General features: G+C 38.7%; 5 protein-coding genes and 2 pseudogenes across 6 annotated transcripts in view; 6 read left to right on the forward strand and 1 right to left on the reverse strand.

Moving 5' to 3' along the window:
• LOC139980862 (pre-mRNA-processing factor 19-like) overlaps nt 1-6,664 on the forward strand; it is a 13,545-nt gene extending 6,881 nt beyond the window's left edge. The window contains exons 9-11 of the mRNA XM_071992850.1: nt 448-704; nt 1,560-1,665; nt 4,373-6,664. Coding sequence (XP_071848951.1) covers nt 448-704; nt 1,560-1,665; nt 4,373-4,470 — 461 coding nt within the window. The 3' untranslated portion in view covers nt 4,471-6,664. The remainder of the gene's footprint in view (nt 1-447; nt 705-1,559; nt 1,666-4,372) is intronic.
• Nucleotides 6,665-10,821: 4,157 nt separating this feature from the next.
• On the forward strand, nt 10,822-26,409 carry LOC139980829 (uncharacterized; annotated as a pseudogene).
• A 7,586-nt stretch (nt 26,410-33,995) lies between these two features.
• LOC139981041 (uncharacterized) lies at nt 33,996-48,379 on the forward strand. Its single transcript, XM_071993152.1, has 2 exons — nt 33,996-34,529; nt 40,675-48,379. Exons 1-2 carry the CDS (start codon nt 34,250-34,252, stop codon nt 42,345-42,347), a joined length of 1,953 nt encoding a protein of 650 aa, XP_071849253.1. The 5' UTR covers nt 33,996-34,249; the 3' UTR covers nt 42,348-48,379.
• Nucleotides 48,380-53,810: 5,431 nt separating this feature from the next.
• Nucleotides 53,811-54,025, forward strand: LOC139981728 (U2 spliceosomal RNA; annotated as a pseudogene).
• Nucleotides 54,026-55,032: 1,007 nt separating this feature from the next.
• Nucleotides 55,033-76,210, forward strand: LOC139981043 (uncharacterized). Its single transcript, XM_071993155.1, has 2 exons — nt 55,033-55,494; nt 74,356-76,210. The coding sequence occupies exons 1-2, from the start codon at nt 55,260-55,262 to the stop codon at nt 76,026-76,028; spliced, it is 1,908 nt and encodes a 635-aa protein (XP_071849256.1). The 5' UTR covers nt 55,033-55,259; the 3' UTR covers nt 76,029-76,210.
• Nucleotides 76,211-77,270: 1,060 nt separating this feature from the next.
• On the forward strand, nt 77,271-86,958 carry LOC139981042 (uncharacterized). 2 transcript variants are annotated; one of them, XM_071993153.1, is made up of 2 exons: nt 77,271-77,647; nt 84,750-86,958. In XM_071993153.1, the coding sequence occupies exons 1-2, from the start codon at nt 77,410-77,412 to the stop codon at nt 86,513-86,515; spliced, it is 2,004 nt and encodes a 667-aa protein (XP_071849254.1). In that variant the 5' UTR covers nt 77,271-77,409; the 3' UTR covers nt 86,516-86,958. The 2 variants fall into 2 exon arrangements, with proteins under 2 accessions (XP_071849254.1, XP_071849255.1); XM_071993154.1 differs by having other exon boundaries at nt 77,285-77,647; nt 84,754-86,958.
• Nucleotides 86,959-103,171: 16,213 nt separating this feature from the next.
• On the reverse strand, nt 103,172-121,397 carry LOC139981126 (uncharacterized). Its single transcript, XM_071993309.1, has 3 exons — nt 121,060-121,397; nt 106,617-106,996; nt 103,172-105,706 (listed from the first exon to the last, which is right to left on the reverse strand). Exons 2-3 carry the CDS (start codon nt 106,774-106,776, stop codon nt 103,938-103,940), a joined length of 1,929 nt encoding a protein of 642 aa, XP_071849410.1. The 5' UTR covers nt 106,777-106,996; nt 121,060-121,397; the 3' UTR covers nt 103,172-103,937.
• Nucleotides 121,398-121,896: the final 499 nt, after the last annotated feature.

Below are 121,896 nucleotides of genomic sequence, written 5' to 3' on the forward strand. Positions count from 1 at the left end.
TTGAAATGTCAAAGTATAGACAACTATTATGTATATGAATTGAACATTTGAAAATGCGTAGATAATAGACAAATACATCAATTGTTGTTCTCTGAAGTAAAAATGGACGGAAAATTCTTGAATCTTAATTTCCCAAGAGCTACCAGTGAAGGCCTTGCTGCCACATAACAATGTACTAGAGTGTACCTGTTTTGTAACAAATCCTACAAGTTCTTTGTCAATATTATACAATAGCTTATTTCCTCATCAATCAGTGAAAGCCACCCAAAAAGATGTTTATCACAGAATGAATGACCTTACTTTTTTACTAGGTGAAGAATCAGGCAGACATTAATACACTGCTCAACAAGCCCTACCAATGAGAGAAGAAGGTTGTTGTTTTATAAATATCAGTCATTGCCCAGGCTTTGGTTTTACTGTTACATCGTCTTTATATTCTTTCACCAGCGTTGACCTGTGCTCAGTTTCATCCAGACGGCCTCATCTTCGGAACAGGAACGGACGATAGCATCATCAAGATTTGGAATTTGAAAGAACGTACGAATGTCGCCAACTTCCCCGGTCACTCTGGACCAATCACAGCCCTTGCTTTCTCGGAGAACGGTTATTACTTGGCCACGGCAGCAGACGATGCAGTCATCAAGCTTTGGGATCTGAGAAAGTTGAAAAATTTTAAGAATATCTCTCTTGATGATCGATATGAGGTGAGACTGCACTATCTACGTAGTTAGTTTATAACTAAGTTCATCCCTGAGGTGAGACAGTGCACTATCTACATTGTTAGTTTATAACGAAGTTCATCCCTGAGGTGAGACAGTGCACTATCTACGTTGTTAGTTTATAACTAAGTTCATCCCTGAGGTGAGGCAGTGCACTATCTACATTGTTAGTTTATAACTTAGTTCATCCCTGAGGTGAGACAGTGCACTATCTACATTGTTAGTTTATAACTTAGTTCATCCCTGAGGTGAGACAGTGCACTATCTACATTGTTAGTTTATAACTTAGTTCATCCCTGAGGTGAGACAGTGCACTATTTACATTGTTAGTTAATAACTTAGTTCGATAGAGTGCACTATCTACGTTGTAAGTTTATATCTTAGTTCATCCCTGAGGTGAGCCAGTGCACTATCTACGTTGTTAGTTTATAACTTAGTTAATCCCTGAAGTGAGACAGTGCACTATCTACGTTGTTAGTGTATATCTTAGTTCATCCCTGAGGTGAGACAGTGCACTATCTACGTTGTTAGTTTATACCTTAGTTAATCCCTGAAGTGAGACAGTGCACTATCTACGTTGTTAGTTTATACCTTAGTTAATCCCTGAAGTGAGACAGTGCACTATCTACGTTGTTAGTTTATATCTTAGTTCATCCCTGAGGTGAGACAGTGCACTATCTACGTTGTTAGTTTATAACTAGGTTCATCCCTGATGTGAGACAGTGCACTTTCTACGTCGTTAGTCTAACAATCTCCAGCAATTACTTAAAGGTCAACATTCCTCAATGTATTATGATTTCCAGTTATAATGCCTCATCATGTCTTTTGTTTTATTTGTAGGTTAAGTCTCTGACCTTTGACCAGAGTGGCACCTACTTAGCTGTCGCTGGTTCTGATGTCCGTGTGTACCTGTGTAAACAGTGGCAGGATCTCTGTATTTTCAGTGGTAAGGGATTGTGTTGTCTCTGCTTCTTCTTGTTCTCTGAATGTGGTCGTTAACATGATCATAACTCTTGAGACGCTTTGCTGTGGTTTTACAAGTGAAAGGAGTATAAAATAGTGTTCAACCGATTAACCTAATCGGAATCGGAATCGGTACGAATATTGCATAATCGGAACATAATCGGAATCGGTAAAAATTACGTGGAATACCAGTTATGTCATACCGATTATTCAAAAACATATGGAAGGTGAAAATATCATTATTGAAAAACATGGAAGTTGAAAATATCAACTGATGTATTAGGTTTGTTCTTTTACTACGAAATATTAAAATAAGACACCCTCGATACGTCTTTCACAGTGTATACTTTCATCAATTTACGCTGCCAGGGTCGCCGATTTTGCTTCCCTCGTGGTTAGTGACTTCAAATTTCTTGGCACAGTAAGCATAGCAGCAATACCAATTTCGCGAATTAACGAATGTGCTTGACAGGGTCGGAAATAAGCGGGGGCTATGGGCGATTCGCCCTCGCAAGTGCTAAAAAGCCCTCCTAAAGCACAATTACGAGTGCGAAAAAAAATATAAGAAAATCGCCCTCGTTATATCAGGTGTCTGTGTAAAATGAATTGTGACATGCGTTTGCTTTAGCTAGGAATTGCAGTTGCAGCGCGAATCGAGCAAACAGTTTTCACATCTCGCATCAAATTTGAAGCAGTGCGAGAGGGTCGCGCACAATCACCGGGAAGTTCCCGTGGCAAATTACGGCCTGCACGAAACAATGTCAGTACCAGCGAAAATATCCTAAAATCCTCACAAATCTCCGACCACATGGTAGCCTTACTTCACACTAAGTCAACTGCATGGAAATCTAACATTGCCATCTGTTTATTCGCTCTAGTTGTGTCGCAAATAAAAAATAAAAATATCCACGGAAACTGCAATCTTCGACCACATGTTAGCCTAACAACCACACTAAGTCAATACGAAATGTAGCCTAACCATCGGTTTGCAAAAAAAAAAAAAAATGCGTAGCTTACTTTACAACTTTCAATTTGCTGGAAATCGGCATTTGTTTGGAAGGTACTGTAAGTGATATGTCTTATAGAGGGAATGTTATATTTTATATTGGAGTAGTTTCTAGTTATTATTTCTTTACATCAATCTGGTATTACATTTTAAAGTAATTCTAAACAAGTTACGATGGTACAATTTGCTTTTCAGTTTGATTGGCCTAAGCTTACATTTTCTAATTGAACCTGAATGGAGTTAAATAGGTAACGAATAGGTATGTTTAACTTCAAGTTCGTAACATTTCTATTTGTTCATAAACGGTATAATACTGAAAATAAGTACAAAATAATGTCGGAATGAAGGCAATATGTCATTAAAATTGACACTTTGGTAAAAATTGAAGATGGATGGTTTGTCTGAGATACTTTTTGAGATGGATATTTTGAGTAACTATTCTTAGCCCATTTCAAGCCATTAACAGGTGACATTCACGTCGAGGTGGTTAGGCCATTCGCTTAGCACAGTGCTGACTAGGTAGGATGTCATATTTCCGTATTTTGAAAATTTAAAAAAAAAAAAAAACTTTTTCTTTCTTTCCGAGAAACTACAGAGGTAATTTGGTACATATAAAATGATACCTTAGAGCCTTGTATAACAACGAAGCAAAAGGAAACAGGGGAAAATCACAACAATAATTGTTTTCTGTCAAACTTTATTGCCGATTTCGTATATACGAGATATTTTCTCATTTTCAAATAATCGGAATCGGAATCGGAATCGGTACGATTATGAAAAAAATAATCGGTAATCGGTATTTTCTGTTATGCATAATCGGTTGAACACTAGTATAAAAGCACAGATTCCTCATTCACCAAAAAATAATTCAAATAAAGTCCACGTTCAGTAACACTGAGGTCATGGTTGTTGACTCGATAGGAGAGATCTTTAATCAGTATCTTCATTTGATTTTGATGACCACAGTGTAGCATTAGCAAGAGATAGCACCTTGGAGGCTAACTTGACTATTTCTGTGAGATATGCCAGAAAGCCTCGGACCCGCCAACTGGTTTGATGAGTATAATGGAACATGGTTACGTCTTGTGGACGGGTAGTTTCTCTGGTGTTACTGAGTGAATGAGGAAACACAGAGACACAAGTCAAGTGTATATGATGAAGATTTCTTTAGTATTGGTGTTGTTGTTTTGTTAAATATTTCCTCTTCTGATTAACACCAAAACTCCTATTGTGGAAGAGAGCAAAGAAATTTATGGCTAGACCGTGATTCGAACCAGTCATCTCTGGGTTACAAGCCCAGCGCTCTACCAACTTAGCTATCCAGCCCTTAGCTAGTGACGATCCCTATATAGCCATTTCTTTGCTGGGGGCGCCAGTCAGAAGCCACAGTACCTTGCATACCGTGTTACCAGGGATCACGCCAAAGTTTCATTCATTACAACCCAGAAAGTGCCAAATATGGGATTTTACAGGAAAACAGGCATTCCTATATTCTAATATAAGTAACTGAATTATAAAAGTAAATGAACTATATGAGTGAATATGAATTGTTCATTTATTTATGCAGATATCCTATAGTTTGAGAGTATTGACTGTTGTGATACTTGCCAAAAATGTCCGCCATAAGTTGTGTTAACCCTACGTAAATGACATTCGATGTGTTGCTTCCTCTTCTGTTTTGCAGACCACACCGATATCGCTACTGGTGTTCGTTTCGGAAACCACGCCTCTTTCCTGGCCTCCACGGGAATGGATCGAAACTTGAAATTTTTCGGACTTTGAGAAAGCTTTGTCGTCTACGACGTTCATTTCCTGTTCAAGATGACTCACAAATTAAAATGATAGTCTTTTTTTGAGCCACCTACGATGTTTGAGCAAGGTTATCCCTGAGCGTGGATACATCGAAACGTCAGGGGTACCAAAGCTTATACATCAAGGCACTTTCAGTAGGTGCAGGAGAGTTTATTCTCAGTACCAATCGAAAGGTCAGAATATCAAAACTAATACAGCGAGGCAATTCAGATGACAGACGCCTTTGTTTCATTGGCAAGTCTTTTCGTTGACTCAAGAAAATGATTTGGTATGTGAGGGGTAGGTGGGGGGGTGGGGGATGGGGGAGGTGAGTGGGTTACAATGTGCCGTTGATGTTGTTGACAATCTTTAAGTCATGAAAACGCTCTTCTCTTTCAATTGGAATTAATTTTACTGTTGTTGTGATCAGAGTGCAAAGGTACTTTGTTTTATTTTTTCTTGAAGTAGTTAGACAAGATTAGTAAGAAATGTCACAGCAAAGATTAGACATGAATAGTGGCTGTTTTGTACAATGTACATGCTTCTTATGCTAGAAACTTTAAAACCAGCATTGACGATCATATTGATGCCCTAATGGACTTTGAACTGTACCAGCATTGAGAGTCTTTGCCTACCAGCTCTCCTGGTGCTCGTAAGTGGAGGAGCATCAGTTTGGTTGGCACCAATAAAAGCTCGACAATTTTTAGAGGATGTCACTTCCAAAATTCTGCATTCTGTGTCGAATTTTCCACATTCTTGTAGCACCTAACGAGACTTACGGGAATGTATGGACAAAAGTTTAAAAGTTACTTAAAAGTCCCCCAAAATTGCACCACGATTAATCAAATTAGGTAAGCGGTTTGCCAAATAAAATGATACCATTCTTTAAAATTTGTGGGCAAGCAAAAATTTGTCATGATTTGATTACATGGTGAATTAAGCAGGTACATTCCAATGATGTTAACTTCATTCGATCTCTTAATAAGATGGAAGGGTGTTCCAGGTAGTTTGGAATCAAACATTATTTTACCTGATAATTATAAAGAAACTACTGTATGTGTGGTTACATTGAAGAAACATAGATGTGTATGATGGGGTCATGGTTTCTGTTTATTGAGTTATGAGGCAAGGGACATATATCATAAATGAAACATCACATTCTCCTTACTTCAAAACCTTGTGACTGCATCAATTTTTTTTTCCTTAATTTTACTAATGCTAACTGTAAGAAAGAGAACATTGACACATTAATGTTTCAGCTTGGTTCAAACACCATTGATTGTGTTGAAGGTAATTGTAAGCAGCTCGTGTACAAAATAAAAGAAAGGTTCTTAAGAAACCTTGTGTACATTTGCTTACCTATTATTTTTTTTTTCTTCCCTGTGAATGTCATTATGGACACAGAACATTCTGTATTAACCATTATTACACTTTCCAGATTTCTTTTGTATTATTTTCATTTTTCATACTCGTTTCTTTTGTAAAAAAGTTATCGGTCCTGCCTTTTTCCGCTCCTAGCAGGATCTTTCATAGACGGACTGAAACAAAAAAAAACAGGGGACACTAGTTCAATAGGCATGTGGGGTACTTATTTTCTTTGTATGAGGGTGTAAATGTACACATTTACAAGGCTTATTAAAAAATGTGCTTTGAGCAAAACAGAAGTTAAAGGAATATATAAATATTTACACTTATTAGTTTGGGTAAAAAAAAAGTCCTTTTGAGACCAGCTAACATTTTTTGTAACCACAGAGCCGGATAGAAACTGAGTTGGAGCAAAGGTCCAGAGGGAAACCAAACTTTCACTATGCCCAACTTGAGCAATAGGTTTAGTGTAGGCTGGGGTAGATTTCCTAATCCTAAGCGCTTTTGGGACCTACATACTCAATCAGTGTAGAATTGTGGGCTGATTTGTTTATTGGCATGTCAGCCACAAGTAACTTCCCTTTGCCATTAGTTAGTTACAATATATTCTGGACACTGAGATCCTATGTTAGCTTTTGTTCTCTCCAAACCAGCTGTAATGTGAAAAGTAAGGCAGCTTTTGTCTATGTATATTGAGCAGTGACCAAGGATGGGTTTTATTACCCAGGTACTGTAAATAAAACAGGAAATACTTTCCTTGTGAGTCAGCTTCAAAAAAACCTTGTGTTTGTCAAATAAAATTTTGAAGGATACACCATCATTTCGACTGTACTTGTGTTATATTTTGGTTGATTTTGCTTTTTTTTAGCGATTGTTACTTTGTTTTTGTATCTGTAAAACTTGAACCAACAGTAAACAATTATGAGAACTAGCTGATAGTAACCTACTTCTTGAAAATAAAATGATTCAGCACACTGCTACCCATGATACAAATATATATTCATAAATAATTGAGCACGCAACTACCCATTGATACAAATATATATTCATAAATGATTCAGGACGCTACTACCCATTGATATAAATATATATTCATAAATAATTCAGCACGCTAGTACCCATTGATACAAATATATATTCATAAATGATTCAGCACACTGCTACCCATGATACAAATATATATTCATAAATGATTCAGCATGCAACTACCCATTGATATAAATATATATTCATAAATAATTCAGCACGCTAGTACCCATTGATACAAATATATATTCATAAATGATTCAGGACGCTACTACCCATTGATATAACTATATATTCATAAATAATTCAGCACGCTAGTACCCATTGATAAAAATGTATATTCATAAATGATTCAGGACGCTACTACCCATTGATACAAATACATATTCATAAATGATTCAGGACGCTACTACCCATTGATATAAATATATATTCATAAATAATTCAGCACGCTAGTACCCATTGATAAAAATATATATTCATAAATAATGAAGATGTTTGTACAAAGTTTCTGCGGGAAGAGTGGAATAGAAAATATCCTGTTTTTATTGTTTTGGTGATAAACATTTTGTCATTAAATTAATTCATTAATGTATTGATTGGATAAGGATGTTATGCCTCACTCTTTATTTCTCAAAGATTTTCATGTAGTGGGGTATGGGGAATTACTCTCACAAAATCATAAAACGCTAAGGGTATTAGTGTTACATAAAAAAAAAGTAATGATCGTTTTGTCCTTGTCAAGTTAGTTGAAGCAGCATTTTGCGTCCTTTTCTATGGTTTTTCTCAACCTCACTGATTCCACGATGCCATAACGACATACATAACTAGCTTATCTATTCAAATCTTACTTCAAATGGTGGCATAAAAGTCGAAAAATTTACAACTTTCAACTTTGTTTTTCTCGAAGATATTTTCCGTTGGGATCCAAATAAACCCCGTCCATAATATGAATATTTAAAAGTTACTAACTCGACGTTTTGAATCTGTTTTTAGCAACGGCTTATAACTAAACATGTATTATTCTACCTATATTAAATGTGTTTGTCTAACAGTCGCACACTACGATTTTAGTAATAGCAATCTTTCCGGGAAATGACGGTCTTGCTGTCGCTGCCCAACGAAGTCTGTGGCTTTGAATACAGAGTTTCTGTAGATTGATCATCCGCGGTATAGTCACCGCCGTTCCCCTCACAATTTGCCAGGTCGGTAAAAGTGACTCCTCCATAGCTTTCCCTTTCGGAAAACCAAAAAGGAACACAACAATAAGGAGGATATTTGATAACGATAGGATATTTGGTATGAAAAAAACAATAGCACAAAACATATGCCCTAACCCAGTGGTTCTCAAACTTATTTAGACGACCGCCACTTCAACCACATCGAAATGTCCCCAACCCCTCCCCTAGAACTACCGTTCATTGTCGGCCGCTCAAGCGAGCAATCAGATTGTCCGAAGATATGCATATAGGAATGAAAAAATAGCCTACTTTCCCAACAAGATGATGAATTTTGTCTCAAAAATATTATTTGTTCGGTAGACACCCAAATTACTACCAGCCCTGACGAGAGGGGCTCAGGAGAGGTGCGGACCTGGGTATCAATTGCTGCTGTCTCAGTTGTACAACCGGCGTCGCTGACGCCTTCAAACCAGTGGTGCATTTAGCACATCAGGCGAATCACTCCCTTTTCGCAACCAAGAGGAAACCTGTGTTTCGGTATTTCAACCTGGTGTCGCCTTCGGTGCCTATATTCTCTGACCTGGGATCAATAAGGAGGCCGGAAAAATATGAAGAAGCCGACTCGGGGGAAATATGAGACAATGGGCTTTTCATTTTCACTTTAAAATTAAAGAGTAAGAGCATGTAGCCCGGAAACATAATTGTCCCGGGCCTTACCTGGTTATCGTCGTCTCTGATTTCTGTCGAAAATGAAGGCGCAAAAGAAATCATCTATACTCGCACATGGTATCAGAATGGATCAATAGTGAAGGAATATTAGCATTACAAGTTGCAGAGGAGTAGGGTCATTCTAAGACATTTTTGGGACAAATTCATTACAAATTTTTGGTCTTGCATATAGTACCTACATTACTTTGAGTGTGAATGAAGACCCTGTATTTCCCATATATTGAGTAAAGTTCATAATCACCGTATATCATAGTTATGAAGGAATCACATAGTCTGATACTATCTTAGAAGAGTCATCCGTCCAAGATACCCCCTGTGGCGGGCGGGCCTGGGCACGAAGACAAAACAACAAACGAGCCCAGTCCCATTGCATCGAGACTGTGAGATCATCGTCAGGTGTGTACAGGGGCTCGGGGTCTTAAAACCGGCCCTGGCATTTTTCACCCAGCTATAGGCCGGCCCATTATTCATCGACATGTTACTTATAGTGATCGCCGCCCTGGGGAGGGGTATTAGTGGAGGGGGTGTCCCCCTCCCAAACTGAGATTTTTTTGAAGTTAAGGAATGCCTAGATGCAAAATGGTGCTATATATCTCAATTTTTTAGGTTACAATAATCCTCTAAAATAGACCCCAAAATAGTTTCCTGAAGCAACACTTGATTAAATTGAGGACAGTTGAAAACGTAAACAAAAATAGGCAATAATATATGTTTTAGATTGGATTTTTATTAGTTTTCAAGCATTTTGTGACAACATGCTTGAAAAAATTGAAAAAAAACCTAAATAAAATCCACTTAAACATATATGTTCAATAACATGAGCACATGTCATGTCTATACGAGAGTAGGAGCCTACGCAGTTCGCTGCTTCTGACAGCCACACAATCAATGATATTTTTAGTGTCAAGTTTGGCCAAGATCCTTTTTTCCACAGACATCAACATGAACGCCTCAAGATGTTACTGTGTTATTGTACTTCTTCAAACGGTTTTTCGAGTCTCTTCAAGGCAGAGAAAGAACGTTCACATGACACTTGTGACACAGGTAGCGTTGCCAGCAGCTTGTAAGCAAGCCCAATGCTCTTGTAAGCATCGGTGAAAAGGTTCAACCTGAGGAGCACTTTGTAGCAGCAGAGATCGAGGACAATCTTTGAATGACTGATTCCCACAGTTAAAATATATATTTCTACACAACCCGTCTGTATTCTACTAACTACTCTGAAAATGGGCTGTAAATTTTACCAGGCTCCCCAGCCCAACGGCCCATCGGGCCACCGGGCATTGCCCAAATGCCCGTGTGGCCAGTCCGCCACTGGGTGTGTATCACCATTCTCCTAGAAGGGGGAAATGATGAACAAATAATCTTATTTAGCCAAAAGCCGAGTGTTCTCCTATTTCAGGAAAAGTGCAAAAGATCAATCGAATGACATCTTTTTGATATGTTATCAATATAATATCTGTTCTTTTGTGGCTTGGATCTCAGAGTAAACAATTTGAAGATAATGTGGTGCACAAAAAGGGTCAATTGAGGCAATTTTAGACCACTTTAGCCCCCCCCCCCATCAGGGGCAGCGTACGAAAACAAGTTACTGCTAAGAAAAACCACATTTTTTGTTGTACTGCGGTTTGTTTTATACATAGTGTTAGTAATCGCCTAGATGTTGCAATATACCTCATATACTGGTGCCGTCACAGCTCCTTCCACTTCTACTCACCACATGGTCATCCATTTAACATAAACAATGCTCTGCTGTAAACCTTGTATTTTCTTTTGACCACACCTTAACTGGTTTAATCGATTCTCTTTCAGACTACACACATAGTTACGTAATCAGTTATGTGTACACTTACAAATTATGTACAGCCGGTTTCGGAGACGTTTCTCCTTAGTTACGTAATAAATTAACCTTGTTATTACCAAGACGAAAAGCGCGTCTGTTGACATAACTTATCTCCAATAAGATCCCGCTATTTATATCACATGCTTCCGAGGTCGCTCAGGTACTTTGTACAGCGTACTACTTGGTAGTGTATAATTATTACACGTGTAATGTGCATGTGAAACTGGCGTCCCTAGTACAATCATTGTTGTTGCGCGTCCCTAAACTAGCTGAACGCTGAAGCGATCATTTATCACTACAACACGTCAACTGCACAGCATATAAACATGGCCCCTACACTCAGATCTAAAGGAAAGGCGAAATCGGAAAATGTTGCTCCTGTTAAGGCGAAGAAGAGAAAGACTACAGCTAAAGCTAAGAAAGCAGATCCTCCTAAAGGAAAGACCCCAAAAGTAGAGGAAAAGAATGTAAAAGAAGATGAAACCGTCAACGAGACAGCAACTGATGGGAACACTTCAGAGAATGGACACGCGGACGACGAAAATGCTTCGAAGGACGAAGAAAAATCTGACGATACGGACGAAAATGAAAAGAATGGCGAGGCAGCAGAAGAAGAAACCAACACTGAAAATGATTCGGAAGCAGAAGAAGTATCAGAAAATGGAAAAATGTCTGTTGTCGTCGAACACTGGTAAGATTTATTTTCAATAATGGTCACTAAACAGTACATATATTCTCTTCTATGGTTGGTCTAATATCGTTGTCAAGAATGTGAATGCACGTATCTGTGTATGTATGTGGTGCATGTTCGTTCATCTACACTACATGAACTATGTAATGACTTCACGTGTGCTGTACAGTATGTACATGGGTTGTCTGCGCGTGTAAACGAATCGGCCATATACGTGAAAATCTCAACGCTGGCTGACTAGTTGTTTACAGTGAGTACCCACGCCGTGGTTCGAAGTATCCTGTTGATTAAATGCATGTAGTACCTCACGTGGTGTGGTAGGCAAACATAGGCCTTATCATTAAAAGGGATTTGTGGGTTCACAAACAGAAAGAACCATTTCAAATATATGTGAGTTAAACATAATTGATGTCACTGGGTAGGAGATTGTAACAGCAAACAATGTCTTAGGAATTGCACTTCTGATGGCAGCATATATGCCAAGTTATACGTACGCTTAACATCGTGTCATTCGTTTGTAGGCAAGAAAGGACATGGACATTGGCTTAATCACAAACATGACCAAAACAATACCAGGTACTACAGTCTACATGGACTTCAGTGATGTGTTGAAAACTAAGTAAACAATCACATATTTATCATGAAACAGTCCTTTTTGATGCCTTTACGAATATTTGGCCAATAGCAAAATGGGATTATCGAAACAAAAAGTGCTACAAAACAGTGTCGTGCTTCCGTTTACAAATATCCACTCAAAATATTGCAAGGTTGGCCCAAAAAATACCAACCATAAACAGTGATGTGAAGAAACTTGAGCTTCTCTTATATCTTGACATGGTTATTTTTGTACCACATTTCAAAGCCTTAACAATAATTGAGCAAATAGTTAAACTGGGGTGCAAACAAACTTGCATAACAGTATCCATTTACGGTGGATACAACAATTCATGTTTGTGAACCTGAGCAGATGCCTCGATCTCAGATCAGTAATCAGTATTCATGAAAACAGTGAATTCTTTTTGCTACACCCCTGTGTCAGCTGATAGTATGTGAGTTATTGTCAAAGGATGGTAAATGATTACAAATATCAGCATTTTACATACAATAACTACATAAAGCACGGTACACTCTTGTAGCAAAGTAATTGAGATAAGTCTTTGGGACTGTGCTCTTTCTTTGCCATGTTTTCCAACTGCATCTTGTATTAAAGGCATGGAAGACTCGCTCCAAACCATGTGCAGCCATCTGAAAAACTTTCTGTTTCTTGCAAGTGACGTTTTGTTTGTGTCTCTACAAAATGCAGACAGTAATGAAATGTGATACCTTGTTTTCTTTAGCTGAACCTGAGATGTCCATCGCTGTATCGTTTGTATAATGTGCTGTGGGTATTGACCGCAGCTGTATGTACTGACTGTACACAGAGTGTCTAATTACCGACGGTAGCAAGCTGTGTGTGTATTTTCTGGGATCGATGGTGGTGTCTAACACTTCTGGTACACCTCATTCGAAACTAGGTCAGATTACCAGCATTAGACATTTCTTTTATCGCAAGTCTTCACACCCTTTAAAGCTTGTGGTTTTCATACAGTGGACATACTGTACAGTTATTAATTGCAGCTTCCTGGCTAAGCATATCCTTGTGTGACTGCTTATATGCGTCGGTGTATTAGTTTGGAAAGTGCATACATAGTATTAATAAAAAGGTAATTAACTTAATAATTAAATGATGCTATAGAAAGTAAAAGTGAATTCTATTCATGATTCCTGTATGCTACCGGCATAGTCTATACTATTCATTGGTTAGTCATTAATATAAAGAAGGCCAACTTATATACAATTTTAAAGGCAATCCTTTAGACATGATAGATGCCTTCATTCGTGATGAATACATATGGCTGGGTAGCAATATATATACAGATTTGACTGTCTAAGGTGTCAATAACAATAATATTTTGAAAAAAAATCGTTGTTGCAGGCATTGGACAGCTGATGGAACTGCTACAGAAGCTCAAAGCTAATTTGCTCTCAGGTGCCACTGAAATAAAGATGGCTCTCAGGTGCCACTGTAATCAAAATGGCTCTCAGGTGCCACTGTAATCAAAATGGCTCTCAGGTGCCACTGTAATCAAAATGACTCTCAGGTTCTGCTGTAATCAAAATGGCTTTCAGACCTGTTCCACAATCAAAATGGCTCTCATTTGCCACAATCAAATGGCTCTTTGGTGCCACAATCAAACTGTGGCTGGTGCCAGAAATTTATACATACACCACAGGCCCTGGAATAAGCTTGGGGCATATCAACATGTAGTCAGTTGCACTTGCACCTAATGCACAATAGATTTGATTAGAACTGGTAACTGCATCCATCTTGAATATGGCACTCCCCACCTTCTGCATTGCAACTATGTATATTTCTAGGGAGGCTTTGCCCCTCCCAGAATAGATTTGTGATTGGGGAGGGGCCAAGGGGTGCTGAGGCTCCCCTTCCCACCCCCACTGGGATATAGAAAATCCTAGTATACAGTACATAAATATGTGGGTACAAAGTAATCATTCTTCAATATTGTTTCCAAAAGGTAGCACCATTTTGCACTAAGCACCCTCCATGTTACCAACATTTCAGAGTGGTCAGAGGTGATATGGTGGCCTGGGCAACATCAGATCTTAGCTTCCCAAAAAACCATTAGAGGGTCGCTAAAGGGTTCCGAAGGATTGCAGAAATTGTCCATCTATTTCTGAAACCAAAAATCTTGAACATAAATTACTTCATTTAAGTTATAAAAGACATGTAAACTCTGCTCCTCCCCCCCCCCGGGGCCATCTCCTCAGCCACTGGTGGAGGGTCACCACACGATGGGAGGTGGAAATTAGGGTCTTGGAAGATAAAAGCAGTGATGGTCCTTTCTTGATATTTCTTCTCAGCAAATCGTGACATGTGTACAAGCGCAATGCCAACCAGCTCCTGGAGGCAGTGCGCAAGGAGTTCCCGGATATTGATTCAGTTGTCAACTCCACAAAGCCAAGGTCCAAAAGCTTCGAATTCACACTCAAGAAAGCTGATGGATCAGGTATGTGTTAATACAGTACTTATTGAAGGCCTAAGTGAATTTTTTACGGTAAATAAATGTTTAAAAAAAAATTGGTCCTACAGTACTTAGTCAATGGAAGAGGTGAACAATTAAAGTTCTATGGAGACCTACCTGTAGTGACCTAGCCAATTTGCCCCATATTCAGTACATATTTGTTTTGTACCCGGCTCATTCAAAATACGTTGACAATTTTTCGAAAAACTCTACTCGTTTCCTCCATATACATATTTGCGGGTTTGATAAATCTGGGGAAACTTTTAAGTATGTGTAAGAGTTGCGGGATATGGGGTTCTTGTCAGCAGCTAGCTGTACAACAGGCTTATTGGGAATCCCCCTAGTGGTAGCGATGTGTGGAGACAACTGACCACTGTGTTACAAACACAATAGGCTAAAACAAGAATAAGACTGGCTGTTAGGTATAGTAAGTATATTTACTCACATATTTAACACACATGAAACTATGCAACATCAGGAATCTTGGCATAAGTACTCTTAACTGTTACTTCACTGTTAAATAATTACACTTAAAGTGGAAAGGGGCTCAAATTACACTTAATTGTGGGGTATCAACAATTAAAATTAGAGATGTTGCGATAAACAACTAGGGGTGTCAAGTGGCCACAAGACTAATACATGTGCACAAGAGATAAAGCTTATCTGGCGGGCGGGTCTGTATAGTCATGCAGCACTGTTCAGCAATGTTGTTGAATGACTGGTAGGTACGGTGATGAAAGGTTTAAAAGGATTGATGAATGTCCGATAGCAGGAAATTACGAAAGGGATGGTGAGTGGTGACAGTTCGATGAATAGTCCAATGAAAATATATATGTTCTAAGAAATGTTCTTCCCAAGGAGTGTAGGTAAAGTCCAGGTACAAGATAGGTAAAAGAGTAGGTGAAGTCCTGGTACAAGATAGGTAAATACAGCAACTAACAGAACACAGCTCTCAGTTCCATAGAATCCATTAAAACGATGTAATCACACAAATGTATATAGCAAATCAATTATACACAATTAATTCCTCCAGGAAAAGTTATATTTATGAAGATAAATTCGTATAGCACAAGATACTGTCGACAACTTATTAACTATTTATATACGTATACTGTAGTGTACAGACTACATTATGTCAAGAGTGACTAAAATACAAACATGCCCTGTTGACTGGCTGACAACCAAACTGCCACTCTCTCCTAAGACACCCTGGAGGAAGCACCTTAACCACAGGGTAACAACATGTGACCCTCTTAATCCCTCTCATTGGTCTAGATACACACCCTAGCTACCAAGAGTAACACTGAGAACCAATCAGGGCTAATTACACAAGACTAAATCTGCATACAAATGCTTACACTATAAATGAAACAACTAAGACAAAGCATCCCCTTTCCAAGATAAAGAAAGGAAGTAGGGAGGATGTTTACTGCAACCAGCAACTTTGGCAGAACAAAGAAAGAACTGTTGCTACTGTTTCACTACTAATTATAAAGGGGAATATGAGCACAGGATGTGGAAGAGAATAGGCATACCTATTACATAACCACTTGGATGGGGGAGAAGAAGAAACAGAAATAGAGCTATTTACATATATGTGCAAACTATGACGTAGGTTCTGATTTTAGCCCATAATAAGTTAACCCCAAATTATTTTCATTCGAATAATGTGATGTTCCTCTTTCCAAAGTAGACAACATATTTCAAGAAATCGCCTTTAAGGCCACAAACCTGTGTTCAGTGTCCTTGAAACTAAGGTTGTAAGAACAAATGACCAATAAATGACCAATAATCATATGACAACAGAACAGAAAGTTAGGCAGTCACCCCCTTTTCATCATCAATTTGCATGTAGCTAATGTTGATTCATAAATGAAATTAGAATTAAAAGAAGAAAAATGGTCAATCTTTGATGGATTTTGATGGGAGTTGCAGCTATTTTCATGATTTCTAATGCCTATAAGAGTGATCAGGACAATGTTGTTCCTAGGTCTCTCTTAGAAGGTACAGTACATGTGGTTCCAGTTTCACATTTTGGAGGAGTGTAAAATAAGGTAGGAGGGAAAGTGGTGGCAGTATACAGATGAAATATCAACAATTTTCAAACCACTTTCTGATATGATACTTAGTAGTTTATGTTTAACTTGCAGACCAATTTTAAGTGGTATGTGGCTTTCGAGGGCACAAGGTCTTTCGTGATGATATGTGAATATGATCTACAGGTACAGGGTGAATTCAGTGGATCAATGTGGAAGGAAAGAGCTTTCAAGGGTCAAAAGATATAATGATTGTTCTGTTCTGTTTTGAGCAAATCAATTAGCTAGCTATAGGAACATGGTGCATCTGTGAGACTGTTTATATTTTCATCTCCCCATGAAGGTTCAGGATCCCCCCTGAAAGGGAAATCACAGTTTCTTGGTCTTATCCTTAGAATGAGAGGAGGTTTCATACTGTACCTTGTTCCCCCTTGCGGTGTTCACCCTTGCATATCAGAACAAGGCTACTTTTTTCTGTTGTTTATATCTGAGAGAAATAATGGCCTTGAATTATTAAATTTTAAGCTTAAAGGTGTAAAAAGAAAGTCTGTTCCTGTTTCCATTCAGTGACCTTTGGCTTTGAGCAGCAAAGCTTGGTTCCAGGAACTACTCCTTAGTAGTTTAGCTACATATTCTGTTGTATTTACTTCGCTCCTCGCTTACCTGTCTCCTCACAACCTTAGCACCTTATTCTACCGTGCCTATAAAGTCCTGGTAAAATAATAACACTGTGCGCCCTCTATGACCGAACCCCCCCCCCTCGGTCACTCCTCACTACTCATTCTACCATTAAAAGTGTCTTCACGTGAATTTCTTGTGGATATATTTCCCTTGGATTTCGTCTTGGTTTTCTTTAGCGATCTTTGGAAGTTTCTTTCCTCGGATTCTTAGGAGTATTGCAGTCCTTTCCAGCCCGATAAGTATCCTTTTTTGTTGAAAGGGAGGGTTTTGGGGACTGTTTTTATTCCTAGTGCGTTTCCGCCCTTAGGTTTTTTGCGGGGGTAGCAGTTCCGCGAACTGCCTAGGTTTCCCGCCAATTTCCCTTCCCCACGCTATAGGCGTGTCATTGTATTTTCATGTTCATAGCATGTCTACATTGTATTTCTATTCACGATTTCTTCTTCTATATTTCGCTCTCTCATGTTCTTTTTCAGCTTGTGTTGATTTTGTTAGGCCACTTCGTAGCGTTTTTCGTATTTTGCCGTTGCTAGGTTACGCTACGTACCTCTACTCACCGTTATGTACCTCCCGTTCTCTCCCGTTCTCTTGTTAGTTTGCATATTTCCGTAAGCTTAAGAGTTAGTCTTTCCTTAATTCGAGCGTTTTAGTTTGTCTCGTAACCAGCTGAAGTTTTCTTTTTTTTTAACTTTCGATGTTTCGGCCAGGCAGAACCTGGGTCGAACACGATTTGTGTCCTAAGTGTAGAACCTACACCAGACGGGACCCATGCCTGGTCTGCATAAATTTTTCGCCAGCCCAGTGGCACTAGATAGACCAGTGGCTTACGAGTCTAAGAAGCAAGCTTTAGGGCAGGCTGGACTTGATTCCTTAGTTTCTTGATTCCTTGATTCCTTAGTAGTGAGGAGTGACCGAGGGGGGGGGTTCGGTCATAGAGGGCGCACAGTGTTATTATTTTACCAGGACTTTATAGGCACGGTAGAATGAGGTGCTAAGGTTGTGAGGAGACAGGTAAGCTCGTCACTCGTAAATATCCAAACCAGTAAGTTTTGGAATTTATATAGTCTGAGAGAAATACTGTAATGGCCCTGAATTTTTAAATTTTAAGCTTCTAGGTGTAAAAAGAAAGTCTGTTCCTGTTTCCATTCACTGACCTTTGGCTTTGAGCATCAAGGGTACATTAGCATCTGACCCGGCCTGGGATCGAACCCTGAACCCCCCCCCCCAATTGCTTAGCCTCATTGCTTCAATGCGAATGCCTTATCCACCCTGCCTTAGCATTGTGTTAGCTTATACTGTAGATTCAATGTGATTCCTTCATGTAGTTGACATACAGTATACATTGATCAGCTAACATATAAGATAATGTTGTTTGCAACATAGATATATATCTATGAACTATTTATTATGTTGGCCGTTTTTAAGCAAGTGTTTACCAATACAGTAAATCTGTTAATAATCAGTGCTGTTTAACGAGGTACTGTATTCACCTAATAAACTTATCAGCAGTTAACCAAGCAATTTATAAACTACTTATAGGCATTCCTTACACTAAAGTTACAGGTTTCTTATCTGGTAGAGGTCCTTTATCTATTGTGCATAGTCTACTCAATAGTAAATACTGTGACAGGGGAGGGCAGTGTTCTGTTTCAATTTGATGGATTTTTGACACTGACATTTTGTATGTTTGTTCAGGCAAGGTTTGTGTATTTTGTGACTCAAACAGTATAATACACAAGTTATCTGAACTGCAAACCTGCATAAATTTAGTGCACTGGTGGGGGGGGGGAGGGGTTAAAGGTAATCTGCAACTGGAGTCAGTTGATATCAAAAGAAAGTTGGCATGCTAATTGCTCCAATTAGAGTCTATTGGGGCTAAGTTGGATGTATGCTTGTTGCAGTACTGTCATTAGAGTCATTTATATAATACGTGCCAAATGCTTAGTCGTCTTAACAAGACATCTGCATTAAAATAATGATGAAGAAAACATATTCTTTAATACTCTGTTGATTCAAATGTCTATTTTACAGTTTATACCTTTAAGGTCTGTGGCCAATATAGAAAATAGCATAAAGTTAGGCACAGCTGGGGAATCAAAAGCATTCTTGACATTTCAATGACGGGGAAATTGCTGCTTGTGAATAATAGTGTGTATAACAATATATATAACATATATAACAATATATATAATATATATATATATATATATATATATATATATATATATATATATATATATCAAATACACCAGTTTTTAACTCTTAAAATTGTTATACACACTATTATTCACAAGCAGCAATTTCCCCGTCATTGAAATGTCAAGAATGCTTTTGATTCCCCAGCTGTGCCAAACTATATGCTATTTTCTATATTGGCCACAGACCTTAAAGGTATAAACTGTAAAATAGACATTTGAATCAACAGAGTATTAAAGAATATGTTTTCTTCATCATTATTTTAATGCAGATGCGCAACTCGATGACATGGTATCGGAAAGATTGTGAATAGCGCCATCTCTCCAATTTAGTAGTAGTACGTGACTTTTTAGATGTAGTACACTTCGAATTAGTAGTAGTACCGTACGCGACATTTTGGATGTAGTACACTTCAAATTAGTATTATTACACTTCGAATTAGTAGTAGTATGCGACATATTTACTTCGTTCCCCACTTACCTGTCTCCCCACAACCTATGCACCGCATTCTACCGTGTCTAGAATGCCCTGGTAATCTTTTAACACTGTACACCCTCATTGGCCCTAATGGCCTTCCTTCATTTTTCTACCCACAAAGTGTCTCAATGTGTTTTTCGGAGTTAGAAAAATTTTCGCGAAATTCGCCCGGATTACCTTGGATTTATACTCTAGAAGTTTCCTATCAGGACTTCTGCACTTCCAAGGATCTTTTCCAGCCTGATAAGTATCCTTTTCTTGTAGGGAAGGGTGTTTTTGGGGGCTGTTTTTAGTGTACACTCTCGCCCATGCGTTCGTTTTTTCTTACGTAACGTTTTTAGGGTAGCAGGTAGTAGCTCTGCGAGACTACTTCGTTCGTTGCCTATACCGCCTTGTTTACGCGGATAGGCATATATTTTCGTATGTACATGTTTCAGCTTTTCTTACTTTCAAAAAATAAGTTGTTTTGCTTGTTTCATGTTCCTTCGTTACTTCTTACGCTTTTGTGTGGGTTTTTCCCTTGTAGCGTAATTTGTAGCGTTGCCTATACCGCCCTGTTTACGCGGATAGGCATGTTTTTCCGTATGTACATGTGTTTCAGCCTTTCTTAAGGCATAAGATGTTTTGCTTTCATGTACTTCGTTAATTTTTACGCTTTCAGTGTGGGTTTTCACTTTTGTAGCGTAGTTGTAGCCACGTTCCGATATCTCCTAACTAGTCGAGATAGTCGGCTCGTTTCGTTGTTTTTCATGTTAAGACGGGAGTATCCTTGATTTCATATATTGTTGTATATTTTCATGTTTCCTCCAGTTGTTGCTACGTGCGCTCCCTGAGTCTCATGACTTGGGGTGTACCTCGTAGCCTTGTTCCCCCCTCCGCTGGTTCGCGGTTAGGGGGTTCTCTCCCTTATATACATGTTTCATCCGTTTTACAAGTTTTTCGATGCATATATGTTTAGTTACGTTGCTTCCATATGTCGGAAGTGTTTCTCCTTGTAACGTATCTTGTAAGCCGCGAACTCCTATCCAATACTAGGCGGTTAGGCGGTTCGATTACGTTGTTGTTGTTTCTTGTTTGAACCTTCATATATTTGTACATATTTTCATGTTTCTCCATGGGTTTCGCTACTCGTGCGCCTCCTAAGTGTCGGGAGTTTCACTTGGGGCGTATCTCGTAGCCTTGTTCCTCCCTTCCCGCTCTGTACGCGGATAGAGGGGTTCTCTCCCTTGTATACATGCTTCGTCCATTTCCTTCATGTATTCTAGTTACGTGTTCGCTTCTAAGTTTGGGAAGTTTTCACTATTGTAGCGTACCTTGTAAGCCGCGAGCCTCTAGCAGGGCGCGTTGTTTTTGTCACGTAACTTTACTCTCTGTTAGCATACTCCCACCCTACTTCCTCCTTATAGTCGTTCCGTTTGATACGTTAGACTATTCGCCGTTAGTCTCTCCTTAACGTGAGTTTCTCAGACATGTCTCGAAGCCACCTTAAATGTGTGAGCTGTTCCGAGACCTCTGTCTAGTCTGTTTTGTTTTCACACCAGACAGTGGCAGCACATCGACACCTGGCTAGCAGGCCGGGACAGTTTAGATCTATCACCGAACCCACAGTTCCCCTGGAGGGAATCGGAGGAGAGACAGGAGATGAAGAGGAAGTGAGAGAGTTGGTGGGAGTTGAGATGGAGAGAGGCCAGGAGAGGGCCGGAGAAGAGAGAGAGATGGGGATTTTGCCACCCAAGGTGCCGGCGTAGTCCGGATGTACCACCAAGGGCTAGGGCAAGGGCAAGGCTCAAGGCCAACCAAAAGCCCATGAGAGAGAGAGAGATGGATATTTTGCCACCCAAGGTGCCGGCGCTGTCCGGATGTACCACCAAGGGCTAGGGCAAGGGCAAGGCTCAAGGCCAACCAAAAGCCCATGACAAAGACGGCCAGAGCGGACAGTCCGTCCGGGTCGCAGAGAGCGGCACCCGTTGTGGTGCGCGCAAAGAGAGGGGCTCCGGAGAGCCAGGGTCCGGCGAGACCTCAGAAGGAGCCCGGAACAGACGTTCCCCTCCGACCCAAGGAAGGCTAGGCTCAAGGCCAATAAAAAGCCCATTAGAAGTTCCGACCGGAACGGACAGAATGTCCGGGTCGAGGAGAGTGGTACCCGGCGTGGTACGCACACAGAGATAGGCTCCGGGAGCCCGAGTCCGGCGAGAGAGGCCGGAGGAGAGAGAGAGAGAGAGAGAGGAGAAAGAGATATTGCCCCCCAAGGTCCCGGCACCGTCTGGATTCTATGACCAAGGGGGAAGGCAAGGGCAAGGCTCAAGGCCAATAAATAGCCCATTTGAAATTCCGACCGGAATGGACAGAATGTCCGGGTCGAGAGGAGTGGTACCCGGCTAGGTACGCACACAGAGATGGGCTCTGGGGGCCCGGGTCCGACGAGACCACGGGTCCAGCGAGACCTCACAGGGAGTGCGGAACCGAGGTTCCACTCCGGATCCCAGGAGTCGGTCCCGGAGCCGGGAACCGATGAGATCAACAACTGCTGGGCCCCCAGATCGGGGTAGTAAGGGCAAACGCCCAATCCGAAAGGAAAGCCGGCTGGAGCGAGGTTCCCACGGCAAACGGAGATATACTTATCCCCAGCCTCAAAGTTAATCCCGCCTCCAAGAGGGGGAAGAGTCTCTTTCATCAGGGGAGTGTTGCCCCACGGAACTAGCAGCTTGAGCTGCGACGACAGGTTCGAATCAATTGCGGAAAGACACTGCAATCGCTACACCATTTATCATTACACAGCTTGAATGTGTGTTTAATGAGTACCAGCAGAAACCAGGACATGACATAGATTTCCTGGGCATTCATGGGTCATATTCTCCTCGCTAATTATTTTTCTCTCTCGTTATAATTCCTCGCCATATGTCTAGGTTTGAAACCTTGCTTATGTTTTGTTGTTTAAAAAGCTTGTGGAACCCCCTCCAGAGCATGTTAAAAGGCGCAAACTGAAGCGATTCTGGTACAGTCTCGTTACTTAGTACCTTGGCAACCTGCCAAGAAGAGAACGTTCTCGAAGCTTGGCAAAGTGCCAGGAAAACAAGCCTTCTAAGAGTCTTGGCAAACTGCCAAGACAATATACCCGCTGTATATTTGTTATGAGAGGAGGGGGGCCAAGCAGTCACCTGGATTGACACGTGTAAGCTCAACGTTTGCTGCAACGAGCTGTCGACTACGTGAGCGATCCCATGGAATAAACCTCTCTCTCTATATTTTGGGTGAATTTCCAAGACAAACGAGTTAGTAAGTTGGAAAAGGGGTAGGATAAAACCCCAACAGAGGTACAAGCGCTAACGCGCTCCGAGCATACAGTATGCGCTTCGTGAATAATGTTCGATGTTCCGACATTTTAAGCACAGTTGCATTTCGTAGCACCTGATAGCCTAGCTATGCACTAGGTGGTTTCAATAGGAAATTTTTGATGTAGTACACTTCGAATTAGTAGTAGTACGCGACATTTTACATGTATTACACTTCAAATTAGTAGTAGTACACTTCGAATTAGTAGTAGTACATGTCAAATTAGTAGTGGTACATGTCACTGTGGTCCTTTTGGCGTTCCATACAGTAGTTGCTACACTGTGAGTTGAATCCACATCCTTCTCAGGTGAACATTGTTCACTTTGTAGGCTAAGATTGCTTGTTGCACACATCCTGTTAATGGTTCGGTTCCTTGTTTCAGTACTTGAGTTACTTTACTTAGGATTGGATTTCCAGTTTTGTTGGTGCCCTTCAATCAAGGCTTTATACTGTACTTGTGTAGCCATCAACTTTTCATTCTAAGGGGACCTATGTTTAGGTGGTAGAGTGCCTGTCTGTGGGTGACTGTGTGTGCATGTGATGCCTACATTGTAAATGTGAAAGCCCACAAGTTTACATGGATGGTTCATTCTTGTTATGTCAATCTATCATACAGTATAAGCAAACTCTTGTGGCAGTTAGACAGAGGTTGTTTGAGGTCAATTGAGTTAAAAAAAAAATTGAAATACAGTCACTCCGATAGCAGAGGTTGGATAGACTTCTTACTTTTTGTTCTGGACTTCTGGTTCATTAAAGCGACTTCAGGATACGGGAGAACCTTATCATTGTCTGTAGCTCGGGTCAAAGGTCATCTGAAGTCAACAGAAGTGAAAGTACTGTATGAAAACCTTATAAATATTAAAAACTCAGGTAGTGCTTGTTCATAATTTGATGCCAACAAATTTGATGTGTAGTGTTACATTTTAAATGTTTTCATATAAAATTAACAGGAACCACTCATAGAGGCTGTTGGCTTTCAAGTGTAAAGAGAAAAAATCCCCCCAAAATAATGCAGGCAAGTTTTCTTAAACATCCTGGGGTGGGAGAGGGGGGTTTGGGGTCTGGATGTGGATCCATGTGCATCAGATGTCAGTACAGTTTGTGGGATATTTGTTAAAACATTCATAATAAATAGACCCACTTTCTACAATGCACCTCAGCGACATACTGGAATTTCATCATGACTGAACTTGGCAATTCAAAATTCAGAATTTCTGCCATTTAAATTGGCTATTGTCATTTGTATTCATTGGTATTCAAAGCAGTTTTCAATTGAGTCCAACCAAACCCCCTTTGCTTCCTGGTTGGACTAATTTACCATAATTTACCATGTACTAGAATTTTGAATTTTTAAAGCCGCATGTATTCGACTGACGACAGTTTCACCATTTTGTTTTGAATTTTTTGTTTGTTACAGAGGTTGTCATCTGGTCAGGACTCTCCAAGGGACCTCCAAGACGACTCAAGTTCCCAGAGGCGGACATCCTAATTAGTGGCATCAAGGAAAACATGTAAATTTATAGACAATAGACTTCTGGTCAAAGTCAGCTGATGGTGTGTTTATGACCCTCTCTTCAAAACATGTTTTTTTTTAACTGGAGTACCAAAGCTCTTGATCAAGATTTTTAAGTGATGTGGATTGGATAATTTCATACCTGTTATGTTTTCCTACTACCACAAGGGAGGAAATATTAAGTGTAAAAATTTGAAACCATTTCTAGCTCTGTGACTAAAATTTGATATGTTGCACCCCCATTTATGAAGCTAACCAAATGATAACAGCCGTATTTTCAAGGGACGAAATAGCTGGGTTCGCATAGCAATTTGCTACCCAAGAATTGCCAGTTGCTAATCAATATTACTTTTGATTAGCAAAAGATGCAGTACCTGCTAATGCTAATTGCTATTTCCAAGAATTGTCGAGCAATTATTGCTAATCAATTCTCTAAAACTATTTCGTCCCTTGATTTTCTAGAACTTGGAGCTCAAAACTTACAAGTCTCTGAATCTGTATAGTGTGGCCAACTTTTTAACTTGTAAAGTCATGAAATTTGCCAAAAAAAAGAAAAACATCCGGTCATCCATTTCATCATACACGAATAAATCATGTGTAAATGTAGTAATTTTAAAAATAATTCCTTCAAATTTTTGACCTAATCACCTTGTTTTTGTTTTCAATATTGTTTTTTTTTTTTGGTACACATTTAACATATCAGTATGTGATTTGTATAGATATTTTACAGATAATTCTGGAAAAATTTGGTATGTTCATCTCCCGAAATCTACAAACAGAGATCAGATAACAACAATGACAGACAACCTCTCATCTTGCTCCCCACAAGGGTCGTTGTCTTGACAATAACATGTTAGAACCATCTCTGTGTGTAGACAACCTGGAAAGGAACACATATTTTGTTATATGTCACTTTTGCATTTTCTTTATACTTTGTATCTTTAGTTTTTTCTTTGCTACAGTAACTGAAAACTCCCCATTTCTTATATTATGCGTCATTTCAAGTTTCACATCGATAGTACAATGTCACATAGTTAGATATTTACATACCAGCATTGAGCAGTACACTGTACATACTGTATCATTGGTTTCGGTTAATCTTATTCCCACATCATGTTGTCTATACTGTATCTTTACACATTTTAATCATGGTCTTGGTGTGCATGTGGCTCAAAATTTGACAGTGCAACACATTTGTCACCTCTCCTAATTGCATTTACGTGGTTTTCAGCATAAGCTACCGTGCTCAGGTTGATCTGGGCGGGGAGGGGTGCTGGGAAGGGTGGGAAACTCTAAGCGTGCCCGACTAATCTGACATTGATGTTGTGGACTTTTGACACATTTTGCACTCCATGCTTACCTTATAACAAATTCAAATTTCAAATGTGAACGGGAACTCACCAGTATACCCTTCCATATTGGTTACAATTTTCGGGCCAATCCTTACAGCCTTCCACCCCCCCCCCCCCCCACTCCCATGAATCAAATTGGGCTCCTATGCCAATGTGTATTGTGAATATTTACATCTATACCCTCCTTGTATCCTCTACCAACACCAAAACAGATACAGTTGTGAATATACAGTTAGGTTGTGGCTTGTAGTTTTCAGGCACTTCAATTTATGTCAAATGCTGCTTGCAATCATAGTGCCAAATAGTTTTCTCAACACTAAATTTAATATATTTGTGTTGTTTTAGCAATCCTTGATTTGACATATAAGATACCATTTAACTGATATGACTATTTTTTTGAACTGGTATAATAAAGCGAGAATATCTCTAACTTGTTGTATTTGTCCTTGTTTGTTGAACACCATAATGCTTGTTTAAAATGGACTCTAGGTGGGATATCCATCATTTAGGATGGGGGGGGGGGGGGAGGGGCTATACCTTAACAGCATATTTCAGTGGCAGGACATGTATTAAAGAGTAAAGTATTCTTCATTGTTGTGTGATAACCTCGATCTTAGTATCTTGTCCCTAACTCTCTTGCAACTATAATTCTGCTGTTGCCATTTGCATTCATAAAATATTGCAAAATTAATATCCTTGTCATACAACATGCTCTGAGGATGTAATTTTGAGTTAGCGACGAAGCAAACTTTCGGCAATTGACTTCAGCAATTGGAATGTTCCTTTCAAGGAGCTAACACCGACCTGCCCTTGCAGGTAAGTTTATCGAATGCATCTTACACTGATGCTGTACGTACAGGGTCTTGCATGGACTTTGGAGCGCAGGTCCACGAAAACCGATTCGTTGTAGTACATCCTGTAGTACATCAAAAGTTTTTGGTTTTGATGATAATTGTAACCTTTGCATTCATGATGGCATATGTGTGATTGCGTTTGTGACGCCCAGTTGTAAACACGATATCACAAGGTGAGACCAATTTCATATTTGGTGTGTAGATGTACCACATTACGTACAAGAAGCCTATTGTTTTGGTGGAGGTCAAACGTCATTTGGGTTCACCAGGGGTCAAATTGTGAAAACCTTGTAAACATGATACCTCAAGAAGGAAAGGTCAGATCAATTTTATATTTGATGTGTAGAAGTACCACATTGAGTACAAGAAGCCTATTGTTTTTGGTGGAGGTCATTTGGGGTCACCCGGGATCAAATTGTGAAAACCTTGTAAACACGATATCTCAAGAACTGAAGGTCAGACCAATTTCAAATTTGATGTGTAGAAGTACCACATTGAGTACAAGAAGCCTGTTGTTTTTGGTGGAGGTCAACGGTCGTTTGGGGTCACCAGGGGTCAAATTTTGACAACCTTGTTAACATGATATCTCAATACTGGAAGCTTAGGCCGACCTCTTATTTAGTGTGAAGAAGTACCACATTGAGTTAAAAAAGCCTTTTGTTTGTGGTGGAGGTCAAAGGTCATTTGGGGTCATCAGAGTTCAAATCGTGAAACCCTTGTAAACATGTACACCCTCAATATACATTACGTCAGATTCATGAAGGAAACTGCTCATGCTACATCATCGAACCCACAATGCATTTTTTTTGCATTCTGGGTTCACAACGAAAGAATATTTCAATAGTAATATTACACTAAAATAGGTCAGATGAAGATAACGTTACAGTGAATATGAAAGATCAATTTATTTTTAAAATGAACTTGTTTTTGCCATGATGTGGACACCAAACGTTATAGCAAGGCTTGGATTGTCCCGTACAATAAATATTCTACGGAAGTGTAGAAGGGACATCATATTCATGATTTGCACACGTTTTTACGGTACATACCAGAAACCTGCACATTTTGCCTTATCTATTCAAATTTTGACGTTTGGACGTCCGCTCTATTGTAGCAGCTTATTTCATTACACCGCTACAGTCTCTATGCATTGTATGCTTTATCTACATATCTTGAGATTTTGTACTTTTTACGAGCCCCGCCCTGCGGAAATCTTAACGTCACGGCCAAACGACAATACCAAGCCAGCGCACTCTGACAAAGAAGCCGCACGTCCAGCGAGCGAAAAAAAAGGGTAAGTACGCCCTCCGACCAGCAGAGGCAAACCCCCACCCACCCACTGGAACATCAACAAACTACAAAAGGACGACCAGCACGCAGCGAAACAAAACACCCCTCTCCAGCACACCAGCGTCCAAAAAGGCAGCCCCATATAAACGGCGTAATTCGCATTCAACCTGAAGGCGAATGTCAGACTTCACCGCTTCCAGGACTGCCTGCCAACTGGCAAATTTTTCCCTCAAAACTATATTACATCTATTCCTCCAAATAAAAAAAGAAAGAAATATATCAAACACAAATAATACGGTGCAACACAGCTACAGAACAAACTGGAGGATCTACCCCATATAAAACAAAGCCCTGTCCTACCGACCATGAATGGTCTCCCGTTACACGGTCGGTCCAGGTCGGAAACCACTCCCACAAGCTATAAACAAAGGAACAATGCCCCAAAAAACATGGGCAGTACTCTCTAAACTGTCACAGCCGGTCCCTGGGCACAGTCCATCACCCAATCGCCAATGATACCTTTTCAGATTGGTCACCAAGGCACCGTGTGCATCTTGAGATTATGTATGTTAAGAGGGCGCTTGTCCACTGAATTTAACTTGCCCAAGGATCTGTCCGATACAAACCTAGTAACGAAAAGAAAACGAGAAAATTTGGGCGCACTATAAACATACACCACAGAGCTAATATAGAGGCGCTTTCGGCCGGTTTATACCGAATCAGTTGCTTATTAGTATAATAGGGTCTTAACAAGACTATAGGAAAGAAGCTACAGTGTTAAACAAAGCCCATATAAATTAAAGGTGGAAGTTTGACGTAATATTTCTGTGACATGTCGTTTTGTATAGTTCGTTGAGGCTACCATAGCAGGAAACGTTATTTAGCATGTGCATTCATCGTTAGTTACGTTCATTGCCCGTTCTGTAAAATAACAGAACGTTATGAACATATAGAAGAACCATAATATCGTAAATTTACATTTCTCTATTCGTTGAACGCACTTTTAATTGTATAGCGTTTATTAAGAATAAACTGTATTTAATGGTGGGTATATTGACTTAAAACCCATTATTTAATCTTTCTGTGAATGCACCATTACACTTTACAACCGTTTTATATCAGTTACCACACATCGGGACACTCTCAATATGCATATTCATTTAATGGTGGGTATAATGACTTAAAACCCATTATTTAATCTTTGTGTGAATGCACCATTACACTTTATAACCGTTTTGTATCAGTTACCACACATCGGGACATTCTCAATTTGCATATTCATTGAAAAGTTTGCCTAATATTTTGTGGGTTATATTTTTGTTAGCTGGTTAGGTGCCTACTTATGCACACGATGTGTGTAATTAACCATGTCAGTTGTTACAAATATTACATTTGATATGGATACATGTGGATATTTTCTGAAAACTGCTGCTGTTTGTGATAAACTTTAAGTGACAGTTTTCACAATTGTCGCAAATACACAAAGTTGGATATATATATATATATATCTATATATATATATATATATATATATACATATATACATGGTCAATTCCGTAGTGACTCGCGTGACATTTTTGCTAAAATTCCTCTCTATTTGATATCATTAAACAATAAAGAAATTACCTGGGAGAAAAGCATTCATGTAGTCAGTGAAGGTACGCCTTAATGCTTACAACAGTAGAGAAAAAATAATTATACCTCAAGTATTGGGGGTGAAATTGGCGAAAAACTAAACGTGACTCGCGTGACAGTTACTATTAGCAAAAATCAGAATGGCACACACAAATGTTCGATTTCTTATGTCTTATTGAAATGTTTCCAATAACTTTTTATAATCATACCGAAGTTGAAAAACACCTCTACTTCAATTGCTATGTAACTTTGAAAAAATGTTGTAACGCATGAAAATAACGATGAAGATGTACTGTGACTCGCGTGACAAGAAAACGTGACTCGCGTGACGAGTTCACTTTTCGGATAGTTCTAGACCAAATGCAGAAGTGAATCGAAGGTATAGATCTTGTCAGTGGCGTCACCAGACTTTTCAGTCTGGGGGGCACAGTGGGGCACCAGCATTTGATGGGGGGCACTTAGGTGAAAACGGATCGCCGTCCTGGGGGAGGGGTCTAAGGGGAGGGGGTGCTCCCTCCAGACGCGGCGGAACGGGAAAATTATTGGGGGGCTAATGTGTAGAGACTATCTAAGCGGAGCGCCACCATCGGTTGGCGCGGAGCGTACAAGAAAATTTTCGGTTTTTCAAACCCCCAGATGGCCGGAAACGGCACTTCCCGAGTGTTTTATGCTGCGAATACCTAGCCCTAAAATATGGGTCTCAAGCCTGCAATTTCTCAGATTGCACGTAAAAGTCTGTAAAAACATTGTAATTTGTATATTCGATGGTGTTTTAAGAGAGTAGCTATTACTCGTAGTGTACTCGCAAAGACGTTTTTGAGTGTAGTAAGGGGATGTTGGAGAACTGGCTGAAATGAAGCAAGTCATTGGCCTAAGACGAAGTTGTGTTGCGCTTACCGGTATTCACACTCACTGCTTCCACTTTTCACGGGGCGTGAAGACGCGGTTGGGGTGACAATGTGGTCTATAGCCAGGGGACGGGCCGAGGGTCCCCCAGCATTTATTAAAATTATTACACCTATATAGTATACGTGTGCATCGGACAGATCGACAAGTATGCATTGAAAAATGGGCAGATGCACGTTTCGGAGCCTTGGTAAATATTGGGGGGGGGGGCTTATCATGCATTTGCCCCCTCAACTTTTTCATTGGGGGTGAGCCCCCAAGCCCCCCGGTTCCGCCGCCACTGCCCCCCTCCCTTTTGGAAAATTTTCGCATACGGAGGATGGGCTAGATGCAAAATGCTGCCACATTTGATGCTAAATTCGATCTGAAGATATCTCCAGAAATTGCTATTTTTGAGGTAATGATTTTAAGAAGGCGCAGAATTTTGCAGAGGATATGAACCACATGCTGTCGATATTATGCCTAACCCTATACTGTATCAATAGAACCTACATTTGTTGAATTAATGTGTGCATGACCCCCGACTCCTTTCTTGTCCTTCTCATTTTCGCCCATTATCTATTAAGATGTAACAGGTTCCAGCATCGTTATTGGCTCCTATCAGGGATCTCACCATGCAATCCAAAGTTTGATCACACATCGAGTATGGCTCAGTATGCAGGTGTGAACATTCGCCATTTGTTCCTACTAGCATCTGACCTCAAATGACCTCTGGACCCCCTACACAACAGGGTTAATATATGGGTCCACAAATATAGGCAAGTATGGTGCCTGCGGACCCTCACATTCTCACATTTCGTCAGCTCCTAACCTGTCAACCTCAGACCAAGGCAACATATTGCAGTACCCTCCCTTCTCACAGTCATGTAGCTCGCGAAGCGGACGTGTATATCCGCTGGTATGGCGTGAGCACTGACACATTCAATGTAAATATCGACACCTGTTGTGATGGCGCGGGTTAGGACTTCGATACCCGACGTTCAAGGATAAACTTTTTCATTTTTTCGCAGCTCATTTGAAGAAAATACGAATTACTGTGCTTCTTTGTCCTTATGAAAAACCAACTCAGATGATGGGAGTTGAATATAACAAAATATATATATATTTTTTTACCAACCCAAATCTCAGATGGGGGGCACTCGGGGGGCACCAGGTTTTCCAGGGGGGGGGGGGGCACGTGCCCCCTGGCCCCCCTTGGCGACGCCACTGGATCTTGTATAGTGAAATATATAACATTCATTGCTCTAGAAAGTGTCCAAAAGGTTCTTCCCTTGGGAATGTCCAGATGATATTAATGTCCCCGGGTTACCCTCATGACTGCAGACAGTAGGTAGTATACTGTACGGGTAGTACAGTTGTTCAGGTAATATATCTTGTCAATTAATATTTATAACAATATTTTGTCTGTTGAAGTCACTCATTTGAAAGTTATAGAAGAAACATCTATCAAAATGTGATTCAAATTACCATTCTCATTTGTCATATTTGAATAAACCAAAAGTGTAATATTTGAGAAGATACATTCGCTCATAGGATTTTGCGAATGATTGAGCAGTTAACCTTAAGGTTATCAAGTCATAGCACATGTCATTGCCAGATACTTACTAATATAGATTACGTTTTTGTATATCACTAAAATATCAATGACACATCAATGCTAACTTTCCAAATGTGGTGATAAAAAAAGCATTATGTTGCGAATAAATATTCATGAATTTAAATTCTGATATTTCAAATGCAAATTATTATAATTAGTTTAATTATGTGTGCCCATATTATTCAAGTTGCCTAATTAAAGGGGAATGCATATATGATATCTTCAATCAGTGATTCATTCATCAAACTATAACATCCCAGTAATTTTCACACAGTAAATAGGTAGAAACACTATCTTGAATTGACGTGACTCACGTGACGTGACTCGCGTGACATTCGTAAAGGGTGATTTCCGCAAAATTTGAATATCTTCTGAAAAGGTAAATTCAGTAATCCTTTTGGTATCTATGTGAAGACTTGATATTCATTATTTGGAGTAAAACAATTGTGCAGGCAAGGAGAAAAAAAAAAACAGTCAATTTTGTGACTCGCGTGACAGTAAATCGAGGGTGTTTTCAATTCACAACTGTTGTCTAATGCCTTGATGTCAAAAAAAATTGAAGCTATTAAGTGAGCATATATGCTATAGCAAATATAACTAGTCCAAAAAACTGATGATATCTATGATTTCTATGGACAAATCTGCACAAAATGAAATTTCACTGTATTTTTCATAATTTAGTTACTACAGGAACCATTTGTTATTACCGACCCCATTATCAAACAAATGATTTTTCAGGGGTGAAAAAAATATTTTTAGTAACTACAAGTATTCTATTCATTGGAAACTTATACAATTGTAATGATTTTAATTTTTTTGGTATCATGTTGACCTTATCATGGAATTGACCATATATATATTACTTACTGCATAAATAATGATATCTTATAAAGCACACCCGACGATGTCGCTTCTCGGCCTTTTGGCTACGATCATGAATAGTATCTGTTCCCTTTCGAGGGGAATGGTGATGCACACCCGACAATGATCACACAGTCACAGTCCCGATGCAAGGGGACTGGGGTTGAGAGCGGATCAGTCGTTCGTTTGTTTGGTTTTTCGTGCCCAGGTTCTTTCCTGGGTGACTTTTCTTAAAAAGTACCACTTTAAGGATCCATTAGAATAAAGAAAAAAGTAGTATTACTGATTAATAAAAAAATAAGTACGTTATGAAAGTAGGAAATAAACTCATCACGATAAAAGATGAGAACCTTGCATTAGAGGAGTTGCTATGTTAACGAAAATAACGATGTGAACTCACGGCTTCAATGTCCCCGTTAAGAATTGTCGCACCGTTTATAACAAAACGCTGTTAAATAACTTCTCAGGGTAGGCGTCCCGGCTGCCGGTATTCTATTATAAAACTACAATATCTTTTTTTCTAACAGTGTAGACTAATGAGTGCGGGATATTAAGAAAAATGAACGTGTCGTAAAAATGGGAGGGGAGGGAAACTCAACCAGGTAAGTTAAATGAAATCGAGACCCTGATTGCTCAGTATATGTACAAGGAAGTGAAGGGTGGGGGGGGGGGGGGAGGAGAGAAAGTATTCTGTATGTTACCAAGTGTTATTAAGACGTATTTTTCTTCGGTGCTACTTCAACAGAGTTCAGGTAAAGCTCCTCTTCTGTAATCTTTTCCTACTCTTATCAGATCAAAATTGACTAAACACAATAGACGCTGGTTTACTACATAAATGGCGTGCCACAGTAACATTACGTCAACATTTAACCTTTCATCTATAGTCTTTTATCAGCGCATTTGCCAATCAAAATGAAAATAATTTTTATGTTAAAACAAGATTTTTTCTTGAGAATACGCCGCACGGGAAGACAAACACTATCTATAAAGATCCAATCGATTGCCAACATCTGTCGGATTGCCAATATCTAAGCGGTGTCTGGTAGCGTTGTGGTAAGCACATCATCAAACCAATATAGAAAAGTGTCATTTGGAAATACATACAGAAATACTGTAAAAGAAATTGAATGAGAACGTGGTTAGTGCAGAATTCCGATGACCTCGGAATTATAATGGCGTACATCACGAAATGGATTAAACATCAGGTTAAAAATCAACAATTTAAATATTTTCTCAGTTTTGCAGCGCTGTTTGGTTTCATTTGTTACATATCCTGGACGAATGCTGTAAAACGTCCATACGATTTTCTAGAAGCCGGTGATGGCTTTGGCAAATCAAACATCGGGAAACAACGTAATCTGGAAGAACTCGAAGAACAGATACTAGTTAATGGAAGATACAACAATGGTAAGTGCCTAAGTGGGTATACTTTCATCATTCGATACACAATACGGTGAAGAAGCCAGCAGTGCAGTATACAGGGCTACGTACGAAGTTTGCTTCAAAAACAAGAATAGGAATCACAAAGCCCGTCGAGTGTGTTCGGATTCATGAAAAGTGCATATGTGTGTGTGTTCATACATATGCATGTATATGGTACATTGGTAAAGCGCAGTGTTAACTTTTTTAGTTGAATGAATTCATCGTGTTTATACGTTATGTACTAAATATATGGAAGGGAAAGAAAGGTTATTGATTTGAATGCTTACGTCAGTCAGATATGTATATAGTGTTGTGGTCCGCAACAAGTAAAATGTACTTTGCAATGGTCAAAGCGCCCTTTAAGTTATCTCTCAAAATAGGTCATCAAACTTGCTGACAATTTGGAGGTTAAATCTGCCGATTCCAAACAACGGCGTATCTGTCGTGAGCTGCCCGTGAAGTGACAAATTCGGCAGAGTGTTAGTTTTGGCTAATTCTTTAACTATTCCCAACATCGGCCAAAATTGGCCAACTTTTTAACTGATTCCTATATCGGCCAACATTGGCCAATTGTTTATGTATTTCATTGTAGGACGGTAGTATCAAACATGTATAAAAGGGGGTGAAATTCTACTGGTAAGTTCACTTTTGGTTCGAGGTTCGGATTGACTCGATTAGCTCGAGTCAATCCGATGGGCAGTATTTGCTAGTTAGTAGTACACTGAAAGTCTCTAAAAGGTTACCGTAGTCTGATTAGGTATTTGTACTGGCACTGACCAGAAGTGTAGGAGGCATTGCTTTTGTATAGCCTAACCAATTTATTGAACATTATAGTCCTATCTTATCACGAATTATTTCTTTCAAATAAGATTCATTGATAATACATTAAGTAACACCGCTTGACATCTCTTCCGACATTTTCTTTGCCTATCGCCTTCTCCGCTACAAGAACGAACGTTATAGGTTTTAGTCTATGTTTATTGACTCAAAATCTGTAATGGTAATGGCTTTACTGCAATATATGCTCATAAGTGTTAGAACTACACACTACACAGATACTGCAACCTATACACCATTCTACGTACGAGCACATATGAGCACAGTCATATGATCCAAATCCGAGTCCCATGGACGATGAACTCGAAGAACTTATTCTGCAAAGTCATGTTTTTGCCTAAAGAGATGATTGGTTGAATGTCACACCTCTGAAGTATAACCAGAATGCAAAAATGCGTTGTGGTTTCGAGGATGTAATATGAGCATTCTCTTCATGAATCTGACGTAATGTATAGTGAGGCTGTACTTGTTTACAAGGGTTTCACAATTTGACCCCTGGTGACCCCAAATGACCTTTGACTTCCACCCAAAACCATAGGCTTCTTGTACTTAATGTGGTTCTTCTACACATCAAATATAAAATTGGTCTGACTTTCCCTTCTTGAGATATCGTGTTTACATATTTTTTCACAATTTGACCCCTGGTGAACCTAAATGACCTTTGACTTCCACCAAAAACAATAAGCTTATTGTACCTTATGTGGTACTTCTATACACTAAGTATGAGGTTGGTCTGACATTTCCCTCTTGATATATCGTGTTTTCAAGGTTTTCACATTTTGACCCCTGGTGACCCCAAATGAGATTTGACCTCCACCAAAACACTAAGCTTCCTGTACTTAATGTGGAACTTCTACACACTAAGTATGACATTGGTGCGACCTTCCCTTCTTGAGATATCGTGTTTACAAACTGGGCGTCACAAACGCACGTACATACATACACACATACATACAAGCATACATACACCATCATGATTGCATAGGTTACGATTATCATCGAAACCAAAAAATAGCACGTCGCTCCAAAGAGTCAATCACAACTGAATTTTGTTCGGAAGCACCATTTGAATGCGTGCAGTACACAGTGGCGGAGCTAGGGGTATTGGTCAGGAGGGGCGAGAATGGTCTGTAGGGGCGCTTTCTACATTTATCTAAGCGCAGCGCCACCACAGGTTGGCGCGTAGCGGACATATTTTTTTTTAGTACTCCCTAGATCGCCGGAAATGACCCTCTCCGGGCCTGGTTAATTTGCAGATAAACGAAGAATAAATAGGTGTCGTCGCCAAATTACACCAACAAAATGTGACAAATGTCAATATGTTGATGAGAGCGCAAGAAAAAAGTCAATAATCGCTTTTTAGATAATAACCAACTTTTTAGACACATGCCTACAGTTATTTATTTCATATCATATATCTGAGTAAGCTCAAAGGTATGCTCTGTATTCTCCCAAAGTTTGCCCGATTTTCCAATATAGTCACCCTTATATTAGCACTCTGTAAACTAATGCATGGTTTGTTGGAGGAGTATAATTCGATGCATGGAATCTTTCTTAACAGAGTTACTCAAGCTTCCTCTTTGTGAGATTCTTACTTTACATTTTACTCAACTATATACAACACATTCATCAGACTATACTAAAGCTGAATACTGCATAGTTTTGGAATTCTAAAATAGCAATATTTATTTTGGACGGGATTTATTTCCGGGTGTATTTTTTTTGTTAGGACGGAATGAGGGATGAGTTTATATCGGACGGGGTAGATTTAATACTTGCGGGGTAAACTGAGTTTCGACAGAGTAGGCCTAAATTTAGCTTTGAAGAAGAAAGTTTATTTTTGAAGAAGAAAATTTATTTTTGATGGAGTCAATTAATTTTTGATGTGATTTAGTGGAAACAAATGTAGAGTAATGGAGAAAATGTATTTTTGATAAAGTCTTTTTTTTATGAAGACATTTTTTTGTGATGGGGAAAATACATTTTTGATAAAGTAAATTGATGTTTGATGGAGAATATTTAGTTTTGGTCAAGGATTTTTATACTTTGTTTTTGCGGTAATGGCCGACCATGATCTCGCTGTTTGGCATACAAGTAAAGGATATCTCTATGCATCAGTGCGCTACAAAGATTCTCTGGCACACTAAGCACCTGTTGTAGAAAATGGAGAGTGAAATTTACCCGAATAAATCTAAGCTTGTAATCCCTTATTCTATTATTCTAATGACTCGGCCGAGGACTATAGCATTATTCTTTTCAAACCAACATCACCTCAGCAAAGAAGATATTTAAATATGAATCACCCTAGACAATAAGCTAAATTTTAAGAAGCATATTAACGTCACTACCGGTAAAGCATGGAGGATTTTAAACTCAATTAGAAGCCTTAGCAATCTAAATTGTCTACCCACACATATTTTATTACAAATACAACTAAAATATTGATACAATTATTACTTACAGCAGTCTCAAATTTCACAATTAAACATTATTAATGATAAAGCCCTCCGAATCTGCCTGAATATCCCCAGTTACATCGCTATCAGTAACCTCCCTTTGAAGCAGCAAACACAATACCACTTTCTGATCAACTAACTATTTCAAACAAAAATGTTTAACAAAACACTCTCCTCCTTGATCCCTAATCCAAGACCTTTTGCTTTAATACGTAATTCATAAAACCTACAACAAAAATCATTTAAAAAGTTCCCTAGATACATTAGATTTATTAAACTGGTAGGAGGCTTCAGCACTGGCAGAGGTAGGGGCCCCTTGTTTAGGTACCCGGTGGCTGGAGGGCTTGTGAGTCAAAACCTAGAAAAATAGTCCTCTTCTGGGACCAGCCCAGTCATGCTACCATTATACTGACACACTACATGCATCCTCGTATTTCTTTTAAACCTTCCCAATGTCTGACAATAACTTTACAGAGGTCGTGCCATGTATCTATATGTATATATACAGAGATAGTTAGTTATGTAGTTCGATATATGTATGTATGTATGTATTTTAGATCCTCCTGCAAGAGGAACTCGCGAAGAAGCCTCATTGGCTTATTAAAGCCGCAAGCTGACCGAAGTCAGGCTCTTGGATTCATAGTTTACGCCCATGATTATGAATTGTCAATTGTCAACAACTCTGTATAACAGAACTGGACGACATACTTTAATCTTGGAGTGACTCGAACTCGGGACCTTTTGATAGATAGATAGATATATAGATAGACGAACTCGGGACCTTAGATAGATAAATAGATAGATATAGTTAGATAGACACAGACTGTAATGCATAACACAGACTGTACTGGAATTTCAAAGTTCGTATATGCTGTTTTCTTATACCGCTACCTTTATAGAAACTGTACAAACTTACTACCCATGCCATTCCAGACACCTTGGATCTTGAATTTGTGCAACCATCTATGACATGACACACAATCCATTGTATTCGGCGTTAGGGTAAAGTGAAAACCTGTACACATCTAACATGACTGTGTAAATCAACCTTGATGTTGCTTTCAGCTAACTTCTTATATTAACGTATGAAAAGGTCACATATGCCTTATTATATTACTTACGGTAACGTGAATTATCGCAGCACTTTATAGAATTCAAATTGCACGCATTGTAGTAGGCTATATATGAATGAAAGAGCCTGATGTAGTCTTTGTAATCTGTAATCATGAGAATCTGTAAGTGTTAAGTAAAAAACCTAATGAGCCATAACAATACGTGTTATAAGCCTATCTTATCTTGATTTAAAAGCCTGGGAAAGTTTCATTGTATGCATGTGCTTACATTATTCTTTGCTGGCTAAGCTTATCAGGATTGGTGGTCAGTAGCTGGGCATGGGTTCTGTTTAGAAAGGGCTGAGTCAGTGGGAGGTAGCGAGATGCCAGTTGTCAGCTACCATTCAGTTTGCTACTCTAGCAGTTACTCTAGTTATCATATTTAGTCTGTGTCACTCGGTCAGTTGTTTAGTTGTTACTTGTCAGCTGTTAGTAATTATTCAGTCAGTTCTTGTTTTTATACCTTAGTCGAACTAAATTGGTATATAATATCGATTTAAAATGACATATATCGATTTAATTTGACATATCATCGATTTAAACTGGTATATGTCGATTTAAACTGGTATATGTCGATTTAAATTGACATTACCGATTTAAATTGACATATCATCGCTTTAAACTGGTATATGTCGATTTAAATTGGTATATGTCGATTTAAATCGATGATAGGCTATGTCTATTTAAATCGGTAGAAGTCATTTGAAGCTGCTTGAAACTGGTATAAATCGAAGGAAATTGGTATATGTCGATTTAAATCGGTATTAGTCGAATCCCCACTATTTGAGACTGATGGCCCGCCATATAGTCCATGACATGTAGAACCTTTGTAAAATGAATGATCATTGATGGATTTTGATGGGAGTTGCACTGTTTTCATGATTTCTAATGTCTATCAGAGTGTGAAAAAGTAAGTTGGCCTGACATTTCGATCCTAGCATGATCTTCTTCAGAGGCTTAATGACAAGTAACAGTAACAGAAGTGACAAAAACACGCACAGAATACAGACAGGTTAGTTAGCATGGTGAACACAAAGAGATAGAGGGATGGAGACAAGAATGAAAGAAACCAACAGGGGAAGAGGAGAGGTAGGAGATCAATCTATTAGATTGATTAGGACAACATTGTTTGTAGGTGACCGTTAATGTTAAGTATTACATATTGTAACATTGATAAACGAAAGAGGATCTTCTTAACGATATTCGTTTCTTCACACTGGTGTGAGTTGAGTACGAGTTAGGGAACCCACTGTCATGATTAGAATGCGTTACTGCTTGACTAAACGACTTGATTAATTATTGAATATGTTAATAATGTTCTTTTTATGGCATACTCAGTTTAAAGCAAGATAGATATAGATAAATCGCCAAAAATATCACAGCAGGTAAGGTGGCAACTATTTGAATTGATACCCAATTAAGTAATACAGGCCTTCCTTTGTGGCAAAGGACGTGTTAATGGCGTCATTTATTGTCCGAAAGTATACCGATAATGATTTAGTCAAAAGGTTTTATCTTTAACAACTGGCAAACGAGGATAGCAACACCAGGTTACACTTTATACGAGGATTCACCAGATGGGTGTGGTTACATATATTCGGATGATTGTTGGAAACTGTAATTACATCACGTAGGTAGATTAAATATAATGTTGTGTGCAGTTGTTTTATAGTCACAGGTTTGAATATTGTTGAACTGGAACAGTGTTTATTTCTTTTCTTACAGATAAGCATCCAAGCCAAGCCGTGTTGACCAAGGAGTTAAAAGTTCATATCGAAGATAGAAATCCCACACCTGTTACTTCCTTGAAAGCCGAAAAACTACAGCGTCTCTCATCCAAGTCAAACAGTACGACCTTTTCGCGGAACTACTCATTATGCTCCTCTGCTCCATATTATGGTCCAATACGTAGAATCCCTCACACAACTCCAGCGACTCTTAATTTAAGCATTTGCGAAGTATTTGGAAACGGGTTAAGACGGGCGACGGTTGGGAAATTTGCTAAGCTTACGATAAGGGTACCCCGCCCATTTAGGTCAAAATTACACAATGTAGTTTTCTTCAGTGTCTTAGCTGTTGGAGAGAGACATATCTTCCATGCGTCCCCTTCTCGTGTCATATCGGAAGCTCTGACATTAGACTTCACATACGTCCCGACGATTCCGGGAAATTACTCCTTGTTCGTTGAGGAAATATCAGAAGGATATCAAAAACAGCTCAACGGGAGCCCATTTCATCTTATAGTAGAAGGACCACCAATAAACCAAATGGAAAGGCAACAGAAAGCTGACCAGCTTCCATCATGTCAAACCCTCCCACAAACTGATCTCTCGTGGTTAGAAGGAGAATGGGTGACAAGGGACCTTGCGGGAGAGAATCGTGGAACTTTAAGGAGTGGTTGGGTTCTGCAACCTTATCGATGCAGTATCGATATATTTACCAAAGGCGACTTGGCACTGGCGGCAGCATCTCCTTCGTTAAAAACTATAGTTGTTCTTGGAAGATCTACCGAGCGAGGTGTATTTTTATCATTAGTTGATTCATTACTCAAAAGGGATGAGAAAGCTAATATTTTTACGTCTGTGTTGTGGAAATGTTGGGGAATCGTGGAGGTCAGATTAGGTAATTTAAGATTCATATATCAAGATTTCCGCATTGAATCCGTTCCCGCGAAAACAGTTACGGACAGGGAACGGGAACACATGAATGTTACCTGTCATAATAAACAGAAAGTTAGATCAAATGAATATTTCAGTGACACCATTACTTTTTTTCAGAAGACTTTATTCAACGATAAGATTAATCCAAATGTGGTACTTTTGATCATTAAAAACCCAAGACAACTCCAACTTTTGGCGAAAACCATTCCAACAGCTTGGGGAGGTAGCCTTTACGCCATGAACGGATTCAAGGTTCATGAAGGATCACTTTATACATTTACGGGAAGGCAGTCCGACCTAGAAATGGCCAAACAGTTTGTAACATACGATGATCACATAAGAGCTTTGGATGGATTTGCATTAGCCACACCATGGAGACACGCCACTGAGATCCCACCACTGGTTATGAAAAAACCACACTGGCATAGACCATGTGAAGAACAAGACGGAGAAATCAGAGTATGCGGGGATGCCACCGAAATGGTTGCCCAAATACTACTGGGCAGGGCACTAGCACCAAATGGAAAGGAAGCCTGGCTAGCTTCACTGGATAACTGCAAGCCTAATAACATTGAATTATCAAGGAATTTTACAGTATGCAATGATTGTCCTGATTACGTATTTCCATTACACTTCAACCCTGTCCCGCAGCTAAAATGTTATTCTTCGACAAGTTTAAAAACAAGGAACCTCACGGGAGTTCAAGCTAAAAAGTTGATTCGTTGCCCTAGTAAATGAATGCAGACTGCACCAGTTGGTCCTCAAAATACCCAATCGGGAAAAGTAATTGTAAGAAATTGTAACATATTGAGAACTGATTTGAAGTAGAGTAATGTGCAATGAACATGTTACACTTAACAAACATATCCATGAATTTGACAATAAATATTATTGCTTTCAAATATATATAAGGAAATTTCACACTTACGTCGGTGTGAATGAATGCAGAAAAAAAAACAGGTTTTCTCGTTTTTGCAAAGTTCTCCGTACTCACACTCGTTGAAAAGTACCCGGATTCTCAAGTACTCGTTCTCGTCATATAGTATCAGCCTCGGGTGGTAGGCCTTTACTCGCCCATGCATACGATTTAAAGTACTGTTCATATAAGTACTTTACGAAATACTTATATACATAAAATAAAATAGTTACGACGGGAAGCCACATATTGTTTTGTTCCTTTTGGCATTTGATCTAGTATTACTCTATTATAGTACCATATAGTCATACGTATATCTAATCCAGTAGTATCATATATGTATAGACTAGTGTATTACCACCAACTTATATATAGGAATGTACGAAGATTGAAGAATACATGGCGATGCCGCATGTCGTACTAATGTACGGAACGATTAGTAAGCATGGCTGCCGATTTACTAGTCTATATACGTCTACCACATCTGTGTATGCGCGTCGGGATGTTAATTGCTACAATATCACTTTATCATTCCAATTCTGATAATATTCAGACATTCCGGGATTTCCAAAACAATAACGAAATACCGAGCCGATAAAATCTCATTCAGTTACTCCGTGATCACCAGGGAGCAGTGATAAACATAAGTTTCTTCATTATATCAAAAGTGATAGAAAAATATTCGGATGAAAAAGTACTTGTACTCGGTACGCGGATCCTAGAAAGGCAGTACTCGAACACCGGGACCTCAAGTATTCATGTAGGAGAAATAGGTACTTGTATATAAATACTTCACAGCACAACACCTTCTGTCAGCCACCGTTAAAAACTTTTATAAAACAAGCTAAATAATCTTAATTGACTATATAGCTTCCAATTGACCCTTCTATTTGTGAGTAAATTAAGGCTCTCTCAGAACAGCCTCCAAAACTTACTGAACTCAGTTTGATTCACACCAGCATTCGGTGAAAATTCAAAATGGCGGTGTAGTAGAGTGCTCCACGTTATTTGGGCTCCGCGGAATTCATTCTTATTAACGACATCGGGACATCTACATACCACTTATATCTGGTGAGATAATCATAATCACTATTCTTAACTGTTTGTCACCATGAGTCCCTCCTCCCGTACTAGAAGAGCAACCAAAATGGCAAAAAACAAGAATCAGCAGACAACGCCTTCACAACGTACTTTAGATTTTGTTAGGCGAGATAGCCTATACAACTCCTCCGACGAGGACCATAACCAGGAGCAGGTAGACGACTTGGGCAAGTCTATTCAGGAATCCATGCATCGCATTAAGGATGACCTGAATCGTATCGATCGGGATTTCAATAGAGCTTTGGCTTTGATTGCCACCCGAGTTGAAGTGCTCGAAACAAAAGATGTAGAAACTCAACGACACATCTCTGCCTTGGAAACTAAAGTTTGCAATTTTGAGAAATCTAACGAAAATTTATTGGCAGCTGTGAATAAACAAGAGCGCTTTTCTCGAAAGTGTAACCTTCGCATAGATGGTTATCCACATTCTGAGGGTGAGGATTGTGCTGCTATTTCCAAGGGAGTGTTTTGTACAGTCGGCCTTCAAGATGCTGAAGTTCTTAGAGCTCATCGTGATGGTGCTTCCCGCCCTAACCAGCAACGACCTAGACACATTTTGGTGCGACTACATTCCAAGACAAACTTACTATTCTACGGAAGCAGCGAACCTCGCTCATCGATAAAGAATATTTTATCACAGACGATCTCACCCATGCTGATTTACTGGAGAAGCGGAAATGGAGTGATCGTGTTTCCAAATTATACTCGGAAGGCATTAAACTGCGTTTTTTTGTCAGGCCAATGGCGTGATCAAAATGGTAAACCATTTAACTTCTCCTAATTGCCAGGATGTAGTCGTCTAGTTTCTCCAGCGCTTTGGGCCCGATGTATCTTCCTGATAATCGTAGTACTCTGCTGTTTTTCGACGTTGACCCGCCCCTGCTCCAAGACTGCCTATCTCTCAAGGTCAGCCTTCTCTGATGGCTGTTTGGGGTTTAGAACTCTTCTTTCTCTTTCTTTTTCTGTTTGCTTTATACCACTGTATCTATCGTAACTTTATATTTATTTTTTGGCCAGCAAAGTACATAATGATTAAAGTAAAATTTGTTTCGTTTAATGCTCGTGGGTTACGTAACTATATGAATAGAAGAAAGTCATTTATTTGTTTATTTGCGTAATCGTCGTTTTGACGTTATTTTACTACAAGAGACTCACTCTGTTCCTTGTGATGTGAACTCTTGGTCAAAAGAATGGGGTGGTAATCTTTTTCTTTCCTATGGGGATAATAACAGTAGAGGTGTTGGTTTATTTTTCAACCCGAAACTCAATATCACTATCATACGATCTAGGGTCGATGAAAATGGAAGGTATATTATTATTGATTTAAATGTTTACGATCAGATTTATACTGTAATTAATGTTTATGGTCCAAACAAGGATGACCCATTTTTCTTTAGTAATATTGCACAACATTTGACAGCATTTGATTGTACATCGATTATTTGGGGTGGTGATTTTAATTTTGTAGGTAATTTAACTCATGATAAATTTGGAGGGTTGCAAAGAACTAATTTTAATGCCCGCCAAATTATGCTTCAGATAGCAGAAAATCTTGATCTCGTTGGTGTTTGGCGTGATCGCAATCCTAACGCCCGGCTTTTCAGCTGGCATTCTTCTGATAATTCTATTCACTGTCGACTTGATTTCTTTTGGTGTTTTAGACACATTGTTCAAACTGTGAGTGCAGCTGACATTGTTTCTATATTTAGGTCCGACCATTCTAGCGTTACTCTTACTATTAAATTGTAAGATTGAGCCAAGGGGCCGTGGCTACTGGAAGTTAAATGTTTCACTCTCAGAAGAATTGTGCTATTCTGATTCTATTATTGATATTATTAACAGAACTGCTTCGTGTGATTCCTATTTGAATGATTCCCTTCTCTGGGAAGCTGTTAAGGTAAACATCCGTTCTTTTAGTATGCGTTATTCTTCCATTCGTGCGAAAGAGCGTAACAGGTATGAATACTATCTAGTAAATGAGATTGCCAGGTTGGAAAGTTTAATCACTATCTGCCCATCTGAACGTTTAAATAGCACTTTAGCAGATCTGCGAAACCATTTAGATATGTTATATGATTATAAATTTCAGTGCATGGTTATTCGCTCTAGGGCTAGATGGTGTGAATATGGTGAGAAAAATTCACAGTATTTTCTTAATCTTGAACGTTACAACAAGGTAAATAATAACATATTACAGCTTCGCAATGAAGATGGTCATATTGTTTCAAATTGTCAGGATATTTTAAGTGAAGCTGTTAGTTTTTATCGTAACCATTATACTAAGTGTCCTAATATTTCTCCTGTCTCGTTTTTTGATGATTTTTGTACTAATCACAAGAGTCTTACCGATGATCAGAGTTATTTGTGCGAGGGTCTTTTTATTGGGTCCATGCAAAAGAATAAAAACCCCGGTTCTGATGGATTATCAGTTGAATTTTATGTACATTTTAGGTAACTTTGTAGTTAATTCTCTTAATTTTGCTTTCAGTTGTATACACTTAGCCGATGAACAGGGCAGGGCAATAATCTCCTTGATTCCAAAGCCTTCAAAAGATTTACAATATTTGAAAAATTGGAGGCCTATAGCAATTTTAAATACTGACTACAAGATTGGAGCCAAATGCTTTGCAACCCGTATTAAGCGTGTTTTAAATTACATTATTAGTGATGAGCAAACCGGATTCTTAAAAGGACGTTTCATCGGTGAGAACATTAGAGTAGTTTTAGACCTCATTGATCATTGTAATTCCAGCAATATTTCAGGTTCTCTTCTGTTTCTAGATTTTGAAAAGGCTTTTGATTGTTTGGACTGGGAGTTTCTTTATCAAAGTTTAAAATTCTTCAATTTTGGTCCAAATTTTATTAGGTGGGTTAGAACTTATTATGGGAACGTCACATCTTGTGTTATTAACAATGGTCATCTCTCTCAGTATTTTAGTATTTCTCGAGGTGTAAGACAGGGTTGTCCACTCAGTCCTTACCTCTTTATCTTATGTTCAGAATTTCTCACATTCATGGTTAAAACAAGCTGTCGTATCAAGGGTATATCTATTAATAACTCTGAAATTAGAATTTCACAATATGCCGATGATACTGTTTTATTTTTAGATGGTTCACGCGCTTCTCTTGTAGAGGTTGTAAACATTCTTAATAATTTCTCTGCCGCTTCGGGTTTAAAAGTTAATTTCAGCAAATCGCTCTTTCTTCCATTGGGTGCTATGGTTTCTAGGGTTCCCTGGTATTTTCATGAGTATGGTTTTACTGTTAATCTTGGTCCCGTGAAATATCTTGGTGTCACATTTACTACAAAGAATGAAGATTTCTCTTCGTTGAATTATCTTCCCAAATTATCCAGGCTCAAACAGTTACTTGGGATGTGGTTAAAACGTGACTTAACGCCAACTGGTAAAATAACTGTAATTAAGAGTTTGGCCATTTCGCAACTTGTTTTTCTTTTTAGTGTTCTACCAAATCCTCCTCTTAGTTTCATTAAAGAGGTTAATAAAATTTTGTATAATTTTATTTGGAACAATAAACCTTATAAGATTAAACGGAGCACCCTTATTAATAAGAAAGTTAATGGTGGCTTTGATATGACAGATATTGAATCTTTTATTGAAAGTCTAAACTGTAGCTGGGTAAAACGGTATTTAGCCCCTCAGAGAGGAAACTGGAAAATATTTTTTGATTTGTACCTAAAACAGTTCGGTGGTGCTATTCTTTTTAAATGTAATTTCAATTAGGAGGCAGTTTCTTGTATTTCTAATATTTTTTGCAGAGAAGTGTGTGAGGCTTGGGCTGAGTTTAATTTTTATCATCCAGACAGTAATTATGGTAATGAAATCATTTTAAACAACAGTCATATATTGGTTAACAATAAAGTAATTTTCCAGTATAATCTTTTAAATCACAGAACAATTCATGTGAAAGATTTCATTAAAAATGATGGCTCGGTAATTCCATATAACACGTTTCAAGCGAAAATATATATTAGAAATTTTCCTTTTACTTCGTACTTTGGGATTATTCACACCATTCCTAGTTATTGGAGGGGGTACAATGATTCTGTTTTGCTCCCAATGAGTGAAAATAACTTTAATATGTGCATGCGCACACATAAAATAACCAAAAATGTTTATAATAAGCTAATTACCAGTCTCTGCACGCCCCGGTCGTCTATTATGAAGTGGTAAGCTATGAATTTTCCAGTGAAAATAGTTTGGAATAAGATTTTTAGGCTGCCTTATACGGCTGTGAATGACCCCAACGTATCATATTTACAATTGCGTTTTCTACATCGTATTTTAGGCATAAATAGCTTGCTTTATAAAATGAAAATGGTTAATTCTCCACTTTGTTCATTTTGCAAGAATGCCGATGAAACGCTTATACATTTGTTTTATAATTGTAGTCACGTTGAGCGATTCTGGGAGGCAGTGAATTCAAATTGCATTAAAATTAATTATACTTTTAATTTGACCAACATTTGTCTTGGTGATTTTGGTGATATAGATAATCCTGTGAACTTTTTATTTTTGCATGCTAAAAAGTACATTTATACTTGTAGGTTGAATAACAAAATCCCATATGTGCACGAATTTTATTTTAAGTTTCGCTTTCAACTTGACCTGCACTATTTCATTTCTAAGCAAAACAACAATTTGTGTAACCTTAACGACTTCTATGATTTCTTTATGTAAGGTTCTTAATGCAAGTCTTTTTGCTGATTCTTTTGTATTATGCAGGGGCGTATCCGGGGGGGGGGGCGCAACAGGCGCGCGCCCCCCTATTGGCCGTCACCAAAAAAAAAAAAAAAAAAGATTAGCAAAAAAAAAAAAAAAAATTGATGACGACTTTTATGTGAGATGTCGGTGATCGCTCACCCCCCCCCCCTCCCGTATGCTTTATTTTTTGTTTGCCAAAAAAAGGTTCTGGCGAAGTTCGGCGGCATAATAGTTTTAGAAACATAGATGGTAATTGTGTTTGTATTATCACTATAAACACTAAGTGACATGCCAGCCATACTAAATTGTGCATTTTGTGTCCATATTTACTGGAAATATTGCTTATTATTAAGGTCGAAAAATGGATCACATATGGCCATGGGCGGCGATCCTGGGGGGAAGGGGGGATATATCCCCCCATGAAAATGGGTGGAGGGGATGTAATACACCATATCCCCCCACCAAATGCCAGGGATAAGAATATTTTCATGCCTACATTTATGCATCATCGTTAATGTACGGCTCTTTTTTAGCTTCATTTCTCGCCTACCATAAACGCAGTGCGATCTTTTCAAATAAAGCGTCTTTATGAAGCAAGAATAGTTGACTGTAGGCTTCATTGGCCCTATAACAACAAAATGTATTATTGCGCCCACGGTATTGATATAGTACATATATGCACCCTCATAGTATTCATATAGGCCCTATAGTAGGCCTACACACGTACATGTTCCCTCGAACAGCTGAGAATCTCATGTTACCAGGGTAATGCTTAATACACGTTTCACCTGGATGCCCTAGCAATCGGTACCTAGGAATGTAACTATGTGTAATTGTGTATTGCATGTGTATAGGCCTATAATAGCCTGCATGAGGCCATTTTCTTCATCGAATAATATAAAAGAGCTCTCGAACATTCTAACGTTGCGCCTGAAACAAGATTGACAGGGGCAATTTTCCCAAAATAACACCCGAAATTAAAAAAAGTGTATTTTGGATCCTGATTATGAGATATTTCGGACATGACATCCCTATTTTAAAGTTGGGTAAATGCCGCTTGGAAACCTCGGGAAGTGCCGTTTCCGGCCATCTAGAGGGTTTGTTAATCCCAAAATTTCCTTGTACGCTTCGCGCCAACCTATGGTGGCGCTACGCTTAGATAGTCAACAAGGTCATATCCCCCCCCCCCACTCGGAAGTACGGATCGCCGCCCATGCATATGGCACCATTTTGCATTTCAGCCCTTCTTCGAAAGCAAAAATTGTCCACCCCCTCCCCTTAGACCCATCCCCCAGGACGGCGATCATTCATGCCTGACGCCCCCCCCCCTATTGGAAAATCCTGGATACGCCCCTGTTATGTGTTTCGATATTGTAAATAAATACAGTGGAAAAAAAATCGGTGAAAGGTGTGATATTCATGGGCGGCGATCCTTGGGGGGGGGGGGGGAGGGGGGATATATCCCCCCATGAAAATGGGTGGAGGGGATGTAATACACCATATCCCCCACAAAATGCCAGGGATAAGAATATTTTCATGCCTACATTTATGCATCATCGTGAATGTACAGCTATTTTTTAGCTTCATTTCTCGCCTACCATAAACGCAGTGCGATCTTTTCAAATAAACCGTCTTTATAAAGCAAGAATAGTTGACTGTAGGCTTCATTGGCCCTATAACAACAAAATGTATTATTGCGCCCACGGTATTGATATAGTACATATATGCACCCTAATAGTATTCATATAGGCCCTATAGTAGGCCTACACACGTACATGTTCCCTCAAATAGCTGAGAATCTCATGTTACCAGGGTAATGCTTAATACACGTTTCACCTGGATGCCCTAGCAATCGGTACCTAGGAATGTAACTATGTGTAATTGTGTATTGCATTTGTATAGGCCTATAATAGCCTGAATGAGACCATTTTCTTCATCGAATAATATAAAAGAGCTCTCGAACATTCTAACTTAGCGCCTGAAACAAGATTGACAGGGGCAATTTTCCTAAAATTACGTTTGTGGTCGTAAAGTACTCTGCCCAAAATATGATCAAATATAGATAGATTTCGCTCGCTAAAATAAATCTTATAATCCATTTATACATGAATTATGCAAAAAGCATTCCTAAATGTTTAGTATCAAGCAGTGTCAAAACTTTTACTCGAGTCCACAGACTGGCTATTATCAAATTAGTTCTTCTGTACATTATTTTCACCTCAACCCATCATTTCCAAGCTTTTGATGAATGTGGAAAATTGAAAAAGAACAATTTCAGACTTATTTCCAAACGGCAGCCGCATTTAATAACACACGTTCACAACCAAAAGCTTATACTTCACAAGTGCAATCGATATTATAGCACCAGTTCGTACATATTCCACCTACCCATTACCCCCAAAAAACTTCTCAATGTTCTGTCTCAAATTTGCCTTAGGCCCTACCCCCCCCCCCACCTCCCCAATAGACATCATCAATGTCCACTTATTCCCCGCAAATTTAATTTTGCTCAACAATTAGGTACATATTAGAAAACAAACTTAGCACGTCACATGATTGGCCATTCCTCCGAAGTTTTCCTATACATGCACCGCTAGTTGGGAATATTTTTGGTATGTGTCAATACTCCCCCCCCCCCTCCCCACACGGACCCTTTCGAGAAATTCTAGGTCCGTTAAAGGCATTGAAGACTCTCCCCAAACCGCGTGCCGCGCTCTGAAAAAGTTTACTCTCCGTTGCTTGACGTTTCCTTCTTGTCGCTGCAAAATGTAGACAGTAATGAAACGTGATACCTTGTTATCTTTAGCTGGACCTGCGATGTCCATCGCTGTATCGTTTGGTCACTGTGCTGTGGTTATTGACCGCAGCTGTAAGTACTGACTGTACACTAGTGTCTAATTACCGACGGTAGCAAGCTGTGTGTGTATTTTCTGGGATCGATGGTGGTGTCTAACACTTCTGTTACACCTCATTCGAAAGTAGGTCAGATTACCGGCATTAGACTTTTCTTTTTGCGCGAGTCTTTATACCCTTTAAGAAGTATGACGTTTGATAACGTGGATTGTAGCTGATATCGTTGTTTAGATGAAACTCTGAAATAAAACTGTTTTGGTCGAATGTATAAACATGTTGGGAACAATCTAAACAGTTCCTCAACCTCGACCTTGTTTGAATCTTGTGGGTTAATACAGCTAAAAGTAAACAATTTAACCAAATTTGGCAAATAATATTAGCAATATTATGTTCAGTTTGACGCCTAGATTTCGTTACTTTGTCACAAGTTGATTGAATTTCGAAGAGTTGTACTTTTCACCGGCGAATTTCCAGCTGTTGTAGTTTCCAATCATGATTAAGGAGGGCAAGGTGGGGAGGGAGGGTGGGAGGGGGGGGGGGGGAGACCCTGTATATAGTGTACGTATTCCATTTAGATGTTGACGGTTCTCCTTAAGTGCAGTATGATATATTTACCCATTATAATATTTTATGGTTTTTCAATACCTGCAGGAAGTAGTTTCGACTAATATGTTGCAGTTGGCTCAAATGTTAGGAAGGAAGTAGTCTTGGTCAAGACGTTTGTAATGTTCGGTTCTCTTGGTACTTTTATCTCTCACGAAGCTTCCACGTTACCGGTTAGGCCTATATGTTTGCACAGATCGGGGGCGCTCGTCCGCTCTATTGTAGCAGCTTATTTCATTACACCGCTACAGTCTCTATGCATTGTATGCTTTATCTACATATCTTGAGATTATGTACTTTTTACGAGCCCCGCCCTGCGGAAATCTAAACGTCACGGCCAAACGACAATACCAAGCCAGCGCACTCTGACAAAGAAACCTCACGTCAAGCGAGCGAAAAAAGGGTAAGTACGCCCTCCGACCAGCAGAGGCAAACCCCCACCCACCCACCCACCCACCCACCCACCCACCCACCCACCCACCCACCCACTGGAACATCAACAAACTACAAAAGGACGACCAGCACCCAGCAAAACAAAACACCCCTCTCCAGCACACCAGCGTCCAAAAAGGCAGCCCCAGATAAACGGCGTAATTCGCATTCAACCTGAAGGCGAATGTCAGACTTCACCGCTTCCAGGACTGCCTGCCAACTGGCAAATTTTTCCCTCAAAACTATATTACATCTATTCCTCCAAATAATTTTTTTTCAAAATATATCAAACACAAATAATACGGTGCAACACAGCTACAGAACAAACTGGAGGATCTACCCCATATAAAACAAAGCCCTGTCCTACCGACCATGAACGGTCTCCCGTTAAACGGTCGGTCCAGGACTGAAACCACTCCCACAAGCTTAAAACAAAGGAACAATGCCAAAAAACATGGGTAGTACTCTCTAAACTGTCACATCCGGTCCCTGGGCACAGTCCATCACCCAATCGCCAATGATACCTTTTCAGATTGGTCACCAAGGCACCGTGTGCATCTTGAGATTATGTATGTTAAGAGGGCGCTTGTCCACTTGAATTTAACTTGCCCAAGGATCTGTCCGTTACAAACCTAGTAACGAAAAGAAAACGAGAAAATTGGGGGCGCACTATAAGCATACACCACAGAGCTAATATAGAGGCGCTTTCGGCCGGCATATACTGAAGCAGTTGTTGATTAGTATAATAGGGTCTTAACAAGACTATAGGAAAGAAGCTACAGTGTTAAACAAAACCCATATAAATTAAAGGTGGAAGTTTGACGTAATATTTCTGTGACATGTCGTTTGGTACAGTTTGTTGAGGCTACCATGGCAGGAAACGTTATTTAGCATATGCATTCATCGTTAGTTACGTTCATTGCCCGTTCTGTAAAATAACAGAACGTTATGAACATATAGAAGAACCATATAATATCGTAAATTTACATTTCTCTATTCGTTGAACGCAATTTCAATTGCATAGCGTTTATTAAGAATAAACTGTATGTAATGGTGGGTATATTGACTTAAAACCCATTATTTAATCTTTCTGTGAATGCACCATTAATGGCACTTTACAACCGTTTTATATCAGTTACCACACATCGGGACACTCTCAATATGCATATTCATTTAATGGTGGGTATAATGACTTGAAACCTATTATTTAATCTATGCGTGAATGCACCATCACTACACATTACAACCGTTTGTATCAGTTACCACACATCGGGACACTCTTAATTTGCATATTCATTGAATAGTTTGCCTAATTTTTGTGGGTTATATTTTTGTTAGCTGGTTAAGGTGCCTAATTATGCACGCGAAGTGTGTAATTAACCATGTCAGTTGTTACAAATATTACATTTGATATGGATACATGTGGACATTGCGTGAAAACTGCTGCTGTTTGTAATAAACTTTAAGGGACAGTTTTCACAATTGTCGCAAATGCACAAAGTTGGCATATATATATATATATATATATATATATATATATATATATATTACTTACTTACTGTATAAATAATGGTATCTTCTCGGCCTTTTGGCTAAGATCATGTGTAGTAACTGTTCCCTTTTGAGGGGAATGGTGATGCACACCCGACGATGATCACACAGTCACAGTCCCGATGCAAGGTGACTGGGGCTGAGAGCGGATCAGTCGTTTGGTAGTTTGGTTTTCGTGCCCAGGTTCTTTCCTGGGCGACTTTTTCTTAAAAAGTATCATATAAAGAACACCCGACGATGATCACGCAGTCACAGTCCCGATGCAAGGGGACTGGGGTTGAGAGCGGATCAGTCGTTCTGTATAGTTTGGTTTTCGTGTCAAGGTTCTTTCCTGGGCGACTTTTTCTTTAAAAGTTTATCTTTTAAAGCTAAAAATCACCCTCAGTTAAAATGTCAGAGATTGACCACTAACGATGTTCACACAGTCACAGTCTCAATGCAAGGGGACTATAGGGTTGAGAGCGGATCAGTCGTTCGTTTGTTTGGTTTTACGTGCCCAGGTTCATTCCTGGGTGACTTTTCTTAAAAAGTAACACTTTGGTGATCCATTAGAATATAAAGACAAATGTAGTATTACTGATTAATAAAAAAATAAGTACGTTATACAAATAGGAAATAAACTCATCACGATAAAAGATGAGAACCTTGCATTAGAGGAGTTGCTATTTTAACGAAAATAACGATGGAAATTCACGGCTTCAATGTCCCCGTTAAGAATTGTCGCACCGTTTTTTCACAAAACGCTGTTAAATAACTTCTCAGAGCAGGCGTTCCGGCTGCCGGTATTGTATCATAAAACTACAATATATAATTTTTTCTAACAGTGTCTAGACTAATGAGTGCGGGATATTAAAAAAATGCAGGTGTCGTTAAAATGGAAGGGGTGAGACACTCAACCAGGTAAGTTAAATGAAATCGAGACCCTGATTGCTCAGTATATGTACAAGGAAGTGAAGGGTGTGGGGGAGGGAGGGGAGAGAAAGTATTGCATATGTTACCAAGTGTTATTAAGACGTATTTTTCTTCGGTGCTACTTCAACAGAGTTCAGGTAAAGCTCCTCTTCTGTAATCTTTTCCTACTCTTATCAGATCAAAATTGACTAAACACAATAGACGCTGGTTTACTACACAAATGGCGTGCCACAGTAACATTACGTCAACATTTAACCTTTCATCTATAGTCTTTTATCAGCGCATTTGCCAATCAAAATGAGAATAATTTTTATGTTAAAACTAGATTCTTTCTTGAGAATACGCCGCACGGGAAGACAAACACTATCTATAGATCCAAATCGATTGCCAGTATCTGTCGATTGCCTGCAATATCTAAGCGGTGTCTGATAGCGTTGTGGTAAGCACATCATCAAACCAATATAGAAAAGTGTCATCTGGAGATGCATACAGAAATACTGTATAAGAAATTGACTGAGAACGTGGTTAGTGTAGAATTCTGATGACGTCGGAATTATAATGGCATACATCACGAAATGGATTAAACATCAGGTCAAAAATCAACAATTTAAATATTTTCTCAGTTTTGCAGCGCTGTTTGGTTTCATTTGTTACATATCCTGGACGAATGCTGTAAAACGTCCATACGATTTTCTAGAAGCCGGTGATGGCTTTGGCAAATCAAACATCGGGAAACAACGTAATCTGGAAGAACTCGAAGAACAGATACTAGTTAATGGAAGATACAACAATGGTAAGTTGGTATACTTTCATCATTCGATATAAAACACAATACGGTGAAGAAGTCTGCCTAAGCAGTTCAGTGTACAGGGCTACGTCCGAAGTTTTCTTATAAAACATGAATAGGAATCACAAAGCCCGAGTGTGTTCGGATTTATCAAAAGTGCTCTCTCTCCACCTCTCTCTCTTCACCTCTCTCCGCCTCTCTCCACCTCTCTCTCTCTCTCTCTCTCTCTCTCTATATATATATATATGTGTGTGTGTGTGTGTGTGGGTATATACATACATATGCAAGTGTATATGGTACATTGGTCAAGCGCAGTGTTGATTAACTTTTTTAGTTAAATGAATTCATCGTGTTTATACGTTAGGTACGTAAATAGATGGAAGGGAAAGAAAGGTTATTGATTTGAATGCTTACGTCAGTCAGATATGTATATAGTGTTGTGGTCCGCAACAAGTAAAGTGTACTTTGCAATGGTCAAAGCGCCCTCAAAATTATCTCTCAAAATAGGTCATCAAACTTGGCACTTGCTGACAATTTGGAGGTCAAATCTGCTGATTCCAAACAACGGCGTATCTGTCGTGAGCTGCCCTTGAAGTGACAAGGTCGGCAGAGTGTTAGTTTTGGCTAATTCTTTAACTATTCCCTACGTCGGCCAAAATTGGCCAATTGTTTAACTGATTCCTATATCGGCCAACATTGGCCAATAGTTTATGCATTTCATTGTACGACGGTAGTATCAAAGATGTATAAATGGGGGTGAAATTCTACTGGTGAGTTCACTTTTGGTTCGAGGTTCACAGACTCGAATAGCTCGAGTGAATCCGATAGGCAGTATTTGCTAGTTAGTAGTACCCTGAAGGTATCTTAAAGGTTACCGTAGTCTGATTAGGTATTTGTACTGGCACTGAACAGCAGTGTTGGAGGCATTGCACTTGGAGTAAACAATTTATTGAACATTATAGTCCTATCTTATCACGCATTTTTCATTTCAAATAAGATTCATTGAGAATACATTAAGTAACACCGCTTGACATCTCTTCCGACATTTTCTTTTCCTATCGCCTTCTCCGCGAACGCGACAATAGTTAGCTAGTGTGATGGAGGTCTTGTACCACAACCAATTTCCATGCAGTGCATCCCATTGTGTATTAGATACATCACATTTCATCTTCAATCAGTGGCGTCGCCAAGGGGGGGCCAGGGGGGCACGTGCCCCCCTGGAAAACCTAGTGCCCCCCCGAGTGCCCCCCCCATCTGAGATTTGGGTTGGTAAAAAAATATATATATATTTTGTTATATTCAACTCCCATTATCTGAGTTGGTTTTTCATAAGGACAAAGAAGCACAGTAATTCGTATTTTCTTCAAATGAGCTGCGAATAAATGAAAAAGTTTATCCTTGAACGTCGGGTATCGAAGTCGTAACCCGCGCCATCACAACAGGTGTCGATATTTACATTGAATGTGTCAGTGCTCACGCCATACCAGCGGATATACACGTCCGTATGGCAAGCCGTTTTACTTTTTATTCGATATTTGATGATATCATCAAATATTTGGTGATATCACCAATTCATTTGCTGATATCACCAATTCATTTGGTGATATCACGAAATAATTGCTGATATCAATAAATAATAGCTGATATCAACAAATATTTGCTGATATCAGCAAATGAATTGGTGATATCAGCAATTGAATTGATGATATCAGCAAATCATTTGCTGATATCAACAATTCCGACATATCACTAATTAATTAGTGATATGAGGAACGGAATTGCTGATATCATGAAATGATTTGGTGATATCACTAAAAGATTTGCTGATATCAGCAATTGAATTGGCGATATGTTGGAATTACTGATATCAACAATTCATTTGCTGATATCACAAATTCATTTGCTGATATCAGTAATTCAAGCGTATCGAACCAACGTCTACAAAAAGGAATTAGAAACGAGCGCCATCAACAGGCATTCTTTTTGGGTCTTAAGGGCGCTGTTTGACTGGTAGCGGGCACAGAAAGGCGCCTGGTGCGAGGTTAATTTCAGCCTTGGTTATAGAGATCAACGGGAGGGGAAAGTGGACTAAGTTACACAGTACCACTACTGCCCAGGCGCGGCGGAACGGAAAAATTATTGGGGGGGGGCTAATGTGTGGAGACTATCTAAGCGGAGCGCCACCATCGGTTGGCGCGGAGCGTACAAGAAAATTTTGGGTTTTTTCAAACCCCCAGATGGCCGGAAACGGCACTTCCCGAGTGTTTTATGCTGCGAATACCTACCCCTAGAATATGGGTCTCAAGCCTGCAATTTCTCAGATTGCACGAAAGTCTGTAAAAACATTGTAATTTGTATATTCGATGGTGTTTTAATAAGAGAGTAGCTATTACTCGAAGTGTACTCGCAAAGACGTTTTTGAGTGTAGTAAGGGCAGTGGCGGAGCTAGGGGTATTGGTCAGGGGGGGGGGGCAAGAATAGTCTGTAGGGGCGCTTTCGACACTATCTAAGCGGAGCGCCACCACAGGTTGGCGCGGAGCGGTCAGAAAATTTTTGAGTAAAGACACTCCCTAGATTGCAGGAAATGACCCTTTCGGGCCTTACTAATTTGCAGATAAACGGAGAATAAATAGGTGTCGTCGCCATTTTGTCGGAAAATTACACCAACAGAATATGACAAATGTCAATAGGTATATGAGAGCGCAATAAAATAGTCAATAATCGCGAATAAGAAAAAAGGAGTGAAAAGCTGAAAAGGGCGCCAGCAGTCCATTTGAGTCCGTCAGGGGGGGGGGGGCATCCACCCCTGACTGTATATATGGACGCTCCGCCACTAAGTAAGGGGATGTTGGAGAACTGGCTGAAATGAGGCAAGTCATTGGCCTAAGACGAAGTTGTGTTACGATTACCGGTACTCACACTAACTTCTTCCACTTTTCACGGGGAATGAAGACGCGGTTGGGGTGACAATGTGGTGTATAGCCAGGGGATTATTACACCTATATAGTATACGTGTGCATCGGACAGATCGACAAGTATGCATTGAAAAATGGGCAGATGCACGTTTCGGAACCTTGGTAAATATTGGGGGGGGGGGCTTATCATGCATTTGCCCCCTCAACTTTTTCATTGGGGGATGAGCCCCCCCAAGCCCCCCGGTTCCGCCGCCACTGGGGAGGGGGTGCCCCCTCCCCTTTTGAAAATTTTCTATTGCTGAATGCCCTCAGATGCAATTTGGTGCGACAAAAGTGTACAATGGTGATGTTAATTTACTTCTAAAAAAAAATGTTTCCCAGGTGTAATTTTCTAAAATATTTGTGAAACAAAGTTGGGATCATCTTTCTCAAGAAATTTTATTTCTCATAGGTTATAAATTTCTTACAACCAGCCTGTAACTGCAAAACGGTGTTAAACTGTAAATCCTCATGCTCATACATAGCTCCCAACTCTTGAGAAGGCAAATGCTGGTCCATGCCACGAATCGCTGTCCTGGGGGAGGGGTATAAGGGGAGGGGTGTCCCCCTCCCCTTTTGATTTTTTTTTGGAATCCTGGTGATGCCTACATGTAAAATGGTGGCACTTAGAAAGGCTTTTGTCACCCAAAATTTTCTGAGAAATATGCATTTTTTCTGTGTGTAACATCAATAAATTGAATAGTAGGTGATAATTCATTCTTTCCCGTGGCATGAAAATGTTCGCTGCTCGCCCCAATGAAAAGAAATATAGGCTAATTTGAGGTTCAAATGATGCTGTAAGGGAGGTTTTATACTCTATTATGCTAAATGCTAAAGAAATGATGGTTGCTAAGTCAAAATTTGATGCAAATTTTTTTATGTATACTTGACAATTACAATGCGGTTTTTTCGGACGCTTGTGCGGGTCAGCGGGTTTGGGTGTTAGAATGCGGGTCTAATTCCCGCGAATTGCGGGTCAGTTGGGAGCTCTGCATTTAATTTTAAACCAGAAAACGAAAAGGTTTAGACTAGTCTACCACTGCTATTCCTCTCGATTTTTTAATTTCCAATCATATGATTTAGCGGATGTTCGGAAACACTTTTTGGCTCACCTTTGGGGGGGGCCATGGCCCCCTTGGCCCCCCCTTGGATCCGCCAGTGAGTCATTTTATGATTCCGAGTAATGTTTTGGAAGCTGATATTTCATCGATTTGGTGAATTAGCTGATGTTAACAACCCTATTAGTGTAACTACACCCCACTCCCCCTCCCCTTCCCCACCTCAAATATTTGACTCTGCCAAACTTTCGATTGATCATTGCCTGGCAACATTGTAATAATAACTACAAGCCCAAGCACAAAGCAATATTTCCGGGTTTTAAGATAATTTATCAAGAAAGAGCAGGCGCGCAACCACCATCTTTGATAAGGAGATAGGAGAGGTCTGAAGAATGGAGATCTCCGCTTCCCGTTAAAAATAAATTAGGTAAAAATCGGGCTGTTTAGATGCAAAGTGTAGTTATAGTTGCAGCTTTTGAAACAAACAATATTGTATAACAATATTGTATAACAAACAAAGTTATGAATTTATGTGTACTGTACACCAGGATTTGTCTTGTTGTATACTATTCTGTGAGTCAGTCTGGCGGAGTGGGGTGGGGTAGGGGAGGGGAGGGGGGTATAAGTAGGAGAAAACCCCTCTAGACAAGATTTGTTAAGGAATTCTTAAGGAAGTGATAAGTGTGGTCATATGCAACAAGGAAAAAACAATCGAACTCCCTCAATAAAACCCTGAGTTAAATTAGAATCAAGTTACAATGATATTAATTTAACGTAGATGACCTTGGTAACATGCCCCGTGTGGTTCTGATCATATTGATATGTGGAAGCTTATACCAAGTTAGAGGTGACATGATATTTCTATATTTCTCACTGAGTGAGTCACCGCACTTTCGGTGGATCGTTTTCAGATTATCAGCGATTCTCTGATAACGATACATCTCTGCCATGATACAAGAAATTAATACTTTACCATGCAGGTAGAATCATATCAGGTTCATTCCATATCAAATCACCAATTTTGGAGTATCTTGTACTTCGACATTTTTCAAAGATCCCCAAATTTATTGTATGCTTGGAACACCATAAAATAAGCATATTCTGACAATTTCAGTTACATTGCTTCAAAATTGGCCGATTTATCTCACCTTGAAATTCCACAATTTGTCCCCACCGTGTCATTTTGGCATTTTCTTGATTTTTGAGGTCTCATTTCTCAGCAATTAAATATTCTTCTACCTTCCTATTACAGATGCCTATAGAGTCTATCCCAAAGAATATGAATTTAAAAAATAATCTATAAAAACATTGTCTTGTGGAGTTAGGTTAACTGTTTCAAAATATACGATTTTGGTATCTTTCACTACTGAAATATGTGATATTTTAAATTTTAAATTGTTCCTAAATCATTGCTTTAGGGTACTTGATTCTTTCAGAGGCTATTATGTCTAGTACAAACAATGCAAAATAATGATAAAAATGCTTTCCTATAATATATTTGCAAGTTGTGCAGCTCTAAAGTTGCTATTTCATGCTGCGATTCAGCATGAGGAAGGGGTTTTGATGCCAAAGTTATACCAACGTAACCATGTTAGAGCTGTGAGGGTCTTCTACTTTAATTATAAGTATAAATTTCTTACACCTTTACAAATTTCAGGGTTCTAGCATTTCTCAATATTAGTTTAGGAGGTAGTAAACTTGCTCTGATGTACAAAAGAGGTCGTATATGACAGCCGATAACTCAAAACGCGTCATTTTGAAAATATCTGGGTTCTCTTTCTAGAAGAGATATAGTACCACCCTAGCTGTTTGTACCAAAAATTTGAGGAGAGTAATTTGCCTTATTTTAAAATGAAAAATCCTCAAAGTTTGGGATGTTTACCAAAAAACGTTCTTGGTATCATTTTAACTTTTAAAACTTGGGTTTAATTGAAACCCTTTCTTTCGAGGGCAGCCAATCTTCGTCAACGCGTATATTCTACAACAGAAAACGAGGTAGGAAACAATTTTCTAAGTGGAAAGCAGCTTAAAAGGATTGTCTGGTAGCCCTGAAAATTAACCTAAAAAGATGATAATTAATTTTTCAAACATGTAGTCAAAGTATCAAAGTATGAGAACGCTAATGTTGCGTTTGACAGAGAAACGAGGTTTAATCGTTAATAATGGACATCTCAAATATGATTTGAACAGCCTCGAACGTGACGTCATTTTCGCAATTGCAGATTGCGATATAACCCACGCTCCGTACAGTACCGTACTACCTACAGTAATCACAACAAAAACCGCGTTTGTATACAGATTCATTTCTTCCTTAATTTTCGGTGAAATTTCTTATAAATTAGATATGTTTTTAAAAACTCCTTAAGCCGCCGTATATGTCATAAAAGCACAATCAGACTCAATAAAACCAGTTTTCCAGTGTCCGAACATTTTAATCTTCCACAACACAATATCGACTGTCTAAAGTTTGCCATAATCATGGGTAATTTGTCTGACCATAATAAAAGAAACTTGAAGGAAGTCGAATTGATCCTTAAAGTACGTTCACACTGTCATGGTCTCAATAGGGATAATGGCTCTTCTTTCCGGGTTCAAGCACTTTGAACAGTCTGGGGGTTAAGGCCGGTAGACTAACGTGATTGAAATCACTCTTTTTACACACTAAGGTGTCCGAATATTTGTGTAGCGTGTAGTTATATCTATTCTAAATATGTATTTGGAAAGGAATGAAGCCTATCGCTTGTAGCTTCGTAGTATCAGAAATGTCCTTACCGTATCAGAAATACACGTTATGTTTGAGAGTATCCATAAGACATGGGCCTTCCTTATGAATCTCAAATAAAGAACTTCAAGTAGATTCGTTTTCCACACTAAAACAAACTGTTACAAATGTAAACTTAAACTTAAACCAAACCAACACTAATAATAATTTATGCAAGCATGACTTAATCAAATAACCCAAACTACAATTCTGTGAATGTTAAAACGTCACAATTTACTTGAAAAGACGAAGTTCCTTTCTTGACCTTTTATCAGATATCAATAGAAAGTGTTTGAGATGTTTCTCATCTAGAAGCATCACTACATTTGACGCATATCCATCCATAAGTAAACATTTACGATGTCGACCCCACCCCCCCCCATACCCACCACTCTCCAGGCGCGGCGGAACGGACAAATTATTGGGGGGGCTAATGTGTGGAGACTATCTAAGCGGAGCGCCACCATCGGTTGGCGCGGAGCGTACAAGAAAATTTTGGGTTATTTCAAACCCCCAGATGGCCGGACACGGCACTTCCCGTGTGTTTTATGCTGCGAATACCTAGCCCTAGAATATGGGTCTCAAGTCTGCAATTTCTCAGATTGCACGTAAAAGTCTGTAAAAACATTGTAATTTGTATATTCGATGGTGTTTTAAGAGAGTAGCTATTATACTCGTAGTGTACTCGCAAAGACGTTTTTGAGTGTAGTAAGGACAGTGGCGGAGCTAGGGGTATTGGTCGGGGGGGGGGGCAAGAATGGTCTGTAGGGGCGCTCTCGACACTATCTAAGCGGAGCGCCACCACAGGTTGGCGCGGAGCGTACAGAAAAATTTTGAGTAAAGATACTCCCTAGATTGCAGGAAATGACCCTTTCCGGGCCTTGCTAATTTGCAGATAAACGGAGAATAAATAGGTGTCGTCGCCATTTTGTCGGAAAATTACACCAACAGAATATGACAAATGTCAATAGGTATATGAGAGCGCAATAAAATAGTCAATAATCGCGAATAAGTAAAAAGTATAGTGAAAAGCTGAAAAGGGCGCCAGCAGTCCATTTGAGTCTGTCAGGGGGGGGGGGCATCCGCCCCCTGACTGTATATATGGACGCTCCGGCACTAAGTAAGGGGATGTTGGAGAACTGGCTGAAATGAGGCAAGTCATTGGCCTAAGACGAAGTTGTGTTACGCTTACTGGTACTCACACTCACTGCTTCCACTTTTCACGGGGCGTGAAGACGCGGTTGGGGTGACAATGTGGTCTATAGCCAGGGGACGGGCCGAGGGTCCCCCAGCAATTACTAAAATTATTACACCTATATAGTGTGCATCGGACAGATCGACAAGTATGCATTGGAAAATGGGCAGATGCACGTTTCGGAGCCTTGGTAAATATTGGGGGGGCTTATCATGCATTTGCCCCCTCAACTTTTTTATTGGGGGGGGCTGAGCCCCCCCCCCCCAAGCCCCCCCGGTTCCGCCGCCACTGCTACTGCCACTGGGAGAGGTACCGTGGCTACTCATGCACTTGTGACAGGGAGGACAAACATTGGGCAAGCACCGAGTAGGCCAGGCCTATAAACCTATGAAAAATAATATCGGGGTGGTTAAGTAGCTCAATATGAAATACCAAAATGTAAAAAGTATACCCTGGTCGGCGGGCGACAGAAACAGGCTGGGAACTGTGTCCATTAGACTGGCTCCCCGATGGTGGCTGCAACCAGTGGCGGGAGATTTGTTTCAAATATTGGGGTGGGGGGACTTTAACTTGGGTGCAGACGCGTAACATTTCCCCCACCCCAAATTAAAATTTTAAATTTTAAATTAAAATATATATATATATATATATATATATATATATATATATATATATATATATATATATATATATATATATGTATGTATATATATATATATATATATATATATATATATATATATATATGTATATATAAATACAGGCGTGTATCCAGGATTTTCTAACCCGGGGGCGCGATCGAATTACTATCTAAGCGGAGCGCCACAGAAAATTTCTGGTTTTGATAGCCCCCCAGATCACAGGAAATGGCACTTCTCGGGCTTGAAAATGATCAACAAGTTGTATACTTTGGCCTGAGAATCAAGTTTTCCCAATAGTTTTTTTTTTCTATCCATAACCTTTTCAAGATTGTCACCAGTCACACAACATGTTCGACCTCATCGCTTCTCCTGTGGATCATTGCTTTGGAAGGTAATACTACGTAACGGCCTATACAATACCCGTCAGCCCCACTTTTCAAGGTTTGAAGCCCATTATTTGTTCAGAATTTGAATTATAAATTCACTTCAAAACATATCCATAAATGTTGCACAAAATTTCATCTATGGTCAACCAAAAAAAAACAAAACAAAACTTCAACCCCTAACAGACCGGTCAGTAGGGGGAAGTATGATGAAGAATGTTGGTCAGGGAATTTTCGAAAATTCAGACACAGTTAATTTATTGTGTACAAATATTATAAATATAAAACTTCGATATCGTTAAAAAAGACAAAAAAGATCTTCGCCCCACCCCCCCCCCCCACTTGGCTACGTGCCTGCGGTTAGAAATCTTGTAGGAAACAGGCCAAATGGAAACCCAGTGACCCCATATCGATGTGGATCATATATATGATTGTACGTACTTACACTCATACACAAGAGATGTACAGACATTATGATAATAATCATGAGTGACAACATGCTATACGGTCACAGGTCACAGAAACGACGACGAAGAGTCATTTACCTCATAGCGCATGTGTTGGATGAAGTTTTAGCCACCGCCAAATAGGATTTGGATAAATAATCTCATGCATTAGTTTCTATTTATAGCCACACAAAAACACTATGCCACCAAATATTGGGGAGGAGGATATTAGATACTATATCCCCCACCTAAAATATGTCCCCCCCCCCCCCCCATGATCGCCGCTCATGGCATGCAACGTTCCGTCTGGCTGTGCCTGTGCGTCTGCGATGGAAAGGAGCTGATCGTGCACAGCTGCTATTGAATTGAACCTGTGCTCATCGATGCTCGCGTTAATCCGTTCTAAATTTCTCTTTGCCTTGGAGAAGACGTTCTTTCGCTTCAGAAGCATTATCATTGCCAGTTAAGAGCCTCTCTACTTCGCCCAAAATCCGAGAACTTCTGTCAATAACGATCTGTGCTTCATCAAGTTTACCGCAATCGCCAAGGTGAAAGTAACGCTACCCGTACCCTGTTGTCTCGTCTCTGTCATTTGCATGTACTGCACAGTACACTGACATCGTGTGCGCATGCTTGTAAGACGGGCTGCCACGGTTGAATTACTGATATCATCGTCACGGTTGAATTACTGATATCAGCAAATGAATTGGTGATATCATCAAATGAATTGGTGATATCAACAAATGAATTGGTGATATCAACAAAAGCATGCATTAGTGATATGTACGGTTCATTTGCTGATATCATTAAATCAATTACTGATATCACCAATTGATTTGTTGATATCAGCAAATGAATAAGTGATATGTTGGAATTGTTGATATCATCAAATGATTTGCTGATATCACCAATTATTTGATGATATCAGCAAATAATTGTTGATATCATCAAATGAATTGGTGATATCAGCAAATGAATTGGTGATATCAGCAAATGAATTGCTGATATCAACAATTATTTGGTGATATCAGCAAATAATTGTTGATATCAGCAATTATTTGATGATATCATCAAATGATTTGATGATATCAACAATTATTTGCTGATATCACCAAATATTTGATAATATCATCAAATATCGAATAAAAAGTAAAACGGCTTGCCATACGTCCGCTTCGCGAGCTACATGGCTGTGCGAAGGGAGGGTACTGCAATATGTTGCCTTGGTCTGAGGTTGACAGGTTAGGAGCTGACGAAATGTGAGAATGTGAGGGTCCGCAGGCACCATATTTGTGGACCCATATATTAACCCTGTTGTGTAGGGGGTGCAGAGGTCATTTGAGGTCAGATGCTTGTAGGAACAAATGGCGAATGTTCACACCTGCATACTTAGCCATACTCGATGTGTGATCAAACTTTGGATTGCATGGTGAGATCCCTGATAGGAGCCAATAACGATGCTGGAACCTGTTACATCTTAATAGATAATGGGAGAAAACGAGAAGGACAAGAAAGGGGTCGGGGGTCATGCACACATTAATTCAACAAATGTAGGTTCTATTGATATAGGGTTAGGCATAATATCGACAGCATGTGGTTCATATCCTCTGCAAAATTCTGCGCCTTGTTAAAATCATTACCTCAAAAATAGCAATTTCTGGAGATATCTTCAGATCGAATTTGGCAGCATTTTGCATCTAGCCCATCCTCCGTATGCGAAAATTTTCCAAAGGGGAGGGGGGCAGTGGCGTCGGAAGCGAGGGGGCTTGAAAAAGTTGAGGGGGCAAATGCATGATAAGCCCCCCCCCCCCAATATTTACCAAGGCTCCGAAACGTGCATCTGCCCATTTTTCAATGCATACTTGTCGATCTGTCCGATGTACACGTATACTATATAGGTGTAATAATTTTAGTAAATGCTGGGGGGGGGGCCCTCGGCCCGTCCCCTGGCTATAGACCACATTGTCACCCCAACCGCGTCTTCAAGCCCCGTGAAAAGTGGAAGCAGTGAGTGTGAGTACCGGTAAGCGCAACACAACTTCGTCTTAGGCCAATGACTTGCTTTATTTCAGCCAGTTCTCCAACATCCCCTTACTACACTCAAAAACGTCTTTGCGAGTACACTACGAGTAATAGCTACTCTCTTAAAACACCATCGAATATACAAATTACAATGTTTTTACAGACTTTTACGTGCAATCTGAGAAATTGCAGGCTTGAGACCCATATTTTAGGGCTAGGTATTCGCAGCATAAAACACTCGGGAAGTGCCGTTTCCGGCCATCTGGGGGTTTGAAAAACCCAAAATTTTCTTGTACGCTCCGCGCCAACCGATGGTGGCGCTCCGCTTAGATAGTCTCTACACATTAGCCCCCCCCCAATAATTTTCCCGTTCCGCCGCACCTGGAGGGGCACCCCCTCCCCTTACACCCCTCCCCAGGACGGCAATCCGTATCCACCTAAGTGCCCCCCATCAAATGCTGGTGCCCCCCTGTGCCCCCCCCCAAACTGAAAAGTCTGGTGACGCCACTGTCTTCAATAGATCAAGATAAAACCCAGTACTTTGTACCCTGGATCAGTCAGTGCAGACAATACAATACAAGAACGAACGTTATAGGTTTTAGTCTATGTTTATTGACTCACAATCTGTAATGGCAAGGCTTTACTGCAATATATGCTCATAAGTGTTAGAACTACACACTACACAGATACTGCAACCTATACACCATTCTACGTACGAGCACATATGAGCACAGTCATATGATCCAAATCCGAGTCCCATGGACGATGAACTCGAAGAACTTATTCTGCAAAGTCATGTTTTTGCCTAAAGAGATGATTGGTTGAATGACACACCTCTGAAGTACAACCAGAATGCAAAAATGCATTGTGGTTTCGATGATGTAATATGAGCATTTATCTTCATGAATCTGACGTAATGTATAGTGAGGGTGTACTTGTTTACAAGGGTTTCACAATTTGACCCCTGGTGACCCCAAATGACCTTTGACTTCCACCAAAAACAATAGACTTTTTGTACTTAATGTGGTACTTCTACACACGAAATATAAAGTCTGCCCATGCTTCCAATCTTGAGATATCATGTTAACAAAATTTTCACAATTTGACCCCTAGTAACCCCAAATGACGTTTGACTTCCACCAAAAACCATAGGCTTCTTGTACTCAATGTGGTACTTCTACACATCAAATATAAAATTGGTCTGACCTTCCCTTCTTGAGGTATCGTGTTTACAAGTTTTTCACAATTTGACCCCTGGTGAACCTAAATGACCTTTGACTTCCACCAAAACAATAAGCTTGTTGTACCTTATGTGGTACTTCTATACACTAAGTATGAGGTTGGTCTGACATTTCCCTCTTGATTTATCGTGTTTACAAGGTTTTCACATTTTGACCCCTGGTGACCCCAAATGAGATTTGACCTCCATCAAAAGCACTAAGCTTCCTGTACTTAATGTGGTACTTCTACACACTAAGTATGAAATTGGTGCGACCTTCCCTTCTTGAGATATCGTGCTTACAAACTGGGCGTCACAAACGCACGTACACACACACACACATACACACACACATACACGCTTACATACACCATCATGATTGCATAGGTTACGATTATCAACGAAACCAAAAAATAGCACGTCGCTCCAAAGAGTCAATCACAACTGAATTTTGTTCGGAAGCACCATTTGAATGCGTTCAGTACACCCGAAGACTCACCTCCCATTCAACATCCACACGATGCAGTCAAGTCGCCGACGATCTTGTATGGGCGGCCATTACCGCAAAATACTATTAATCTAGTGTATACAACTGTATTTGTCTACAAACACTTGTCATTGTAGTGCGTGGTGAAGGTAAAACTTAGTTTATAGTTGTTCAAATTCATTGGAGGGGTCTTTGTTACTGCAACCCTTTTGAAGTTATTTCGGTCACGAAGAAGGAAGTTCGACGTTTGGGATTAACGTAGACCAAAGCTATGCTATATTGTGTATGGTACTCTAGCTAGCATGTGCCTGCAATAAAACGAAGAAATGATGACTGAAACCATTAGAACTTAGATGTCAATCACGAATCACGCCTGTTTCGGACGTGACAGAGAATACACAGAGTCCTGGACACTGATTGGTCAAATTGAACAACATGTTAGCGTTGCTGTATCCTCGAGTAGTTAGCGAAATTTTACGAAACATCCGAAGTCCCAATGAACGATTAATCCAACGAATACACGTAGGTTTATAGTCTATCATTGCAAATGTATCACCCTCCGATCTTATAACAACTGTTTGATCGATTTCATGGCCCTGGTTTATCATCATCCAAAACACGCAATATATGCCATACACGGCCATAGCATATACTACCATGCCAATAACGTTTCAAGTAACTATGTTACAAGAGCTGAAGTAGTACATATAACGCCGAATCGTTGCTGATAAATACGATAAACATTTAATTGCTGCTTGCATCTTATTTGCAGAAAGTTGATAATCAAATGCATTTAATTGTTACCTGTCTTGTTGAATTCGAGAATAACGAACCAAAATTGAGAATTGTACGAAATGTTTTGAAGAAGAATGCTACGCAATGGAGATCTATTTTATTTACGTGTGCAGAATTAAATCTTCGCCGACACAATTCTTTCAAATCTAAGTCTGGAATTTTTCCTGCGTAGCCAACCTGTAAATTTGAGATTGCTATGAAGATTGTATGTTCAGCTGGTATTCACCAGCCAGCCATGTAGATGATGGAACTGGCTAGTAATCCCAATATTGTAGCGCGCATGCGCACTACCATAATTACACCAAAACTGAATTTCCTCCATCAAAAATAAATTTACTTCATTAAAAATACATTTAATCTATCCAAAAAAATTCTTCATCAAAATTTTTTTTGGTCATCAAAAATTAATTTCTTCCATCAAATGTAAATCTACTCCATCAAAAATAAATTTACTCTGCCAAATCTAGTTGAACACGCACGTATTAAATCTACCCCGTCCGATATAAACTCATCCCGTGTCCCGTCCTAAAAAGAAAAATACCCCGGAAATAAATCCTGTTCAAAGTAAATTTCGCTCGTCAAAGACCAATTCCTTCCGTCAACTGACCTACAGTTGAATGACCGGAGACTTGTCTATTTGCCAGCGATGTCAAGCACGCCATTTTCGTTTTCTGTGGCGAGTGGCAGCAACAGGTAATGAAGCTATGGGTGTATACAAAATAGTAGCATCTCGTCTTTCATCTTCAACTTCTATCCAATAAAATTTGTCGGTTAATATAGGCGAATGCCCACAGGTCTCCCGTGCTGAGTAGAAGAAACTGTCACTGCGCGGTGAAATGCACAGTTCGGCGAAGAACACATCTGATTTCCGACGTCCGACGTCTACGTCCGACGTCCGATTTTGTAGGCCTAACGTTAGGCAATATGGCCAATCAATAGACACATCAAATAATAAAAGTGACCAACTACATGCGCATCCCAGCTTTTTAGACACATGCCTACAGTTATTTATTTCATATCAAATATTTGAGTAAGCTCAAAGGTATGCTCTGTATTGTCCCAAAGTTGTCCCGATTTTCAAATATGGTCACCTTTATATTATAGCACTCTGTAAACTAATGCATTGTTTGTTGGAGGAGTATATATAATTCGATGCATGGAATTTTTCTTAAAAGAGTTACTCAAGCTTCCCCTTTGTGAGATTCTTACTTTACATTTTACTGTACTATATACAACACATTCATCAGACTATACTATAGCCGAATACTTCATAGTTTTGGAATATAGCAATATTTATTTTGGACGGGATTTATTTCCGGGTGTATTTTTTTTTGTTAGGACGGGATGAGGGATGCGTTTATATCAGACGGGGTAGATTTAATACGTGCGGGATAAACTTCGACAGAGTAGGCCTAAATTTAGTTTTGAAGAAGAAAGTTTATTTTTGAAGAAGAAAATATATATTTGATGGAGTCAATTAATTTTTGATGTGATTTAGTGGAAACAAATGTAGAGTAATGGAGAAAATGTATTTTTGATAAAGTCTTTCTTTTATGAAGACATTTTTATGTGATGGGGAAAATACATTTTTGATAAAGTAAATTGATGTTTGATGGAGAATATTTATTTTTGGTCAAGTATTTTTATACTTTGTTTTTGCGGTAATGGCCGCCCATGATCTCGCTGTTTGGCATACAAGTAAAGGATATCTCTATGCATCAGTGCGCTACAAAGATTCTCTGGCACACTAAGCACCTGTTGTAGAAAATGGAGAGTGAAATTTACCCGAATAAATCTAAGCTTGTAATCCCTTACTCTATTATTCGAATGACTCGGCCGAGGACTATAGCATTAATCTTTTCAAACCAACATCACCTCAGCAAAGAAGATATTTAAATATGAATCACCCTAGACAATAAGCTAAATTTTAAGAAGCATATTAACGTCACTACCGGTAAAGCATGGAGGATTTTAAACTCAATTAGAAGCCTTAGCAATCTAAATTGTCTACCCACACATATTTTATTACAAATACAACTAAAATATTGATACAATTATTACTTACAGCAGTCTCAAATTTCACAATTAAACATTATTAATGATAAAGCCCTCCGAATCTGCCTGAATATCCCAGTTAAATCGCTATCAGTAACCTCCCTTTGAAGCAGCAAACACAATACCACTTTCTGATCAACTAACTATTTCAAACAAAAATGTTTAACAAAACACCCTCCTCCTTGATCCCTAATCCAAGACCTTTTGCTTTAATACGTAATTCATAAAACCTACAACAAAAATAATTTAAAAAGTTCCCTAGATACATTAGATTTATTAAACTGGTAGGAGGCTTCAGCCCTGGCAGAGGTAGGGGCCCCTTGTTTAGGTACCCGGTGGCTGGAGGGCTTGTGAGTCAAAACCCAGAAAAATAGTCCTCTTCTGGGACCAGCCCAGTCATGCTACCATTATACTGACACAATACATGCATCCTCGTATTTCTTTTAAACCTTCCCAATGTCTGACAATAACTTTACAGAGGTCGTGCCATGTATCTATATGTAGATATAGAGAGATAGTTAGTTATTTAGTTCGATATATGTATGTATGTATGTATGTATTTTAGATCCTCCTGCAAGCAGGAACTCGCGAAGAAGCCTCATTGGCTTATTAAAGCCGCAAGCTGACCGAAGTCAGGCTCTTGGATTCATAGTTTACGTCCATGATTATGAATTGTCAATTGTCAACAACTCTGTATAACAGAACTGGACGACATACTTTAATCTTGGAGTGACTCGAACTCGGGACCTTTTGATAGATAGATAGATAGATAGACGAACTCGGGACCTTAGATAGATAAATAGATAGATATAGTTAGATAGACACAGACAATAATGCATAACACAGACTGTACTGGAATTTCAAAGTTCGTATATGCTGTTTTCTTATACCGCTACCTTTATAGAAACTGTACAAACTTACTACCCATGCCATTCCAGACACCTTGGATCTTGAATTTGTGCAACCATCTATGACATGGCACACAATCCATTGTATTCGGCGTTCGGGTAAAGTGAAAACCTGTACACATCTAACAGGACTATGTAAATAAAACTTGATGTTGCTTTCAGCTGACTTCTTATATTAACGTATGAAAAGGTCACATATGCCTTATTATATTACTTACGGTAACGTGAATTATCGCAGCACTTTATAGAATTCAAATTGCACGCATTGTAGAAGGCTATATATGAATGAAAGAGCCTGATGTAGTCTTTGTAATCTGTAATCATGAGAATCTGTAAGTGTTAATTAAAAAACCTAATGAGCCATAACAATAAGTGTTATAAGCCTATCTTATCTTGATTTAAAAGCCTGGGAAAGTTTCATTGTATGCATGTGCCTACAATATTCTTTGCTGGCTAAGCTTATCAGGATTGGTGGTCAGTAGCTGGGCATGGGTTCTGTTTAAAAAGGGCTGAGTCAGTGGGAGGTAGCGAGATGCCAGTTGTCAGTTGTCAGCTACCATTCAGTTTGCTACTCTAGCAGTTACTCTAGTTATCATATTTAGTCTGTGTCACTCGGTCAGTTGTTTAGTTGTTACTTGTCAGCTGTTAGTTATTATTCAGTCAGTTCTTGTTTTTATACCTTAGTCGAACTAAATTGGTATATAATATCGATTTAAAATGACATATATCGATTTAATTTGACATATCATCGATTTAAACTGGTATATGTCGATTTAAACTGGTATATGTCGATTTAAATTGACATTACCGATTTAAATTGACATATCATCGCTTTAAACTGGTATATGTCGATTTAAATTGGTATATGTCGATTTAAATCGATGATAGGCTATGTCGATTTAAATCGGTAGAAGTCATTTAAAGCTGCTTGAAACTGGTATAAATCGAAGGAAATTGGTATATGTCGATTTAAATCGGTATTAGTCGATTCCCCACTATTTGAGACTGATGGCCCGCCATATAGTCCATGACATGTAGAACCTTTGTAAAATGAATGATCATTGATGGATTTTGATGGGAGTTGCACTGTTTTCATGATTTCTAATGTCTATTAGAGTGTGTAAAAGTAAGTTGGCCTGACATTTCGATCCTAGCATGATCTTCTTCAGAGGCTTAATGACAAGTAACAGTAACAGAAGTGACAAAAACACGCACAGAATACAGACAGGTTAGTTACCATGGTGAACACAAAGAGAGAGAGGGATGGAGAAAAGAATGAAAGAAACCAACAGGGGAAGAAGAGAGGTAGGAGATCAATCTATTAGATTGATTAGGACAACATTGTTTGTAGGTGACCGTTAATGTTAAGTATTACATATCGTAACATTGATAAACGAAAGAGGATCTTCTTAACGATATTCGTTTCATCCCACTTGTGTGAGTTGAGTACGAGTTAGGGAACCCACTGTCATGATTAGAAATGCGTAACTGCTTGACTAAACGACGTGATTAATTATTGAATATGTTAATAATGTTCTTTTTATGGCATACTCAGTTTAAAGCAAGATAGATATAGATAATTCGCCAAAAATATCACAGCAGGTAAGGTGGCAACTATTTGAATTGATACCCAATTAAGTAATACAGGCCTTCCTTTGTGGCAAAGGACGTGTTAATGGCGTCATTTATTGTCCGAAAAGTATACCGATAATGATTTAGTCAAAAGGTTTTATCTTTAACAACTGGCAAACGAGGATAGCAACACCAGGTTACACTTTATACGAGGGTTCACCAGATGGGTATGGTAACATATATTCCGATGATTGTTGGAAACTGTAATTACGTCACGTAGGTAGATTAAATATAATGTTGTGTGCAGTTGTTTTATAGTCACAGGTTTGAATATTGTTGAACTGGAAAAGTGTTTATTTCATTTCTTACAGATAAGTATCCAAGCCAAGCCGTGTTGACCAAGGAGTTAAAAGTTCATATCAAAGATAGAAATCCCACACCTGTTACTTCCTCGAAAGCCGAAAAACTACAGCGTCTCTCACCCAAGTCAAACAGTACGACCACTTCGCGGAACTATTCATTATGTTCCTCTGCTCCATATTATGGTCCAATACGTAGAATCCCTCACACAACTCCACCGACTCTTAAATTAAGCATTTGCAAAGTTTTTGGAAATGGGTTGAGACGGGCGATGGTTGGGGAATCTGCTAAGCTTACGATAAGGGTACCCCGCCCATTAAGGTCAAAATTACACAATGTAATTTTCTTCAGTGTCTTAGCTGTTGGAGAAAGACATATCTTCCATGCGTCTCCTTCTCGTGTCAGATCGGAAGCGCTGACATTAGACTTCACCTACGTCCCGACAATTCCCGGAAATTACTCCTTGTACGTTGAGGAAATATCAAAAGGATATCAAAAGCAGCTCAGTGGGAGCCCATTTCATCTTATAGTAGAAGGACCACCAATAAATCAAACGGAAAGGCAACAGAAAGCTGACCAGCTTCCATCATGTCAAACCCTCCCACAAACTGATCTCTCGTGGTTAGAAGGAGAATGGGTGACAAGGGACATTGCGGGAGAGAACCGTGGAACTTTAAGGAGTGGTTGGGTTCTGCAACCTTATCGATGCAGTATAGATATATTTACCAAAGGCGACTTGGCACTGGCGGCAGCATCTCCTTCATTAAAAACTATAGTTGTTCTTGGAAGATCTACCGAGCGAGGTGTATTTTTATCATTAGTTGATTTATTACTCAAAAGCGACGAGAAAGCTAGTATTTACACGTCTGTGTTGTGGAAATGTTGGGGAATTGTGGAGGTCAGATTAGGTAATTTAAGATTCATATATCAAGATTTCCGCATTGAATCCGTTTCCCCGGAAACAGTTACGGACAGGGAACGGGAACACGTGAATGTTACCTGTCATAATAAACAGAAAGTTAGATCAAATGAGTATTTCAGGGACACCATTACTTTTTTTCAGAAGACTTTATTCAACGATAAGATTAATCCAGACGTGGTATTGTTGACCATTAAATATTCAAAACAGCTCCAACTATTAGCAAAAAACATTCCGGCATCTTGGAGAGGTAACCTTTACGCCATGAACGGATTCAAGGTTCATGAAGGATTACTTTATACATTTACGGGAAGGCAGTCCGATCTAGAAATGGCCAAACAGTTTGTAACATACGATGATCACATAAGAGCTTTGGATGGATTTGCATTAGCCACACCATGGAGACACGCCACTGAGATCCCACCACTGGTTATGAAAACACCACACTGGCATAGACCATGTGAAGAACAAGACGGAGAAATCAGAGTATGCGGGGATGCTACCGAAATGGTTGCCCAAATACTACTGGGCAGGGCACTAGCACCAAATGGAAAGGAAGCCTGGCTAGCTTCACTGGATGACTGTAAGCCTAATAACATTGAATTATCAAGACATTTTACAGTATGCAATGATTGTCCTAATTACGTATTTCCATTACACTTTAACCCTGTCCCGCAGCTAAAATGTTATTCTTCAACAAGTTTAAAAATAAGGAACCTCGCGGGAGTTCAACCTAAAAAGTTGATTCGTTGCCCTAGTAAATGAATGCAGACTGAACCAGTTGGTCCTCAAAATACCCAATCGGGAAAAGTAATTGTAAAAAATTGTAACATATTGAGAACTGATTTGAAGTAGAGTAATGTGCAATGAACATGTTACACTTAACAAACATATCCATGAATTTGACAATAAATATTATTGCTTTCAAATATATATAAGGAAATTTCACACTTACGTCGGTGTGAATGAATGCAGAAAAAAAACAGGTTTTCTCGTTTTTGCAAAGTACTCCGTACTCACACTCGTTGAAAAGTACCCGGATTCTCAAGTAGTCGTTCTCGTCATTTAGTATCAGCCTCGGGTGGTAGGCCTTTACTCGCCCATGCATACGATTTAAACGGTTCTGTTCATGTAAGTACTTTACGAAATACTTATATACATAAAATAAAATAGTTACGACAGGAAGCCACATATTGTTTTGTTCCTTTTGGCATTTGATCTAGTATTACTCTATTATAGTACCATATAGTCATACGTATATCTACCTCAGTAGTATCATATATGTATAGACTAGTGTATTACCACAAACTTATATATAGGAATGTACGAAGCTTGAAGAATACATGGCGATGCCGCATGTCGTATTAATGTACGGAACGATTAGTAAGCATGGCTGCCGATTTACTAGTCTATATACGTCTACCACATCTGTGTATGCGCGTCGGGAGGTTAATTGCTAATATATCACTTTATCATTCCAATTCTGATAATATTCAGACATTCCGGGATTTCCAAAACAATAACGAAATACCGAGCCGATAAAATCTCATTCAATTACTCCGTGATCACCAGGGAGCAGTGATAAACATAAGTTTCTTCATTATATCAAAAGTGATAGAAAAATATTCGGATGAAAAAGTACTTGTACTCGGTACGCGGATCCTAGAAAGGCAGTACTCGAGCACCGGAACCTCAAGTATTCATGTAGGAGAAATCGGTACTTGCATATAAATACTTCACAGCACAACACGTTCTACCAGGCACCGTTGCAAACTTTTGTAAAACAAGCTAAATAATCTTAATTGACAATAATATAGCTTTCAATTGACCCCAGCCTCCGAAACGTACATAACTCAGTTTCATTCACACCAGCGGTGTGAGGTGTGATTAGACAATGCCTTTGTTCTGTAGCCTTGCTTTTGATCAGATTTCTTAGTAGACACACCTACCTTAAAACGTAAAACACCACTACACTATAGACACTTAAACCACACTACAGGTAACTAACTCGACAATAAACAGTACAACAATGAAACGTGATATACATACAATAAAGCGTCATCGAAACTAATGAAGTGCATCAGCCTGGACTCACGGATCTAGAGAAGAAATTTACAACTGACAAACGTCTTTTAGTACATGCGTGATGGCCTTTACCAACGCAAAATTGATTAAAAAGCAGCCATTTAAACAAATACTTAAATATATACTCAGTTTTGCAGCGATTTTTACATTTATTTTCTGCATGTCCTTGGCAAACGTTGCAAATCGTCAATACCATATTCAAGAAGCCGGCGACGGGTTTATCGAGTCAAACATCTGGAGACAACGATATCTGGAAGAACTCGAAGAATATGGATCTACTGAAAAAGATTACGATTACGGTAAGAGATTTCCTTCATCATTAGTGATATCACAAACACGGAGAAGAAGTTAGGTAATGGGTCTAGTATAAAAGAGTATGGCATATAGCCTATGTTGTTCATTAAAAATTCCATAGTTCCTTTAAATATTCTAGCCAAGTTGTCCGAATCTAGTAGGCATACGGCGATTTGAACATTTATGTTTGATATATTGAAAAGTCTGGTATATTAGAAGATTGACAGGGTTTCGAAGTACGGATTGGTTTTCTTATCTCTCTACGGGGCATAGTTGTTAGTGTAGAATTTACCTAACGAGAGGGGGGGGGGGTGCATTGGTGTATTGTAGGCTTCGGAGATTTGCTTTCCACCCGCTGTGGTCAAAATTGAAGTAATTTTTTTTTTTAATGCGAGCAACCATCCGTGCATTGTTTGTATTGCACAGACACACCAAATTATCTCCTTGTACTTCGGTTCTCGTTGTGCGAGTACCTCTACAGAGCCAAAAAAAAAAAACATTTTAAGAAAAGTCAGCCAAGATCTAGCCTATAAGCACGAAAAACGAGCAACTTGATTCACTCTCAACCCCAGTTCCCCGTCCTCAACAGAGAAAGAAAGCAAAACTACATGTTTTAACAGTTACACGTTCAGGTATACGCTTATAAAACGTACACATTTTGCTCAAATTTCAAAGGGCGGGTCTACTGAAAATCCTTGTAATGAACCATGTGCGGTAAGTTGTTCCTATAAACTTTGCCCTAATTTTGGGTGCGATATTGCACTGGCTGTATAGTTGTCCTAGTCTTTTGATAGGTTAACAGTACCATAGCGGAAATCCAAGGGAAGCGCTCCAGCCACTTCTTTACCAGTAATCACATGATGAGCACTTGTCCGAACTCATTATAGCATTCGGTTCGTGGACAAGTTCCAAATCTCATCGATGAGGTATTACAAAAAGTGAAATCCTTATAGAAGAGATGCAAAAATGTCCTCTTAAGGACGTCTAAATATGAATTCAACAAAACGAATAGAGTCAGAACTTTGTATTGTCGGCGATGAATTTAATCTCTGCATATACTCTCATCAAACTATCTGTAGCAAAACACGATACTCGGAGTTCCTATACATATACCCATACACAACTGCATAACATACATACTTAAGGAAACCTTCCTGGATGTTTCTTTCATCTTTTTGCGTGGAACTCGGAGAGCTAGAGGCTTTTGTTGGTCAATTATCATAGGTTGCAACCAATCCAGTTAATGTGAAATATTTATTGTAATAACTGCCGTTCCTACAACTACATATATATATATATAAATATATATATATATATATATACATATATATATATACACATATATATATATATATACATACATACATATATATATATATATATATATATATATATAGATATATATATATATATGTGGACTGTAAGGGACTATCCATTCACACTGATGTCACCACCATATGATCATAGTCTGTCTGTTTTCTATTCTCATCTTCATTGAATTTGCCACCAACAGCCCTGCAGTGGCGTAAGTGCGTAACCACACTTTTTACTTCTGGGGGCTGCAAAGAATTCGAGGGGAATGGGCAAGTTTCGCGGGCGACCAGTTCGATCGGTTTAGGTAATATATCGATATGCCCCATTCCCAAACACTTGAAACCATATGGCAACGGTATTGTTATGGATTTTTCTTTACCCAACTTAACCAGTTTATCCCCGAGTTTCATCCGCTAAATTGAAGTGATAGTCCAACTAAATGTATGAACTAGATATATATTGCAGCGAAAGTCAAGCGCGTAGCCAGGATTTCATCTTAAGGGGATTGGGTGGATTAAGTATATTGACTTGTCAACGAGAACCCTTTGCGCTTTCTGATTCGGGTCTAGGGGGCCCTGGTGGGGTCGAGGGGCGAACCCCCTTCGAAGCTGTACGAAATGGTGGACTTTAGCGGCTTCAGGGCTTTCAAATTTTATCGAATCGGCAACGATTTTAGCCATGTAAAATTACATTACAATGTTCAAATACTGCATAAAATCATAACAACTCCCTGATAAGATCAGCCTATATTGATTCGTTGGGTAGAAATTATTCAAAAAAGGTAATAACGCACTCAGAATAGCAACTAATTCCAAGGTTGCCTAGTCAAAGCAGTGGCACTGTGGCAGTAATACAAAACAAACAATACGATTGTGTCACGGTGTGATACTGATTTGAAGCTTACAGGCTACGACAGGGTTGCCAATTTTTCTGTAACACGACCGGACAAATTTGGAAAATTTACCGGCCTAATCAAGTAAATGAAGGCCCAAAAACATTTTTGTAGGATCTCTGCCCCTGTATACGTAACCTAAAAGTTGGTAGTTTGCATTCCATTTCAATAGAGTGACTCTACGTGTGCCGGTGTGACTTTATGTGTGCCGGTGTGACAGTACGGAGTGTCCCCTGTACAAAGTTTTTTTTCCATTTAGTCCGGTCGGTCATTATCTGCTGAAAATTGTGTCCCCACCTCACAGCAAATATAGTCCTGCCGGACGAAATGTCCTGGTACAAAATGTCCGCAAATACTTCATAGTATATTTGTCCCGCATAAAGCTTTGGCTATTCGACATTCAAAAGGCAACTAAGTTCATTATATCAATAATTAAAGCAGATGCACACATAGTTAGATGTTACAGGAAATAATGATAAGTTGTGCGTTACTACAAAACAAAAACAAAAGGAAAAAAAGAAGAAAAATTAACGAGTTTTCCATCTGCATTAGATGTTAATCATGGTTTTGTTGTGATTGCTGCTATGTTATTCATCGTATATGTTGCATGTTGTATTCGGATTTGCGTTCAAAGTCATCTTAACAGAGGGAGTGATCGCATAAACCTAACTTCCTCCCCAACGGAGAGCGAGCACGGGATAGAGCAGGCAACAGCTGCAACAACAAAAAAATGATCATTGCAGAGGTAAAAGATTACGAACTTAATGGAGTTCAAACTTCATTGTAGCCGTATTTCCTCAACACACAATGGGTAAGATTTTGCAACTATGGTAGCCTAAATGTACTTTATAGGTCTACGAGAGTTGTCTAGCCAATATGACATTTCATCCGCGCATAAAGCTCATTATAGGACGGGAACCGAGGGTGTTTTGCAAGTTACATCCTACACGAAATCGACAATGTTATATACAACACTTAGGTCCATACACATAATTTGAGTGCAAGGAGTGGGGGGGGGGGAGGGAGTTGGGATGGTAAGTTATCGATTTGTGTCCTGAGGAGGGATATTGTTAAGTCCGTGACCTATCTGTGATGAGCTCTAAAATATTTTTGTTTGCTAACAACAACCCTGAGGTAGCTGGAAGATACTTCCCTGACCTTGAAAATGTCATCACTGCCCCAACCCTCTCCTTACGGGCCTACCACCTGTTTCTTGACTTCCATTACCACTTTTTTTACACTTGCCTATTTTTCTCACTCAACCGCCGAGTAAAGGTTTTCTCTCTCACAAAGGTGGAGGGACATGCCAACCCCCATCTACCACCTGCCCCCTAAACCCCGTTGTGATGGCCATGCGTGAAGCAAATATTCATTTGTATAGACAAATGGCATTTGAACCCAGGCAATTCCAGTGATAAAGGTTCGTTGTTTATAATAATGACATTTTTCTTAATGGACAAAGAATGGTTCAAATTAGAACAGATATATGAATAAGGCTTCAGGCTCTACACCCCCCCCCCCCCAATATGGCACGTTGCCTTTTCCTAACAATAGCAATGCTTTTCGAAAAGGGCAGCAAACTAGTATTCTATCAACAATGTCAGCGAATACCTCCCTACCCTCCAAACACCTCGTCTGATTCATGATTCAATTTACAGCCAATACGTTCAGTTTGTTTGGAAACACGATATCCTCTTCAAAAGAGGTGCAAACATCAAAGAAACAAAAACGAACACTAAACAAAGAGGAAAGAATAAATCAAATAGGACAGAGCAGGTTGCAATATGCTAGATGTTTTTGTCTCATATTTTTCTTACACTTTAAATACGTCATTCTTGTAGAGATAAGTTTGTTCAAAGAAAGTTAATGAAGTAAAAATCAAAACATGAAATTGGATGATAGTCACAAATATAATATTCTGTATCTGTATCAGACTGGGCAACGAGCAAAAAAATGATTATACATGGGATAATTCATGAGGAAATTTAACTGGAATGGTGGCTCTCCCTTTGTAGCTCTGAAGCAACTTAAGATAATCGATGGTGTTACTTAATAAGAATGATATACTACTGTTACTCTTCTTCAAACAATATGTACTTGAAACTCTCATAATCCACATTAAGAACATCCTTTTTGGAGTTTGGTAAAAGACCTCAATAAACCATGCAGGATTTTCCCTATAGAATTCCCCCGTGCTTTCCACACCCAGATAATCTGTTAACAATAGGATTACCCATATAATGCTTTAATGTGCAACTTGATACCGCTAAAATGTAATCTTGATGGTAAATTACAAATAAAAAGGCTGATTCTCATGTATCCAAAGGGTTTGTCGCTAAGACTTATACAGGACTCCATAACACGTATACAAACATACAACAGGAAGCAGACTATGGTCACGGTTATATGTTTTACCATAACAACTCCTGATCAAACTGTCCAACACTTTTTTTTTGAAAAACAACACACAATAAGTGATGTCTAGCTGTGGAATGTGGGGTCTTAATTATTTACTAATCATTTGTTTGAACAAATAAGCAGTGTCTGCTTCAGTGAAACAGTTCAAGGCAAAAATCTCTTTTTGGGGATGTAGAACAAATGAAGGCAATCGGAACAGAGACTACTTATAAACTTTTGAATTGGGACTACGCGTGCAAAGATTTACAGTACACTTCTCAGTTATCACCTACTTTCATGACCTTGGCCTTTCTGTGTGCTTTATACTTACGTGGGAATAATTTTACTCAAACACAGCAGTGTTGACCTTTCTGTCATGCACTATCAGTTATTTGCATGGTAAAAATAAGGGATATGATGTCTTTCAACTACAGAAAATTATTAAATGTTTTAGAAATATTTACCTCATCATCACATCATTAATGAAATTAGAAGTTAAACATGCAGTCGTTTCAGGCTTTGCCTTAGCCTCAGGCCACTTTGAATAGAAGTCACACAGTGGAATAGAAGTCACAAAGTGATATTATGTATAGTCGATTGGCAGCTGTCACTGGCAGAGGACCAATACGATCAACACCAACCTGTTAAAAAGTAGACAGCATTTTGGTTCTAATTTAAAAAATATTTACAAGTTGCAGGCTTTGCCATGACTGTTGTTCTATTTCCACTGCTTCATTCTGTACACAGATCTAGATAAAAAATAGTGGGATATCTGATCGAAACAGGGTGTTGATGGATTTACGCCAATTCCATTTTCAGCCAGTCTGAAAGACTGACTTTGTCTCCGTAAGATCCTATTCGGTTTTTACTTTGTGAAACCAAATGGATATCTCTCATCTCTTAGAATATCGGCAATTTGTCTCACGTTTACTGCTAAATTTTCCATTTTTAGTTGTCGCACGGCACGAGCGATCGACTTACTGCTAAATACAAAGCACGCGACAAATTTGCTAATAATACGGATACTGCCAGAGTCCATTACTGATTACTTTTTTACTACTTTAACGTATCTGCTAGCGGACATTGTGTTCAGGGGGACACAATTGATAACAAAATAAACGACAGTCAAATAATGTCCCCTTCGTTTAACCATATCATATACTGTCCGGGAGACAGTCTGTACCAACACGCCTAGTAAAATAGGTCCGGGGAGACTAATTGTACTGGTAAATCTAGTATAAATTTTTCTAGCGGGACTAGGACAGTATGTACTGGATATGGGTATATGCGACAGTTTGTACTGCTACACCGGCGTAGATAGCTTTTCAAAAGTGTGAGTGACAAAGGTAAAAATGCCGCTTTATCTATGAAATCTATTTTTAGTTATTAATTGGAATGAGATATTTCAATTTCCACGCTTCTGAAACATTATGTGAAATCACTCTACGCTCATGGTCCCCTTTTTCTCTCTCTCTCTTCCCCCCTCTCTCTTTCTCTCTATTTTTTCTCGCCTTTTTCTTGAAGGGGGGGGGGGTAGGACCCACAATCGCCCTTCCTAGCTATGCGGTTGGAGAACTCACTATCCTGATAACCCTGTGTGCTCGGTTTTAATACTGGTTACAATACATAAATGCATCGTTCGCACTTTGTCTTCAAAAGCCTATGTATTTCTTTATATTTGTGTAATGGTGGCAGTTTCTTTGTCCACCGTAAGTGCATCATAGAAAGACGTGTTTGTTGTTTTGTAACATAGTTGGCTAGCTCCACCTAATATTCATTCCGGACACGTTCCGATTTCAGGTTCTCGTGCAGTAGACATGAAACAATAGTTACAAATATTTCCGATTAAGTATTTTCATATTATTTGTTCGATTAGCTGGAACTAGGGAATGATTAAACATATCACACAAACACAGTTTCATGAGATCACACAATAAATTACTTCTGTTAGAAAATCGCTCAAATCTCTCATCCGGCAAAACAGCTCTTGCTGCTGCAGCCCCTTCTCTGTGGAACAGCCTTCCAGAACATGTAAATTACAGTCCATCTCTTGCTTCTTTTAAACGCTCTCTCAAGACTCATCTAATGAAAATTGTTCAATATTGCCCATTTTTGCTTGCTTTTTTCTCTTGAACTGTGTTTACTGTTTTTTTTTTCCTGTCGCACTGTTTGTGTCACTGCGCCATGAGCGTCTTTTTTTGACGGATACCGGCGCATTATAAATGTCCATTATTAGTATCATTATTTTTATTAAGTGTAGATGTTGCAGGTATTACGATCATCGTTCAGTTGCCGTTACCATAGCCTTCTGCGCACAGCTGCCTAACTACACGCAGTTATACTAACGTTGAAGTATGTTGTAATTTTTTCATTACCATAGTATTCAGTGAACGAGCCGTGCACAAACTCCTCAGCAACACATTTAGTCATTTAATATGTATATATATATTTATAAATATATATATATATATATTAAAATAAAAAATATATTTCAATTCTTTCAGATAGGTATCCAAACCGAGCCAAGTTGACCAAGGAATTAAAATCCCTTGCCGAAGATAGAAAAGCAGAATTTGGTACTTCGTCGGATACCGAAGCAATAGGACGCAATTCTTTCAAGTCGAACAATATGTCCGCCACGAGCAACTACTCAATGTGTTCCTCTTCTCCATATTATGGTCCAATACGTAGAATCCCTCACACAACTCCAGAGACTCTTAAATTAAGCATTTGCAAAGTATTTGGAAACGGGTTGAGACGGGCGACGGTTGGGAAATCTGCTAAGCTTACGATAAGGGTACCCCGCCCATTAAGGTCAAAATTACACAATGTAATTTTCTTCAGTGTCTTAGCTGTTGGAGAAAGACATATCTTCCATGCGTCCCCTTCTCGTGTCAGATCGGAAGCGCTGACATTAGACTTCACCTACGTCCCGACAATTCCCGGAAATTACTACTTGTACGTTGAGGAAATATCAAAAGGATATCAAAAGCAGCTTAGTGGGAGCCCATTTCATCTTATAGTAGAAGGACCACCAATAAATCAAACGGAAAGGCAACAGAAAGCTGACCAGCTTCCATCATGTCAAACCCTCCCACAAACTGATCTCTCGTGGTTAGAAGGAGAATGGGTGACAAGGGACATTGCGGGGGAGAACCGTGGAACTTTAAGGAGTGGTTGGGTTCTGCAACCTTATCGATGCAGTATAGATATATTTACCAAAGGCGACTTGGCACTGGCGGCAGCATCTCCTTCATTAAAAACTATAGTTGTTCTTGGAAGATCTACCGAGCGAGGTGTATTTTTATCATTAGTTGATTCATTACTCAAAAGCGATGAGAAAGCTAATATTTCTACGTCTGTGTTGTGGAAATGTTGGGGAATCATGGAAGTAAGATTAGGAAATTTAAGATTCATTTATCGGGATTTGCGTATTGAAGGCCTTTCTGCGGTTACAGTTACGGACAATCACCATGTAAATGTAACTTGTCATAAAAGAAATATAATTAGATCAAATGATTATTTCAGTGATGCCATTACTTTTTTTCAGAAGACTTTATTCACTGATAAGATTAATCCAAATGTGGTACTTTTGATCATTAAAAACCCAAGACAACTCCAACTTTTGGCGAAAACCATTCCAACATCTTGGGGAGGTAGCCTTTACGCCATGAACGGATTCAAGGTTCATGAAGGATTACTTTATACATTTACGGGAAGGCAGTCCGACCTAGAAATGGCCAAACAGTTTGTAACATACGATGATCACATAAGAGCTTTGGATGGATTTGCATTAGCCACACCATGGAGACACGCCACTGAGATTCCACCACTGATTATGCAGAAAGCGCATTGGCATAGACCATGTGAAGAACAAGACGGAGAAATCAGAGTATGCGGGGATGCCACCGAAATGGTTGCCCAAATACTACTGGGCAGGGCACTAGCACCAAATGGAAAGGAAGCCTGGCTAGCTTCACTGGATGACTGTAAGCCTAATAACATTGAATTATCAAGACATTTTACAGTATGCAATGATTGTCCTAATTACGTATTTCCTTTACACCTTAACCCTGTCCCGCAGCTAAAATGTGACACGTTGAAAAGGTTAACACCAAGAAATATGAGGGGCGTAAATTCTAGGAAGTTGATTCGTTGTCCAAGTGAATGCATGCAGACTGGTATCACATTAAGGAAAACTCTTGTAAATGAACGTAATTGTACCGTGTTAAAAACCAAACTTAACCAGATTTACAACTCAATCAATTAAATAGCCATACGCAAGTACCAAAATCGACGAGAATTTTAAACCAGTGGTTCATTAAAAGGATCTTACGGAAACAATTTGAAATAAGGACAAATTGATGAACCTACTTTATCCGGAACACACGAAGTATCCTAGAATTATATATATATATATATGATATAATTTGTTTTATCAAGATGTTACTTGGTAAGTCGGTGACAAATACCCGCAGCATATTAACAAAGTATCAGTCACTTGTTCTTACAATTGCATAGGAAATAACATGCAACTAGTTTGTCATACTTCAAAGTGAGTCATTGATTTCTAGTTGTATATGTGGTACATGCCATTGCTTCGAATTCTTGACAGGCTTTAAAGGACTCAATATTAGACCTGTATCTTAATAACAAAAATTATATTTGAGTTAATCGGCTAATTAAATTGTTGCTATACATGAGCTAAGCTGAGAGTGTTTCAAAACCCAACTGTCATTTATCTTCATGTTGTTGTCGTTTTTTATTATTATTATATTTTGGTTGTGGTGTACATAATGGGTACATATATACGTCACTGTGTGTGATGGATGGGGGTAGTTCGTTTGTGGCTTTGTTTTCTCCTTTAACGAGGGTCACTGATGCAATACATGACACTGATTGTGGTATAAGTATCTGTTGGCTTTAATCATGACCCCGAACAAACTTACGGTTACCTTCCCCTGCTGAAACCTCAATTACTAGACATACTAATGTCGCCATGTAATGAAGACCCACTTGAGATTTGTCGAATTGTATACCAATCCTTAATATAGTGGTATCGACATTTAGAAAAGTTGACGCAAGGTGACTAGATAGGATACAATCTTTGCTTACAAATGTCATAATTTTATTTCGTATGGCATTTTTAGGAATAATGAGAATCTCGAATTGTTGCATTGAGAAGAAGGTCGTTGTCTTCGTCTTCACTTTACTTTTTCGTCTATATATTATCGAGTAATACGATAATCTTTCGAAAGTTGAACTTTAAGTCTCTAACACTAGGTAAGCACTAGTTGTTAAACATACGCATACAAATAATGAAGCCATGTTATAAACCACAAAATGCAAACATATTGATCGTCTATAGATCTTTACCTGTTACTAATGTACAGGCGGCTGAGATTGTATTGATTTCATCCATCCAATGTCATCCATCTGCATGATGGGGATATAGTGTCATAGAGCACGTTAGGGCAAACCATGTCCCAATAATTTATCGCTCCTGATATCGTGGGTTATAAACTTCCTTACGCATGGCTTGCCGGTACTGTCCAATAATCCAGTTCAACAGGTAATGCATACTTTGTATGACACACTTGAATAATAGTTTCTGGGACAGGTAGCCTAGAGAGATCAGTGCAATGGAAAAAAAGGACTTGAAGTTAATAGTTCGCATTTGACGTCTTGGTGACCTGGACTTGTTCATATCTCTGACTTAATTTGACCTGCTTTGGACTCGGATCCGTCATTTCTTAGAGTTGGATTAGGAAGAGTCAACATAAACTGCGTCGTGTCTGAAAAAGTAACCCTTAAAACGAGCGGTAATGTTGAAGAGCGCCATCACAATAAAGTCTCTCGTATTCCATCTAATCGACCATCATGGCACCTCATTATTCCATGTCTACCCATGTAGATGTTAAGCTAAGTTGCTTAATTGTAAAGAAGTATTTTTACTCACCGGTAAACGCATTTACTACGCTTCTCTTTGCAGGTACAAATTGATCTAAAATTGCCTCAAGTGATAGTATGAACATCCATTGATAATCTTAGAAATGCCAGCAACAAAATCAACCATTTCCGAAACAGAATGATGTTCTTCTGTTAGCTCGTTTGGTTGGTTGGTATGATTGTAGTTAACTGCTTGAAACGATATAAACATTATCAGTGTTAAACCCATTGTGAAGATGACAACTGAAAAACTTTATTTCATTGGAAAGACTGGTCGAGATATTCCCGAAGACATTCAATCTTAAATTTTGTGACAGGTATCATTGAACAGAAAGGTAAAAAAACATATAAAAAAGGAACAAGAAGAAGTAGAACATGATAATATAACCTACTGTACACTTTTTGCAGCCAAGTGAACAATGAACTCATCATATGGTTGTGTAGTGGACAACTGTCATAACGCAACAATACTATAAAGAGTGTTCACAACTGATCATCTCTTTGAAAAGTCTCTCTTTGGAAAGGTTTTTTCTTCTTCTCCAAACGGATGGTCATAGTTCCACATACGGAGAGCCAGGTTAGTTGATCACTACAATACACACACCAATTACATGTAACTAAGATAAGGTGGTGGACGAGAGGATAATCTCTCACAAATGTTTTTCTATGATCGCATCGTCAGAAATTTTGCGATGGAAAGTACAAGGGAACGAAGTTCAAGTAAATTTCATAACTGAATAAGACATGACAAACAAGTGGCAATGACAACATTATTATAAAGTATATAGGGCAGATCTGATGTCCCTGATACATGAATCAATAGATCTGATCACGTAGGCCTAACGAGCGGCTCTGACCTCATTAGCTAAAAGTATTCATATTTATTGATGAGAAGTCTTGCATAAATATCGAAAAGGACAGAAAGCTTTAAAAACTTCTATTCCGATAAACTGTTTGTTGGGGTTGCTAAAGTCAGGATCTGGTCTAACCAACCATCACAATCTTGTTTTCCACATGTTGTTGTTACATGTTGGTGTTACGAGGAAATGGTGGGGTAACTATAGGGCGTGGTTTAACCATGCTGTACCTATTTGGGTCTGTGTGATACTGTCATTGAATATGTGTGGGCAAAGATACATGACCTATCTTTAGCATTCTCACTTATGCCCAGATTGGGGTTGCATGTGGGCTACGAGTGGGTAAATTAATATGGGTTAACCAAGGTGTTACGGTCAGAAGTCAGGTTCAGACCAGCACGCAATCCATACCCAAAATCAAACCCCTAACAGTATATACTTCTAACACTAAAACGTAATTCCAGCTGAATTCTCAACCTTGACTTGAATAAGTAGTACTAGTAGGCATCAATAATACACATAAAAGCACCGTTTAAAATGTAAACAACCGGTGTATAATATTACTTACATGAACGTGGTTCATAACTGAATGATACACATGTGATAAAGAATAGTAAGGCGGTAGCATAATACAGTAACATGTCTACTCTGCAGCCTAAGCTAGGGCTACAAATAAAAAAGTGTTAACGTTAAGCCCAACGCTTTCACAAATTACATTAAACAGTTATACTTAACTTACTGATCAGTAGAATAGGCTAGGTTTTGTGAATGCTAGGATCCCTTGCAGAAGGTTTTCGACCTTCGGATCGATCGCTTATCTGTCTGTGAAAGGCTACCTAATCCGTCCATAAAGGCTACCTAATTTGTCTCACGAAGGCAAAATCGTCAATTCGCTGTCGTCGCTAAGCTGACCGCGTAATCCCCAGGCTGGCACGATGTCACTCAGACAGCAACGTGGGTCATCCTCCCACCAGCACTGCACGGCTATCAAATCATATAAGGTAGACGTTCACTAGGCCAAGACCATGGGCCCCGATACGATACTCGACAGAATTACTTCAACTCAATATTCCTCAACTGGAATTATTCCATCACCATAATAGCGACTGGTAAGTATATGTTAGAACTGTTAATTAGATCAGCAAGGCTTCTATTTCTGACTCCTTTTACATGATTAGCTCAAAAAGGGCTGACGATGAAGACTTCACCGGAACCGTTGGCCACAGGTCTACCTGGGGCGATGGGCTTCCAACGATTGACACACCACGCGGGTTAAATAATACAGTGATACTATAACTATTACAGTTAACAAGATCTAGCTAGAACTATTTCAACCCGGTGTAAGCTGGATAGCTACTTTGCATACAACTCTTAAAATAGAGGTCGCTACGCAATTAAACACATAACAAAAGGGTTGCCCAGTTGTGTTTCTTTTGGCTACAATCAGGGGCTTCATTCTGTAGTCACAGGTAGAGGGGGACAGAAAATATACATACAAACAAACATACATAAATTCGCACACGGATACAAACACACATGTATACATACATATACATATAATATATGCATGACTTAGAGCTCCCCTATAACATATGTTAAAGAAAGATGCTACTGGTATTGAATTACGTAATTTCTTTCTACCCAAAATGGTGTTGAGAACGGATCAGTTGTTCGGTAGTTTGATTTTTGTGCCTAGGTTATTTCCTGGGTGACTTTTTCTTAAAGAAAACCGTTAACACGAAGCGTCTCACCAGCAACTTCACGTAAGGTCCATGAGATAAGTCATTAAAGATGATGATATTGTTAAAACCATAACTTGAGCCTGTTCAGGCAACATTGTTGCATACAGCTTCACGTAATTTGTTCATTCCCATATTGCAATACTAATACTGTGCTATAGACTAGCTTAGCCTGAAACTTGCTAGGTCTACGTTCGGCTAGGGCCATAGGCCAAGGTCTAACACTATTTTAGCATTGTGTCTAGGGTAAAATGATCTGTAGTTAGAGCTAAAAATTAATACCAACTGCCCAAGAAATTAGACTTCACAAGTAGGTCAACTTAACTTCTTAGCCTACTGTACATGTATCATATATGGGCTTTGATTTTCCTGGATAATAATGTTACATCTGCCCTATATCCAGACCAGATACTGTACTGTACAGTAGCTATGCCTAGAATTACAGACTGTGAAGTCACCATGCAAATGTAACTTACAAGTAGCCTGTATTGAATAAGAGATGCTATAATTGGTAGAACGTTTCAAAAAGTTCCTGGAAGTCTTTACTCTCCAAATTTTTTTCAGACATTCTAAACACCACTGTACTGTAGGAGGTCTGAATATATCAGTAAGGGTATCAATAAAAAGAGTTAAAGGATATAATATTTGAAAATCCAGCATAACATTTGGGCCAAAACAGAATACAACAGAATATAAAAATGTGTTGTCCCAGTTTCTGTAAACTACGCAGGGATAAATGGAGGGGGTGGACAGGTGGGGAAAGTAAATATTTGACAGATGTTATATTTGACAATAAAATTCACCTTCCCAAGAAAGTAATACAGTAATTTAACTGGCTTTTATGAAGGACCTATGTAAAGATAGCAGAATTGGTTAATGCCTCCTGCTGAAATGTCCAATAATGACCTGCAATATTGGACTGTTCATCAGAAATTCCCTATTTTTATAGAAACATTGAAAATTTCCTAGGATGTTGCCAACAAGATGCAGTTGAAGTCTATTGTACCTTGTTGTCAAACGTGGAGCTCACAAAATGTCCTATCAACTAGTCTTATTCAAGCAGTGACAACATATGGGAAGAAAGAATAGCAAAATATGGTACAATTTTGTTTATATTATGTTCAACTATTTACCCCAACACCCTATCCTCCTTTTAAGACCTTTGTAAGACTTGTAAACCATTTGTAGCACTCATGCAACATGATATGGTGACTTGGTGGGGAGCGGAAAGTCTTTCTTACATTACTTTGTTAGCCGTTGCCTTAGATCGTTTACGTTTCTTGAAAATAAACAGCAATTTTTATCATCTTTGTTCGTGTTGAAACTCACAGTAAATTCATATCATGTATAGTGTGTGGTGATCAGACTTAGGGGATATCACAGGGAGGACTTCAAAATAACTAATTTCAGGTCATAGGGATATAATTATAATATTTCTCACAGTCAATACTTACGGATTATTCAAGACAACTGGGGATGTTTGCAATATATGCTTGTGGGACTCCTTATATCCATGTAAACCATTTCTCGCTGCATCCCATGGTCAGCATGAACCAGCAGCTCAAAGTTCTTATGAGATCCTGACCTTGAAGTTGCAGCCCTGTACTTATTCCACTAAAGTGGAGCATCTCTGGATTGGTGTTCTCATTCTGCCTTTATCAAATTGTGCCAAATTTAAGCCATCTTTTCTGACAAGAGAATGAAAATAAATAACTCCAGATAATTGTTTCATAACTTGCAAGTGGAAGTCTTGACAGTGCAGTTACCTATATGATGTCAATAATTAGTTTACCTATTATCCAATATTCATGTCAGTTTAGTTAACTTAGCTAACACTTGTTTCATGGAACTCGCATAGGCAACAATTGAGAGAAATGCCACAAATTTTGAGCAAATGTGAGCAAGTGTGAACACATTGTAAGGTTAAAGGAGTTACTGCTTAGTTCTTTAAAATGCACAGCTGATGGATTTTCGACATCCTCGGATCCGTTCAAATAATGCTACATTGAATCTTAACACTTGTAACTTTCCAATGATGTATGATACATTGTGTTTTTGGTATTGTTATTTGTATTGTTTTAACTTACTTAACTAAATATCAAACTTACTAATCATATCTATGTATTTTACTGCATCATTTAGAGTACCCAACGTGACATAGCCTAGTCGGGTTATAATAATTTCAGGAGATTGTTCTTTGTGTTACTAAGCCTAGGCTGAGATGAGAACAACATGTTTTCTACAGTGTGTTATATAACATAGCCATGTATATATACAATAGCCTTACAGTGCGAACATGTAAGCGTGGTCTCGGTTATGTTTGTAAGCTTTCAGTGCGGGTTGCTATGGCTACCACAAGTTGTGTACTATATTGTTAATTCTTCCGTATTGTTTCGTGTAGGCTAACGCAATAGGTCGAGACAGGTATGTGTACAGTTATTCAATATAACTAGGGAACTTATATAATTTTAGTGTCATTCTGTTAAAAGTTTAAGGACATGCGTTGTACAATTCAGACGCATAGGGAACCAGTAAATTGTTACAAGTGTTTCTATTTAGGTAATGAGGAACTAGGTCTAGCACTCATAAACTAGGAGTTGGGGACTATTGGTACTATACACAAGCAGGTTTGGTATAATATTCATAATGCATATACATAATATTCATGATGCATATAGTACTCTATGTCGGGAACTCTAAGTATAATTTAAGCTGTAATTCTAATGTTATGTTTGTAATTGCCTATGTTTCATGTCTGATCGCGGACAATAAACCGTTGTTATTACGTCCATCAGTATTACATCTGTCACTCTCTTCTTCCTCCAATTTAGGAGCTGGGTGGGAAACACATACTCAATTGTTTATTTCCAGCCCTGATTCACCCAATAGGTGCAGGGGTTACAAAGAATAGTTGTACACTGCGACACAACGCCCTGTGTGACTTAGTTCTCTTTAGCAGAACCAACGACACAACACTACGCACAGGGCTAAAATTAGGGATGCACACTAACACGTATGGACAATATAATATTGTGGTTATGTATATTGTACTAAGACGGAAAAGTTTTCACATTGTTTAACTTTTGAAACTCGTATATGGAATCTATCAGGCCCTTTCTTTTACTGTAGTGTTCCCTTTGCTTATGTATCTGCTTTTGTAGAGTTGTGACTTTCTGTAAGTCTTGCTGTGTGGCAGCGAGACTGATACATACACAAAGCTTTATATTTCGTGGATTCGTTTATCACATTATAATGTATATTAGTAGTATCAGGACTAGCAGTATCAGTGATTTATGCAGACGTCACACTGTCCCGAAATTGACACCAGATGACCATACGAATATGGAATTTTGAATTTCGCACGAAGATGGCCCGAACTTGGTCAACAGTCAATCAACAGCCGAAGCTGCGGAAGTGCTGAGGAGGTGCTGAGGAGGTACTGGGCCTGTAATAGTTGCTCATCATGTTCTCTGAGGTGCATCAAAAGAGCAATGCTGCTGCCTTCTTTTCGTGGTTGTCTCATCACCAAAGTATGCCATTCTGCAGGAACTGAATTGTGATTCATTGTGATTGTAGCTTTGGGAGTTACACACGCCTTTATTCTGTAGAGACTGAGGAAGATGCTCTGAGGCTGGCCGTTATATGTTCACGTTACCATGACACCTAGGAAACGCTTGAGGGACTCAACTTTGGCCGTCTTCGCCGACACCATGGTCCCATCTCGATGTCATCGTAGTATAATACGATGGCTACACGACGGCATCGCGAGGGATTCACATAGTCATGTGCCTTCCTAAGACAATCGGGCAGCTTCTTGTTTCTTTCGTATTGTCTTCGTGAGGCGAAAATATCCGATGGCACTGATGATCACATGAAGTAAAAACGAAGATGACACGATTTGAAAAGATGCCCTCACGATGGCCTTTCGAAGGACAAAATGAACACACGAATTCAACACAAAAATGAACCTTTGCAAGGTCTTCCGGCTTTTTTTTTTGGCACACCAAAGATTTTGCCACCGTTCACGAAGTTGCTGCCTGAACCTAAAAAAACTTCTAGGCCATGGCTTAAGATGCCCTTACGAATGGTCCGATGTTTTTACGATCAGAGCCGTGTGTCCATCTGGTGTCAATTTCGGGACAGTGTGAAGCCGGCATTACCATAGCCTGTGATACTATAGGCCTAATTAAGGGCTAACGTTAGGCTTAATCTGCTCTAACCACGGCCTATCTTCATTTGTGTTCGGCATGAAGGTATTTGTTCTAAATGCTATGAATATATACGAAACTCTTTTAAGGAATACATACGATGCGAATAATCCACCAAATTTCCAAACCCAACTTCAAATGGGCAATGTTTACGGTAAACCGCGGCACTTTCCTTTGTAGGCTACCTGGCTAGGCCCACATGCATTAGTAACGTTTTATGTATTGTAATAACAACTGTACGATTCGATCGAATGTCCTGTGAACCAAACACAGAACGGCTTAAGAAAAGAGACATTGTATCGTTACGTAGAAATTTGCCAGTTAAATAGAAACTCTTATTTTCTTAAATGTTCCAAATTTATGGAAGAAACAACATATATACCAAGTTTATCGACTACGTTATTCTGTTACATACCCTCCCGAATTACCTCCACTTTTAAGAGAAATTAGACTCTTTTAATGAACGATTTTTTTTTCTGTGTAACTTCGAAATTGAAAAGTTAATTAATGTTGTTTTCTCTTAACTCGAAATGATTCCTCAAAGGAAAATTGATTGAACAAGAAGACCCTAGACTTTACCTGGTGTCAGGTAAACCTATCCCCGAGGTAAGCCTAAGCTCTAGCTATCATGCGTTGAAGTAAACGTAAACACCAATGTATATATATATGTATATATATATATAAATATATATATATATTTATATATATATATATTTATATATATATATATATATATATATATATATATATATATATATATATATATATATGTGTGTGTGTGTGTGTGCATAATTGAAATTGTACAATTTCAAATGACATATATATTCATTTGCCTTTGTCGTTTACCTCCATTTTATTTAACATATCTATATATATTTATTGTAGTTTTCTATTGCTATGTATATATATATATATATATATATATATATATATATATATATAATTATTTATTTATATATAGAGAGTTAAGTCTTCCGGTGAAACCCAACTTGAAACCAAAAAGAACCAGGTCTCGCAGATTCCGTCGGAAAGAGATACAGACCGCATGCAACACCACCAAAAGTGCAGTTGTTACCATTGATTGCCAACTCTCGGCAGGAGAAACAAAGCCTACTCTCCAAAGGTCTAAATTTTTGCCCTAAACCACGGCAAGTTAACGCTCAGAAACTTTCTCTTGACCTAAATCTGTTCTATCGACGCTTACGTCTCCATGAATTTTTTGCCGACTAAAATGGCAATAACACCACGCAACAAACCAACGACTTGCATTCCAATTTTAAGCAAAAAGGCTCGTGGAATCCACCCAAGGCCCATTGTGCGCCTCTTGAATCATTTATTTCGGCCATTGAAGAGGATGTTAAAACACAGATCTCCGCCCCAGGCTTCCGCGACAATCTCAACAAAACTGAGAGACAGGCCATTCATGAACTCCGGAAGCGCGATGACATTGTCATCAAGCCAGCCGATAAGGGTTCTGCAATTTTTCGCTATGGGCAAACAATTCTACAGAGAGGAAGCCAACAGACTACTCGTTAACCCTCAACACTACAAACTCCTAGATTCTGATCCTACTCAAGAAATCACACAAAACGTGAAAAGAGTCTTCCAAAAGATAGTCTCTAACGGTTCCATTGACCGCAAGTTAGGCCAAAACCTCCTGGAAAACGTCCCAAAACCTGGTCGCTTTTATTTTCTGCCTAAAATTCACAAAGAAGGCAATCCCGGGAGGCCAATAATATCGGGTAATGGTACAGCGACTGAAAAAAATTCCAAATTCGTGGATCTCCTCATCCAACCTCTTGTTTCGGCCCTACCGTCCTATGTGCAGGACAGTACGGATTTCATCCGGAAAATTGAGGAAATAAAAAATCTTCCCTTATCTACTCTGTTAGTTACCTTGGATGTGTCTTCGTTATACACAAATATCCCTAACGAAGAGGGCACTTCGGCCTGCACAAAAGCATTCAAACCGAAACGTGGCAAACCCCCACGAAGAGAGAATTGGCCGAATTAATGCAACTCATCTTGACCAACAATAATCTGGTATTTGGCAACAAACACTACCTCCAAATTCATGGCACCGCAATGGGTACCAAAATGGCACCGTCTTTTGCCAACATCTTTATGGGAAACCTCGAGAAAGAATTTTTATCTCGACAAAACTTGAAACCACAAACGTGGTTACGTTACATTGACGATATCTTTATGATATGGACCCATGGTGAGGCAAATCTAAAACTCCTCATTGATGACATAAACTCGTTTCATCACACTATCAAATTCACTGCTGATTTTTCTGAACATGGCGTTCACTTCCTGGACACCACCGTGACCCTACAAAATGGTTCACTCAAAACAGACTTGTTCAATAAACCCACGAACAAGCACAACTACCTCTTACCAAGCAGTTGCCATCCACGTCACTGTACCAGAAATATTCCGTACAGTCAAGCGTTGCGCATTCGACGCATTTGCTCATCTGAAGTCGATTTTGATTCACGAACTGTCACAACACCTCCTAAACAGACAGTATTTTCGGGGTACCATTGAAAATGCCATCAAAAAGGCTAAAAGCAAACCCCGTACCGAAACATTGACGTACAAAACTCGTCAAACCAGTTCCAAAAGGGTACCATTGGTTACTGAATTCCACCCTGGTCTCCCACCACTGGCTAATATCATTCAGAAGAATTTTCACCTACTTCAAGGCACCGAACGCCTGAAATCAGTTTTCCCAGAATTACCTGTCATCGCTTTTAAAAGACCCAGCAACCTACGGGATATCTTAGTTCGGGCATCCTTTCGGGATGACACCCCATTAGGGATGACACCCCATCATCGCCCTGTACACAAAACTGCAAAACGTGCTTACTTGTCGATTCGACCGGGGCCTTTCAGAGCAAGCAAACCAAACGCACGTTCCAAATTCGGCACAAAATTAACTGCCTATCCAAAAATGTCATTTTACCTCATCTACTTCAATATTTGTAACTTACAATACATTGGAGAGTCAAAAAACACTCTTAGAATGAGAATGACACAACATAGATCGGCGATCAAAACAAAAAAGATCTACCAACCTGTTGCAAATCACTTCAATCTCCAAAATCACTCAATTGAGAATTTGCGTGTAATTGCCATTGACCAGAACGATTCTTGGACAGATAAATCTAGGAAAGCGAAAGAAAATTTCTGGGAACTAAACATGCAGACCACGGCACCATTCGGTTTAAACATCAGAAACGATTTGCCGTCCCAGATAAACCAAAACAATTCCTTTACAATTACGACGGAATCGTATTAAAATAATCCGACGCGGATTAAAATAATCCGAATTTCTAAAACTTCTGCTCAATTCAGCAGAAATCAGTAAGTCGCTTTGCCTTTACAACCATGCTGACATCTTCTCTATAAAACAGTTTCAATTCCTGCTACTCCTTGTCACTTTCGGTGATCATGCACTGAAGAAGAGCTAGTTTTGCTCGAAAGCTCTGCAAAAACCACACATTGGCTGTTTTACTTCCAATCACTTACCTAATTCAATTATTGTATCTCACTCGAGATCCAGCCTTTCTCTAAATGCAGCATAGTTGTTTAACAGTTTTTCCGTTATTCCTATATATATATATATATATATATATATATATATATATATATATATATATATATATATATATGTATATGTATATATATATATATATATATATATACATTTATATATATATATATATATATATATATATATATATATATATATATATATATATGTACATATATATATATATATTTGTTCTGTCTGTCTGTCCCTATGGATGAACAGGATAAATAACCGTATGATTACGTAAATGATGTAATTATTGTTATTCTGTGACATGTAAGCGTGGGTGTATTTAACCCATTCCATTGTCATTCAGAAGGCATATCCGTTACCTATTGGGGCAGACCTAAAGGTCTGGTCTGATAACGTTATAGTCTGCTGTAATGTTATCTCATATTTTTATGTACCATATGGTGAAGTTTACGTAAAGGAGAGTGTAGCACTGCTACTGTTAAGCAATGGGGGAGTTCTGTGTAGACGGTGAGGAGCCATTGCGGTAGTTTATATCCCCTTTGGAATTATATTGGGATTATCTCTCTTGGCATTAACTAGACCAGATTATATTGTTACAAGAATTGGGACTGCTCCTATGGATCGGCATGTGGTATAAGACTTTTCCTGGGATTGTGACGTAATGATGTAACCCATGATATATTTTCTAAGGATAATCATGTGATATCATTCATCTCTGTTGAAGGAGTACAATTGCGGGTTTTTTTTTTTGGGGGGGGGGGGGTGGGAATGCACTGTAGTATTTGGGTAATATGTCTTAAGCTAAGTTCTAAGGTTAAGTACACCATTTGTATAGGTGTTGTATTTCCATGTATTGTTAGGGGATTTACATAAAATGTATTACTTGGGTGGGACAGGTCAGTATACTCTGGTTGCCGTTGGAGAAAAGATATTGATGGTAGGCTTCAGGGTCACGTAGCCTCAAGATTGTACGACGCCTCGGATTCTCAGTTCATACTCAACCTTACTATAAGAAGTCGTTTTGTTTTAATAAAGTTGTGTCGACTGTATACGTCTTACTCTCTCTGGATTTAGTTTGCGTTTGTCTTCGTTCCCTGGCCAATTAAAATACAACATCTTAGGCCAAGAATCCTGATCCGGCTAGCCCTCGCTACCCAATTAGGAAAGCGTTACAAGATTACAATATTTAAGTACATTTTCTATGTTGTGTGTATCTCACATGGCCTTATAGTCATACAAATAATACTGGAAAAATCTTCACTAATACAGCCGCTAAAATAATTTCTCCGGCCACATATTCAAGAAACTGATCTAGGCTGGTAGAAGTGTTGTATACGATCAAATTACATTGTGACATTTGTAAAAAGTTTTCGTACTTTATGCCATATGCTGACAGATATCAACATAGATATTAGATATTCTCCGATTTGGCATATTTTCATGTATTATTTTGTAGAAAAATTAAATACATTATACAACCAAGGGTCCTTGTTTCCAAGAAATTTGAATCGAGTATTTGTCCGGCCCAAAGAACCACAAACTAAGGTTCAATCAGGTTTATCCAACCCAGTAAACAACTTTAATAACCAGTGCTGTATAGAAGGGCCAAAAAATAGTAGCCATTGGCTCCTAAATGAAACCAAAATGACAAACAATAAATTCACAATGACACAGTCTGTCCTGAAATGACCATTGACCTCAACAACAGCCTTCTTGTACCAAATGTGATAGATACATCAAACATACTAAATATGACATCGAGCTTAAAAATGGAGAAAAAAATAGTTGCAGAACGTATCAAGCAAATGTATAAATAAGAATGTTCACCAAAGCTGATGCTTATCCTGTTCTGGTAGGCTTAGCCTAAGCTAGTGTTTAAAAATGCACTGAATTATTATCCTATGTACCGTAGGCCAAAAAAGCTATATTCCGTTTCTGATAAGCTGATCTTTGAGGGCTCAGAAATAGCAGTTTCCATCCCATAAAACATGCTTTCTGACCGTCAGGCTATATCTATTCGCATTTAAAATTAGTCTTGATGATTTTCTGTAATATTTACAAATCAATAGACGCAATTTAAAAACAAGAGATTAATTGTGATGTGATCCCGAAGCTAGTAAGTAAATTTCCCAACATTTCGGCCCATACAGCCGGTGCACAGTTCTCGGTTAACCGGTTGCAATAACGTGATCGGATTAGAGCCGTTCAAAGGTGTCTCTAGATATAGGGAAAGGCAGACGGGACGTCAGTCTATAGATTTACTCCCCATCATGCAGGATCCGCCGTTAATGCACATTTTTACAGACAAGCATGTTTCAACCTTGATTTGATACCTTGTTTGCACTGGGCAGATGGCGGTCATAATAACTTTCGTGACTGCAATAATACTAATTGTATTCTTGTCGGGGAATAAAATACCACAACTTTCAAAATAGGAAGAGTTAAAAAAAATCTCGTCATAAATTGATCTAGTTCCGAGGATTAGGAAACAAAGGTAAACAACATTGAACTAAATAACTCCATGAACCGAAATTGTAATAAAACCATATATATATATATATATATATATATATATATATATATATATATATATACTAGACTTTGAAATGACATTTGCGGAGCCACCGATACCAGGGGTGGGTGCGGGGCATGCCCCCATTAATTTTCAAAGCAATGATTTTCAAATAGACCTTTTTTAATAAGTAAAGTTGGTGAAACTTTTGTCTTGGCCTCATGCTGTCTTGTCCCCCACCCTGCCCCATAAGAAACCCGTGTCGGTGCTCTGGTTAGCAAATTAAATGAGGAACGTAAAAAATTACTTCTTTGAAGTATGCAGCAATGCAGAAAATCTGAAAATCATCTGACTTTATTTGTCCATATATTAGGAATCAATCTTTGTCTTTGTCCTTAAATCTCAAAATTTTGACTGCCTATATCTCAAAATTTTGACATTTGAAGTAAACATTTTGACTTGTTATCTCAAAATTTTGAGATGAAATGTAAAAATGTTGATTTTAAAAGTCAAAACCTTGAGATAAAAAAGGCCAAATTGTAATACAAAGTCCACCCTTTGAGATTTGAGGACCCCTTTTCCCTATTAAACCACCGTAGAATTGGAATACACTGAAAGATTAAAATTTCTTTCTTACTGTGACCATGCATCTACAACACCCCCCTTTCTAAATTCATGTCGGATGGCCCAGTATTTAGTGACTTTGATGTTGCATCACGTTTCGGAAAACAACTGTTTGCACTGTTTGCCCAGTGAAAATGGAAGCTGGTCAGTGATTCAGGCCTAAATATCATTAGCTACACAGAAGGTCGGGGCCGGGCGCATGGAAAACCATTTTAACATTAAATTAAAAGGATTTTCAGACATCTCGAAATAATTTCAGATATTTAAAATTCAATTTCAGATATCTTCAATTTATTTAAAATATCTGCAAATATTGCAGATATCTTAAAATCAATTTTAGATATCTCGAAATACCAGAGAATTTAAGATGTCTGAAATAGAATTTCAGATATCTCCATGTCTATTTTAGATATCTGAAATAGAATTTTAGATTTCTGAAATAGAATTTAAGATATCTCGAATTCAATTTCTGATATCTTTTATATATATATATATATATATATATATATATATATATATATATATATATATATATATATATATATATATATATATATATATATATATATATATATAAATATTAAATTCCCGATTAAATGTTAAAATGGCTTCCGATACGGACGATCCCAAGCGCAACTTATTGGGCCAACACCTTGGCATCCCGTTCGCCAGCAGGCTCACTGCATCTACTACATCTAAGTTCTGCCACCCAAATAAGCCTTAAAATTAAAAATATAACTTACCATTTTTCTTTCACTGCTACAGCTATACAACAGATCATGTTTACGAACGTGTTGTAGGCCTAAAACTCAGACACTGTTTATGCATATTGTGTGTATTGGATAAAACACGTATGTCGTGCTTCTGGCGTAGCCAAATGAGCCATTTTGGACAACGGATGCGTACCTATACCTTATTTCCAAAAGAGATCCAGACCCAATTACATTCGTTAAAGCCAAAAGCCTTCGTGCGTTGTTTTCATTCTTCCATGTGATAACTGTTCTTCCAAACAAGCATCTTAAATATTACCAAACAATGTTCTTCTTTTGTGTCATGGGGTAGACAGTTGGTTTATTTGTGCCAGAAAACTCAACGCTATAATTTCATGTATGAAAGACAGTATATTTAATTTGTCATGGGTCACTCAATTCTCATAGAATTATCAGTTGAAACTAGTACAAAGGTGAGAACCCGGTTAAATCCGACGTGTGCTATAATTTCTAAATATACATTTATATCCAGTTGCTACTGAGAAGGACTTACAAACAGAGAATACTTAACTCACAATCCTATGTATAATGATTGACTGGACTAACCATGCAGGTTACTCTAGAGGTTTCTCCAACAGTGTCGTTCACATTTAAAGTGGATGAAACTAAACTGAAAAAATCTTAAAATCCGCAATTTACCATCTTTACAAGGTATACTGTTACGTAGTGTGGGGTAATAAGTTCAAGACAGTGTCATTCGTTGCTTTTCTTCCTTTATTTTTCAGACTCCACATAGCTCCACATAACTCCACTGCTTCCTTTCACAATTCACTAACATCAGTTCTCCAATAACAACCTCTCCTTCCTTACAACACTCTCCTCCTTATCTTCCCACACTCCCTTACACTTCTCCGTTTCTCCTCTCCTCCTAATACCTTGGCTCCTCACCTCACAAAAGCCACAGTCCAACTGCCCGTAACCCCTCTCCTCATCTCTAGCTCTATCCTTTAATCCTATTAGCAAGTCTTTACGTACAAAGTAATCCCAGCTTTGTAATCCCCTTAAGCTATCCCTAGGACATGAGCAGCTTTCCTCTCCTTACTTGTAGACTTCACAACATATACTTACTAATCAAACATAGGTACAGTTGTTTAGGCTCCAGTCATTAGTTGAAACAACCTTTGAGTAATGAATTCAACTGTTAGTAATTTCCACAGAAGCATCTGATGACAGTTTAAACATTGGGTCATGGCGTTATAAAACTCTTCAGTTTATACTGGTTAAAGTTTTTCCCTTATTCAAAATACAAACTGACAAAAGCCATGTCCATCGGCTGCATGGGCTAGGAGGGGTGGCGGTGTCACCTTGTTCCATCGGGCAGGATAATGTAATTTGATTTCAATTCTAATACAGCTCACACACGCAATTAAAATAATATCTTGATTTCAATGACTGTAGATTTCAAAGAGCCTCATCCCAATAAAGTAGAACCTTCAGTTGCAATACTGAATATTTAATATTGTTAATTATTTGCCTCTTCACTTGTCAGAACTTTGCAGATTCGTACGTCTACGCGGCCAGACTTAACGTCCTCTTTGCCCACTGGGGCAGTCTTCATACAGTCATTAGGGCAAAGAGAGCCACCCCAGGCTTGAATGTCTGTATTATCCGTCTGCAGTAAAACTGTCGAATTGTAGCATATTGGGTTGGGAACTTTCTTAATATGCCAAGGGAATAATTTTTTGGGACAATCATGACAGACTTTGATATTTCTCTTTAACTTATTTTGGTTTGGGTCACAGTTTTCTAAGGATGATAGCCAGGCGTCCTTTCCATTTGGTGCGATTGCCTTCCCCAGTAATATCTGAGCAACCATTTCAGTGGCATCCCCACAGACTCGAATTTCCCCGTCTTGCTCATTGCAAGGACTATGCCAATGAAATGATTCCATAATATGTGGAGAACTCTGAGTTGCGTGCCTCAGAGGTGTGGCTAATGCAAACCCATCCAAAGCTCGAAAGCGCTTATCGAAGGTTAATATTTCTTCTGCGACACGTATATCAGCCTGTCTTCCATCAAAGGTGTACAGCGACCCGTCATGACACTTGAAACCGTTCATAGTGTAGATAATTCCATCCCACGAGGCCGGTATTGTTTTCGTTAAATATTTGAGCTGAAGTGAATTTGTGACTATTAACAGAATCACATCTGGACGAAACCGATCTGTGAATAATGTTTCTTTGAAGAAACCAATTGCGTCACTGAAAAAGTCTTTGCTCGAGCCGACTTTTTTCTTGTTGTGACAAGTTACGCTGACATGATCCTTATCTTTTACGTTCTTCATAGGTGCAACTTCTATGCGGAAATCTTGGTAGACGAACCTTAAGTTACCCAAACGTATCTCCATAAGACCCCAACATTTCCACAATATAGATGATTTTATTTCCCTCTTTTCGTCTATTGTAAGTAAAATATCTACTAATGATAAAAATACGCCTCTCTCGGTAGATCGTCCGAGAACAAATATAGTTTTCAATGAAGGTGAAGCTGTAGCCTTTCGCAAGTCATCCTTCGTAAATATGTCTATACTACATCGATTTGGTTGCAGCACCCAGCCACTCCTTAGAGTTCCACGTTTCTCACCTGCAAGATCCCTTGTCACCCAATTCCCGTCTAACCAAGATAGATCAGTTTGTGGAAGAGTCTGGCATGATGGAAGATGGTCAGCTATCTTTTTCCTCTCCTCCTTGTTTATTGCTGGCCCGTTAACTACTAGCTTGAATGGGCTCCCGGGAAGCTGTTTTTGCGAATGTCTTGAGATCTCCTCGACAAACAAATCGTATCGCCCTGGAATCGTTGGTATATAAGTAAATTTTATTTTGAGAGATTTCCAATTTATACGGGAAGGGAACGCATGAAATATATGATTGTTACCAACCGCTAAAACACTGAAGAAAATCGTATCGTAAAGTTCCTTTTTGCTGAAGCTCCTCGGCTTAATTGTAATATGAGCTGGCTCTCCAACAGTTGCGCCTAGTAAACCATCTCCAAATACTATGCAATTGCTGATGCTGTTCGTTTCTTTGGTAATATGAACAGTTTTGTTAATTGGACCATAATTCGGGACCGACGAGCACTTTGAATGGAGCAAGTACGAATCATTCCTTGTTGTAGATTGGGGGTGACGTAAATCATGTCGAGCGAATAAACCATTCTCTGTATTTGAAGGATTCCTAACACTAAAGTTATGTAGAGCATTTTCCAACTGCTCAGTCTGATACGAAGCGTAATCTGAAAGGAATCACAACAAAATCATTATCTTGAATAATTTCGGCAAAGAGGAAAGATGACAAAAACCATAAACTTCACACATCTGTTCACTCACCCAATAAAACATGAATATAAAATAATCTGTCCAGCGGACTGTATGCATGATATATCTTCACATCGCCAAAGAGTGAAGGATGTTTTCGTTTCTTTCATGCATAACTTGTTTTCATGTACATCTTAAAACTGCATGGCGTTTCACCATGCTCACGATTTGTCTGAACCCTACCAAGTTAATCTGTAACTAATATTTACTGTCTCGGTTGAATATTCATAGTTTTTGTCTTGGAAACGGTAAGGCATAATATTAATGATTAGGAAGAAATTTTAGAGAGAGGGAAACGTAAATGCTAGGTTTGTATGAGCAGAAAGATTATTGCTGTTAGTATTCATCGCTGCTCGTAATTGGTAACAGCCGACACTGTTATTCAACTCACGAACCGTAACTCCTAGTGTCATAATTGTTATACCGTGTATACATTCGATTTCAATAATAGGTTTATCATATAACGTTGATATATGTAGCCATAACATTAGACTAGGCTATTCGTGACTTCGTATTTCTTTCGTACTTATCTCACCCCTTCCCGTGCCATTCCAACCTACAAGACACGTCTATGACATTTTTTATAATGGAGAGCTCTGTTACCTAATAAATCTACTAATCAGATGAAGAAAAAGGTAGCTAGTTTGTTAACGGTACAGTAGAGTACAGGTCTGTAGTCGAGTCCACTGACTTTTGTCGAGTGCGGGTTGAGTCCGATATCCGAGCCAAGTCCGATTCCATTTATCTACGAATCGGAGTCACGTCCGTGTACACGCCGAGTAGAGTGTTTGCATCACTCAGAAAAATATTAATACAGAGTTATCTTACCAGGCATAGGAACTCCTTTTTGCCTTTCTACGTTACAAAGCAGGACACCCGTCGTATCGCAGGCTTTATTCCAAGTGAGGTAGTAATTCATTAAGAGCATCACAACCGCTAAAAATATGATCATAAACGCACGCTTATCAAGCAGTTTAAATTGTTCCATCTTCAAAAATTTGAGAGGGTTAGAAAAGGCTAACGTAAAACAAGAGATCCCTTTGGATATCCACTAGTATGGACTTGTCTCTGATGCCTCTGGCACCCTGTCGTAGCGAACTCAGCAGAAATTTTCCAGTCCTCGTTAATCTTTAAGTATCTGCTCTCCGCATAAGTTCGATTCCTGGCCGTGGTCTCGATTCGGGAGCATAAAGTTGGTGGTTTCCAATCTATAGAAGATAATATATTGTGTAGTCAGTACCGTGTCGTATACGAAGATTCATTTGTATATTATCAATGAACATACTCCAAAATTTGATGGTTGACTTAGCATTGCCTTGCCGGCGGCGCTGATTCAGATAAACGAGTTACTGAATCAATCGATTGCTAGTTAGTGACTGAAGCGTCATCGTAACACATCTTGGATTATTGCAGCCAGTCTATACATATATATAGACTAGCTTATAAAAGAGGTGTCATTTTGTAGATATGATTCAGATTAACGAGTTACTGAATAAACTGATTGCCAGTTTCTAGTTAGCGTCTGTAGCGTTGTTGTAACATTGTATTATACTGTAGCCAGTCTATACAGACATCCTAGCTGATAAAAAGAGGTGACAGTTCTTACACATGATTCAGATTACCAATCACCGAGAAAAAATTAAAATAAAAGTAAACTATTCAGCGCGCGATCGTTATTGAGCTTCGGTATCTACTGCATAGTAACATATGTACATCATAGCCAAATATCGTATCGGTAACGATATTCCAGGACAACTGCAGTGATATCGGGTTTGATGATTGGTGATCGCTAAATGCCTCTTCGGGCTTGATACTTTGGAGTTGTTTTTTTTGACAAGTTTACACTTGGATGGCTTCATTTGGCTACTGCGGTGAACTCACAAAAAATAGGCTCAATTTGTGACTCGGAATACAACTTCTATCGAACAATTAATATACATTGAACTTTAACGTGTAAACAATTTAGAGCCGCGACCTTATTATACGCAGATACGCTTATGTCTGATTTTTTTAAAACTGATAACATTGAACAACATCAAACACCTATGTTCACTTTGTAGAGTGGATTTGCTGAATTTTCCCCTTTGATCAATATATTGTATTTAAAATAATAAAATACATCCTAAAGAAAGTTTACAACGAGCAAAAACTTGAAACAATATATAAGAAACAGCAAAACCATTTCTAAGTGCCCCTAAAGCGACATCTGGATGCAGAGAGACGGTTTTCTACAATAGGAGAGAACTTGGTCCCATTTCTGAAAAAGAGGGCGTTTATAGAAATGGCTTATAGTGCACATAGACACAGATTACGACTACGCTTTCTGAGCCTAGTTTATATGAAAGGTAGAGTTGATTTCAATTTGAGAAGGTTGTTTTTGCGGTTTGCTGCGCATAGCCTATTTAAGGACTATGACAATGGTGCGGACTTAATTCGTATGGGTTTACTACTTGTGGTACTAACTTTTGGCTACTCTCTCCTTTCGCTGGAACGTTGGAATATCCTACCAGGTCCATTTCCTTGCCAACCTACACATACACGCACACACACACATACGCCATCATGAATGCAAAGGTCATGATTATCATCGAAACCAATAAATTCAAATTAACGACATAATTTATCCAAACAATACCGTTGAGGGAAAATATAAATATTAACCATTACTTGTAGATCTAACCAAGCATGCTCCTTCCAGCTGAACAGTTCTAGCGATATCACAAGAAGTTAGTAACCATTTTGACATTAATAAAACAAAACAAATAATGACGATCTCCAGCTGTGTCTTAAATCAATAGACGGCGCTGCCATATCAGTCCTCGGGTTCCACGAAACTTGACAAGCTGTAGTATTTGAAATCACTCAGAATTCTTTTGAGGAACCTCTGGTGGACACTTCTGGGCAAACTACCTGCACATTCCTTAAGTCACACATGGTGTGACACGTGCGAGCTAACATATGGCTTCCATCACCCACTCATAACTAGCACATTATAGCAAATGATGCCCACCATTTGTTAGGCACCATTCCACACTTCTGGCCGTCACTAATCAGAAGCATTTTTTAGGTATAGTATTAAAAGTCAGCTAAACTGAGTTTAAGCTTGGAGCGTCAGCAAAATTGTTCTCAAGTCTCCAAAATGGAATGTATTGGACTTAATTAATGCCTGCGATTCTCTCATTATTATTGAAGACGTGACCTTTATAAACCAATTTTCACAACTACCATATAGATTGAGATATGTTACAGCACTTTACAAAACTTTGAAGATCTGTAAACAGTACAGATCACGTGCATTAGGACCCAGAGCAGTATCTACGGTTGTGTTAGGACCTAAATGACAGCGACCTCTTCAAAAAACGCTGAAGATGCCCATTGTAGGAAATGGAGGTAATACAAAGTACACAATGTTATCATTCAAATTAAGCAAATATTTGAAGATCACTTGCAATAAAATTTGAACGTACTTCTCTCGATATAAGCTTTGGCATCTGATGGATAAAGGGATTTTATATCTGATCTTATTTTGGAATACCTCCCATAAAGTCATTTACGGAAAGCAGCCTGATCAGTCACTGGTGTCCTGAAATGTCCTGACTCTCGAACACTTCTGTAACATGGTGACCCAATACTTCTGAAGTGCATCCTAATACCATATTCAGAAATGTTAGTGCAAGGAAACATGATTAGATAGTGTGTCAATATGACTATGTCAGCAGCCACAATAAGAAACTTCCCATCAATAGAAGAATGATGGTTTACCTTCAAATTGTACCATGCAAAGGACTATGACATATACCCAGGGGCAAACTGAGGCATACATTTTTCAAACTAGTATTGCTTGGGCCTTGAAACAATCACGCATTTGGGGCCTCAGACAAAAGTAGTCACATTTCACTTCCAAGAGGAAATATTATCTTCAGCGCCTCGGAGCCAGTGGTGCAGCAGTCCGAGTTCTTATAAGGCTTGGGCAGATCATAGTGCGTATGCATGGTAGACAGGTAAGTGAGGAGTGATGCAAATCCAAGCCAGTAGCTTACATGGGATAAAAAAACCAACTAGTACTACATATATTGTTTAATGTGGACCAGATTATGATTACTTCATAACATCTTATTCCCCACTTGACAAGCACGAACAGGTCCTCTCTGCACTGTAAAGTGATGTTATTCCCCCCTTTTTTTTTATTCCAACTTAAAAAATATACCTAAGCATTTATGGGATATATGTAATCTGAACTGAATAAATACATAAAGCATTATATCACCAAGAAGTTTAACTTGAAGAGGGTTATGCTCTTCATCAACATAAAGGTTTTCTTAAATAGTCCACGAGGAAGGTTATTTAATATGCATGATTGTAAGTGTGTTTACATTTTTTAGAGCAAAAGATGGGGTTGGAAATTCAAATTGGATTCCATTTACACTATTTCAATGTTCCACTTCAATCACACTTCATACAACAAGGACTCTGCTTTTATGTAACTTTTTGCATGCCTTGCTTAAAGCCCTGTTACTACATTAAACTGCAACGTGCATAAATCTAATAGTGAACCTAACTCTTGACAATACACAGCTTTATCCACCACTGTCCCAACCCCACCTCACCCCAACCCAAACCTAGCTTCATACCATTCCACTCCTCCCTTATAACCAGAGCAAAAAAAACACAATGCAAATACTTTATCTCAGGCCATCAGTAAAATATTCAACACCAAATTTGGCTTCACTAATCCCCGAAGTCCCGAAAAAGATTAAAAGCGTTAACTGTATATAACAGTTGGCAATGCAGGCTTGTTTTATAGCTTATAAACGATTCAGCCTCTGAAGAAGATCCTGCTAGGTTGGAAACGTCACGCCCTCTTGCTTTTACACATGCTCGTTATTGGATAATCAGTTTGCTGACAGTTTTGCTTTATTTTAACTAATAAATTACGTAAAGTCTATTTTATAGTTTGTGTCAGATTCTTTTTCTGTCTAATTTGGTTAATGTTTATTCTTTGTTAGAATCCTGTAAAATCTTTGTCTCACACATTCCGTCATTACAGACAGCACCAAGCAAACATTTATACACACCCTCCATGTTCTATAACTTCTCTCTGTCAACTGCATATGCATAGGGAGGGCATCTGGCATATAACATTCACATGACAGCATAGCCAATGTGCATGTTTGAATTTGTCATGCAACACGTTTCCTTACTGTCATTCAGGTAGAATTCACACCAGGTAAACAATTTTACAATAATAACCAATGGAAACGAATACCACAGTAACTAGAGGTGAATGTACTGTATATGGTTATCATCATTTGCTAACAATGTCACATTTACCTTTTTAAATTACCTGTCATAGACTTTATAACCCATCAAAATAATCTTCAAAATATTTCTGTCGTCAATCAATGCCTGATAAATTAGTCAATGAATCGTTCCACTTTTGAAAAATGCTTTGAAGTTGAAAGTTGAGCTCTAAACATTGGTTTCCGTCAATAGAAGTTCTCTAGCCTATTGTGTGTCATGCCTACGTAACTTTCTGTAAGAACTGCACTGAGTGCTCTACTGTAACTTTAACGTTAGTTTGGGCCTTGGTTGAATGCAAATTCGGGGTTACTGCCGCTCATGGCCAAGATATCATAAAGTTTTGTACGTACCTGGGTATTCGATTATCAGCTACTTACAAAATACTCCGGTTTCTGAAGGCGGGAAACAACACCTGTAGCATTGATGTAACCAGAGGGATGAATAATACGTCAGTAGTACCTAGAGCACGAAAGGGTTGGTACCTTTTCCTACTGTGCAGTGAGACCAGATTAGATACAGCGATCACGTAAACGCCGACGATAAGGACACAAACAGCTATAGTGCTGATTGGAACGTACATATTAACCCCATCCCCCTCTCCGTCCCCTCCCCCACCCCATCCACTTTTCATTTTAAGGTTCCACAGTAACCTTGAAATGAGGATCACACTGTCTTCTTATGAACTCATTCTCTTGGATGGTCGTGAACGGATGGAATAATTTGTCTCGCCGGTGTAGCAGTACAAACTGTCGCAAATATCCCATATTCAGTACACACTGTCCTAGTCCCACTAAGACAGTTTATACTGGATTTACTAGTACATTTGGTCTCCCCGGACCTATTGTACAAGGCCATATGGTACAGACTGTCTCCAGGATAGTATATGCTATGGTTAAACGAAGAGGGGAGGCGGGGGGGGGGGGGGGCTTATTAACGGTGGTATATTTTGCTGTAAATTGTGTCCCCTTTGAATGCAATGTCCGCCCTAGCAGGTACGTTAGAGAAGCAAACATTTAATTAGTAATGATTTCTGGCAGTATTCGTATTATTAGGAAATTTGTCACATATCGGCTCCCGTATATTTAGCAGTAGTCGATCGATCGTGCCGTGCGACAACTAAAAATGAAAAAGTTAGCTGAAAACGTGAGACAAATTGCCGATATTCTAAGAGATGAGAGCTAGCTAAGTGGTTTCACAAAAATAAAGCAGAGAAGGATCTTACAGAGACAAAGTCAGTCTTTCAGACTGGCTGAAAATGGAACTCTTGATTACCGAAATTGAAGAAAAGTTTTGCTATCTATGGCTTCTCAACTCGCCCAAATCGAGGCAGCTCATACTGTAGCATCTAATGTAATGTATGTAACTTACAGTATAGGATACACATTATGGCTGTGCTTGTTAAATAGCGAACAGTCGTATAACCAGGCCTCTAGACCTGATTGGTGCACAAATCATGATATTCTTTTACCACGTTTGTTTAGTTGTAAAAACTCATTCACAAAAGTCAAGCAATTGCTTATGCAACATTATAATCAGTCGTATGCTTGAGCAAAGTTGTTAGTGTATGAACAAAGTTATTAGCGTCTAGTTCATTTCGTTTTGTTTACCCAATTGTAATAACAAATTTTTGTAAAATTTATCATAAATTTCCACCTTTTATCGCTCCTGCAATATCATAGAAGTTAACAAGCATAACCAAATCATATTACTAAAGCTTACAGAGATAGTCTGGTCTGCATGCATGGGACAATATAAAATGCAATTAATGGACTAAAGCCTAGCCTACTTCTAGAGGAAAGTGGCACTAATACTGTACGTAACAAATTCACGTTAATTAATTTTGGTTGGTGAGATATTGAAGGCATGATGGTACTTCTACAGGTGTGCCATATTCACTACATGTCAAACCTCACTGCAGAAGAAAATTTCATAAACATCTAGACCCCAATATTGGCCATGCAATGTGTACAATAATGGGAATATTCCATTTCAAACACTGATATAGAGTTGTACTTCAAATTTAGTGGCACTTCAGCTAGAATTATCAATTCTGCAGCCCATATATTTATGATTTTTTGGAGATGGGGGGGGGACAAAAAAAATGATATCTCCTTGAACATGAATTTTCTTATCTCTTTTTAGGTGCTCATCTTGGCATAGATAAACCAGACAACAGACTATGACTAGATTCTGTTGGAAAACTTTCAACGTTGATGTTACAAAGTATGTTCAATCAAAGAGTCATCGTCCTGTAGACCTACGAACAAGTCTCGATGGCACTCCTGTAACTGGATTATGAAAACATGTCAATTCTCAAGCCGTTCTATTGTACAGGTTTTGTGGTAAATGAATGGTACAGTATGGTTTAAGTTACATTTTCATGTACGCAAGGTAAACATAATTGGCCTAAATCCACCAACACCCTGTTTCGAAAGATATTTCACTAATTTTTATCTAGATCTGTGTACAGAATGAAGCAATGGAGATAGAACAACAGTCAATGCAAAGCCTGCAACTTGTAAATGATATTTTAAATTAGAACCTAATTTCTCTTAATGGGATGGTGTTGATCTTAATGGTTCTCTGCCAGTGACAGCTGCCAAGCGACTATACATAATATCACTGTGTTACTTCTATTCAAATTGGCCTGAGACTAAGGCAATGCTTGACAAGACTGCAGCATCGACTTCTAATTTCATTACTGATGTGATGATGAGGTAAACATATCTAAAACATTTAATAATTTTCTGTAGTTAGTGTCAATAATGAATGGCATCGTATATGTTATTTGTTCCAAATTGATAGTGCATGGCCGAACGGTAAACACTGCTGTGTTTGAGTAGAACTATTTCCACATAGGTATAAAGCATACAGAAAGGTCATGAAAGTAGGTGAGAACTGAGAAAGTGTACTGTAAATCTTTGCAGGTGTAGTCCCCATTAACAAGTTTATCTGTAAATGGTTTCTTTTCCTATATGTACTTGCAAAGGTTCCACCTCTGGTTCTTAAGTGGAATATAGCCAGACAATTGTCTTCATTTGGTCTACATCCCCAAAAAGAGATTTTTCCTGGACCTGTTTCACTGAAGCAGACACAGTTTGTTTGTTCAAACAAATGATTAGTAAATAATTAAGACCACATTCCACAGCAATACATCACCTATTGTGTGTTGTTATTCAAAAGAGAGTTGGACAGTTTAATATTGTAACCACAGGGAACTTTTCTGTTTAGAAAGTGTGACCTTTTTTACTACTTGGCTGTTTTGACAGGAACTTCGACAAGATAAGAGAGATAATGTATCAACTGAGTTTTGGTACCTTTTTTCTGTTAGGCCCCTTGAGGAAAGTTGCTAAATGTGTTTGTGCGTGTATTGGTGGGGGATATTTTCTGGAACCAGCTGGTGCAGGGACCTCTTTTCTTTGGCTAAATAAGGCAATGTCTAGGTCTCTTGATACAATATGATGTATAATAGTACATTTTACTATAATACTGGTTAGCTAGCATTATTTGTTTTTGCATTTGGGTCATACAGAGGGTGTTTTGAACCCCCATGGATCCTGATTCAGGACAATTAATGTTTGATTGGCTTTAAACAGTCAGTCACATCATGCACACATACATCAATAGAGCTCCGAAATGCATCACACTTCTGTTGTATCCTAGCTTACTCTTATTTGATAAATTTCTGATATTTAATTTGATTAATATGTCACAAATGTTGTATTGGCTCATATGGTTAAAAGTTTTCAGTTTTTGTAGTAAACTGTATGATATAACGCCAAAATTATGACATACAATCTCTAATACAAAAAGTTGAGCCAGTAAGCCCGTAAACATGTAGGTGTCACAATAAAAGATCATCCAGCTAACTCAATGTCTTAGTATAGTTCAGTTGTACATTAACAGTCTACATTCAACCAATATGGTGAATGTTAATAATCTTTGGAGTGGAGCTTAAACATAAACCTTTCAAGATGATAATTTATTTTATATATGACTTACAGTGTGGCATTCACTACTCATTATATTGCTCATACTTATATATATATATATATATATATATATATATATATATATATATATATATATATATACTTATATTTCAACTTTTATTTTGCACAGATTTAGTTGTACTGACATTCTCATCCCTGACCACCAATGGAGGGCGTATGTATGAAGTTAACAGAAGACCCCAGAAGACATGTCTAGACGGTTTCGTGGCAGTTAACTTGGTCCCGACAGTAATCCTGTCTTTCACTCTAACATATCATTAGAGAAAAATTCGTCGGCTGCTACACGTTAAAACAAAGACAAGCCATTGACTTTACACTGCCAGTCGTTCGGTGGAAATCCATATATTTTGCATTTCAAGTTGACGCGATTATTGAGGTTTTCAAAACTCCAAAGAGGCAGTTCTTCATGTGGATTAGGAGAGTTTCAAGTATATATTGTTTAAAGAAGAGTGCCAGTAGTATCTCATTCTAATTAAGTAATACCTCCCTGCTTGAAGGATGCTCTAGAGAGCATCGACTTTATTAAGTTTCCTCAGAGCTGCCAAGGGAGGGTTATCATTCCAGTTAAATTTCCTCATGAATTATCCCATGTTTAATAATTTTTGTTCACTCTTAACCCAGTCTGATATAGATTCAGAATATTACATTTGTGACTGTCATCCAATTTCATGTTTTGATTTTTACTTCATTAAATTTCTTTGAACAAACTTATCTCTATAAGAATGACGTATTTAAAGTGTGAGAAACATGATGAGACAAAAAAATTTAGCATATTGCAACCTGCTCTGTCCTATTTGCTTTATTCTTCCCTTTGTGGCTTTGTTTTTGTTTCTTGTATGCTTGCAGCTCTTTGAAGAGGATATCTTTCTAGTATATCTTTTCTAATTTGAACCACTTTTTGTCCATTAAGAAAAATGTCATAATTACAAAAATCGATCCTTTAACACTGGAATTGCCTGGAATGCCATTTGTCTATACAGATGAATATTTGCATATTTGAATATGGCCATCACAACGGGGTTTAGGGGGCAGGAGAGATGGCATGGCCCCTCCACCTTGTTGTGAAGGAGACAACCTTAACTCGACGATTGAGTGAGAAAAATAAGGAAGTGTAAAAAAGTGGTAATGAAAGTCAAGAGATAGGTGTCAGGCCCGTACGGAGAGGGTTGGGGCAGTTATGACATTTTCAAGGTCAGGGAAGTATCTTCCAGCTACCTAAGGGTTGTTATTAGCAAACAAAAATATTTGGAACTCAACACACATAGGTCACGGACTTAAGAAGACCCCTCCCCGGGACAAAAATTGATAACTTACCATCCCAACTACCCCCCCCCCCTCCCTCCTTGCACTCATAATCCTGTGTGTGGGCCTGAGTGTTGTATAAAACATTGCCAATTTCGCTTAGGATGTAACTTGAAAACACCCTCTGTTCCCGTCCTATAATGAGTTTTGCGCACAGATGAAATTTCATATTGGCTAGGCAACTCTCGTAGACCTATGAAGTTCAATTACCATAATTGCCAAATCTTACCCACTGTGTGTTAGGGGAAATACGGCTACAATGAAGTTTGATTTCCTTGAAGTTCGTAATCTTTTACCTCTGTAATTATAATTGTTTGATGTAGCTGTTGCCTGCCCTATCCCGTACATGCCCTCCGTTGGGAAGGAAGTTAGGTTGATGCGATCTCTCCCTCTGTTAAGATGACTATGAACGCAATATAGTGGCCAAATACAAGATGCAACACACACGGATGATAAAATACAAGGGCGGCGGAAGCACTTTTAATCTGGGGGGCACCGACATCAAAGGGCACTTTGCAGAAATTCGATTGGACTGATGCAGCCTTATATTTATTACCCTTTATAACTCTCATTTGCGTATACACATCACTCCATCAACGCCCCCTTCCCCCCCCCCCCCTTCAAGGTAAATATGCATACTAGCACAGCAATATCCAATGTGCAAAATGGGAAACAAGGAACAAGTTTTCTTTTGAGACAAAATGAGGTGGAATCATGCTAGTTGCTAAAGTAGGAATCTTCCGAATTAGAGTTTATTCTTGTTAATATCTTAACAAATTTTTTCCATTCGAAATAGCTTTGAGTTTGACCCACAGAAATTCCTTAAACGTCAGGGGCGTAGCCAGGATTTGCAAAGTTGTATGCACGACTATCTGAGCGGAGCGCCACCACCGGTTGGCGCGGAGCGTACAAGAAAATTTGTGGTTTTACAAACCCCTCAGATGGCCGGAAACGGCCCTTCCCGAGTGTTCATTCTGGATCCCTCGCTGCTTACTTGAGACACCTCAATTTTTATGTAGAAAAAGGGCACATTTTTAACCTGAGGAAAAGTGGGGGGGGGCACGTGCCCCCTGTGCCCCCCGGTTCCGCCGCCTTTGATAAAATAGCAGCAATCACAACAAAAACATGATTAACATTTAATGCAGATGGAAGACTTGGTACTTTTTTGTCCCCTTTTTGTTTTGTAACAACGCAAAACGCCTCATTTATGTCATGAACATCTAACTATGTTTGCATCTGTTTTATGATCGATATAATCGCGACTTTCTGCTTGCAGGAGGATCTAAAATACATACATAATGAAATTAATGCCTTTGGAATGTCGAATTGCCTCGATGTTATGCGGGACAAAATATACTATGAAGTATTTGCGGACATTCTGTACCAGAACGTTTCGCCGGACTATATATGCTGTGAGGTGGGGTCACAATTTTCATCACATAATGTCCGGCCAGACTAAATATGCTGGTATAGAGTGTCTCCGCGGACACTTTGTACAGGGGGAGTCTCTGTACTGTCACACCGGCGGTTGTCCTTTCTAAATGTGTCGACGGTTTTAAGAATACTTTTAATGAATTGGAACAGGATTTGAAATTACTGTGTACGGATTTTGTATTTATAAGGTCTTCGATGGGGATTTTGTCGCTTCTGATTTTTTACTAAAAGTAAGCTAAACTATGAATGAATTACAAGACTGTATTTCAAGCATATGCAATCATTATAGTTAGAGAGTCGTTCACATGAACATTAAATAGACGACCAGGCACGAACTGACATCACTATTATCACTTAGGAAATGTTTTAATTTAATATTGCTATAATCAAAATAGTGTCATCACTCATGTTTCCAAAGAATCCAGTTAAAATGTTAATGCCGATGTCAGTCAACTACACATTAGCCTAAGATGTATGAAATATCGGAACTACAGGTTTTAAACATTATATTTGGCTTTCATTAATGGCAAAGCAATGCACAGCTAATACTTCTTATCATCATTACCTCTGTACTGTAATTTGGCAGCAACAAACAAAGAAACAAATATGGAAAACAAGTTTCCTTAATATAGCCGAAATATTGTAAATGCACGTTCTTTAATGAAGGCAAACGTGTATGGAAGCCCCTAGGAAACATCCAACTTTCTTAAACATCTACAGGAGATTTGCGACAATCAATAAAATTGAACATCAACATATGATGATTTAGTCAAAATAAATGATTTCGTCTTTTATAGAGGTTGGCATCACTTAGTAAGTAAGGGGTAAGACGTTGATGAAAGTGTTCAAATTCTAGAGCAGGGGGCCATGGGGGGGGGGAGGGATTCTCGCCGAAATAAATATAACATGACAACAACTGATATTTATTGAAATCAAATTGAGTGGGAGAAACATATAGGTACTGTAGAGGTGAAATTAGAGTTCCAGTTAGGATATATTCATCATATAGGTATCCCAAAATCCTATATTTTGCTTTAAACATAAACAATTCAGGCAACACATGCCAAGAAGGTTTCCGGTAGTCATACTGCATTCCAATCCCGCCACTTATTCTGTTATGTAATAATCATTGTACAAAAGGATGACGGTAGCGCCATGTAGATCAATAGATAGTCCGAACAAACTAACTCGTCCCATTCATGGAACACACTCTATTTACAGCATACATAAAATTTCAATGAGCTGACTTACAGGAGGTGGTGAAATTTACCTCGCTATAAGGCTATGGTGTAAAATCTTGACGTGTGTATACTTGCCATCAATAATAATATCATGCAGTCTATACAAAACATGCCCTAACTAGCCCCAACAGCGCAACAAAGTGGAACGGCCACTCCTACCTCGTGAAGTCCTTATTGTGAACACTAATGGCAGTGCCTATAAACGAAGAACAATGTCTATTTGAGTGTGACGTCAGCGAGTTCAATCTACTGCTACGAGCAATGATACGGCTGGTTAGATGATAATGCAATTGGTGACATTTACCGTAAACCGAGGCCACTGACGGTAGACTGTTCCTAATAATTTTACCAGCACGTTTAAGAACATCATCCAGAACCTTTATGATGTTTCTTCCCGCATAACCTCCCCAGTAAGTAATACAATAGGTCCATAATAATATAGGGACATAAGGGGAAGAACATCTCAAAATGTTGTCTTTTTTCTCATATTTGTTACTTATAGAGTAAATACCAAATAGCAAATCGTTTGATATGAAAAGTATCATTGTGACCTTAAAAGTCCAAATTTTGAGATTTTTTCCTTCATATGTGGCCCTATTAAACCACCCTACAATTCCACTTGTTTCAAAGATTGATTCTAAAACATGGAAATATAAAATCAGATTATTGTCATATTTTCTGCATTGTTTAATACGTTAAAGAAATAGATTTTGACATTCCTCCTTTAATTTTTAATTAGAGCACCGAAACGGGTTTCTTGAATGAGAAGGGGGGGGGGGGGAGGGGGTTGGCAAGACAGCCAACTTTACAAGTTAAAAAAAGTCCATATGAAAAACCATTGCTTTGGAAATTATTGGGGACCATTCCCGGGCCCACCCCGATGTCGATGGTTCTGGGCATGCTATTTCAAAGTCTAGAACATATATGCCCGGTTTCATTTATATTTATGTTTGTTCATGGAGTTATTAAGTTCAATTTTGTTTTGCGTTGTTTCCATATATATCCTCAGAACTAGACCAACATATGGAGAAAACATTTTTCAACTTATCCTACTTTAAAGTTGTGATCTCTTCCCCCTAGTACCTAGTACATAGTACCTGGAATGTACAAATGTGCATTAACGACGGATCCTGCATAATGGGGAGTAAATCCATATACTGACATTGTAAGATGGAGACCTTGGACAGAACTCATATTTAGTTTGAAGATGTACCATATCAAATTAAACCTTTAGGGATCACAAGCGATTTCGAGTTGGTAAACATCATGTTTGATCTCTAGAGTAAGGCAAATATATATATATATATATATATATATATATATATATATATATATATATATATATATATATATATATATATATAAATATATATATATATATATATATATATATATATATACATATATATATGTATATATATATATATATATACGTATATATATATATACATATATATATATATATATATATATATATATATATACATATATATATATACGTATATATATATATATATATATATATATAAATATCTATATAAATATATATATATCTATATATATATTTATATATACATATATATATATATATATATATATAACTGACTCAGTGTGGAAAAAAAGCACAACAACAACAACTGATAAAGAAGACGACCATGATGTGCACCGACAATTATTATTATTTATGTTATAGATCCGAAGAGAAGCAACATCTTATGTGCAGCACATCCCTCTAGCATCCTTAATTGATCTCCACTATGCAGTCACATGTTCAAACCTCTTCAATTGCCCTAACCAGCACATCATGATCTAAGAATTTCAAACTACTCAGGCTCTACAAACGTTGAAAAAGGTCTATATTAAAAACAATTTAACAAATTGTTTACAAAAGTAGGCTTACGTGTCCACGGCAAACATTTGTTAACCAACTCAAAGATATAAAATGATGCAGGCTACTATTTTGGTTTGGGTGATACTCACTGACTGTTACAGTTTGCTTGCGTGACTTATCTGTCTGGCTGGTGTCTTTTGTATGTATTAGTACAGATGGTTCACTAGACTGGTGTTGTATTGGTACAGATGGTGCACTAGGCTGGTGACTGGTGACAAATGTACGGATCCACTAACAGGAGAGAACACATTTACCCCTGTTGGTAGGGGGAACACCGTGGAACCAAGAGTTGAGAGGCAGTTTGAAACTTGTCAAAATGAAAGAGAAAACTGTTGCATTATGCAGATTAGACAGATTTTGACAGGTATTACCAGCACGATCTACGAAAGAGGAACTAACTAGTAAGGTCGTTGAAACCCAAACTATAGCTAGGGTACGTTGAACATTTTGAATGGGTGAGCGCTATTGTCGTATACAGCCATTGTGAATCATTTCGAGGTGACAAAATCTATTTGTTCTACACGTGAATACGGACCATGTCATCATAATGCATCATTTTTATCATTCAGCGAGTATTCTACACTGTATATGACATATAAATAATAAAGCCCATGTGCAAATCACATGATAGGTCGGAAGGGAGGAAGTAGCAGTAACTGGTCCGAAAGTGTCGTATTCTACTTACAGCAGTCAACAAATAACACTGTAGTTGCGTGACGATCAAATGAAAATTTCTTGGACGAAAAACACCGTTTTTTGTCACTGTCATGAAATAGTGATACCATCTCTTTGATGTTACCGAAACACTCCATCGAGACACCTTACAGGCCTCTTATGTATTTATCTTGGTCATGGATTCAGTTTTCCCACGAGAAGTTTTTAACTATCTTATTGAATCTTGGTACAGGGCCTTTTCCCAAAATAGA

Source organism: Apostichopus japonicus, chromosome 15, assembly GCF_037975245.1.
Source record: "Apostichopus japonicus isolate 1M-3 chromosome 15, ASM3797524v1, whole genome shotgun sequence".
NCBI lineage: Eukaryota > Metazoa > Echinodermata > Holothuroidea > Aspidochirotida > Stichopodidae > Apostichopus > Apostichopus japonicus.

What these genes read in the sequence shown, in the direction of transcription:
- LOC139981041 (XM_071993152.1), top strand. Translation starts at nt 34,250, where the DNA reads ATGAGAACGTGGTTAGTGCAGAATTCCGATGACCTCGGAATTATAATG. An exon ending in TAATGGAAGATACAACAATG is followed by an intron (nt 34,530 to 40,674) that starts GTAAGTGCCTAA and finishes CTTTTCTTACAG; the next exon opens with ATAAGCATCCAAGCCAAGCC.
- LOC139981043 (XM_071993155.1), top strand. Translation starts at nt 55,260, where the DNA reads ATGGCATACATCACGAAATGGATTAAACATCAGGTCAAAAATCAACAA. An exon ending in TAATGGAAGATACAACAATG is followed by an intron (nt 55,495 to 74,355) that starts GTAAGTTGGTAT and finishes CATTTCTTACAG; the next exon opens with ATAAGTATCCAAGCCAAGCC.
- LOC139981042 (XM_071993153.1), top strand. Translation starts at nt 77,410, where the DNA reads ATGGCCTTTACCAACGCAAAATTGATTAAAAAGCAGCCATTTAAACAA. An exon ending in TGAAAAAGATTACGATTACG is followed by an intron (nt 77,648 to 84,749) that starts GTAAGAGATTTC and finishes CAATTCTTTCAG; the next exon opens with ATAGGTATCCAAACCGAGCC.
- LOC139981126 (XM_071993309.1), bottom strand. Translation starts at nt 106,776, where the DNA reads ATGGAACAATTTAAACTGCTTGATAAGCGTGCGTTTATGATCATATTT. An exon ending in AAAAGGAGTTCCTATGCCTG is followed by an intron (nt 105,707 to 106,616) that starts GTAAGATAACTC and finishes GATTCCTTTCAG; the next exon opens with ATTACGCTTCGTATCAGACT.